This window comes from Pseudopodoces humilis, chromosome 5 (genome assembly GCF_049639895.1).
Source record: "Pseudopodoces humilis isolate 2021_Gansu_Grassland_sample_001 chromosome 5, ASM4963989v1, whole genome shotgun sequence".
Lineage (NCBI taxonomy): Eukaryota > Metazoa > Chordata > Aves > Passeriformes > Paridae > Pseudopodoces > Pseudopodoces humilis.
Genome location: NC_142204.1, coordinates 20,169,080 through 20,313,258, shown reverse-complemented (window position 1 = coordinate 20,313,258; position 144,179 = coordinate 20,169,080). Strand labels below are relative to the sequence as shown.

The window sequence follows — 144,179 nt, the reverse complement described above, 5'->3', positions numbered from 1 at the left end:
TCATGTTTCAAGATGCATTAAAGCTATTGAGGAAAGTTATGCAAAGCTAGGTCCTGCTTTATGAAGTGTAGATCCAGGGCACAACTCCTCTTTTGCGGCAAAATTTTCAGAAACACTTAGGATTTAATTCCAAGAAAATCATGTAAACATTGCTCTAAGGCGATCACTTCTTGGATCCTTATTTAGCTGGTTTTGTAATTAAATCATAGGATCAACAGCAGGGGTGGATTCACGTGTTCTGGTTGTGAAATGAGTGGTTTGAAAAAAAATTTCTATGAAGAAAAATATGGTAAACCTGGAACTTTTAATGCCATTAGCAGGGAAGAACTGGAGCTGGGCATGTGCTAAAAAGGAGGTTTAACGTCACATTGTTTTGACTGCCAAGTCGAGGCAAGGCTACTGATTGCTGGCAAAAGCTCAGCAAGCCAGGAATTATCTTTATGCCTTTTGGCTTGTCAGAAGAGTTACATTTAAAGTGTTTCTAGAGCTGAGAAATGTGTAAAAATGGTGTCCCTCTTCAGGAAATCATACTGAAGAAGGCAGTGATCTCAGTGTACAAAAGCACTTAAAAACTAGGAAAGAGAATTAATACATTTTTCATTGATGATCCTGTATCTGATCGTAAATATTGCAGCCCTCCAGCTCCTATAAAAATTAGATTGAATTTATATTGCTTTTAATTAGTTTGAACAATTAGTTGAGCCTTACATAAGCATGGGGAAGAGAAGAGGACCTTGGAGAGTGAGAGAGGCAAAAAACAACTCAGCATGCCTTCTTTCCTCCTCAACATTCTGATTTTGCCTCAAACACGGCACAATGAGTCCCAGGCTATTCTTGTCCCCTTGGAATGACCTGAGTGCTGGCAGGGGGACAGAGTGACAGCCCTGATACCGTGGCAAGAGAAGCTCCCTGTTTCTGGGAAAGGAAGAGAGGATAGCTCTTGAATTGGAACACATGGGAGTTTTTACTGCACACTAGTGCATGTCCACGGAATGTCCATGGAATCAATTTCCCTCATTTCTGCTGCAACTTCTGCTGTTTGAGCTGCTCCCAATTTCCCAGTCCTCACTGGCAAGATAAAGAAGAGTGTTCTCTAAAGACCTGCTATATCAGCTTTCTGAGGTCCCTCATTATTAAGGTTGTATAAACAGCTGAAAAATAGAAATTTTTCATCTCTTTATAGCCACTCGCAGCCACTCAGATTTTGACAGAAATGGGAAATCACAGCTAGAAAATCCAAATCCTGCCTTTGATGCCTAAACTTGAAACTACAGATTAATTTGACAGATGTCTGAGCCTCATTAATATTGCTATTGTCTCTCTCCGAATAATGAGCCCAATGATCACCCTGTTCCTTTGGGACAGGCAGGCTTTAATAGTACCCTCATTACTATAAAAACATGAACACCACAGTAACTGTAGGATTTTTCACATGGTCATGAAAAATGCATTTGAAAGGGAATTTTGCAGTCTTTCCAATTTTGTTAAAATACTGTAGAAATAAATGGGAAATACTTAAAAGCTGTTGCAAAAGGACTGACATAATTTGGAATGTTTTCAGCAAATTTTATAGTCTCTGTTCATGGCAAAGCTCATTCACCTTGCCAAGGACCCAGTGGCACTGCGCCTACACCAGTGTGGCTGTAGCAGGAGGAATTCCTGGGGGAATGGGGGCCACAGACAGTGTTCTTCCATGTTCCGGTTATCTGGTTCCTACAACGGCTTTCCAAAATCAGAACCTGAAGCATGTCTTGATCCAGTAGCTCTTTAATCTCCTTTGCACTACTGACACCATTTCTGCTTTAAAATCCCACAACTGGTGGAGCTCAAAAAATAATTACAAAATGGAGGTCTATCTGTAAGACCAGTTCAGGAATTTAATGAGGGAAAGGAGACATGGCTGGGAGAGAAATAGGAGAATTAATGCAAGATCTGTTCAGGGAGTCCGTTTTGGTTTGGGAATAAGGCCAGTTCAATTAGCCTACTTGAAGTTCCCAGAAGATCTCAGGAGGACAAATAAAAGATGGCTGATGTAAGATTTTCCGGGTTTTCTGGATGTCAAGATCCCAAGACACTGCTCCTGCTTTCCTGGAACTCCCTTCTCCACTTTTGGGTAAGGCGACAAGAATCATTTTAGGAACTGAATTAGCAAGTCAGAGAGAAAAAAAAAAATCATCTCTCAGACCCAGTTAAAGAAGTTTATCTCATTTTTCATTCCAATCTACCTTCTACCACCCAAGTTACTGATTCCCTTTCCCTTTCTCAGATTTGCCAGAATTCTCCCTCTGATGAAATTTTCCCCATTTCTGTCCTGAAGAGGATTCCATTAATATCTTCAGTCCTTCTGCTGGCAGTCTGTTCCAAAATGCACGATCCTGATTTCCTCAGCAGGGGTAGAATATCTTCTCTTATTAAAAATGTCGAAGCACAAGCTTAGCCAGAGGTGTGTTTTATTTGACGTGAAGAGATGCAGTAAAAATGCTTCCCTGGGACAGCTTGTGTTTCAGCCGTCCTGCAAGGTTTTGGCAAAAGTTTCCAATGTTCTGCTGGGCTGTCAGCTTGAGATTTTGTTAACCCCTTTCAAAAATGGCAGTTTCCACTCTTTCCAAGTGCAGATGGATGGAAATTTCCAAGTCTTTTGTCTGGAGCTATGGCAGAGGCAAAGAGAAAGCCTGAGTTTCCTTTGATTAATCACAGGGGAATGGAGTGGAGAAGGATGATTAAAAGCTTCATTTCTAAAATTGGCTCCAGCAGCATTTTTCAAACATGCAGTGGATTTTGCCTCCTAAGGCAGTGACCACCAAAGTGTTCCTTCCCATCATCAGCCTGTAACGCTGCAGAGTCTCACTGTGAAGGGGCAGGAGAGAGCTGGATCCCAATCTGTGCAAGGTCAAGGGAACAAGACAGGAGCAGGGAAGGTGCAAAAGTTTGGTGGAGCATTGTGGGACTCTCCACAAGCAGCTCTGGGCTTATTAAGCCAATGTCATGTGCATGGATGGAGAGAGGAGTAAGCAGATGTCCCACATGCTGCATGTGATAAATGAGATCTCTGCACCATGGTATTGCTATCCCAAAGAAGACATGTTAGTGACAAGCCAGAGAAGTCTGTCCCAAAGCCAAGGTTTTCTGCTGAGAGCCCCAGGACATGTTTACTTCAGCTTCTTGCTATTTATCATTCACGACTTGTGAGTCTTTCCACTGACTTGAATGGAAACCGGGATGAACTGCTAGGCTCTTTCTCTTGTTGCTAATTTAGATGTCTCTCAGATGTAGTTCAGTTGGTGCTGAACTTTCTTCTGAGCAATTTTCCAAGCTAGGAAATTCTGCAAGTGTTGGTCAAAGTGGAGAGGTCTTGCTATGACTGCCTATGGCTTGTACAACACAATCTCTGTTTTTGCCAAACAGAAACCCCACCAGAACAGGTGTTTAAGTTCCTACCCAAAGACATCATCCCCATAACCCTAGACCATGGCACCTGACCCCTGACCCCAGGCCCTGAGTTTTGATACTGACAGGTGACCCATGACCCCTGGTCCCAACACTTGAGGTCAGGACCACTGATGCTGACCCCTGGCCCCTGACACTGATTAGTGACTGCAGACCCCAACCCCTGACCATTAAACCCCAGTCTGAAAGCTGACCCCACACTGTTACCATTTTCACCAGCCAGTTTTGCACCTGCCCTCACCTTTGGCATTGACCTATGCCTGCCACAGACCCGTAATCCTCGACCCCTGACCTCTAACTCCAGACCAGTGAGAAGTGACCCCTCACCCAAACACCTGACCTTGACCTGACGCATGATTTTGACCTCCACAAAGGGTCTCTGTCCCCACAGCAGCTGAACCCCAACTTAACCCTGGCCCTAACCGTAAATCCTGAGATCTCACCCTGACCTCTGCCAGCCCACAGAAGAGAACACACTCTTGCTATTGCTTGGGAAGACAGAAGTGGTACTTAAGTGAGAACACCATGGACAGGTGGTTCTTCACACTGCTGCACCTGCCTGAACTGTTTGCACATAGTTTGCTTGAATTAATTTGTTACTGAACCCACATTTGTGCCTTGAGGACACCAGCCATTTAAGGATTATATTCAAACCAACTATTTGTCATAACCCACCTGACCTAGGATTCTGCTTTTTAGGTCAGAGATTTGATCCTGTTTGTGCTGGGAGCCAAGAGGAGACAAAGCCTCTGAGGACGAGTGAACAAAGCCCCCGAGGCAGACAAGGAGGGCTGCAGCGTTTGTCTCCTGTGTCTGTAAATGTAAGAGACGCAAGCCAGCAGCACACTGGAGCTTGTTAAAGGCTCGCAGTTTCTACACGGTGAAATGTGACGTCGCTCCCTTCCCGCGGTGGCTGGAAGGGCCCCGCCCGTGTCCGTGTGTGGGTGTGAGTGCAGTGGCCGCTGCCGCTCGGACACAAGCTCTGCTGGCCCTGGCACAGGCACGCAGGGCTCAGGGCAGCCCAGGCTCGCCGCTCTGTGCCCAGCAGCGAGGCAGCGGCGCTGCCCAGCCCCGGCTCCCCAGCAGAGCGCAGCGTTGCTCCACAGCGAGCGCGGCCTGCCCGGCCCGGCCGCTGCCAGCGGCTCCTGCGCTTCCCCGGGCGGCCCTGGAGGACGAGGGGCAGCCAAAACACTGCTTGGAGAGGATTTCGGGGGAGAGGAAACAACCTGGAATAGAAAGCTTTCCGTCTCCGGGGGTCAGAGCTTCTTTTATTATTCTAGGGTGCTCCTTAGCATGAGAAGAATTCGAGTTCATTAGATCAGAGATGCTTTCCATGAGAAGTTTGAAACCTTCTGGTCCTGCAGGCAGTGAGAGGTGCTCGGGCCTGCCCATCAGAGGTGGAAGTCCCCTACAAATGGAACTGAGCCCGGCTGGGGTCCGGGCCGCAGACACCGGCATCGGCTGCCGTCTCCAGTTTGGTGTGTGCCAGCCTTTGGAAGCTCCTGAGACCATGGGCTTAGTCAGGAATGAGTCTGGGCTGGACCTGCTTGAAGCCGCCTGCTGACCCCGCAAGCTGGGAGCTGGCAGAATTCCTTTTCCCGAGGGCCCAGAGAGGTATGTTCAGTGTACACTCAGTGTTTCCTTGGAGCCCGTGACTCCCTCTCCTCCAGGGCCTGAGCTGTCAGGCAGAGCTGTGGTTTTGCTGCGGAGAGCCCAGCAAGAGCTGTGTGCTGGGGCAGAGCCTTTGGAGCAGCCCCGCACCATCAGAGTGGGGTCAGCCCCAAGGCCGTGTGCGTGCTTGGTGCTGGAGCTGCCTCTCCACCCTCAGCTACCTTGCAGTTCATTTCTCATGGACGATCACTTCAGGCTCATTCTTCATCTGGGCTGGGTTTGAAATGGCCTCTTGAAGCAAAGAAACCCAGCAGCAGCCGTGTCCCTGTGTCCCACTGAGCTCTCCTTGGTGGCCCCGGGAATGTTCCTCCTCCTGACACTTCCCATCACCCTGGCCTCTAATTTCTTTAAGAAGCTGTCCTATTTCAGTCAGCTTTCCATATGTATTTAGTGATGTTTGGAAAAATACTTTTGCCAGCAGGAGGATTCCACACTCCCAACACAGAAAAAACGTGAATGTATTTACTTGGGGTGATATTTTCATGGGAATCAAAGAAGAATTCTGGGGAAGGATTCTTTCTGTATTGGGACAGACCAAACGCAGAGCATTTTGTTTGTCTTGGTGTATTTTACAGCTGTGGAGGGCAGTGGGTGATCAGGCTTTCAGAGATTGTCTGGGTGTGTTTCAGTGCAGGGAGAGCTGTGTCACAGCAAAGCCTTCCTGAGCACTTCAGAGTCACTTCTGGATCCTGTGCTGCCAGTCCCAGGCTCTATTCCAGTTTCTCTTTGGAGTGATTTGTGCACAGTGAGTACGAGACATCCCAGGGCACTTCAGGGACCTGTCATTACCCACTCACACCACTCCATGTGTCCTCATGTTGTGCAGGGCTTGACTTCAAGGGTTTTTTCAATGCACCAAGAGCCCCAGAAGTACAACACAAACAGCCTTGCTGGAGGAAAATGCCCTGGGCTTGGTTCTCCTGCAGGGCTGAGACAGGGAGAGAAGAACAGGCTTTAGCTGTGCTGCCCAGCGGTGCATTGGAGGATGTGTAGATCCCTTTGATTTTTTTGTACCTGGCCAGGTTGGATAAAATCAGGCAGATGAATAAACATGCCTCTGTTGTGAAGAAGAGTGGGTGAAATGTGGTAACTCATGTCCAAGGCCAAGGCTGAGAGAAAAGCAAAATTTTCCCATGCGCTGAGCTGTGGACACTGCAGAACTTGTCTCACACCCATGCAGGCCTACTGGGCTGGCTGGGAGCACAGTAAGAGGTGAACTGGTCCTGCCTTTGCTGTACAGGCCAGTGGCCGATTGCTCTGGGGCCAGAGCAGTGCAGGGGAGGCCCAGTGTGCTCTGAGTTTGTGCTTCTGCCATTGTTTGCTGTCTAACCAGATGTAAAACCTGCTTGGATGTTGCCTGGATGTTGGTGATGGCTGTATCCCATGGAGAAGCTGTATCCCATGGAGAAGCCTACTTTCTCATGGAGGGAGCACTTCTGCTACATCTTTAGAGGGACAACAGGGGAACAGGATCAAGAAGAACTTTCACCTGATACAGGTATGATACGATCCCCAATGACTCTTGGTCTCAAAAGGCACATTCAGGGCTTTTTTCCCTCAGTAATGTCACATTCAATGTAATTTGTTTGTTCTACAGCAGCCTTGAGGGAAATAACAAAGACTGTGTGCGTAGTGACTGAGCCTGCACCATGTAAGCTACTGCACTCTTTAAAATCTCATTGAGGTCATAGCTCTAGTGCCATGACAGTGATAATTTCTCTGCTGACAGGCTGAACACTCCAGCAGTAGCTCAGCTGTAACTCCTGGAATTAGGAAGTCCTGCTGAGATCCAGTGGCCATACCCCAGGCTATGTCCCTACATCTTCCTGCCATCTGGCTGATGTGCTGTCCTCCTCCTGCCAATGCTCTGACTGTAAGAATGGAGCACTTTTACTCTTGAAATAGCTGAGACCTGTTGCATAGCCCAGTAAAACTGCTGAAGCATTTTTTTATGGATTTCAATAGGTTTGGCTCTAGGCCTCTGCAACATTGCTCTTGCTCAACATGAAACTTGGAAGAAACCTTTGGTAAATCTCCCTGGCTAATATTCCAGGATAATCACAGCTGCTTGAAAACAAGATTAGGTGTGAAACAGAAAGTGTGTAAAATATTAGCAACTGTTATTTTCAAAGCTTTATCTGAAATTATCCAAGGTATCTCAGCCTTTCTGTGTGTATATGGGCTTTACAATAAAATTCAGGAAGCACCAAATTTCAGCTTTTCATCTTGTGGCATCTCAGCTTCATGCTTAGGCAAGGTAGCTGCCAAGAGCAGGAGTTGCCTTAGGCCTTCCTTTGCTAATTTCAAACTCCTGGAGAGCTGAGCCTGGTGCTTGGGCAGAGACGGAAGTGACTGTATGGTAGCACTGCTTGCCCAACATGCAGAGATCTTTCAGAGCAGCAGATCTTGCCCTTGCTCCTGCCAGTCCCTCTGACTTTCCATGCTTCTGTTCCTTTGCTCCTTGCTGCATTCCTCTCTGCTGTGTGCCAGCTGCCTGGCCCCATCCTTGAGATGTTGGATTCTTTGTTGCCTACTCTTCTGAAAGGTCCAGAGCTGCTGCACCTGGGCCTGGGCTCAGCTTTGATGGCTTCATCAGTTCTGCCTGGCTGTGCTCTTCTCAGAGGTCACTGACACACAGACATCAAAGTTAGCTTTAAACTTGGCTGAATGACCTTAAAATAAAGCAAAGCCACTAAAAACTGTATGCTGTCTCCTGAGAGCAGCTTGTCCTTGTTTCCTTCAGGGAAAGGATGCTGAAGCAGCACTATGACTTTGCATGGCCATTCCTGCATTGATGTTGTTTTGCAAAATAATGTGAGCACACTAGACTGGAGCCAACATGCCAAAATCTTGGTAAAGGGGACCACCCTGAATTTCAGTTATAACTTGGAATAAAATCTTGGCTTTTTAAAGGTTTCTTGACTGCTGTCTAATGTTGTGGTGTTCTTTCAGTAAAAAAATTGTTCCCACTGTCTTTCACTCATCACATATATGTGATATTTTATACAAAGAGTTCTTTAAAAACCTGCAGTATGCTGAATGGGAGAGATTGACAGTCAGGAAAGAGCATGTAGTATAAAACCTCGGGAAATTAATTAATTAGTATTATGTGAATGACATAATTTTGCTAATATTAAATTAAGGCTTGATTAAAAGGCCCAGAAATTTTCTGAATCATTGCGATCTGATTTAGTTTAGGGATTTTTTTCAGAGGGTGGTGATAGAAGAAGTCTCATGTTTGTGGAGGTCAGTCATGCTTGGAGCACTTACTGCCTGTTTTCCAAATTGGATTGGCCTTCACCACAGCTTTTGTAAATTAAACTACTGCAGTACTGTACAGCGTCAGATCCAGCCCTCATCAAATGAACCGATCCTTTGCAGAAGGCAGCAAAGTTCTGCTGAGTCTGATGTTGCTTCTCTGTCCATAAAGCAAATTGTTTTGGAGGCTGCTGTGCTGTTGGGCCAGAGAAATGTAGGAGAAATGTTCCTTCTCTTCTGCACGTGTACTAGAGCTGGAGTAGTGGATGAGTAGGAGATCTGCCACAGGAGACAGAGCTTTTGGTATTTAACCTTTGAAGGGTAAAACATTCTGAAACATAATAAAGAAAAATATGATCATGCTCCCTTCTCCTTTTGCTTGAAAGAAATTGAACTCAGGGAAGCAGCTTTAAAAGAGGTGGGAAATGGAGGGAGAGATGGATGACAATGGGATATGAAAGACTGGCACCAATGTGGTCTAACTGGATATAGGTTAAGGGGAAAGTGTCTTTATTAGAAATTAGTTCCTTTCTCCAGGGCTTGTTTAGACATTGGTGTGTAGCTTGTGTGTAAAAGAGCACCTGCTTTTCAGAACCATTCCACTTCCTGGGACCAAGATGATCCAAGCAAACAAGGGCTGGAGAATCTCTCTGTCTGTCCATTAAATTAGAGTACACATGAAATAGCTGAGCAAACTCTCTAAAAGGCTGAACAGGACCCTGTTCTATAGCCCATGGAAGACAATCATAGTGGTGTCACTGAATTCTGTGATCTTTGGTTCCCACTACAAGTTCTAGAAGTGCTGCAAGTGTAAACTCCAAGTTCTGTGCTAAAGCTGGTGTATTTTTTCTTTTATTTGTGCGTGGCTTTGTTGTACTATATTTGTTGAAAGCAACAGTTAGATTTCTGAAAAAGACCACCTGACCAATTAGAACAGGTGAGCTTTTGCTAGGAATAAATTGCCACTAGAAACAGTGCTTATGGCACCCAGGAAATGTGGATTAGTATGGACTAATTAATGGACCTAATTTGGTGCCACAAAGGAAACATCACAGCTCTTTGTGCTCTGACACAAGCTGAATGTTAATGAGTGCCCAGAGGTGTTTGCATTTGGGTTCCAATTACTGTAACCACATGCATGGCTCAGCCATGTGCGTATAGCCAAGAAACTCCCAGGGTCTGTGAATCCTCCTGCTTTTCCCTGTCTTTGCAATGTCTGTTGGCACTTCTTCAGTCCTGTTGGCAGGTCCTTCTAAACTTCCTGGAGGTCTCTTCATTCAAGCATTGTGTCAACACCCATGTTCCCCAAACTGATATGACAGAGTGACTCCCACAGTCTGGCTCAGCTTGAAGGAATCCAGCTGTGCAGTGAAAACAAAGCACCCAAAATCTGGTACGTGGCATAGGTCTGTCCAAGCCACGAGAAATGGACACCTCCTTGGTTCCTCTGTGGACATCAGGTATGTGAGATCTCAGACAAGCATATGTGGTGTGAAGTCTGGCATTGCAAAGAGTCCAGTGGCAGCCAAATTTTTCTGCTGTAGTGTGATGTTTCCAGAGTTGGAGCTAAGGGGAAGGAAAAGAGAGCTGGGATAAAACCAAACCTTAAAACCTTCTCTAAACTTTTGTTTGCAGGCACATAACTCAGCAGTTGCCTCTTTCCTCCTTACAGATTCTCTTTGAGAGTGGCTGGTCTGCTAATTATTCCTGGTACCTCTGTTAATCCTCTCTTAGTTTTGGAAAGGCAAATTTGAGCTATGGGCTACCTCAAAAGGAAGGGAAGGAGCACTGATGAGGCTCTGTTTTTCATCTGTGTCGTTCAGTGTTCACAGGTTTGGGAATAGGGAGAGACCTGAGTGATAGGCCCCAAACTCAGTGAGGGCCAAGATAAGGAAGAATTAAATATTTTTATACCTCCTCAAGATGTAGCTCAGTTAATCAGCCACAGCCATATTTGACTCTTTCCCTGTCTGAGTATTAGAAACCATAGCCACAATAAACTGATACCTTTTCTTCTGAATTCTCTTCACATTTTCCAGGCAACAATGTAAAGGTTTTCAAGCAGTAGCTTTTTAGCTGTACCTACAATGTAACTGCAGCACTTCTTTTTTCACCCCATTTTTGGATTCATGTATGTCCCCTTGCTGGCAAGTGTTGAGAGGCAAAATAGCTCACGAGAAAAAAAAAAAAAAAAAGAAAAATGCTTACAAATCATTGACCTGTTGGTTGCTGCAGGGGTTCTGTTTCAAAGCCCTTAATTCCCATCTATGTCTTCCCTTTGTTTTTTGCTTTGAAATGGGTCCCCTCGAGTTGTCAGACTGGGAGGTTGCCCAAAAGGCTGTTGACATACATGGAATTGACCTTTTAGCTTTTTGTGCAACTAGCTTTGGAGACATGTGCATGATGACTCTGTCTTTCCTGAAGGTGGGCATTGGGCAAGCAAGTAGGTGTCAGTACAGTTAGCTTGCTCAGATCTCTAGACTGGTCTTTTTCCAGAGAAACTGCAGGCAGGTGTTACTGTGATGTTGGTCACCTGCAAGCACAAATGGAATGAAAGAAAATCTGAGAAGCTCTTTCACAGGCATCATTGACATAGGAGGTGTTTGTTATTAATATTATTTTAATATACATCTTCAACACTAAAATAATAATAATACTGACTTAGGTATTTTTAAAAATACCAACCTGCACGAGCTTCAATTCAAGAACTGCCTGCATTCATTTTTACTTTTCAGTAAGATGTAGTGAAAGCAGTGCCCTGGTTGGAGCAGGAGAAAGGTAGTTTGTGCACATCAGTGTGCATACATGTCTCTGTGATTGCATAACTTAAATCCCAAACCCAACATGGGATACAAGTAGAGTCTTCGGAGTAAGGTGGTGACCTTGCCATCACTGAAGATACTCATCTGTAGGATCAGGTCTGAGTTTGACATGGATAAGCATGCTTGTCCTTCAAGGATGTAGAATAAAGAACTGTGGAGACATTTCCTTCCAGCTCTAACACTTCTGTGAAGGCCTTCTGAAAAGTGGATTAAATTACAAACAACCCCATGTACTTATGTTGTCACTGAAAATAGAAGGCAATATTTGGTTTCACTGAAAGATATGTGGAAAGTTGTATATGCTGGAATTGCAGGGCCATGGATGACTGCAATCATCCATCCATCTGAGTCTTGCTGAAAAAAGTTCCTTACACTATAGTCAACATGACATCTACTATCTGTCTGTCTCTCCCATCAGAAGACCAAGCTGTATGTCCATAAACATTTTCCAGCAAAGAAAGACTAAATCCTGGCATGTCTGATCCACAGCAATGTCCTCAGATGACAAATAAAGTGTAAATCCTGTGGATCTGGTGAAACTTGGATTAATACAGTGTACAGAAACAGGACTTCAACATCTAGCAAGTTGTTCTGCATAATTATCCATAAAAATAAAATTATTAAATTTATTTTCATTGGAATTATATTAAAATTATTCAAATATTATTAATACACTTAAAAACAAAAGTAGGATGAGGTGACTTCCTTGGTGAGTGCCCCTATTTGGTTTTGGAAGGTATCCACTGCAGAAAGAAGAAAGCAAATCCCCTTATGTCTTGTGTGCCCTGTTTCTCACAAACCTATAGTACATATATAATGTCACTTATATAAAAAGACTTTTGTCAAAGGATAGTGTCTTGGAGGGGGACAAACCAAACAAGAACAAGTAGGCTTTTGAAGGATACTTTTTAAGTATTTTTAAGACAGAAATCTAAACCAGCCTTGGCAGTGCAGCCTTAACAGACAAATCACAGGCCAAAATATGTCCTAGCGAGTGAGCCTGAGCTGATATGAAGGGACTGGGACAGGTTTCAGTAAGCCTTGTGCAGCTTCAATTACTAGGGTTGCTTTTTCTTCTGGACAAGGCTGACCTTTTTATGATGGTGCCCTGCTGTCCAAATCTTCAAATGTATTGAGTATTGAATATGCAACACATTGCAAAACATGTAGCCAACCAACATACATCTGAACATCCTTCCTGAAACTGCAGCTGCTCCTATGTGGAAAAGTGATATACACTGTTAAGCCATGCTAAATCTGGTGTAACAAGGGGAAATTCTACTCAGACTGGCAGCAGCAGTAAATGACATGATCTGAGGAACAGAAGGAAATACACCAAAAAACAGGAATAACTCTTCTAATAGCCAAAAACAAATTCTTGAAAGAATCCCTCTCCTTCTTCAATGGCTTTCATCAAGGATGTGATTCAAAACTGCACTGTAAGAGATGGAAAGGTTACTGATGTCAGTACATCTTGCTTCTTACATCCATGTAACTACAAATTACTTCCCAGATAATTACTCTGGAATTTCCTAAAAAGCGTGATTTTATGGAATTACAACATCAGCGTTCTCATGGAATCTGGTGCCTCATGATTGTTGTTAACTTCCAAAAAAGAACATCAAACTTTTCAGAGTTTCTTTACCCAGCCCCCAGATAATGCTGCTATATGCCTGAGGTAAAGAGAAGAAATATTTATAACAGTAGATCTTGTTCCCATGGACAGAAATACTGTTGAGATAGATCCCTCAGACTGGTTTTGGACCTGGGGGCACATCACCCGTTTGGGGACACAGAGGGAGTGAGTGGGTGGGGTTCATCAGATCTTAGGCACATGAACATGGCACTGTGATGTTTAAAAGGCACTTGGAAATATCAGCAACTGGACTGTTGTCAGTGGCTTCTGGACACTCCTTGAAACCTAGAAAAAGATGGAGCTTTGGATTTGGTCACACAGAACTAAATGTCTTTATCAAAGTTGCTCTACTTAGAGATGAAAATTCTCTAAAAGAAAAGACAGGGCTGGTCAGTTGGTGAAATCACAGTGGTGCCAGCCTGGAGGATGAATGAAATGCTCTCCTGTTCTGCTAGATGGCAGCAGACAGAGACATACTGGCTCTTCTCCCTGTAGCCTGGGGATAGAGGTTTGAATGGCTTTGGCTCCTTGGAATGTGCTGTGCATCCTTGGGGATCCAAGACAAGTAACTAGAGAGAGGGGAACTGCACTGAGTAAATACTAGTGTGGCAGGCTGGCTGGTGTGCATAACCAAAGGTTTCTGTGTAGGGAGTGAACTTGGGCTCTCACATGGGTGCAGCAGTGCTAGGCTGGCTGGACTCACATGGATGGCATGTTTATCTTTCTGTGTTTCAAGGATTCTGTAATTTGAATGCTAATAGACCACTCCTGTGGTTTGCTTTGTTCCACAGAATCTGAACAGTGTTTCCCAAGTACCTTGGCATCTCTTCCAGTTGGATGAGAGACTTGGTGGAGGGCTGAAAACTAAATCACAGCAGAGAAAATGCCAGCCAGAGAACACAATGGGGATGATGGAAAAGCCAATATGCTACAGCTACAGGGTTAATGCTATTACCAGGGGTAAGAATCCTCCAGGCTGCTCATTTGGAATGCCTGTCTTCTCTGTGAAACAAAGGGCTTGGATCCAAGTCATGACATGTAGGCATACAGGAGAAGGAGAATTGGAATCTCCTGAACTGATCCATTCATGTCAATGTAGGAAAACAAGATCATTTGACTTGGTGCATCAAAGACTTGGTGCAAGTCTTTGCATACTTGCATGCAGGGCTCTATTCAGTGTTTCCAGGAGAGACCTGCTGGATGCTAACCTCGGGAGCTGGCAAGGGATGGAGCACTTTGGCCCCGGTTCAGGACAGCAGAGCATTCAGCACTCAGGAGGATTTACTCACACGCTTAAAGCCAAGCACATGTTTAAGTGTCCTGTTGGCCCAGGCCCCACTTGTGTAGCACCTTGCAGAAGCAACTTGGAAATGATGGAGTGGGCAGAGCAGCATTAGCTCATGCTATTACTCCCAGTGCCTGGGAGTAATAAACAGAGTGCTGTAGCCTTAACTTCTCTCCTCTTCTTGTGGCTGTTGTTCTTCTTTTTCTTCTTCTCCTTTTTCTCTTTATCTTCTTCTTTTCCTCCCCTGGGAACTCTCCAAACTGATTTGGGAAAAGTCCTTGTAGGACTGAACCCTGTATCTTGCAGGCTTGTGCAAAGATCTTGTTCACTGCCTTGCTGCAGAGCTTGCTAGTTGGTCGTGAGGGTCTATCCAGCACGGAATATCGATCCTGTGACAAAGGAAAGGCTTTGGTGGCTCTAACTCAGTGTCAGCAGCTTGGCAAAGCTCCCTTCATTGCAGTGGCCGATTGTCAGCTGCCCTGCGGCCTCCGGGATGCTGTGCTGTGCCACAGCTGCTCCTGCAGGCTGCAGGCAGCAGCCAGGCACAGAGCACTGTCCGTGTATCTGCACCCAGCTGCTGCAGCCAGGCAGAGCCCTGGGCCATCCTGCTCATCCCTCCCTGCCTCCCCCACGCAGTGCCACACTGCCCTCCTCAGGCACACGTGGCACGGCTTGCACTCGGTGTGCTCTGGCAGATGTCTTTTATGTGGAAGCTAACATTAAAACCCTTCCCAAAAACACCCCCTTATGTCTTGGTTCCTGTGATGTTGTGAATCTGAAGCCAAAAATTCACCGTTCCTCTTCTGGTTGAGCAGGCACAATCTGCAGTGGGATCTTTGTTCTCATTCTGTTAGTCTAGTGGGAGTTTGCTTGCTTTGGGGTGACACACGTCCTCTCTTCCCTGCAGCGTTTTGCCTGGCAGGAGTGTGAATGATGGAACTGAGGCTTGGAGCACCTTCTTTATTCACTGTAGAAGCACTGAATTACTGCTAAAAGAACAGCCTTTGTTCATATATTAGTGAATTTCTGTCAGCTGTAGACAACCACATTGTGTTTCCTGAGGCACTTCCCTTTGGAAATACTCTGTCTTCTGGATACACTTTCATATAACCTGTGTAATCCTGCAAAGAGCTGATAACCCAAGGAGAGACTGGCTCCTACTTGCTGGATGTGTCTTTAGAATGCCATTTGATGATGTCTGTTTAATGTAGTTTTCCCATTTTTCAGGAATTATAAATATAAAAATAATGTATTCTAGCTCTGACAAGCCCAAACTTTTCTATTTATGATCACTGAGCTTTGACAGACTCTGCCTCAGCTGGTTTTACCTCGGAGTTGAGAGAGCTCCCTGTCTTCTCATTCTCTGTGTTTGTTTGCACTGCAGATAATCACCAGGTGAAGTTTTTGATCCCACAGCATTTGAGAACAATGGGAAAGAAAAGTGTGCTCTTGCTACAGAAGCAAAAAATAGCTTGTCTTTAATCATATTATCTAATTATTAAGTCTGGTGACTCAAAGTCCTGTGATGTGCCCTGGAGGCTGCATGAAAACACCAGTGTGGTGTAAGGTAGCTCATGGCTGGCCCAACCACTTGGGAAATGAGTAGCAAAGTGACCACCTTGGTGATGGATGAGTCCTGGGATCATTGTTCTTCACCTTCAGTGAAGACTCCCCATTGCCTGCACCTGCTGCTGTATATGTTTTACAACCCTCATGGTAAAAAACTTCTACCCTGTTTCCAATATAAATCTACCTTTATTTAGTTTAAAACTACTCTGCCTTGTTCACACCAGGCCCTGCAAAAATGTCTGTCCCCATCTTTCTTGCTGGCTCTCTTCAAGGACTGAAATGCCACAAAGCCTTCTCTTCTATAGGCTGAACAATCCCAAATATCTCAGCCTTTCCTCATTGGAAAGGTGCTCCAGACCTTGGACCATCTTAGTGGCCCTCTTCTGAACAGCTCCAGCAGGTCAGCATCCTTCCCATGCATGATGATAGAAAGGAACACTTTGGTGGTCACTGTCTTAGCTCACTGTGTGTTTGAAAAACAAAGACGGACTCAATTTTAGAAATGAAGCTTTTAATCATCCTTCTCCACTCCATTCCCCTGTGATTAATCAAAGGAAACTCAGGCTTTCTCTTTGCCTCTGCTATAACTCCAGACAAAAGACTTGGAAATTTCCATCCATCTGCACTTGGAAAGAGTGGAAACTGCCATTTTTGAAAGGGGTTAACAAAATCTCAAGCTGACAGCCCAGCAGAACATTGGAAACTTTTGCCAAAACCTTGCAGGACGGCTGAAACACAAGCTGTCCCAGGGAAGCATTTTTACTGCATCTCTTCACGTCAAATAAAACACACCTCTGGCTAAGCTTGTGCTTCGGCATTTTTAATAAGAGAAGATATTCTACCCCTGCTGAGGAAATCAGGATCGTGCATTTTGGAACAGACTGCCAGCAGAAGGACTGAAGATATTAATGGAATCCTCTTCAGGACAGAAATGGGGAAAATTTCATCAGAGGGAGAATTCTGGCAAATCTGAGAAAGGGAAAGGGAATCAGTAACTTGGGTGGTAGAAGGTAGATTGGAATGAAAAATGAGATAAACTTCTTTAACTGGGTCTGAGAGATGATTTTTTTCTTTTTTTTTCTCTGACTTGCTAATTCAGTTCCTAAAATGATTCTTGTCGCCTTACCCAAAAGTGGAGAAGGGAGTTCCAGGAAAGCAGGAGCAGTGTCTTGGGATCTTGACATCCAGAAAACCCGGAAAATCTTACATCAGCCATCTTTTATTTGTCCTCCTGAGATCTTCTGGGAACTTCAAGTAGGCTAATTGAACTGGCCTTATTCCCAAACCAAAACGGACTCCCTGAACAGATCTTGCATTAATTCTGTCTGTGGCCCCATTCCCCCAGGAATTCCTCCTGCTACAGCCACACTGGTGTAGGCGCAGTGCCACTGGGTCCTTGGCAAGGTGAATGAGCTTTGCCATGAACAGAGACTATAAAATTTGCTGAAAACATTCCAAATTATGTCAGTCCTTTTGCAACAGCTTTTAAGTATTTCCCATTTATTTCTACAGTATTTTAACAAAACTGGAAAGACTGCAAAATTCCCTTTCAAATGCATTTTTCATGACCATGTGAAAAATCCTACAGTTACTGTGGTGTTCATGTTTTTATAGTAATGAGGGTACTATTAAAGCCTGCCTGTCCCAAAGGAACAGGGTGATCATTGGGCTCATTATTCGGAGAGAGACAATAGCAATATTAATGAGGCTCAGACATCTGTCAAATTAATCTGTAGTTTCAAGTTTAGGCATCAAAGGCAGGATTTGGATTTTCTAGCTGTGATTTCCCATTTCTGTCAAAATCTGAGTGGCTGCGAGTGGCTATAAAGAGATGAAAAATTTCTATTTTTCAGCTGTTTATACAACCTTAATAATGAGGGACCTCAGAAAGCTGATATAGCAGGTCTTTAGAGAACACTCTTCTTTATCTTGCCAGTGAGGACTGGGAAATTGGGAGCAGCTCAAACAGCAGAAGTTGCAGCAGAAATGAGGGAAATTGATTCCATGGACATTCCGTGGACATGCACTAGTGTGCAGTAAAAACTCCCATGTGTTCCAATTCAAGAGCTATCCTCTCTTCCTTTCCCAGAAACAGGGAGCTTCTCTTGCCACGGTATCAGGGCTGTCACTCTGTCCCCCTGCCAGCACTCAGGTCATTCCAAGGGGACAAGAATAGCCTGGGACTCATTGTGCCGTGTTTGAGGCAAAATCAGAATGTTGAGGAGGAAAGAAGGCATGCTGAGTTGTTTTTTGCCTCTCTCACTCTCCAAGGTCCTCTTCTCTTCACCATGCTTATGTAAGGCTCCATCCTGAAGGAGGTGAGTATAAAGCCATCTCCAGGGCTAGGAGAGGCTGCTGCAATGCACATTAGCAGTGGCCAGAGTAGCCTGTGACACTTGCAGCCCAGGGGATGCTCCTGTGATCTCCCAGCAGTCTTCTCACAGCTTCCTGGTGCACAAGCTTTCTGTGCAGTGAAGGGATGTATGAACCCTGTCCCACTTGAGAATTACGGGGAGGTGGGCTGGAAGTGGTCTGTGTGCATGGAGCAGGCCCCATGCTTTGCGGGGAAGATTTGTGGCTGCCCTTTTTTTGCTGCTTCCTGGGCAGGGTCTGCCAGGCATAGGGAGTGGCAAGGGCCAGGCATCCCTTGGGAGAGGGGAAGTTACCGTGGGTGGGTTCTGGGCAGCTGCCTGGTGCAAGTGGTGCCCTGCTCTACCCAGTACACACTGAGCTGGAGCTGTAATCCCTGGGGGCTTTGGAAAGCTCTCTCCTCTGCCTGGGTGAAAATAATGGGTTAGCTTAAGTTTCACATCTTTAGAAAACATGCCTTGAACAGTCAAGGGGTTCACGGAAGATAAGAAACCTATGGGCAGCTTCCAGCAGAGCAGCAACCTCATTTACCACCACTGAAATGCTGTTTGTTTGAACTTTGCATCCTTTCAGCCCATTCAATCTACTTAGAGATATGGTTTCATCCATGAAGAACTTCTTTGAAATCAGGTTTGTAGTACTGCTCCTAGTTCTGGAGTTCACACTTCTGGAAGGAAAGATAGTCCTGCTACTTCCCCTGGAATGGGAAAGCTGCTGTGATTGATGAGATCGGATAGAAATACTCTCAGAAGTTCAGGTTCTGCATCAAGTGATTGTGTGGGGTAGCCCTGGTAATGAGCATCTTATTCTGACTGGCATTACTGTACTTATTATCAGATTTATAGGAGTTCAAAGTGCCCTGAGATCCCCTTTAATCTTTTTGCTTTAGAGCAGTAAGAGCTGTCAGAAAGGGGTGCCTGCTGCTGCCATCCTCAGCTCAACACTGGTCGCCTAGGGAGGGGATGTCTGTGTTCCATGTCTGTGTTCCACTCATCAGCTCATTTTACTGGTTTTCAGTCCTGTTGTGCAAGTGAAGGAATAATAAAAAGTTTTGCCTAGCACTCACAATGCAGAAGTTAGCAGACAAAATCTCTTGAGATCCAGTCCCTCACCTCACACCAAGGGCATTTCTGGTTGAACAAGTCACTCCATTTCTTTCTGAAAGGATTTCCCCTTCTGTGCAGCTCTGTGCACATATCTCCTATGGATGTTGGAGGATTACAATAATTTAGAGAACAAATAGCTGAGAGGGGGAAATTTCTTCCTCCTTTATAGAATAAAAAAGTTTTACTTTATTATACTTTATATTTTTTTGCCATTACATCTTTAGGATTCAAAAATAGATGAACTCTTCTTTCTCCAGTCTATCTAAATTCTGCAGGGAACAGTGCAATAGCAGCCCCCTTCTTGCTAAGCTGAACAAGGAAGTGCATCTGCCAGAGCACACCGAGTGCAAGCCGTGCCACGTGTGCCTGAGGAGGGCAGTGTGGCACTGCGTGGGGGAGGCAGGGAGGGATGAGCAGGATGGCCCAGGGCTCTGCCTGGCTGCAGCAGCTGGGTGCAGATACACGGACAGTGCTCTGTGCCTGGCTGCTGCCTGCAGCCTGCAGGAGCAGCTGTGGCAGAGCACAGCATCCCGGAGGCCGCAGGGCAGCTGACAATCGGCCACTGCAATGAAGGGAGCTTTGCCAAGCTGCTGACACTGAGTTAGAGCCACCAAAGCCTTTCCTTTGTCACAGGATCGATATTCCGTGCTGGATAGACCCTCACGACCAACTAGCAAGCTCTGCAGCAAGGCAGTGAACAAGATCTTTTCACAAGCCTGCAAGATACAGGGTTCGGTCCTACAAGGACTTTTCCCAAATCAGTTTGGAGAGTTCCCAGGGGAGGAAAAGAAGAAGATAAAGAGAAAAAGGAGAAGAAGAAAAAGAAGAACAACAGCCACAAGAAGAGGAGAGAAGTTAAGGCTACAGCACTCTGTTTATTACTCCCAGGCACTGGGAGTAATAGCATGAGCTAATGCTGCTCTGCCCACTCCATCATTTCCAAGTTGCTTCTGCAAGGTGCTACACAAGTGGGGCCTGGGCCAACAGGACACTTAAACATGTGCTTGGCTTTAAGCGTGTGAGTAAATCCTCCTGAGTGCTGAATGCTCTGCTGTCCTGAACCGGGGCCAAAGTGCTCCATCCCTTGCCAGCTCCCGAGGTTAGCATCCAGCAGGTCTCTCCTGGAAACACTGAATAGAGCCCTGCATGCAAGTATGCAAAGACTTGCACCAAGTCTTTGATGCACCAAGTCAAATGATCTTGTTTTCCTACATTGACATGAATGGATCAGTTCAGGAGATTCCAATTCTCCTTCTCCTGTATGCCTACATGTCATGACTTGGATCCAAGCCCTTTGTTTCACAGAGAAGACAGGCATTCCAAATGAGCAGCCTGGAGGATTCTTACCCCTGGTAATAGCATTAACCCTGTAGCTGTAGCATATTGGCTTTTCCATCATCCCCATTGTGTTCTCTGGCTGGCATTTTCTCTGCTGTGATTTAGTTTTCAGCCCTCCACCAAGTCTCTCATCCAACTGGAAGAGATGCCAAGGTACTTGGGAAACACTGTTCAGATTCTGTGGAACAAAGCAAACCACAGGAGTGGTCTATTAGCATTCAAATTACAGAATCCTTGAAACACAGAAGGATAAACATGCCATCCATGTGAGTCCAGCCAGCCTAGCACTGCTGCACCCATGTGAGAGCCCAAGTTCATTCCCTACACAGAAACCTTTGGTTATGCACACCAGCCAGCCTGCCACACTAGTATTTACTCAGTGCAGTTCCCCTCTCTCTAGTTACTTGTCTTGGATCCCCAAGGATGCACAGCACATTCCAAGGAGCCAAAGCCATTCAAACCTCTATCCCCAGGCTACAGGGAGAAGAGCCAGTATGTCTCTGTCTGCTGCCATCTAGCAGAACAGGAGAGCATTTCATTCATCCTCCAGGCTGGCACCACTGTGATTTCACCAACTGACCAGCCCTGTCTTTTCTTTTAGAGAATTTTCATCTCTAAGTAGAGCAACTTTGATAAAGACATTTAGTTCCATGAGACCAAAGCTCCATCTTTTTCTAGGTTTCAAGGAGTGTCCAGAAGCCACTGACAACAGTCCAGTTGCTGATATTTCCAAGTGCCTTTTAAACATCACAGTGCCATGTTCATGTGCCTAAGATCTGATGAACCCCACCCACTCACTCCCTCTGTGTCCCCAAACGGGTGATGTGCCCCCAGGTCTAAAACCAGTTTGAGGGATCTATCTCAACAGTACTTCTGTCCACAGGAACAAGATCTAATAAAAACCCTAATGAAACCTTTTTTTCTTCACCTCAGTCCATACCTAACTGCTGAGAAAAACAGGGCATACAAGACAGAAAGGAACTTCCTGTCCTTCTTCCAAGTGGACAGCTTTTCAAATAAGAATACACAACCCATCTTATACTTTTTAATAATAACATTTGAAAATTCTTATAATAATAATTCCATTTGAATAACTCACTTCATTTTAAGGATAATTATTCAGAGCATCTTCCTAGGTGTTGAAGTCCTTTTTCTGCACACAGAATTAGTCCATGTTTTACCAGAACTATACGATTTGCACTGTATTTGTCATCTGAGGAGACTGATGTGGGTCAAGCACATATGACTTCAAACTTCTTTTATTGGTGAATGTTTATGGATAGAGAGTTTGGTTTTCTGACAGGAGTGACAGCCAGTTAGTAGATGTCATATCAACTATGGTATAAGGAACTTCTTTTTCAGACCTTACAGATGAGTATCTCCGATGATGGTAATGTCACCGCCTTAGTCAGCAGATCTACTCATGTCCATTGTGGGGTTATGCAATCACAGCAACATGTGTGCACAAAAACATGTACAAACCACTTCTCTCTTGCCCCAGCAGGGCACAGCTTTCACCACATTTTATTGAAATGTAAAAATAAATGCAGGCAATTCTTAAATTCAAACTCCTCGACACAGAAAAACAACACTGTTTTCACTGTCCTTTGAGTATGCAGAGGCATCAAAGAGTGGGAATGAAGCCACTCTTTTTAGCACATGTCCAATTCCAAAAGTAAATCTCAGCCTTCTCCTTTGGAAGCTGAATCCTTTGAAAGTTTGCAAAGTTCCCATGAAGAGCAATCTTCAATGCTGTCTGGCCAAGCTACTCCATCCCTGTTGTTTCCTCAAAGCAACGAAGCTCTGAGCTCCTGCAGTGACACACACAGGACCTGCATGTGTAGAGAGCTACCAGAAAAGAGAGGAAAGCTGTGCGTGCATCACTTCTTTTTCAGTGTGCATGCCCTCACTTTCAGCCCTCAGCTCCGTGCTCAGCAAACAGGCTGCCATGTACCCTTAAGCAAGGCAGGTTGCTCTGAGAGACTGACCCAGCACAGGAATTAGTCAGGAGCTTCAGATCTCCCTATCTAGGGACCCCTTTGCCCCTCACATTTTAAGTTCACAGAGGGATTAGCTTGATTCCTTTCTATTTAAGGACAGGCACTTTTTGTTTTTCTCTTATTGTCATAACACAAAGTCTCAGCATCCCTCTGTTGCTGTGCAGATCATTCACAATCAATAAGGTATTTTCAAAGGGAAGATGGGACTCTTACTCCTCTACTGCATGAGCCTCTAATGCTAAAATACTGGCACTGACACTTCAGAGGACCAGCATCTTGCCACAATACACAGGGAAAGGCAGGAGGATTCACAGACCCTGGGAGTTTCTTGGCTATACGCACATGGCTGAGCCATGCATGTGGTTACAGTAATTGGAACCCAAATGCAAACACCTCTGGGCACTCATTAACATTCAGCTTGTGTCAGAGCACAAAGAGCTGTGATGTTCCCTTTGTGGCACCAAATTAGGTCCATTAATTAGTCCATACTAATCCACATTTCCTGGGTGCCATAAGCACTGTTTCTAGTGGCAATTTATTCCTAGCAAAGGCTCACCTGTTCTAATTGGTCAGGTGGTCTTTTTCAGAAATCTAACTGTTGCTTTCAACAAATATAGTACAACAAAACCACGACTAAATAAAAGAAAAAATACACCAGCTTTAGCACAGAACTTGGAGTAGGAGCCAAAGGTCACAGAAGTCAGTGACACCACTATGATTAGTGGATAGTCTTCCATGGGCTATGGAACAGGCTCCCTTAGGACAAATTTTTACTCTAGGTTCAGCCTTTTAGAGAGTTTGCTCAGCTATTTCATGTGTGCTCTAATTTAATGGACAGATGGAGAGATTAATCCTGCTGAGATGCAATGACTCTCTTGGAGATGAAATTTGGCACTTATATTGAGTTTTACAGTAAAGCAAATACACAGAAGGTAGCTTGGATAATTTCAGATAAAGCTTTTAAAAATAATGGTTGTTGATTTTTTACACACTTACCATCTCATATCTTATCTTGTTCTTCAGGCAGTTATGATTAGCCTGCAGAATATTAGCCTGGCTTGTTTACTCAAGATTTCTTCCAAGTTTCACATAGAGCCAAGCCAATTGAAATCCATAAAAATAGCTACAACAATTTTACTGGGCTATGCAACAGGTCTCAGCTATTTCAAGAGTAAAAGTGCTCCATTCTTACAGTCAGAGCATTGGCAGGAGGAGGACAGCACATCAGCCAGATGGCAGGAAGATGTAGGGACATAGCCTGGGGTATGGCCACTGGATCTCAGCAGGACTTCCTAATTCCAGGAGTTACAGCTGAGCTACTGCTGGAGTGTTCAGCCTGTCAGCAGAGAAATTATCACTGTCATGGCACTAGAGCTATGACCTCAATGAGATTTTAAAGAGTGCAGTAGCTTACATGGTACAGGCTCAGTCACTACGCACACAGTCTTTGTTATTTCCCTCAAGGCTGCTGTAGAACAAACAAATTACATTGAATGTGACATTACTGAGGGAAAAAAGCCCTGAATGTGCCTTTTGAGACCAAGAGTCATTGGGGATCGTATCATACCTGTATCAGGTGAAAGTTCTTCTTGATCCTGTTCCCCTGTTGTCCCTCTAAAGATGTAGCAGAAGTGCTCCCTCCATGAGAAAGTAGGCTTCTCCATGGGATACAGCTTCTCCATGGGATACAGCCATCACCAACATCCAGGCAACATCCAAGCAGGTTTTACATCTGGTTAGACAGCAAACAATGGCAGAAGCACAAACTCAGAGCACACTGGGCCTCCCCTGCACTGCTCTGGCCCCAGAGCAATCGGCCACTGGCCTGTACAGCAAAGGCAGGACCAGTTCACCTCTTACTGTGCTCCCAGCCAGCCCAGTAGGCCTGCATGGGTGTGAGACAAGTTCTGCAGTGTCCACAGCTCAGCGCATGGGAAAATTTTGCTTTTCTCTCAGCCTTGGCCTTGGACATGAGTTACCACATTTCACCCACTCTTCTTCACAACAGAGGCATGTTTATTCATCTGCCTGATTTTATCCAACCTGGCCAGGTACAAAAAAATCAAAGGGATCTACACATCCTCCAATGCACCGCTGGGCAGCACAGCTAAAGCCTGTTCTTCTCTCCCTGTCTCAGCCCTGCAGGAGAACCAAGCCCAGGGCATTTTCCTCCAGCAAGGCTGTTTGTGTTGTACTTCTGGGGCTCTTGGTGCATTGAAAAAACCCTTGAAGTCAAGCCCTGCACAACATGAGGACACATGGAGTGGTGTGAGTGGGTAATGACAGGTCCCTGAAGTGCCCTGGGATGTCTCGTACTCACTGTGCACAAATCACTCCAAAGAGAAACTGGAACAGAGCCTGGGACTGGCAGCACAGGATCCAGAAGTGACTCTGAAGTGCTCAGGAAGGCTTTGCTGTGACACAGCTCTCCCTGCACTGAAACACACCCAGACAATCTCTGAAAGCCTGATCACCCACTGCCCTCCACAGCTGTAAAATACACCAAGACAAACAAAATGCTCTGCATTTGGTCTGTCCCGATACAGAAAGAATCCTTCCCCAGAATTCTTCTTTGATTCCCATGAAAATATCACCCCAAGTAAATACATTCACGTTTTTTCTGTGTTGGGAGTGTGGAATCCTCCTGCTGGCAAAAGTATTTTTCCAAACATCACTAAATACATATGGAAAGCTGACTGAAATAGCACAGCTTCTTAAAGAAATTAGAGGCCAGGGTGATGGGAAGTGTCAGGAGGAGGAACATTCCCGGGGCCACCAAGGAGAGCTCAGTGGGACACAGGGACACGGCTGCTGCTGCTGGGTTTCTTTGCTTCAAGAGGCCATTTCAAACCCAGCCCAGATGAAGAATGAGCCTGAAGTGATCGTCCATGAGAAATGAACTGCAAGGTAGCTGAGGGTGGAGAGGCAGCTCCAGCACCAAGCATGCACACGGCCTTGGGGCTGACCCCACTCTGATGGTGCGGGGCTGCTCCAAAGGCTCTGCCCCAGCACACAGCTCTTGCTGGGCTCTCCGCAGCAAAACCACAGCTCTGCCTGACAGCTCAGGCCCTGGAGGAGAGGGAGTCACGGGCTCCAAGGAAACACTGAGTGTACACTGAACATACCTCTCTGGGCCCTCGGGAAAAGGAATTCTGCCAGCTCCCAGCTTGCGGGGTCAGCAGGCGGCTTCAAGCAGGTCCAGCCCAGACTCATTCCTGACTAAGCCCATGGTCTCAGGAGCTTCCAAAGGCTGGCACACACCAAACTGGAGACGGCAGCCGGTGCCGGTGTCTGCGGCCCGGACCCCAGCCGGGCTCAGTTCCATTTGTAGGGGACTTCCACCTCTGATGGGCAGGCCCGAGCACCTCTCACTGCCTGCAGGACCAGAAGGTTTCAAACTTCTCATGGAAAGCATCTCTGATCTAATGAACTCGAATTCTTCTCATGCTAAGGAGCACCCTAGAATAATAAAAGAAGCTCTGACCCCCAGAGACGGAAAGCTTTCTATTCCAGGTTGTTTCCTCTCCCCCGAAATCCTCTCCAAGCAGTGTTTTGGCTGCCCCTCGTCCTCCAGGGCCGCCCGGGGAAGCGCAGGAGCCGCTGGCAGCGGCCGGGCCGGGCAGGCCGCGCTCGCTGTGGAGCAACGCTGCGCTCTGCTGGGGAGCCGGGGCTGGGCAGCGCCGCTGCCTCGCTGCTGGGCACAGAGCGGCGAGCCTGGGCTGCCCTGAGCCCTGCGTGCCTGTGCCAGGGCCAGCAGAGCTTGTGTCCGAGCGGCAGCGGCCACTGCACTCACACCCACACACGGACACGGGCGGGGCCCTTCCAGCCACCGCGGGAAGGGAGCGACATCACATTTCACCGTGTAGAAACTGCGAGCCTTTAACAAGCTCCAGTGTGCTGCTGGCTTGCGTCTCTTACATTTACAGACACAGGAGACAAACGCTGCAGCCCTCCTTGTCTGCCTCGGGGGCTTTGTTCACTCGTCCTCAGAGGCTTTGTCTCCTCTTGGCTCCCAGCACAAACAGGATCAAATCTCTGTTAGAACTGGAATTGATTCGTGCTAACTAAATTGTAACTATTTGGAAATTTATAATTTGAAGCAATCAAAAGAACCCGTATTACAAGGCAGGTGTACCCCTTTACAGATGTTACTTGCTAAAATTGAGGTACAAGATGTAGTTTAGAGATAAGTGATGTCCCAAGATGAAAACGGCCTTGAGATGTACAAAATTAGAACTACTTGAGGCATAGGGCCTAAAATTCATTAAATGTAAGACTAATTAGTAGACTTACATAACACAACGCTTAGTATGCATGTGCAAACCTGTGAGGCTATCCAGAGGACAGCGAGGATGAGTGTAAGCCTTCATCCAAAGACCACCAAAAGAAGACTGGAGACCCCCTAACAACAAGTGAAGCATGCAGTGTAAGGAATTGTGATGTAAAGTCAAAAAATCAGAAATAGGAGGAAACTTATGGGAAACATTGATTAATATGTATAAGCACACAGTATATAAGTTTAGTTTGAATTGTTTTGTTTTGTATGTGAGGCAGGGTAGGAAGCCCCCTCTGTACCTCGGTCAGTTTTGTTTATGCTTTACTCATACTTAATTACTGGCAAATTATATCTATAAATTGTATTTTTTTTACTAAATTGTATTCTTTTATACCATATTACTATTCAATTCACTAAATTTTATTATTTTTTAATTAAACTGCTATTAAATCAAGGGACCTACTTGTCAAAATTCTAATTTCATTTACAACATCTCTGACCTCCTCCCAGCTGGATTTCTGCTCCATTGAACCCACCTCCTCCAACAGCTCCTGCTACCTATCTGGTTTTCAATGTTTTAGCACTTCAGTATTGTCCTGAGGCAAGACAGCATCCCCCAGACCTTTCTCACTGTGCTGATCACCAGCCCTGAGCCTCAGGAGTGCTTTCAGAGGTACAGGAAGCTTTTCAGGAGGTTTTTTGGAGGAGTGCTTTTTCACAGGTACAGCTGGGTCTGGTCACTGAATTCCATCTTGTTGCTGTTTTGAGCACCTCAGGCCATTCATGATTTCTACACATCGCAGGAAAACTCTTCAGTTTCCCCCTAATTGCTGAGTTAAGGAGATACCCCTGGAATTTCATCGCTTCTCATTTTTCCCAAGCATTCCCTGGATGAGATACCACACAAGCCAAATCCAGGAAAAGATGAGATTTCCATGATGTCATGTAAAGAGTGTTCTGACTCTTGCTCTTCCCCTCACCTCTGCTGTTGCTGCACGGGGAACCTGCCTGCAGCCAATCCCTGTGCACTGAGGGGCTTTGCAAGTACCAAGCCCCACTTCCCTGTGTCTGATTCTCTTTCCCTGGCCAGAAACTCAATTTGCCACCCTATTCTCAGTCAATATGTCATTCCTTAAATCCCCTGCTCCATGCACCTGAAATGTGTCCCCTGCAGAGAAGGAATCCAAGATTTTTCTGGTAATGGCTGATGTCAGAGGAGGAGCAGTGACAAAGTTAACACTTGTGCCTAGAGTCAGAAAAGACTTGTGCTAAGACACGTGAATCACTGGGAAGAATGTCTAATACGGGGGAAAATAACAGTTTCAAGTGAGACAAAAAGCAGCTGTTTACTCAGGTCTTCTTCAGTGCTCACTTGTAATATTTGGATTTTTGCTAAAATCCATACAAAAAACATGCAAGCAGCTTCCAGGGCTTTCTGTACAGGTGCACTGGCAGCTGTTCAGCCCTGAGAGTGGGCACTGTTACAATTAATGATGTGAAATGAAAAGAAGCACAGACACAGGCGTTCCCCTGAGCCAAAAAAGAGATGACCCACCACCTCAGCCCCTCTGCATGTGCAGAGCTTGGGTCACATGGTTTGCTGTGCCTGCTGCTCCGTCCCCAACAGAGTTGCAAACATGATTGAGAATTCACGAAGGATCCATACTGTTACATTTTAACAGGGAATGAAATCAGGGATTATTTGCTTTTCCTACTTAAAAAAAAAATAGAAGTTAAAATCCTCATTTCCAAGCTGTTCCTGGAAACAGTAACAGGTTCTGAGGTTTTAAAGAGGAAAAAAACGACAGAACAAAAAACTGTTTTGCTAACATGAGTAATGTTTTTTGGCATTTGTAATGAAGTCAAGCTACTGGTTGCTTCTCCGTCTAGAAAAGAGCAATTTCCACTGAAGAAGTGCAGGGACCAGAATTTCAATAATAACCAACTCATCTACATCATTAACACTCTTGCTTTTCTGCTCACCTCCAAACCCTGCTCCTTCACCTTTCTTTAGCACACACATAAGAGGCGCTGAACACTTATTCTCCAGCTGATGTAAAACTCATTGGGGCTATATTTTTCCAGCAGAGAAACTTCTTTGGGGCAGCAAAAAGAAGGGAGAGGGCAGAGAGGGAGACCCAGCCCTTTGCAAGCGTCAGGAAAATCTACAAATTCCAGAGGTTTATGTCCAAAAAGGAGACAGGGGAGTCCTGCAACTTTATTCAAATAAAGGGAAAGAGTCCACAGGGGCATGCAAGTGTCTGAGCTCTGCAATAAACCTGCTGCCCAAAGTCAGCAGGGACATTAAGTCCTATTTCAAAGAGGTTAACACCCATACCTTCACCCATCAGATTGTTTGTACCGAGATGGGCTTTCCTCTCTCAAGGCTGCCTGCTGGCCTGTGTGGGCTCCTAGCCCTGTCACCCAGCCTCGATGGTGGCCACAGGAGCCTCACAGACAACCTCACTGGTACGAACTCTGCTCAGCTTTTCCTGGAGAAGGAGTATCGAGACATTGTTCAAACAAAAGTCCTTTGCTTGAGCATTCAAGTTTAAAAACTGTTTTTGAAGGATTTCACCTAAGTGATTCAGCCAAGACTAACAAGCCTGTGGCATAAGGAAGGCTGGAGTTTCTGATTCCCAGCCCCTCATGTCTATTTTTAGCTTTAAAATCAGATAAACAGCAAAAACCAAAACCAACCAGGCAACCAACACAGGACCTGTGAAAAAATGTGAGTTTGGTACTTTGGGCTTTCTTCCACGCTTTTAAGCAATAATAGTAACAACAGGAAAAATAAAATTTAAGACATGGAGAGAATAAATGAGTGATTAACTGTTACATCTGTGTGGTTAGGAAAACTTTACACTTTCACATCACACTCCCAGAGAGTGACTGTCTACCCAAAGGCAGGTGCTGGGCTCTTTTTTCAAATATCTCTCATGCCTTGCTGTACTTACACTTGTTTTCATGAAGCAGAAAGGGTACCACCCTTCTTGTTCTCTTGAAGTTTATTTTAACCCATTCAGCAAGCATGATGGAAGCTTTTGAATTCCCAGTAAATTACATAATGTCAAAACAAAATAATTTGAGTTACAGCAATCTGAAGACTGACATTTTCATTCTGCATTTTAGACAGCAACTGACAATCCTTAGGAGATGTTTCCCTCGTTAATTATCCATCTTTAGATAATAAAGAACCAGCTTTCAGTAGTTTAAAAATAAGAAAGGACATAAAAAATTGCATTTTTATTATCAAACGTGCACACAGGCAAGAAAAGCATAATCCTGGGCAACAAATTGGCCCAAAGCAAGGATAAAACAATTATAAAATGAATAAACAAGTGTTTTCAAAATATCAAGAGAAAATAAACTTTTCCATAAATATCTAATTAGGTTAATCTCTTGTAGCATAAAAATAATATTGATCACATTGTCAAAGAATGTGTCATAATACAAATATATTAGGAAGCTTAATTTTGGTATTCTTCAAATTTTCTGAGCAACTGAATCTTGAGAGTGAATGAGAGAGTGAATCTTTCGATCTTATTTATATCTTACTTAGAGTTTAGTAGTGCCCAAAGTGCATTTGGGGTCATAAGAACACAGCAAGATACAAACATTTATTTTAAGCTATCTTGCTTTCAAGACTTTACAGAGTGCCCAGAAATGTCTGGTTGCCTTTTTTCATTGCAGAATAATAGTAACATCTGTAAAGAGACTAGGCCAGAGCTCTAAAGAATCACTGGACAACAGCATGAATTTCTCTATAGAAAAAACCTCAGAGATATATTTTTATGGCTTAGAGGACAATCTGAAGTAGTCCAGATTAATAATTTTTATATATTCTAATCTTTGAGACTTGACCTAACAGCTTCTCTATAGGCAAAGTTACTTAAAATAATTTGATTTTCAAGTTATATCCACAAACTATAACTTTGTCACAGGCAGTGCCAAAGTGAAAAGTAGTACTGTTAGCATTCTCATTGCTAAATATTTTGTAAAATGTCATTACCCCTCATTTTAACACCAGCACTTGAGTCTATCTATTAAAATAAATAAACTAAACTAAAATAAACTATTTATTAAAATAAATAAAATAAACTGTAAAGTGAAAAGTAAATTACAACAAGCTTGAAGTCATTGGTTAATTAATTTGGGAAATTTGGGAATTTGGATATATTTGGGAATCAGGATAGTAGACACAGAGCAAATTTTTTTCAAAATTTGAAATAAGTGTTTTGAAAAAAGGTAAATTTTTAGCTGCTAAAATTACATGTATAAATATTAAAACAAAACCTTGCTTTCAAGGAGCAAGCAGTTGAATGTTACAGAAATGAGAACACTAGAGGTGTATCAAGGTTTATTATAAAGCATTTCTTACATATTTTTAGGGTTTTTTTGGTTTTTTTTTTTTAATTTAATCCTAAATCCCCTGCTTTGGGATTCTCTCTCATCAGAATACCTTTTCTGTAAAGTACTGGCAGAGGATCCAAGCTTCAGGGAGCTGTCATTGCCATCCAAGTCTGTAAGGCTCTTTCCCATTTGAAAGAAAAGTATCACATTTAAAGAAAAAATATTATGAGCAATAGCAAAAAATCTGCTGTTCCTGATCAAAGCTGCTTCTTGAGGCCAGGCATGGTTTGCTGACCTACTTTGGTCAAGGATTTATTCAGCCTACAGCCTGGGATAAGACTCTGAGGCTGCTGGGAGAGCCCAGCAATGTGCGACTGATGATGGGATGATGATTAATTTGTCACCAGCACAGCCCTGAACATGAGGCTTGTTCAGGAGGCACGTAAAAGGAAACTCAGTGCAGTTGCTTGGGTTCTGCTGCTAAGAGAGCAAGGGATGCAGAAAAACAAACCCCAGCACTGCTTAAGAGTTTGGCTAGCCAAAGACCAGCCCAGCCTCTCCAGCACAGCAGTGTTTGTGCTGGCCTGCTGCCGCGGGTGGGGATGGCGTGGTGCAGGCGGCCTGGGGACGATCACCAGCATGTGTTTACTCCCTCGGTGGGTGTGAAGCTGCCATACCTCACTGAGAGCAACAAAAAGGCAGTGGGATCAACAGAGGGAATATGCCATGGATGTGTCCTTTTGCCTCACCAGCAGCTCTTTCTCCAGGCCGCTCTGACTATTTACACAGGCACACAGCATGGAGGTGCACTACAGAGCCGTGTGACAAAACCAGCAGGCTGCAGAGTGGGGGGCTCCGGATTATGAAGAGCTACACTCGGTGTACATCAGCCAGACCCCATGACCTAGGCAAGAAAACCTATGGGTCAAATGATCAGCCACTGTGAGAAATTTATTTTTAGGGTAAAAACTCTACCAGGGTTAATTTCCCTTACTATCTACGGGGGCATGCAGGTGAAATTTTCACAGGACTGTAATGACAGAACACCAGATACCGCTAGCATTTGCAATATTTAATACGGGTATTTGTGATACTGACTCCTTATGTTGCTCCTTTTGTCATCGTTTCAAGCCACTCCAAAGAGAGTCTGAAATGTGGCAAAGGCATTTATCCAACTAATTTACCAGTAATGCTGACTCTTGTTCTGCACATCACTGCACAAACTGAAATGTGATTGAGACACTTTCCCACCATCTTGTGTCTTCCAACACAACACAAAATTTGAAGGAGCTTGCTGCTGTTAAGAGTTAAGAGGCTGGGTTAACAGTTTATTTTCTTCAGAGTAGCTCAGATGAAGCTGTGTTACTGTGGGAAACAGTGGAAACAGTGATAGTAATTCAGGGATGTTTTCATTATTGCTGAGCAGGGCTTACACAGAGTCAAGGCCATCTCTGCCTCTCAGCATCCCACCAGCAAGTGGACTGAGAGCTCACAAGAAGCTGGGTGGGGACACAGCCAGGACAGCTGACCCCCACTGACCCAAGGGACATTCCACACCTACATATAAAGCTCAGCATATAAGGCTGGGGGAAGAAGAACAAAGGAGACTCCCAGAGTGACGGTGTTTGTGTTCCCAAGTCAATGTTATGCATGCCAGAGCCCTGCTTTCCTGGGGATTGCTGAACACCTGCCTTCCCACAGGAAGTGGTGAATGAATTCCTTATTTGCTTTGGTTGTGTGTGAAGCTTTTGCTTTATCTCAGCCCACGAGTTATCTCACTTTTCCAGTTTTCTCTCCCATCCCACTGGGGAAGAGTGAGAGAGTGGCTGCATGGGTAGATGCTGGCTGGGGCTAAACCATGTCAAATAGGTGTCATGCAGGAGCCAGGATGAGGTTTCAATATCCTCGTGGATAATGAAGACTCCTTAAACTGTGCCAGCACAAATCTCAAGGTAAGAGTCATACATGCAGTAAATGCTCCTCCTGGAGAACAATCAGGCAACACTGTCCTTGTTTCAACTGAAGCTGAGAAAGACAGCTGACTAGTGAAGTGTTCAGGAGAGAATCTCCAGCAGCACCTACTTGTAATGCTCAGCTGAGCACAGGTGTGAGCCTAGCCCTTTGAGAAAACATAGTCTGTGGCAGGGTTTTTTTATGCCAAAAGGTAAATTCTAGATAAAAATGATAAATAGCGCAAGTGCTGCAAATTATAAATTATATATTCTTGCCACAAACATAGAAGAAATGTTTTTGCCAGGGATTGTTTCAACCAACAAGAAAAAGAAAAAAGAAGTATTATGTTTTAACAAAAATACTTGAAAGGAGGAAGCATGAAATCTAGTCTAATCTACACCAATTTTGTAAAGATTTTGATTCATTTCAAGTGTATGAACATAATATGTTCCTATTGCCAGTTAACTTTTTTCTTGTACCTCTGAATGAGAATTGTCTGTGATTGTTTGCAGGCAAGGAGAGGTAAGACTGTTTGTTCACTGGCTCCAATGAGAATTTGGCTTCCTCTTGAAATTCAAGGAGAAAAATATAATGCTGCTCTTGAGAAAATATTATCATAAATCAAAACTTATTTTTCAAGTAGTGATTTTCACTGGAAATCTTGGGTTTCTCAAGAAGCAATGCTTACACAAGCAGTGATGTCTTAAACAAAGGCTCTTTAACACTGCTGTGTGAATTCTCCAACTATTATTCATCTTATTAAAATAATTTGGAATTTATAAAACCTCCATCTCTCCTGGCTGGCACAGTTTCCTTATTAGAAATTAATTCCCTGCCAAAAATGGTTTGTTTCTGTCTGATGATCTGAAGCAGCTCCTTATAAAACCAAAAGAATTAATTTATCTATTAAGGTAACTCACAATTAGGAAGAGGAAAAAGAAGCAGGCAGCTGATTTCATGTGAGACTTCAAATATGAAGTACATTGTTTTAATAACCAGATACTTGGAGTTTGATCAAGTTGATATTATTTATACATTATGATCTGATTACATATTTTAACTTTAGAGAAAGTCAGTTGCTTATTTCCCATAAACATGTGAGTATCCTACAGACAAACCAGGTAGTAGAAGTCCTTCCAAGGCTTCCTCACAGCAGCATCCTTCGGGGAATGCAAACCTAGCTGTGGGTAAGGTGAATATTCACAGCTCAAGGTTACAGTCAGACACCAGTAATACAGAACCATAAACATGACATTAGATGTAAGCTTGAAGGTGTGTGTTACCTCCCTGATTTTGTTTATTTATGTGTGTGGTTTTGTGTTTGCATACTGTCAAGTAAAGTTTGATAGTGACACAGTGTGGACTCTACAAAGTTTGAATACCTCCCTAACTGAAACGAAGTCTTGCATTTTGCAGCAGTCTGGTATCCCCCACAAAACTGTTATCAAATATGACTTGCTTCTAATTAACTGTCATTCTAAATCACAACCTCAGCTTTTATGGAGATGAAGCCAATCCTGCAGACAACACTGAGATTCAGCCAACACAAAAGATGAGCAACAGAGGTGAAGTGTGGAATTTAGTACTTCACATTATTGCCATCTCCTGTAACATAGACAGAAATCCTGTAATCAAAGACCAGAAACAAAATTCTGTGAGGAGACAGATTATTCTAGAGTTCCAATAAGGTTCTGTGACCCAAACTAATGACTTGCACAGTGATTCATTAGTCATATCAGAAATCTAAAATACATGGCATAACTAAACCAAAGCTTGGGTTCTATCTCTACAGTGCTTTTCAGATTGAACTCTGGCTTCCTTTTTGCATGTTCTATTCTGATACTAATCCTGTTAATTGTTTTTACATCTTGAATATTTTCTCAGTGTATCTGTATCTCAGTCTGCATCGAGAGACATAAATTATGGGAAGACCAACCAAAATTTTGAAAGAGACAGCAGGATATTTATATATTCTGGTAACACCCAAAAGGACCTTTAAGGTGCATGGGCTCATTACACTGGACATTAAGCAAATAAAAGTGAGACAAGTTATTTCCTTAAAGGTCTGCAGTCTCAGACATCTGAAGATTGGAATGACCTGATAAGCCAACTCCCATTTATCTTTAGTCTTAAAACAATTTGGCAGCTGTCTACCTCTTGCTCTATTTTCTATAGATTAGAATCATGGAGAAACGTAGTGGATACTTAATTAAAGTATTTCCTTTTTTACGTCATTTACTGTTCCTAACCTTTTTCTACATCAGTCTTCACTGCATAATAATCTTCATTCTCCTATGTGTTTTCTCCTTTCTGGCACACAAAGCCCCTTTTTATCCAAGCTTTGTCCTGTGATATCTTTCTAATTCTTTTCTCAGTACAGTTATGCTAATGAGAGTTTCACTGCACTTCACAGAATGATCTGGTTCGTGAGCTGAGCCCTATCTTCAGCTGTAAATATTTTAATAGTTATAGCTGATAGTGACCAGTACACAGAAGGTCCCACAACAGGAGTGACAGATTTCTGCTGTCTAGGAAATACTTCAGTGTTTGAAAAGCCTGGAGTTACAGCAAAAATTGTCAGATCAGGTAAAATAGCTCCTACTATGATAAACCTGAGTTCTGTGCTTGGTGGTCTTTAAAACAAGGGCTGAATCATTTAGCCCAGCCTCAAAAGATTTTCTGCAATACTGGAACACCATCGCTCTATGGAAAGTTGACAGAGTTATTTTCTTCATCTTGTTCTAAATACATTGCAAAACAAAAATACTCTCCAAATCCCCCTCCTTCAGCCTGTTCTCCACAAAGCCAATTCACCTGAAGTGTTTAAATTGCTGTCAATAGGAAGCAACGATGATGTACTGCAAAACACCCAGGGACTATAACCAGGTAAGAGCTTCTTTTAGTGGGCACACACAACTGAGAAACTGTAGTAGCAGCCTGCAATAATCGTCACTTCTGATCACCATGGGAACCAAACAGAGGTCTACTTTGCAGAAAACAGATCAGCAGTGACTCACTGACTGCTTGGGAAGCATGATTATTGAGAATTGCTAGACTTGTGTGGGTGACAGGGAATAGTGATGCCATTTCAACCGTAGTCCCATACAGCAGAGTCTCCTCTGCCAGACAGGCAGGATGAAAACAAGTAAATTAGTACTTTGTGTTCATTAGAGACAAATTCCACCTTTATGATTTTCTGCAGCTTCAGCCTTGTGTGGACTCTTTGCTAGGAAAGGATTTAATTCCTAGTGAATGAAGTTCTAACTGAGATTACACTGGCTTTTACCAGGTCTTCTGCAACTCTCTTACTGACAAGATTTAACCCTTGAACAGCACAGAGATTTAGAATAGTCATGTCGTCTGAGCTACACTAGGATGTGTATGGCACATAAAAGACAGGCAGTATTTCTGTCTGGACTACCCAGAAACTGAGAAGTTGGGCCCTTACAACAAAGCTCCAGGCCCTGCATTAAGAAGAAAGCAAAACAAATGCACTGTCTCACTAGCGTAATTCAAAAGAGAAGCTGTCCTTGAGGTGAAATAGTTTCTATGAGACCAAAATTTGCAATACAAGATATTTTGAGTGTTTTTCAGCTGGTCACAAACCATAGTTTCAATCTTATGCTTTCCTACTCCAGAATCCTACTCCAAATTTTTTCAAAATTCGCAAATCCAAGCATAATATTTTTGGGCTGCCTAAGATTCTCAGATCAGAGATTCTGAGATTATAAAGCCCAAATCCACTCTTTGCTGAATTATTTTCACTGGCTCCGCATCTCTGGCTGGAGAAACAGTAACCACTGCAAGGAAAATGGTATTACAGCCCCAATATTTAAATGTTTATTTTTCACAAATGGTAATCCAAGATGTTTTGACAAAACCAAAGTCTATTCCTTAATGATAACTGTCATTCAATGATTGCTTGTGTTCTGTTCTCAGTTTTCCTATTGAAACATCATTTGAGTGCCTCCAAGGATGCTGTCACATGCACAGCTGGCAGCTGGCATATAGGGTTTCTTTTCTGTTCCTCCTCCTAACAGAAATATCCATAGATTGTAAGTTTTGAAAGAGCAGATACACTCATTTCTCCATGAAATGACATGTGCTTTTATTAACAAAGGCTGCTCACCACAGAGGAATTTTCATGAGCAGAAAATCAGTGCCCTAAGTGGAATTTGGCCGGGACAGAATACAGTATGCTGTCACACAGTTTCTAGATTCATGGATCCTTGGGAAAACAAAAGACAAGAGTCTGCAAATTGAAGACAAGGGCATGGCCCTAGCTCTTTAGTTTGATGGGTAAAGGCCCACATAGCATAAATTAATGTATGTTTATTTTAGAGGCTGCAGTCCATGATGCTGCACATTTGTCAGTTGGTCCGTAAACTTTTCAGATTAAAAGACACAGAGGAACAAAAATATTAAGAAACCACTGTACCTCCCACACATTCAGAGGATGAAACATTAAAAGACCAATTCTGCAAATTGCTTCAAGCTTCTCTGTAGCTCTGCACAGGAAAAACAAGCAGTGATGTAAACCAAGGAAAGTACCCTTTGCAACTGTCCCACCACCAGCTGCGAGGAGCTGTCCGTGAGCAATCACCTCTTTGCTCCCTCTGCCCACACACAGGGCTTCAGATGTCAGTAGCAGAAAAGGTAATGTTTGAGTTTAGCCCTGTCCACCTTTTTGATGATTCTTCCCAGCAGCTGAAGGATAGAAGCAGATAAACAACCGGGTTGATTACTGGCATCTGCTCTTGGCATTTTTAGCACAAGCTGAATGCTGATGTAGCCTAGGACGACTGGTGTTTTTTCAACTTTGGGAAAGACAATTGTGACCAGGTCAGGCATGGGCCTAATTTCTTTGTACTAAATAAACTTGTGCTATGCAAACCATTTTGGCCATTTGTGGAACATGTGAAGTGGCAACTATACCCTCGTGTATGGTAAGAAGGTAGGAGAAAAGCCTGCATGTTTTTATCACCCAGTTCTACTTGAGTCGTCACCAGCTTGGCTTGCAAGAGCAAGACTGCAGATATAATCTACAGACTTTCATTCATACTGAGAGATATTTTAACACCACATCTTAATCTTCAAGCTTATTTCATCTCGGTTTGCGGTCGATGGTCAAGAATGAGATGCATGTTTGTCTTCAGGAGCTGGAAGCCTGAAATCGTTGATAACCCAAGTAGCAGATTTCTAGAGAATAGCAATAAATAATGTCACAAATAATAAAAAGAGGACAAGCAAGGAATACTTTTAAATATCTCTTTTTGCAAGCCTCACATTAAACTACCACTATTTAAAAGTGAAAACTGCAAGTTACTGGAAATCATAGTCAATGGTAGTTCATTGGTAGCAATAGGTATCAGTGAAAAGGGCAGGTGGTGGCTTATTTCTTCATGTCCAAATTTTCTGGCTTGCTTTGTTTCTTTTAATTTTAAAATTGGTCATTAATGTACAGTAATATATTAACATGGTGCATATTGTTTTGTTGTTGTTGTTTATTTGATTATTTAAAGTGTATGGCATATCAAGTCCCATTAAAAAGAGTTTGACTAAAGAATTATGCAAAAGGCTTTAATAATTTAAATACTCATTCAGCCATCTGTAAATGTACAATCTGTTTTATATTCTATGTGAAACTTACAATTGCTGTTAACTTAATGAATTTTAAAACTTCAACAATTTGCTAAAGTTGTAATAACACTCATTCTGTTTCAATTTGCCATACTGGAGATGCTTACGGATGAGATGGGGATACAAAACTCTAATAAGTGATCAAAAATCCTCTACAGGTCAGGAGGATGCAGGACTGGAGTTTAGTCCCACTATCTCTTAAAATACTATCACTTCATCCTTATGCAAGGACATATTATTGTTACATGGAATGGAACACATCATTGTTCATTTTGTTAGTATTTTTTTTCATGTAATACTTTTATAAAAGAGATATAGCTAAATAAATATATAAACAGACATGCAAGTAACACAATGAAGTATATAATTCTTATTTGAATCAATTTCCTTGAGCAATATCTTTTTAAAAGGTGAAAATTAAACACTAATATTTATCTCATGGTATAAAAGGGACAGTAATAATTACAAAGACCCTTACGGTCTTATGCTTGTTTCATCCTATTCTTAAGATTTCTCAGCAAAAATATTAAAATTTGCAATATTCCCAAGAAGATGAAAACTTGTCAAATATATGACTCTGAAGTAAAATGACAATTATTTTACAGGAACCTACCATAGAAACTATTGAGTGGACAGTAGTGATGGTTTTCTATATAAAATCTATCAAAAGTTGTTGGAGAAATTACATGAAGCGTAGCTGATAGCTGATGGAATCTGCAATATGGCCACAGAGAAATAAGTTGCAGATCATCAAAGTTAGCTCATGTGCAGAAACATCCACCATGAGTTCACCAATTTCATCTTTCACTGGAGAACAGCAGGAGGTTTCCATAATGCAACTATCATAGGAAACTGATTCAACACTGTACTTTAAGCTTTACCCGTAGTTGGAACTTGCAACAGTTTGGATTTTTTGGTGCTCTGATCTCTCTTGCTCTCCAGAAGGCTGTGTAAATATCAAAATCTTCCGCACAAAGACAGCTCTCTCCAAAGCACTGGCAACTGGTCTTAGTAGACTGTTAAAAAAAAAAAATAAAAAAAAAATAGGTAGACTGGAAAAGCAATAGTGGAAAAGCAATACAGGAACATTCTCTACCTAAACCAGAGAACTAGGTCATCACAAAGCTGAGAGATTTGTAGTCCATGAACTGGAGACACACACGCACATAAACTTGTGGAGCTCAGAGCACCCTTTGTAGATTTGAAGCTGCTCGTCTGTGTAAGACTTGAGTCAGCAGCTAAGCTCTGATCTTTCATGAATGAAGGCAAAGCACACTTTCAGCCATTTTAAATAGCAAAAAAATGTCAAGTGATTGATTCTATCCAGCCTCAGGCATTCAACTAAAGCACCTTGACAAGGACCTAAGTAACTCAGACTCTGTTCATAAACCACAGATGGAAAGCTGCAACCTCAAGATGGTGCTTGAGCCTTGGCCTGGTCAAGGGTGATGGTGTTTCTAGCTTAGACATCTCAGCCAGGTTACTGAAATTAGCTGGAAAGACTACCTGAAGTTCTCCCTGTTTAAGACTGCTCCTAGAAAAGTTCTGAGGCTTTAACCACTCATATAATCAAGACACTTATTTTATGTGCTCTGCTCTACAAGGTCTGCATCCATCATTGGGACCAGTCAAAACTGTGTCTGACTCTTCACCTAAATTAGGAAAGGGCTCTGCTTCTTATGGAAATTGTTGGCAGCTTAATAATTTTCAGTTCCCCACTGGCTAAACATCAAAACAGTTCCCTATCAAAATTTGTCAATGTTTATTTAGTTCAAGTACTGAACGGAAACTTTGTTTTTATTTTTTCTGCAGACATGAACTTAGAAAGGAATTTTTTTTAACTTAGTTAGTCAAAACTCTTCACTCAGGAATAGAGTCCATAAATCTTCAATGTCCTATTTTAGCTGGTGGAAAATGAAGCCCCCACAGATACTCTCATAGCAAGGAGAAAGCTCCAATACATTACTTAGTGGGTGACAGACCTTGGTCCTCAAGGTCCTTCCAAAAAAAGGAGAAGTTTTCTAACTGCAAAATCCTCCTTCCTGGAAAAATATTTGTCTCTGCAGATGCTGATCTAAGCACTGCTAATGTACCTCATCTCTCATGGGAGGCCTGAGTATCACAAAGGACATTTGATTTTTATTTGCTCCCAAATGAAGTAATACAGAGTTTCCTTGCCTCTCAGTTCTCCATTGAGAATTACTACTGTCTAATTTATATCTGCATCCACTGAGAACTGGCCCCTGGTCCAGCCTTTTGAAGTTATGATGCAGCTGGAGATGTAACTTGGTGGGTCCCAGACCAACTTAGAGCATCACAGGGAGCATTGCTATCTTGTTCAACAAATACATGCCAAGCACATAATGTTAATCAAAACATACTGTACCTCAGGCTGTTTGCACCTTGATGTCTTTATTTCCTTCTAATCTTAATTAGAAAACAAAAGACAAAGATGGTTAAAATATTTTTTTTAAAAAAACCCATGCAACTAGGTTAGTACTGTTCCAAAACCAGCTACTTTTATTTTGGTTAATAGTGTTACTGTTTTTCATTTTCTTGTTTTGCAGCAAATTTTGGAAGCATCAGTCAGTGACTAAACTCTGTGCTGTGCATATGTGACAGCAGCAATTTTTTTGTTAAATCAAAAGAATATTACATTATTTCATAATTATATGTTTATGACTTGTCAATTAAATAGTTATAAATCTAATGCTTTCTCCCACTGCTCAAAAATATAACATGGAAAAGAAACAGTTTCTGCTGGGTTTCATGTAAGAACAGAAATAAACCTGAAAGCAAGCACTTACTAACTGTTATTACTGGAATTCACCACAATGCAAGTAAATACCTTCAAAACTAAAAATAGCACCGGGGCTCTGCAAGTGCCATCTATCACAGTCTCTTAGTCCTAACAGGGGTTTATTTTCTTTCAATTCACAGAGCACTCAAGTGTGGAGAAGCTGTTCAGAAGACCATGTACCTACACTGTCAGCATCTGCTCTAGGATCCTTCTGCAAAAGCGTGTTAAATTTTGAATAAATGGGAACAACCCCTTTGACAAGTATAAATAGCCCCACAGCCATAAGAGGCTTCAAGGCCAGCCAGTCTGTCTGAAATGATAATTGATTTTTAAAGGACATACATCCTAGATAAAATGATCCCCGGAAAGCAGGAGAAACACAATCCACAACCTCCAGTACCTTTGGGTGCAGCTTTCGTCTGACTGGGAGCCATGGCAGCCGCGTCCGCCGGCAGGCCCACATACACCCCACCATAGTTCCTGGTGGAGAAACAATTACAGGCGTGTCAGAGCTCAGTTGGGACACTTCTCTCCATGAAAGGAGCTATTCTGTTCACTCAAGTTCCTGATATTTATCACCAGACCCTCACTGTCCTGTGAAAATAAACTCCATCCGCCCAGCTTCTTCTGAGTATATCCAGCTGAGGACAGAGCTAATCTGACACTGTTTGACACTGGCACCACCAAAGCACCACACTTGAAGCACCAATTAAACAGCACTTGGCCCTCATTAATAAATGCAACCAGCCCGCCTCTGCTTAGGGTCACACTTGGAAAAAACTCTTAGCAGAAAGGACCACAAGTGTCCTAGGTACTTTCATAGCCCAACCATCTCCCCTTCACAGACATGCAGAGTATGCTTTCTGCCTCCAAAGAGCCTGTATGAAAAGCAGGGACATATGAAGGGAGGTAAAAAACTGGGTCCTTAAAGCCTCTACTGCGCCTGGAGGCACTTGCAGAGGCTCCCTTTACACTTCTCTGCCCTGTTAGGTACTGAATTGATCACACCTCCTCCAGCTCCTGGGGTTCTGAGCCAATTTCTAATTTGCTTGATGATAGACTCATATTTCCTTCAACTTCCAGCCCAGCAGAGGTCTCCCCCAAGTGCTAATGGCACCTTCTGCGGCGGTGTTGGTGTGAAGGCAGAGGCCAGCAGCCCTTATCGAGCACACCACCTACAGCTACGAGAAAATGTGCTCTTCCTGCCACAAAGTTTCCACCTCCCCAGCTCAGTAACAGACTGGGTGGACTCATCAGTACTCGACTCTGTGTGAGATTTCCTCCTCTCTTTTCGTTTCTCCTCTGCTTTACTGGTGTTGGTGGGAGTTAGGAGGAGGGAAGGGAGGATGTGTAACTGAGGGCAGAACTCACTGCAACCTATTGCAAATAAAGCTAGCCCTGGTTGAGCAGAGCACCTACCTCCTTTTGTCATCATCTGATATGGATTCTTCTGCTCTGCAACATCAAAAGATACAAAGCACGTTAGCAGATTGTTTCTTTCAGGTGCTCCATGACCATCTGGGTAAATTCAGAAGCAAGGAAAAAATTATTACTGACCCCAGTTTAATTCAGGACATCCACTATTCAACAAAGTACTCACAAAGGTATAAAAAAGGGAGAATTTTCCAATATAATGTATAGAAGAAATAAAGGATTGAGAAAAGATGCTGCTTACTTTTTATGACCCCCACCAGTGAGATCTGAAATTAGATTTGGGAGCAGAAACAGGTAAATTAACATTCTTCCTGAGTGAGTCCCCACACTACTCCCCACATAAAAGGAACAATAAAACTCTGCACGTAACAGGAACAAATCTGGACCGCTATTCCCCCAAAAGAGGAAAGAAAGGGATGTCTGTGCTGGCATGTGAGTGAGGATGAAGAGGGAGAAACTTTCACAGCAGCTCTGCCAGAAGCTGTTACAGTGCCTTTCTATAAAGTGAGGCACTGCAATTCCTGAATTCAATTGTTTGCAAACCAAATGCTATTATTAATCCCATAAAAATGGGCAATTACTTCTCCTTTGACTTTAGGGTAAAACCACAGGTCAGTCTGTACATCAATAGAGAGTCACTAAGGTTTGATTCCTCCCTTTTATACTGTCCAGCTGAACTGGAGCAGGAGGTAAAGTAACCAGCACTCTCATGTGAAGGCAAATGTGATTCAAAAAATGTAAGGAATTTATTCTTACTTCTTAAGTGTGCAACGCCTGTGCTGCAGTCTCAGTCTGTGTCCTGACATTAGTCTTCAGACAAATCACTCACCCACCTTTGATTAAATATTTGAATTTTGAGCTCTATTTCCATGGCTGGGAATGGATGGGGCAGCAGCTGCACTTTAGCTTGATCTGCAACCAATTTATTTATTTTTTCTAAAAGGTTCATGGGCCTACTGTTTAATCCTTGGGGCTCTATGCCCTTCCACAGCCCTGAAGTCAATGGGATTTTGGCCTGAAGAGCAGAGGGCTCTGCAGTCTTAAGTGCAAGAAAATGTCCTTAAACCTCCTGGGAGAGGAGCACATGCCTTAAAAATACTGCTACGACTTGGAAATTTTCTGACATCTACCTTCTTTCTAAGGGGCAGAACATTACCAACTGTCCTTTCTGCATCACCAAGTGAATAAGGGTACACAGGTCCTTTTAATAGTAGAGGCTTGCAGTAAATCTTATTATTCTACAATTTTGCTAAATTACATTTATGCAGGGCATAGCACTCCTCGTTGGCTTTGTCTACATCTCACCACTCAAGAAAGACTGATCAACAAAGTCCTCATTCCCTGGCCCTCCTGCCATCCCCTCCTGGAGGAACTAGAGCCATTCAGAGGGCATTTCCCATCTCCCTTGACCCTGTGTAGTCACCTAAGTCATCTTACAGTCCTCACAGCCAGAGAATGCAGAGACATTTTTTCTTGAGGACTGGGAAGCTGCTCTGTCTTAATGTGGGCCAGTTTCTCCTGAAGAAAATGGAAAGCCTGTGTATGTCAGTGGGTGGAAATAAGGATGTATTTTTAGAAAATAAATAAATAAATAAATAAATCTACTTTAAGAAAGGGACTTTGGGTCCCAAAAGATCACAAACAGACATTTCTGTTGAACCAACCAAATGTGTCACAGGATTGATTTTCTCGTACAATTGGGAACATTTTCTGTAACCCAGATTAATCATTGTCCAGAGAAAAGAGTCCTTTAAAAGCACTGACAACTTCATGCACAGCTTGAGGCCTCTGAAACGGGGTTGTAAGAATAATAATCAATATTGTCCAACAGGAAATTAATGTCAATTTTTTTTTCTAAAAAAAAAAGAAAAATACTCTAGTAGGAAACAGGGCCATTTTCTTCTGTTCCAGAAATGTTTTGTAATATGGCATCACAGACCATTACTGTAATTCTCTCACCAAAACAAATTATCCAGGTCTATGATTAAGCAGACAAGCGGGTTTTAAAACATTTTGCTTTCTTCCTTTCCTAGCTCTAAATCAAAGTAGTAATTTTGCAATGCCTTTTCCTTCAAAGGCATGACAGCAAAAATAATCTGGGATTGTACAGACAACAGCTCTTGGGTTGGGGGCAAACTGTCATAGCCCTGCCAGAAAAGAGGGAGTGAGCAAAGATAGGAGAAAAAAGGGAGTGCAAGAGGGAAAAGAAAGAAAAACTTGGGTGACGGCATTTAAGGAATAATCCATTTTACACACCTTTCTGGGGGGTCAGGAAGGAATGCTGCTCCAGTTTGTTTACTACACATATTCACACACCTCTTGTCTTCACACACGATGGCTCAAGACCCCCTTTTGAAAGGTGCCCACTAATTTTGCATGTTTAGTGTCTGTTGAGCCACTGAGGCAAGTGCTGCTTCTGTGCCCAGGCTGGGTGAACCCAGGTGGCTCCGGGGAACAAAGCTACAAGAGCAACAAGATTAGAGAGAAGCTCCTTTGGTTTCAGCAGTGCTCCCGTTGCCACATGTCTCAGGCTCACAATGGACACAGGAGTCCAGCAGTCCTCCAGGGACAGCAAGCTCGGATAAGCTTTTCTGCACCAGGAATAGACAGCAAAAAGAACTTAACAGTCCAAGGTGCTTTGTGCTGACCAAGGCTGCTGTGTCACTGCCTCAGATGCTGTTGACATCTGCAGAGGAACCAGGAGCACGGTTTCCAGCAGGTAGCATGGGCAGAGTCCTAGAGCCAATAGGCAGATTTAGCAGAAAAACCATATAATAAAACCACATAACACTATTTTCAGCTGAATGAGGGTTTCTTTTGGTAAGGATTTGTCTGTCCCAAGAGCCTTCCTGTCACCCAAAGTCTGAAAAACACACTTTGTTCATTTGTCATCTTTTACATCCATCAGTCCTATGTCCATTTGATGGTAAAAGAAGCTGCCATTCATCACATATTTTAAATGTCAGATGACAGGCATTCACACTAATTCATTCCATCCACATTTTTCTTACCTCAGCTTTTATGGTTCTGTTTGTGCTGAACATTATAGAGACTCCTTCTAGCTGTGCTCAGTAGTCCCACCAGAAATGATTCATTGAACTTTGAACAAGTGACAGACAACTACTCCTGAGATTCTTGGTGTTTCTTGGGAACAAGAGCCTTTCATTTGTACTTAATGCATCTCCTCTCAATATTTTGAAACAGGCTTGAACTGCTGTGTCCTTTCCTTCCTACTGTAACTAATCCTCCCACACACTTAGCTGTGCACTGAATACCACAGGCATTACTTTCTAGCATAACCTTTACTTCTCCTACAGCTAAGCTGTTCCAATTAGCAGTGATGAATGTTTCTTTATTAGTGGGGCAGGAGCATGGGCTGAAGCTGGCTGACAGATTCTGGGTTGGAGCACAGAGGGCAGACAGGTTCTCAGAGCCATGTGTCCTTCTCGTCACCACACAGCCCTCAGAGAGGAAGAGCCCTATGCAGAGGAAGATCATATCACCATCCCTATCTTATTGGTGGAGAAACTCCAGGCCCAGAGGGCAAAGCAGCTTCCCTGCAGTCACCCAGGAGGGTCAGAGCAGGACCCAGCCCTCTACCCTTCCATCTGGCTGCTCACTCCAGGAGACATGGTGCTTTGGCAATCAGTCACAGTCAAGAAATGAGAAACCAGATTAACCAGAGTTGGTATTAAAAAGCATGTAAGGATTGACACACCTAAATGCTTTTCTGTATCAGAACTGATATGACTGAAATCTGACAGCCAAAAGAAAAAAAACAAGGTTATTTAAAGAGAAGCTTTAGCTGATGAAAGCAAAAAGGTGTAAAAAGCTTTTGTGGATCTATAATACTAGTTAATATAAATCTTTGTTCATTTATATGAAATGAAAATAATTTTTCTGATAGCTTATTTCCTTTATAAAAATCTTCTGTTAAGTATTAGAATGCCTAATTAGGGCTTTTGGGTCATCACTGCCATTCCTCGTTAGTAGATGTGTGTTTTGAACATCTGATGAGAAGGTTTAACCATGCTATTACTCATAAGGGTTGTTTGGCTGGCTCCACTATCCTTAATCTGAATGAGTAATAGCTCCAGGACTGACCCTTTCACTTTGTTGAAGACTGCACTAGTAATTAATTTTTTTCTGAGTTATCTCAATACTATTTTGAAACATGACAGATGAACTCACACTAGTAAGTAGGATGCTTCCATTTTAACTCCTGCAGCTTGGCTCTATAAATGCTTACACACATATAAACACAGTTCTACACATCCCCATACCTTTAAGCACAGGAACATGCCTACAGTGTTCATGTAATTTAACATTACATGTGATTTTGAAATTTAAAACTACTGATGAGCAAAGAGAAAGATGCAGTTCTAAGCCAGTGCTTAAATCATCTAAATTGAACAATAAAAAAGACCCTGATATAAATTAAACCAGTGGGTTTGTAAATACAGAAGTAGTGAGGGCAGTGATGCTGCAGGCTGCATCAAGAGGAGGTTCCTTACAAGACTGCCTTCTGTAATTTATTTATTGTCTGGCACTGCAAGCCCAGAAAACAGACTACAGAGGTAACACAGATCTCAAGAGTATCTGTGGCAACAGAGCTGATCAGCCAAGTGACACCTGTTGTTAGTTCTCAGCTGTGCTCTGTAATAGCGAGAACAAGCCTGTTGTTAAGCTCTTCCCTCCACTTGTTTATCTGACTCGACTGCCCTCATTTCTACACCAGGATTCCTCCATCTAATTAGAGTAGTTATTCTAAGAGAAGTAAATAAAACAGCAGAATGTTCCTATTGCATAACATAACAATCTTTCCCAGGTCCCTCAGTCACAAACTCTAGTGGCAAATACCAATTACATGTAATAGGAGAAGGCAAGACCTCAGGAGGAGTTCTTTATGGTTTTCTTTGATAGAAAAATACATTTATGGCTGAATAAAGCTGTTCCTGTATCAGCAAATAAGAACAGCTGTAAAAAAGACCTTGCACATTTAGAGAAAAACAGGATGGGTAGGGCTGCCCTCTGCTTACCCAATGCCAACCTAATAGATACTATCTTTAATGCAGAGAATACTTAGAGAAGGTGGATACTTTGAAAAGGAAGTTGGATGGGTTAGTGGGTCTCATGAAAAGAGGGGGAATTTTTCTCAGTGGTTTTCTAATCCTCTCACTGAGCCTGGTGGAAATTTATGTGCTGGCTTCATAAAATTACATGGCTTTGGAAAAAGGTGCAGTGGCACATGATGGGGAAAAGCAGTCTGAAGTTACATAACCACCTCTGCTAGACAACTGTCTCAACAGAAGCAGAGAAAAGAAATTTCTGTTAGAGAAATAACAAGCAAAGAAATCTGTAGAAAAGTAAACAAGACAAGGAATTGTTTTGTGGAGATGAAAGCTGTCACTAAAAACAGTAAACATCTGGTTGTGTTGATTATATGTTAGGAGCCAGATGAATCATGCATGACTAAATCTAGTATAAGGCTACTAGGACTGAAAATATGTCCAGGGTTATATATTTAAAAGAGTTGAGTAGAATAAGTACTTACACATCTTTAGTAGTCCCTGTAGCACCTAGGAAAAAAAAAAACAAAATATGTTTACCAGGTAATGGCAAAAAAACACAGAAACAGCAACAAAATTTGCTGCTGTAAGAGAACATACTTCTCATGATTGTTCAGTTTATCCTTAATGATTATCCATACTATCCCTTAAATCTATCACACCTGGGCCAGACTCTCCATGTGTGAAAATGATGCTGCTGTGGACCAGTGCCCAGGTGCAGTCACTCAAAATGGGAGCAACATAAGAAAAATATAATTTTTCTTAATTTTATATGCTTCCATTTGCTCAGTCCTCCGGTGGGTTTGTCTGCCACAAAGTTGGCACAAATAACCAGGCAGTTACTCCCAAATGCCCTATTATTCTGCCATTTGATGCAGTTGTAGAGCAGGCATCACGTGTGTAAAATGCTGCCTCATTTTTCCTGCCAGATAAACAAAGTTTTAAAGAATGACTAGACAGGACTAATTTAAACATTGGGACACAACACCTCCAAAGCCCCAGACAGCTAATGAGATCAGCCACCCTTTAACTCATCTTGCTATTTAACAAAAAACAAAGAGACAAAAGCTTCCACCTGGCTGCCTGGTGTAAGAGACTGACTTTTCTGTTTTGGTGACTCAGATGTTTCTTGCTGGGAGACATTTACCCAAGTATAAACTCTTTCTTGTTCCTCCCAAGTTACTAATGTTATGTTGCTCTTGCTAGTATATAATTCAGCTGAGTAGCCAGTAAATTATCCCTTCTATTAATTATAGAAGTTAGGGCAGACATTAGAAAAACCTTTCACTTCTCCTTTCCTCTTAATACTTAGCTGGAAAAGGTTATCTGACCTCACCCTGAGGAAACTGAAGTTGCCAATCCCAGAGATTTTTTAGTTTGGAGGTAAGCTGTGTTTTTTTTCTCTTCTGGTACTTAATTTTTGGGAAAAAAATTATTTCTTCTGCTGCTGAAAAATGTACATAAGTAGAAAATACCTTTCATCTCCCTTTGATGTGTAAGAATATGCCTTTTGCATTCTTGTTTTAAACAAGAGGAAGAAATAGACCTGCAAGGCTTTCCAGCTCTGTCTACCTGAATGGATTGCTTGAATGGCAGAAAACATCACCCTTTACAGATAATTCCTGAACATACTGTCATTCCCTTTTCCTATGATCTGACTATCCCTCCTTTTCCCAGCAACAACACAGACTAGACTCGTATAAGACTGTGCACATTTCTTCTGTTAGTCTTGCCTCCAGAGTCAGCAAAATCTCAGTATGGCTGCACATACCAGCAGAAAGCCTTAATTAAGTTGGAGGGAGTATCTCTAGTCACAATAAGCCTAGGCCCTTGCTTTAAAACTTTAGTCCACCAGGCAGCCTTCTGAGACTTTTTGGCTTTGCAGGCACATGTATGAAGCACTACATGTAAACCTCTCAAACTAATTCAAGGTGGAAGGCTGGCATTGCTGTGCGAGCTCAATCTCTGCCAATGCAGGGAGACATTTTCTGCTACCAAGGCTCGTTCATCCAGAGTCAGCTCAGCAATGAGCCTTCAGGGCACCCCTTGTAGACCTAGACAGAGCCCAGGCATCAGCAATACTTCAGACAACATGTGTTTTGAAAAGCCTAGCTGGAACTAGCAGGATTTTTAATTTTTTCCAGAAGAAACTATTCTTTTGCTGTCCCTGTTCTGCACGAGGGCCATGACTTTCTTATTTTTAGTCTAAAGTCTCTGCAGTCAAAATCAGTATCTCTAAAAAGGTTCATGGCCCTTTCTGAGGCCTTTGCCAAGAGTTTTCTGAGTCTAAGCACCTTGGAAGACCATCTGAAAAATGTCTTCCTTGCAGAAAGTACAGCAAAAATACAGTGTTTAATACACAAACTCAAGCCAAATGAGAAGAACTGTGTGCCTACAGTACTGCTACACTCCCCAGAGGTGATACTCACATTCCAATCACTGGCTGCACTTCAGTGCCATATCCACCTTCAGTGCCATGCCTGTCTTCAGTGCATTGTGGCACAAATACATTCTCACTCTGGAGACGGGAGATGTCACTCAGACCCATCAGCCTGGGCTTTGTGTAGAGCTATACAATCCTGTGTTTGGAAATATGCCACTAACGTTCACACATGGCAGCACTTGCTTTCTTGGAATATTAGCAAGGTTACCACTGCTGAAAAATCACTGCAGTGTTTTGAAATGCATTTCACACAAACTTTGAGAACTGAGTATGATAAAAACAAATTCACTTTTTAAGCGATCAGTTTTACTTTTATAATAAATTAAAAAATATAAATAAAAAGAAATACATTGTTTTCTACTTTTTTATAAGCACAGCAAACCAGTTTATCCTCACTTTCATTGATGGAATTCCATTAATTTCAGTGGGGTTACTTCTCATTTTCACTAGCAAAAGTGAAACAAGTGTTTCGTTCAAATTCACTCAAGTACCACTAAGGTACCTGACAATAAATCTGAGAGTGTTTCCAGTTAACAAAGGAGTTTTCTTCCTGCAAGAGTTCTGAGCTTGCAAATGAACATCATTTTAGCTAGGTGTGCTATAAAAAAAAATCTCTGGGTGAAAACTTCAAAGGTTTTCTTCATTAGGGAGCCTGAACATTCCTTACACATAGATATTATTTCTCAAGGAACCAAAAACATCTCGATTCATACAGATGTGTTTATTTGTAAAGTCCAATCCATTCACCCTCACCCTGTTACTTCACTGACATATTTGTCTAACTCTTGCATGTTTAGCAAGCAACACAATTTTATTGCTACTCAAGTTCCATCTGCCAGAAGTTCAGCCAAAGAATCTTGTTTACTACCGATCCACAAACACTCTACAGCTCATTCCATAGCAGCAAGGCTTAGTGCTCTCATAGATATGATGGTTACCATAAATGACTTGAGAAAAGGCTCACATATATAAAGCTTGTCCATTTTTCCCCCACTGTAAGAGCTTGCCCTAAAAGAAAAAAGGCAGCACTTGACTTCACAAGCCTTGTCTCGATAGGCTGTTGTTCGCTTGGTTTTTCAATCCTAACCTCAGCAAGAGATTGAAGAGTAGCTACGAAGCCACATCCATAAAAAATAGGAAATTTTATACTGAATTGTCCTGAATTACTTCTCTGCTCAAACCATTTACACAGTAGGACCATGGGTGCATTTTGGCATTTTAGAGCTGCAGAAGAAGAGTACAGCCTTGCAGGCCCACTCAGCCACACATTGCTCTGAGCCCCAGTGATTACAGAAGAAAAGCATTCTGTCTAGACTGGAGCTGTGATCCCTCAAAAAAACCCCCACAGCATTTAAACAGTCACAAGTCAAAAAGAAGAATTTATCCCAAAGCATCTTCCATTAGGTGAGAGGGAGGTTTTGCTCTTTTAGAACAACAGCAGCTTCTCTTGGCAACACCGCAGGACTTCAGTAAATGCAGGCCTAATGTGAAAGATGGTTGAGAGACATCGATATCCACAGAGGATATTCCTCTGTGCTGAGAAATGCATCATGAGTGAAGGTGAGAGGCAAAAGCTTCAGAAAAACATAAAAAGCATGAGAGGCAACCACTCAAATTAATAAAATGGATACAAAAAAAAAGCCAGGACCTGACTTTTGAGCAGATTGTGAAACATTTTCTTAATCTTTTTTAATGAAAAATGCCCTGTGACATTTTCTTGTATATCAAATTGTTACAAAAAGCAAATAAAACCCCTCCAAATTACACACATGTGCATGCAACTCTTAAGAATGACTTTACTACTGCAGGCTTCTTTTTGATGTGCTCCTACAGTCAGCAATAAGGAAGTGTGTTCTAACATCAGTGAATTTATTCTATTTATACCCCATTGTAACTGAGGATAGAATATTATCAATTTGTTTCACATTGATTATTTCTTCAGCTCATCAGGTGGGAGCTCTGTACACAGATTTGACCCAGTCAACAGAATGGCACAATGACTTCCTGGGCATTGCACCAAACTTGAAGTTAATAGATCTGTTAAAACTTGGTGTGAAAGTTCTCCTTCATCATAACTTGACTGTATATGAAGCTTTCCACAGACTAACAGCTTCTCTATATATTTAAATTAAGGCAAGAGTGACAGCCTCTCCAAAGAGTACCATAATTTAAGGTGCTGTCATTGCTACTACAATAGATACAGAAAGGAAGAGGCAGTTTAAAATTTTTAGTGAAGAATCAACAGAATGAAGGGAAATGCCTTAACTCAGGAAAAAAAAAAAAAGGAAATTAATGTTTAAGAGCATCTTTTAAAAAGACACACACACAAAAAAAATAGAGGCTATTTTTTGTGCTTCTAAAGCTCCAGGAAATAACATCAAAGAAGGATATGTAAAATGAGACAACAAAACATAAGGAAAACATCAACTTGAGAAATAAAAAATAACTATAATCCATAGTTAATACATGAAACAGCTAGGTAGTTTATGAAGGATGTATATACATCAGTTTACTTGGATAACTGAAGTTGCCATTTCTCAATTGAAGAGCTTTTTGCCACTGTCTGATACCCTGGAAAGAATATTTGAATGCTGTGAGTTATATTGGTGCTCTGGAGTACTGCACCACAGACTGAAATGTTATTCTAGATCACGTCTATTAGTTTAGATCTCACAGACCGTAGAGCTGAAAGTTCTGATGTCATTCCAGCCATGCAACAGAAGATAATATCATTAGCTGAGCTATCACCATATATACATCTGCTTTGGAAAAATCAAATTAGACTACAATAGAAATTTTACAAGAGTAAGAAAATGGGGATTGGTGTAACACATTTAATGTGTTCCGTGAAGTCTACTACAATATTATACTTAGTCATATGATATGACAAAGAGTGTTACAGGTTAATTACATGTTATGTACCTCTAGCTTTGACATTACTGACTACAGAATAGTCATAACTTTAGCATTAAACATGTAGTCATGCTGTGCATGCCACAAAATTAATTTGTATTTACACAGTCCTCACATCTTTAGGTAAAATTGTGAGTTGCATTTTCCTTAAAAGCTTGAGGATCCAGAATAAAAATGGCAAGCCTTCTCCTTCCCCTTTATAAAATAATTTTATTTTTATTAGACACACTTTGTAAGGAATGTTAAATGAAGTAAATAAATAGTAGACATCTGACGTCTTACTTTTATTACCAGCTGTTTGTTATTTTAAGACCATAGACTGCACAGAGCAATTCCTTACTGACAGTGGTGAAAGTGAGAAGAGAACTGGACCTTTCAGAGCCGCATTGGATTTGGAGAGGTCTATCAATGCAACAGTAATAATTCCATTATACTAATGATGTGTTTTATGTGGCATTGTTGGTTTTTACCTGCACTAAGCCCTTAGAGATCTGTGGAATATTTCTAAAGAGCATGCAAAAGTTTACCAAAAAATGCAAGTTCAAATATTTTAGGTATAACATGTAAGTTTAACTATCAAAGGGGTCGGACCTTCAGTGAAAATACTTTATGTATCTACAAGCCACAACCTGTTGAAGACAACTACCTCTAATGCAATGGGACACTTATAAACAAACTTTGAGTTCAAAATAATACTGCTGCCAGAGTTAGTCTACTTGACATTTACCCATTTGTACCCCAGTACAAGTTCCACAGGGCACTCAGATCAACATTAACTTAGAAACTACCACAAATGGACTAATAATTGATTCAACATTCTTGTCTGAACTTCTCTGAAGCTTGCACTGGTTCTCTGAAGCTTTTACCCAGCAAACAGAAATGGGATGTGAACAATCATCACCCCAGAGGTATGAAGCTAGACTGGTCATATGCAGAAAGAACTTCCAGTCACAGCAATGTGGGAATCAATTAAAGGGAGAGAATTCATGTGTGCAAACAGGACAGCTCTAATAAGCTGAACTGAATGTTCAAGCCAATTCACACAGCGCATCCTTTATGGATGAGAGAAGCCTCTGTAGACAGACGTAGTACCTAAAACCTAACTCATAATAATTTAATAGAAACCAAGCAAGGAGTGGCAGAATCACATTCTCTTCCAAGTGGGAAGTGCAGAGTTGAACAGGTAAACCAACAAGACACCCCACAAGCATACACACACATATACACCCTAGCAAAGGCAGCATCACTCACACCAATAGGCAGGAACAAATCAGGACTAGCACCACCCAAGGCAACACTGAAGCCCTGGTTAAATCAAGCCAGAACAGTAAGAGAGGGGGACCCAGTAATTCTAAGTGGTCCAACCATTATTTTGCTGTGGATTTTCAAGAGCTGAAAGCTCTCAAGTGCACCTGAAAGACCTGATAAAGGTACTGGAACAGGTGGCAATGTTTGCCAAGTGCAGCTAGGATGAAAAATGATTGAGAAATGCTCATATTATAATTACAGGGTGAAGGTCCACTTATCAGTTTCTATGTACTTTCCTATTCTGCGGGGGCAGGGGGGAGAAAGAGCACAACAGCACCATCTTCCCAGATCTTATCTCTTTTGAAAATAGCAATGAACAAATAATGAGCCAGCTGGACGCACCAGCCAGCAGTAGACATTAATTAATATGCATGAAACCTCAATCACGGAATATCCTCCAACTTCTCCAAGAAGCAAAAGGAGAAGATGTGGCACAAATTCATTTCAGAAGTGGCATTCGTGGCCTTATAGGGAAGCGCAGAGGATGGAGCCGACACCCCCGGCGGGATCTTTACGTCCAGCTCCCGGCCTGGGCTCGCCGTGCCTCGGGCAGCCCGGGAGCGGTGATTCCAGCCACAACCGGGCACCAGAAAGCCGCGGGTGCCCGCGGCAGGCCACATCACCCTCTCTCCCCCGAGCAAGCGGATCAGCCGAGGGAAAGGCAGATGTCTTGCAAGAGGGCGGGCAGCGATTCCCGCGGCTCGGGCGGGCATGCCCCGAGCCGGGGGCTGTATCCCGGCCAGGGGCGGGGCCGCCGCCGCCCCCCGCCCCGCAGGGCTGCCCAGCACGCTGGGGATGCTCGCCCCGCCCGGCCCAGCCCAGCCCGGCCCGGCCCGGCCCGGCCCGCCGCCCTACCTCGCCCGCCCGCACCGCCGGCCGTGGAGTTGCCGCAGCCCATGGGCGCTGCCCTGGCCGCGCTGCGCCCGCCGGTGCGCTGCGGTCACCGGAGACAGCCGGCGGCGGGCGGGGCCGGGTGGGGGGTAAAGCCGCGGGGACCCCTCCTCCTCCTCCTCTTCCTCCTCCTCCTCCTCTTCCTCCTCCTCCTCCTCCTCTCCCCACCCATCGCCCGGGAAACCGCCGGCCCCGAGCGCGGCCGCCCGGCCCCGGCCCCTCACGGCACCCCCTGCTCGTCCCCAAGCAGAGCCACACCCCGCCTCCCGGGCTGGCCCCTCGGCCGGACGGGCTGTAGCTGCTCCCCGGAGATACGGCTCAGCCCAGGCTCAAGCCTGCAGGACTCCGAACGACCCGCAGCCCAGAGCTCCCCCGGGCAGCGGAGATGTTCCTTGGCTCACGCCTTTCACGGGAGCTTTGGGACACCCCTCATTCGCCAAGGGAAACATCGGTGTAACCACAGGACCAGGCTGCAAACCCTACATCTGCTACCAATAACATCCAGTTCACTATTTTAAGCAAATCTTTATTGATTAGTTTGAGTATTTCTCTTCTTAGAAGAAACATGATGGTGAAACTGAAGACCCATTGAGTTGAGAAGGGCTACAGATTCACTTTCCCCAAGTAATATCAGCAGCACTGAGAAACGTGAAAAATAAGTTTACAAACTCTTCAAGCAATCATTTTCATTCAACATTTGTGTCATTTACCAAAAAGAATTTGGCTTTCTGTTAACCCGAACCTGTCTTCCACACAGAAGAGTAAAACACTTCAAAACCTTGATGCCTTGGTTACTCTTCCATCCTCAAATGACTGGGAAGCTGAAATCCAATGTATACACCCGGCTACAATGCAAACACGATAGACAGACAGACAGACAGACAGATAGATAGATAGATAGATACTACTGCTACAAAAAATTTGCTTGCAGTTCCAGAAAGATGTTTTAGGGGTGTCATAGAAACACCAGAACGAGAATCACACGTGCATACGACTGATAATTGCCTGCTACAAAAGGACCAGATATAAAGTCCTGCTGCCTGATCTTGCAGTCTGTTCAGAGAAGTGGGAGGAAAAAAGACATCACAATTCTCTTACAGGTTTCCCAAGAAGTACACATTAAAACAAAGCAGCTCTATAAGCAACAGAGACAGTAATATCCAGTCTTCTATGGATTTTTGCCCTAGGGAGGAACCCCTATATGGGCTCACTGATGTCTACCTCATGACAGGGCATAAGATCTCCCTCCTCTGACTGGCCATTTATTTTCAAGTCAATTGCAGAAAGTCAGTATTTTCCAGATCTTTGTCTACACCTTCCCGACAAATTGCCTGAACCTGAACAATCAGCTCAAAATTTAACAGACAGGATTAATGGGCACATAGGTATGGCCACACAATTCCTTCACCATCACCATCCCTACAGCAGACAGGCAGTGCAAACGTATGCATTTTTCTTCAGAAAAAAAGGAATCTCAAAAAGGTTCAAAACTACTGGTTTTGAAAGGTTCAAAGGCATCTTTTTGATTGCCAGTTTTCAGAAATTCACACATCAAAAAATAAACCCTCAGACCACGTTTTCAGCACCAAGCATCAGTGCAAAACAAATTTTTAATGGCAGAGTTAAGAAGGAGGAAAGGGTGCTCTGAAAGCAATGGTGAAATACATGTTCCTTAAGGCCCCATGTGGTTTTCTAATATAAAAACAAACAGAAAACAAAAATCCCAGCAACCCACCCTGACCACAGGCTTGGCACGTTTTGAAGCATCTATGAGTGTGTTTTTAATATGCAGTTTACCTTGGAGGAAGCAGTTGTGATGAGCACAGAAACTGAGTCACTCAGATATTAGAAGAGGCAGCTGGGAGGCAAAAATCCCCTGGAGATGTCTTAACACCAAGCCATTGCCCTGGCCACAAGGAGAAGATATGAGGCTGGTTCAGAGACCTGCAGTGGTATTAAGGATGAGAGAAAGGTGATGTAACTTGTGAGTGCTCTCATTCCTCCTACAAGTTCAGCATAGCACACACAAGCCAAGCACCCTGTGTGCACAAACTAAGGGCTGCATTTAGTTCAATAAGGCAAGAAACTTCCAGCACACCCATCCAAGGCTGGAATTAGTAGCACTTTCAGGGGACTTAAGACAACAGAAATGTGATGTATTCCTCTATGTGGTGTCTCAGATTGTAATGAGTCAGCCCCTCTCTTGGCAGCTCTATAGTAGTTGCCTCCTACTACAAATGGGAAGACACTCTTTAGTTTCAACTTTACTTGTTTTACACAAACAGAGCATTTCACCTTATTACTGAAAATAACTGGTAAAATGCAGTTACCTAAGCAAGTTAATTAAATGAACACTTAACATGAAGAGAAAGGAGTGATGCGTTCCCTGCAGCAGCAAACTCTTGGTGTCTGTCATCACACACCCTGTCTATGTCATCTCCTCCTCCCCAGAGGAAGACTGGGAGATGTATGGATGTGAACTTCTGTAAGTATTTCAGAAGATGTAGAGAAGAAGGATTTTGTTATTCTTTCCCCTAAACCAACAGAAAAAATTTACCCAGCTGGGAAAACAGGTTGATTGATGGGATTATCCAAATCTGAAATGCCACTGATTTTCCCCTTTTGGACATTTTTCCTAGTCTGAGTGCTTAAAATCCAAACAGTCTGTCTGTCAGGCTGGTACGCAAGTCTATGGAAAGGATCTTTAAAACACATTATTTTTTGGCATTAGGGAACAGCCCATATTTGCACAATAATGTATACTTTTCAAAATCCTTTTTTATGTAAGTATCCACACAAAAACGTTATGCATCCATAATTTCATTCTAACAAAACATTTGCTTACAAAGGCTTGGATCTCAGTTCATGCAAGTATAAGAGCTAGACTTTCTTGTGGGTCCCTTCCAACTCAGGATATTCTAGGTTTTTATAGAAAAAAAAAAAATAGAGTTAATTAGCATCTTCTGAGTATTTTCTTTTTAACAGTGTCTCTTAAACATGGATGTTCTCAAAAGTGCAAATGTCCTGAAAAAATTGTCAGTTCTTCATCAGTAGCTAGCACCTTGAGATAATTTTTTTCCTGATCAAATCTACAACAGAAATTCAATTTAGACCAAACTTGCCCTCTTTAAGAAGGGCAAGTTGCATTGCAAATATGTGGTCAGAGTTTGCCAGTGCAACCACCTTGTTTATGGTTGATTCTCAGTTCCATTGTTTTCAAGTGCTAATTCCCATGTTTTCAGGCTATATTGTATTAATGTTTCTCCCTGGCCAGATTTGCTAGAGCACTGTTGTTTTATAGCTGGCAACCTGGGCTTGTAGGTTTCACTGACTTCTTCAAATATTACAGTTCAGCATAGATGGTGCATGTGAACACTTAGGCAGTAAAGAACAGAAAGTTACGACCCAATTTCCCAGTAAACCTGCAAGGATGATTCTTCTTGAAAAATTCTGTAGTACAAGCCCCAGTCTAACAAAAAAAACAAAAGAAAACAAAAAAACAAGCACTCTTGTGTCAACTGAGGGGTGTTTGTTTTACATGTCAATAAGGAAAGACCAATACATCAAGATACTAATTTATTTACATTAATAGAAAGAGGGGGTAAAATCAAGATCTTATTAGTAAAAGGTATCATGATTCCACAGCCTTGAAGTTGCTCACTACATGGCAAAGGGAGACACTGGGAAGATCTCTACATTGCTGGCAACATTTAACTTAACAAAAAGGGTTAACTAATTTGATTTGGTTGACAGAAGCCAAATGACAGACATAACGAAACCCAGAGGGCAACAAAAAGAAAAAACAAACCTACAACCCGCCATGTTTCTATACTATTTCTTAATAATGGCTATATTGTGAAAGCACTTGGTCACACCAAATGACCCCAACTGTGCAAGGTACTATCTGGACACATAAGGAATGTTCACTTTTGCTGGCAGTCAGAAAGACAAGAAATAGCTGATGGATGAGATAATAGAGAAGCCAAAGTAGGAAGCAGTGAGATAGCATTACTATTTATAAAATGGATGTGCCTAACAAGAACAAAAAAAAAAGAAAAAGAAAGAAAAAAAGAAAGAAAAAAGAAAAAAGGGGGAAAAAAAAAGTTCTGTATCAGGTCAAAGGAAAGATCCACCTTTTTCAGGATTCTGTCTCTTACAGCAGCTGAAAAGAACATAGGAAACTCATAGGGTCTGTGCCCCCCAAAGTCTCCCGTCTTCCAGTATTTGCAGGTCACAGGCTGCCTGAGGCAGATGTGGTTGCCATGTATTTAGCAACCCTTAGCACATTTCTCTTCTATGAACCTGTTCCACCAACCCTTGAACACATCTAAGTCCCTGGCACTCAAAGCATCCTCTGTTCCACCTCTCAGCCACATGTGAATTGAAGAACCTACTTTTGTATGCTTTGAGCCTGGCTCCTGCCCACTTCAGCTGTTGGTGGTTTGCTCCTTGTATCAGGATAAACACTGAAGAATCAATTCCCCACCTCACACCGTTTCTGATTTTTTGTTCTTCATAGTAGAATAAACACCAAAGAATCAATATGCCATGTCCCCTATCCTCACCTTTAGTTAGCAGCAGAGATAGCAAGTTGTCATTTTCCAGCAGTTGATCAATAGGTAGTTAAAAACACTTTGAAAGAGATTTTCTGTGAAAGGATTTAGAAACCCCATCCCAGAGACTAGGTTCTGCTAGTAATACCAAGTTTATATGAGAAGCAGTGCAGGGACCCTGCATGGAGGGAGCAGCCAAATTTCTTTGTCCATCATAGACTTATTGTAATCCATGCAGTGTGTCCCCCCCTTGCATTCCTTGTTAGCAATGAGAAAATGTGGTAAAGGGCTCTCTACCCGCCCCTCTCTCCCTTTTCTGGCTGCCTGGCAGCCCCACACTCACAATGGGAGATTTTCAGCACCATCTCACACTCCTCTGAGCTCTGAGCTGGTCTTGGCCTCACTTGAGCTCACACCACAGTGAGTAACTCACAGATGGGCCAGCTACCATCTAGCCTTAAATAACATGGCATTATTTATCATGGCAGCACAGTGAGGAACAGAATCAAACTGCAAGAACTTAAGAGGGAACGCAATTTGTCTTTCTCCTTGTAGTGACAGTGGATAATTTGACTTGAATATTTCTTTTAAATTAAAATGATGACTCCTTCTGTTAAAAAAAATCCATAAACCGGTAGAACATGTAGGTTTATAATGGTCTGTTGAAGCAGACTTAAAAATATATGATTTAAATACCTCACTTTAAAGCAAAAAAAAAGAGTTATTTGCCAAGACCAAGGGTTTTCTTTCCTCTTAAGATTTTAATTTATCTATCTGTTCCTGCTCTCATGGAAGTCACTAATAAAATTCTCATTATTGGGCTAAATCAGACATGAATTGAGACAAAATCAATGATTTCTTCTAAAACATCTAGTAAGCAATGAACAAGGAACCCACTGGCCAGTCAGTAAATGCCAAAGAAATGTGAAAATTCTGTTAGTGGATATGCCAGCTTTACAGAAATTTCTGCACCTCTTTCCTCCCCAGTCTCTGACAGAATAAAAATTAATTTTGCAATAATTCTTTCTGAATGTGATTATTGTCCATAGCCATGAAACCCACTTTGTTTTTAAAAGCTTATGGGGCATATGATTCTTAGCTGATTCACAAGATAGAAATGGAGTTCAGGACTAAAACTTTTAAAGGTAAGTTCATGGGGAAGAAATAAGTCATAATTCAATGCTAATTGATTCACAACAGTATTATATCTGTTCCTAAAAAGTCTGGATTTTAGCACACAGACCTGAAGAATTTGCTGTTGAATTCAGCTATTACCCCTTCCCTGCAAAGATTTCTCTTCCAGAGTTACTTTCAGGTGCCCTTGAAAATTAGAAAAATGGCCAAATGCTTAAACTGGATACCAAGAAACAGTTTGTTATCCTTTTTGTGCCCAAAAGGTTGATATATATGATGTAGATAGATTAGATTAGATTAGATTCTTCTGTTGGAGGTTTCACAAAAATACAGGAGATGAGTATGGGTGCCTTTTACCTCTGAGATCACTCAAGCTTCATTTTACTGTCTCTACAAACAGCCGCCCAAAGCTCTATTCCAGAGGAGAAAAGCATCTCGCTCTCTCATTTTAATATACTATGCAGACAGATGAATATCTTTCCCTGTCTCTCACTTCATAAATTAATTTTCAGGACGCAGCTAAATCAGCTTTTACTACAATATCACAAAATGAAAAGATGAAAAATTGGCAAAATGCTGGAGAAAGGAGCTTTATACTGCACTGTCTTGAAGATATCAGTGTAGCACTGCATCTTTTTGAAACAAAGTGTGTGCATCACTTCAGGCACATGTGTACCTCAACCACACTTGCTCCATTTGAAAAGCCTAAATTAGTACTTGAGAAGTGTAAGAGAACTGCATTTAGATCCAGGAAAGGAAACTCTCTCTGCCTCAGAACTGTGTATGAGAAAGGCACATCTCTTGTTTGGAGTCCCACACTCTTATTTCAAGAGGCCCTTCTGCACACATAGCTCTTACTTGTGCAATTCTGTGGGAAGATGATATCCCCGCTTTATTATGTTTTACTTTCATGCACTTTTTCAGATGCCGATTCTTCCTCTGTTGTTGATAAAAATTTCCATTAAAGCTTTCCACACATAATAATTGCTTTTGCCCTATATTGGTAACGATGCCAACCAGCACAGTCGCTGCCTTGTTTTTGTATGCAGTGTGCCTACAGACTACAGAAGCATCAGACGCATCCTCACGATGAAAAATGTCTTCATCAAAGCAGTATATTTATCCACCTCTGCTTAATTAATACCTTAGCTTTTGAAAACCTAGGGAAGCTAAAATCTGCCAGTCTTTTTACAGTACCTCTATATAATTCACACTGACTGGGACTTTCACAACTCGCATGTGCCATTTTATTGAAATAATAGAATTCTGCTTCAGCAAATACCAGCCAGACTAAGAAAAGACAAATGTACATCAAAACAGCACCTCTCTATCTAAATATGGATTTAATACAAGAGGATGCTAACAATTTTGATTAATCAAAACTTCTGTCATACTAGGCTTACAGTAAACAGAAGTTCTGACCACTAGCAATATGGAAGCAGTGTGTGTTAGGTCATTAAAAAGAAAGAGGCACCCACATATACCAACTATATATTGTGCTTTGGCTGCTTTTAACACACACTGTGGTTCTTGACAGCTAAAGTACTAGTAATTTTTAAGCACTTAAGGAAGGCTCTTGGATGCATAATTTCAAATATTTGTAAGAGCAGAAGATTTGTACCCGTGAAATAAAACAAACTGTAAACAATCAGTAGTAGTTATGTGATGTCCTCACATGATGATCTCATAGAAGACATCCTTTTAGCACCTATATAAGGGTGACAAGCTCCTCTCATTTATATTAATAAAGATTAGACAATTCACCCTTGTTAAACACAGAATCAGCTTTTGGATCCACAAGTAGATGCAAATGATAGAGACAGACATAGAAATGGACAGTTTGGGAATTTCTGCATTAAATACTTTATCTAGTTTCATTTATTCTAGGTTTAACAGCAAAATGGAGGCAGCACACCCAGACCATCTGTTCATCAATATATACCTGGAATTACTCCCAAAGCACTGATATTTTGTTTATTAGGATTTGCATTGCATTGCAAAATTCATGACTTGGGGCTCCTAAAATGCATGGAATTCTGTGAGAATAATGAACACAGCTTAAAGTAATTGCTGCGGAGATTTAATGCTTTGATTTCTGACAGTGAGCATTTAGGATTCAAGGACTTGCTTTTCTCTTTCCTCCAGAATGAGAAAGGCCAGTCATTTTCCAACCAATCCCAAATCTCTCCCATCTCATAATAAGAAGCACACTTGTGGAAGGTCTGATGAGGAGATGACAGCCTGGTAGCCCCTCACAGCCCCAGAAGGTTGCAATGTGGTGAAACCACAGGTGTTGGCAGCACCAGTCCAAATGCACAAAAGCATGAACAAGAAGAGATCTGGACTCAAACCTAACAATGACCAGAGCACTCATTTGAAACTAAGCCACACTTTTTTGATTTAGTTTTCAAAGTACTGAACATTGCTCCATTTGGCAGTGCTACAACACAGTGTAAATCAAATCTAACAAAACCTCTGAAATTCTGTAGGCACAAGCAGTTCTGTTCAGGGAAGGGATGAAAAACTCTGGCAACTTCTCTTCTGTCACAGATTTCTTCCAAAGCTTTTAAGTTAAACACTGATGAGAACATTTTCCATTGCATTGTTATTCATGTTCTCACAGTCACAGATATGATACTGCTCTGCTGTTTGGGTTTTTTTTCTTTTTGCTGTTTCATAGAAGTGTGATTTGAGAGGGTGAAAAACTAATTAGAGACCATTGATCCCTTCTAAAAAAAACTATGCATATTACTAGGTGCTGTTGACTCTGACTGTAGTACATACTGTCTGCACGCCTCATGGTTTTCACTGAGAGATACTTGCTGACCTAGGATATTGTCAGCACTTATGTTTACAGAGTATTTAAAGATAATGACTGTACATGACCCTTGAACTAAATGTTCTGGTTTATAAAATGTGAAAGAAAAACAAGGGAAAGCAATGTGTTACCATAAATAATTTTGAAAGAACTGGGAAACTATTTACTGATCCAGCCAACATTTATATGCCTGATTAATCTCCAGGAATCTGACAGGCTAAACACAAGTTTCTCAGTTTGCAGGACTGGAGCTGGGTTGTCAAGTGCACAGGTAACACAGGGCATTGCTGCAGGGTTACAAACCACCTGTCTGAATGGCAAATCATACCATGGAAAGCAAAAGGGCACGGCAGCTTCTCAGCTGCAAGGCAAATTCTGCAGAAGTTCAGGTGCTCGAGTAGTCAAATATGGTGGGCAGTTTCCAGCCCAAAAGCTGCCCACAGCCTGGTGAGGTTGTTCACCTTGCTTGTACCTTGCTCACAGTGACCTTTATCGTAGGAAAATACTGAGAGAAGTTTGCCAGCTGGAAGAATAATTTTGTTAACAGCGGCAGTCAGGCCCTGCTGTCAGCCTCAAAGGGCACCACACCTCTGAGAAGATACTCCAAGAGCTACAAAGCTAAAAAAGGAAATGATAGTAAGTGGCTTGCAACCTCTTCTAATGATTCAACCCTGCTTCCCTCACACTCCTGTGGCCCCTACTAAAGCAAGTCACCAGCTCGCCATGGTGACAACCCTGCCTCCAGCAGCAGTGCTGGATGGAGTGCCTCAGCGCACATGCTGCAGAATTCCAGCTTTCTGGCAAACCCTTCATTTCAGCAGTAGGTCCAGTCATATGACAGGAAAGGGTTCCCAGCATTTGGCTTTCTCCAGACAGCAGAAGAACTTCTAAGTAGCCACCACAGGAAGAAAAATTGGAAACATCTGACCTTGCGACACTGGAAGCATCTGAGCGCTGTGGAGGAACACAGAGCTCGCAAGAGGGTTCCTGCTGAGCTGGACTGGGGGTGCCCAGACAGCAATGCAGCAATGCCTGGGCAGCAACGCAGCAATGCATTTTCCTTGTATGATTGCACTTGCTCGTGTACTTGTGCTCCTGACATTGCCTCGGCAGCCTGCTGGGAGGAGTCACTGCCCAGCAGGAAACAAACAGATTGTGCTATCAGTGCCCATTCGGGTGCTGCCTAGAGTCTCCTTATTGCTTTCTGTATCATCCTCTGGGGCTTTTTGCTGTTTCTCTAAAAATACAAAATGACATCCGATTGCACCACCACATCCTGCTCTGCCTTTGCCCTGGGCAGCACAGACAGGCTCTGCTCAAGGGGGAAGCAGGCAGGAGAGCTGTTTGGGCTTCTGTGGTCCGCAGGAGCCTGTTATGTACCCAGACCCCTTTGTGCTACAGCGTGTATGGAGAACAAGAAGAGTCCAAACAGAAAACAAGAAGATCAACATGGATATCATCATGCTTTTTGCATGCATGGTAAACTTTTGTGGACTTCTAATAGGGCTTAAGGCATGTTCTGCTCTATTTAAGTGTTAAGACATTATCATTCAGCTTTTTTAGCCTAACCAGCCATAGAAAGATGAAGGGAAAGTGAATCAAAGGGAGTGATCAGAATTAAGACCACATGAATTTTTCAGTTGTGTTGTTCAGAAAGAAACACAAATGTGCAGGACCTGATTGTTCATGTGATCTCATGATAAAAAAAATCAGACCAAGAGCTGGCTTTAGACACAGTGACATTAAGTGCATTTGCTTCTGATATTTGTATTAATGTTGCAAAGACTGAAAAAGCAGGCTCCCTCTGACATTAAGTTGATGGTCTTTTCTGCAGATCCAGCCTGCATTTGAATGTGATATTCTGACTTTGGGTAACCTCTATGCCTGACAGGTTATTTATTGGCATTTCATAATCATATGTCAGGCACTAGACGTCTCTTATATTAATGTACAGAATCATACCAGATATGCATTTCTTTGATGAAGTACCTGTATTATTCTTTCTGTCACTTCTTGTATTCACCCAAGGATTTTTCACCATTCCTCAGACAGCTCCTCAGACAGCCCTGAACTCCATTGAACTCCATCACCTGAAGCAGGTTAGGGAGCAACATACATCACAAAAAGCACAGCTAGAAGGAGGAAGGAGCCTGTATATTGACATCTGCACTGCAAAAACATAAACATTTTAGCTTAAAATATTCCACTAATTCTCCAACGAACTACCCACTCTCTCATTGTTCCTGTTTCTTGCAAAGCAAATGCAAACTGTTAAATCAGATGCCTTCCATCAGAAAGGCCCCCAAACAAAAAGTCATGGCAACACATCCACAGAGCAGTGGCAGGCGTGGAGGAAGTGGTGGCAACACCTCTGGATGATGTTGCCATCCGTGACTTCAGCATTTGAAACCATATTTTTATTCTGGATCTGGGTGGAGGCTGCTACTATGCTTGGTTACAGAAGGGGACTTAATTGTCCTTAAATTATATGAAATTAAAGATGGCAGTTATACCCTTCACCTTCAATGATGTTTTAATTAGATCCATCCCACCAGCCAGTCCATCTGTGCGTATCCATTTTGGCATATTACTAATGTGTTTAAAGGAAATAAACAAAGCCATGTGTTTTATGTTAAAACAAAGAACACGACATCTTGGTCACATAGCAATTAATAATTTCAGTGGAATTTTATTTCAGCCCAATATTATGATATGGGTAATACACAAAATCACAAGATATTAGTTTTCTATGTGTCCAAGACATGTCTAGTACATCAGATGCCCTATTATTAATTTAACCGGTAATTTATTCAGATACTATTGAAAAATTGGTTTGGGATGCTTCTGGTAGTGAAAGAGCTAAGAGTCTTTTTCACATCTTTCACATGTATTCATTTGAAACAATTTATTGCTACTATCATATAAGATATCCTCTCTATTTATATATATATATATATTTATACCAATCTGCACAACTTACGGTAAATTATTACATGTCTAAAAGTCGTCTGTAGTTCAAAGATTTGTTACTGAGCACAAAGGAAAATATGAGACACTTTGTTAAATGCATAGACTCAGCTGACTTAGCAGACATGTGACCAATGCTCAGAAATTTCTTGTGAAGTATAAGGTAGGAAGCCAAAAAGGAAGCATAATGCAATATGTTCTTAAAGTTATAATGGAACATATGAGAAAGAGAGTACAATGCAGTATGACTTACTCTGTAACTAGTCTAACCAGAAAAAACTAATTATAATCAGCTCGCCATTAATACTGGGTGGATTATCAAATTTGGAAATAAATTAGGCTAAGGATGCACAACAGCTGCCTTGTTTCCAAACAGTCCAATTAAAGCTGGCAGGGCTTATTAACTCAGGCACAGCACCATCCAGGCTTGGCACTGCTGCTTCCAGCCCTGAGCTGGTGCTGGGCAGTCAGGGGGGAAAGCACTTGGGCAGAGCTGGAAGCATGGCACTGACACCTTCAGTCCTGCAGAAGGCACAGTCCCAGCTGCCACCTCACAGCACGGTCCTTTCTGTCACATGGCCAGACTCCACTGGCTGCTTACCAAGGGATGTTCCTGGCCCTCCTCAAACAGGAACAAGACTGTCCTGTGTAAAACTGTGTAAAACAAATTTCAGATTTGAAGATGCACCGATTTCTGTGGACCTACAGTAATACTGGAAGATTTTATATCATTTTGCCAAGAGATTTGTTTAGCAGACAAATCTTGAGCTTCCAGATGAATTCAAACTTTCTTCTTCTTTCCTTTAAAATTGATCATTCTCCCAACTATGAGATTTTTTGGCTACAGCCAGGCTTTTCTGGGAGGAAGCATCATCTTTTCTTAGAAGCAGTACAATTATTTTATGTAATTAATTACTTCATGCTCAACACTCAATTATTTATTGATTTTACTTGATACTATGATTTCTTACTAGTTTTATAAGCAGTGTAGATCAGTTTAATTGTAGCCATTCTGAGGTTTTTTTCCTTAAGTTTTCACACCCTAAGAGCGATTTTTCTTAACATAATTGAGTCATCTGCAGGTTACAGAATACATGTATACAAATTAATTGGGCTGCTTCCTGGAAGTGATCTCCAGCTCAGTTCACACTTCAATGGCGGGTCTTTTGAGTAATCACCTGACTGATTCTGGGTACTGTGCCTACTGTTTCCCTATTATCTTCCCATGTGTTCAGAGCTCCTAGAATGGCTGTAAGAGTGCTTTTCACTAGAAAGACTTTTTGTAGCGAGTATATTGCACTCAGTACCTGGAGATAGAACACGGAAACTCAGGAAACCCAGAAACTGTGTTTTCTTGTGTCCAAGAATGAGACACCTCAACCCAAAGGACTCTCCATCTGGGCACAAGGTACTTAACTTCTTTTTATGATACTGCTAATGCTGTATAAATAAATAGTTGAAATGTTTGGTGGTAGTACTGTGGGTTATTTAAATTCTTCTAGAAATGTTATTTGGAGTTACCAAAACTGAAGAATAATTCTTGAGACCAAGTAAAACCAAGCGACTGTAAAATTAAATTCAATTACGAATAGGAAACTTTTTGAAATTCAAAACCACCTAGACTGTATTGTGGAAGGTCAATAAAAAGATTTTGATCACTATAAATAAGCAATCTGACAAGTTTATAGCTGTGTAAGAAATGACGCAACAAAGAATGACAACTAGTAAAATGAATCAGCCTTCAGTAAGTTAATGAAGTGCTTTTTATTTTATTCAAATAAAACCAGTAGAACCTGTTCTGGACATAACTATCCTTAACTTTGGAATGACAAAAGGCTTCCACTCTTGAACTTCAAACTAAACAAAGCCATCAAAAGGAAGACAAAAACTTCCAGGTTATTGCACTGATGTGAAGTAAAACCACAAACCACTTCAATGCTTTCCTGGTGAAGGAAATACTTCAATTCAGTGGGTAAGAGCTGTTGCTGAACTATTTCAAGACAAGAGAGGAAAAGAAAGAGGCAAGAGTTTTAACTAAAACTAAGTATTTGGGAAATATTAAAAAATTCCTTGAAGCTACTTTAACAGATAATCTGATGAATCATGGTTCTCTTGTTCTCCATTAAGTAACATTTTCAAAATCTCTGATGAAAGAAGAGTAAGATTTAACACACACTGACAAAATTGGCTCAGATGTGATCATGGATTCTTCAGCCTAATGTCTAACTGGTGCCCTATTTCATATTCTGTAGAAAAAAAAATCTCTGACCTCTCATCATTCTAAAATTCTCTGAAACATTATTATGATAAATCCATATCCATTTTTATTTTCTCTTTATGTAAATACATACTGTCATCCTTGGTATTTTTGGTATTAGCTAGAGATTTTTTATTATGGTTCTGTGTCTTTATTCAGGCAAGAAAAGGAACTGAATGTGAGACCTCTGTTCTTACTCAAAGGCCTGGAACAGGGAGTCCAGCTTCAGGACTGGTGGAGCAGTCCCACTGTTACGGCTTGGCACATTGGGTTAAAGGTCCCATCACAAGCTTCAGAAGTAATACCAATCAATGTCAGACACACAGAAATACCTTAGCCAAAATTACAGGGTTCAGTGGTCTTTCTCGTACATAATTAAAGCAAACAATCATCCAGCCAATCTGCAAGAAGTCTTTTAATCAGAAAAAAAACCCTCAATCCTTATTAGCAATCACCTTGTCATATAAAATATTTGCTATTGCTTAAGAATGACAGAAGTGGAAAAATCCACTGGGACTTAGATGCAAAAAGCTGGCCGATATTCACATCTGGAACTCTTTTACAACTCAAGCTGCATTTTTTGAAATTATTTTCCTTCCTTTAAAAGAGGGCAGCGATGTGAGTTATCTGAAGACTGTGACATTTCTTCCAAGATAAGTAGCATCTTACAGCCAGTACAGTTGTTTGCATATTCTGTTTAACCAGCAGGATTCTTCCTAAAGTCTTCAGAAGTGGGTTTTGGTTTTTTTCTTAAGTGACATTCTGGATTTGAATACCTCCGTTTTTATCTCAAGGCACACTGGAACAACAAAAGCTATAGCTGACAAGAATGGAGCAACTTTCCTACAAGATCTATAACCCTGGACTTTTGGAGAAGCTAAGGCATCCAAAAGCAATGGACACCCTTCAAAAGCATGTACATAATCAAATGCTCATAGATCAAACTGTGCTTACCTTGCAAATATTAATTTTGTTCAACTAAGCATCGCAATTAATGTCCAAATGTTGGAGTTATCCAACACAATTAAGACAGCATCAAGACAGTCATAAAATCATAACTCAGTACATGAAGGACTAGTAACTTAAAATGCATCCCTTCTAATCGCCCAAGGGTTATGGTGTTATGGGCTATGGCTGTGTGGGGATTTGCCTGTCTGGAGCACAACGAGGTCCCACAGTTTCGCTTGCAGAGTTGTCTACGGACCAAGAACAAATACAGATGCCACGATACGCAAGCGGTTGTGCTGACCCTGGGAAGTGTCCCTACCCTGCACCTGAGGAGAGCACAGCAAAGGGCTCGCCCGCACCTGCAGGTCCCCAAGCCCCGCCAGCTCAGGCTGAAGGGGGTGATCTTCCCCTGGTTTTTATCGCAGCCTCACAGCCTCGCTCAGCGGAGGGGATATCCCTGCTGCATCCCTCCTTCCGCCGCCCTGCTCCCGGGAGCGGAGCTGCGGGAGGCCGCTCCACGCTGCCGCCCTCCACCGGGGCCTGCGTCCCGCAGGCCGCCGAGCTAATGGCGGCCGGGAGCCTCCCCCAGCGCCCTGCCCGTGACTCGCTTCCTCCAGCGGACGGGAACTGGGCGGAGTGAGCGGCCCCGGCCCCGCCAGCGGAGCCGTCCGGCCGTGCCCGGTGCCTGCAGAGCGCCGCGGCCGCCCCCGCGGGGCCGGAGGAAGGGAGGAGGGGAGGGAGGAGACGCCCCCGAGCCCCGCCGCCGGGGCGTGCCAGCGCCGCTCACCCCGCTCCTGCCAGGGCTCCGCCGCGCCGCACCACCAACATGCCCGCCGTCGACAAGCTCCTCCTGGAAGAGGCTCTGCAGGACAGTCCGCAGGTAGCGGCCGCTGCCGGGACAGCCCGTCCGTGTGTTTTCGGTCGGTCGGTGTGACGCACCTGAGCGCTCTGAGGCGGGCTGGCGGCTGGCGAGGGCCGGGGAGCAGCGTCCCGTGGCGGGGAGAGGGGCGCCGGGGGCGGTGCGGGGAGGTGGCTCAGGGCGAGCTCGGCGGCCGGAGCCAGCGGGGATGCGCTGAGGCGGGCGGACGGCACCCGTGCGGCCGCGGGGGAGGTCTGGTGTCCCGAGGGGAGTTCGTCGGGGGAAAAGCAGGCAGAGTCTGTTCCTCGGGGTCTCCTGGGACGAGGGCTGTCCCCCAGGGCGGGGGGCACCGTGCCCTTTCTACTCAGCGCCCTTAGTGAAACTCCCTGTGGCCTTTTCCTCGCACCGTCCCGTCTGGGTGCGCGCTCGGTGCTGTGAGGGTTGCCCTGAACGGCTGAGGTGTGTCGGGGAAGGACAGGTGGGCAGGGCTCGGTGCGCTGGCTTCCCCCGAAGGGAAAGGGACACCTGTGCGCTGTGAGTCACCTAGCCCCGCTGACAGAATGGGCTGGAGGAGTGTCACCGCCGGCGTCCCTGCTCCTCAAGGGCCGCAGTTCCCATACAGGAGCTCCCATGAGGACAAGTGAGGCGGATCCCACCGAAGATGACCTTCTGAAGGGATCAGAGGAACGAGGAGAGGCGGTCGCTGCCCTTCCTTCCCCGAGTGCAGGCAGGGCGGGAGGATGTTGCTCCTTTCGCCCCAGGGCAGCGCCCCGTGCCCCGCCGCCAGGAGCCGCGATGTGACACAGCTGCACAAGGGACCCTGGCACTGTGCAAGCCCCACAGAGAAGAACATGCCACGTCTTGATGTATTCAGGGTCTGGTTGAGTGGAAGAGAGAAGTAACAGGAAGGGGAAAGAATGGAAATTCCACGGAGGGATGCGGAAGGTGTGCTTGGAGACAAAGCGTGGTGCAGAGAGAGATACGAAAGTAGCGGGTAAAGAACAAATGAGGGCAGGGTGGATCAGTATGGGTCCAGCTCCCAAGTAAATGTGTGTTGTAATCCTAACTTGTCTGCTGATGGATCAGGAGGAGGAATGAATAGGTAAGCTGTGGAGCAGATTGCTGCAAGGTGTTATAGAGTCTGTCATGAGACATTCTGAAGTGCACCTGTCAGGACTTAATGAGCCTTGCGTCTTATCTTAATTGCCTCATTTTATCTTGTTCTTTTTTGTAATTTCATGAAATCCCATTCTAGTAAAAAGGATTTCCATCATCTCTTTGATGTGGTGTATTTGTAATCGTCCTTGGAATTTTAAACACTGCGCTGAAGGAAGTGATGTTACACCAAAGTCAGCCCTGCTTGGAGCGGAGGTTTGGACAAGGTGACCTGCAGAGTTCCTTACCAGCCTGAGCTTTTCTGTGTTCCACAGTTTACCAGAATGTGCCAGATTTATTATGGGTAGTTAGTAACATTTTTAGTGTTAACCTGTCTACTGCATCCTAAAGCCGAAGAAATTGATGTGCGGGAGAAGTGAACTAATTTACCTCTTCAGTCAACACTTCCCTCAATGATTAAAAATGTAACACTGACTGAAAGCAGCTGAACAATGCACTGAACTGGATTTGGAGGTCTTCATATTTCCTGTGTCCTGAAATGAAGGCTGTCAGCGTCTCCTTTGCAATCAGTGGAATACCAGGCAACACATAAACTTGAGCATTGGCAGGATGTTTTGCCTTGATTTGGTCATTGCTTTCTCTTTAAGCTCTACAACTTTCAGAGGGAGAGACATTGTTTAATTTATATAATGTCCCAGTGTTGCTAAAACATATTCTTTTGATGCAAGGAAGCAGGAGTGGGTTTTTTCAGTCTTTTCTATTTTTATGACTTTTTTCAATGGGGGGAACTTTAGATTCACGAAGTCAGGGCAAAACATTAGTCTCTGTTCCACAGAAATAAGCAACATAGCATCTTTATAGGATCATTTACTTCTGTGAGAAGGAGCCTGATTCTCCTCTGCTCTGTGTAGTCACAGGAGTGCAAAGGGATGGTGAAATGAGGCTGTAACCTCACTTTTTATAATCTGTGGAAGTATGTGGTTTACATGCAAGACCAAGGAGAATTATGCCAAAGTTATTTCTTCAACAGGTTTCTGGAACTTGGTTTATCTCTACTCATCGATAGAGTACTTTTCTCTTGATTTGTCTCCAGACACTGGCTGAAAGATGCCATAAGAAGTGTCTTAATTTTGAGGTGTTTGGCTACAAAATAGAGAACAAATCATGTCAGCAGTCATGCTAAAATCAAGAGAAGTACTTACATGAAGCTAGAAATTATCTTTCCAGAAGCTGAGATAATGTGAATAATGGGGCCTCCTAAATGTTAGCTTAATATTTGGATTATTGGTTTATTTCAGCAGCATTAGCTGCTATTCCAAAATTTATCAAAACGGCAACAAAGAAAATACACGCATCTTGGTATTTTGTTGCAGTGAATTTTGTATGGTATTCTTAAATGTTAAAGTTTCCAAGAATAACTTCCAAACTGTCTGAATCATTTATTGTTTTTATTATTTTTGAACAATGTGCTAATAACAGAGGCCAAGACTTTCAGAAGTTGGTTCCTGGAGCTGGTATACCTCAAGCCATATTTAGACAAATGAAAAATCTGAGCCCGCAAAAATTCAGTAAAGTTTACAAATGTAGCTGACATTCCTGTATTTGGGAACCTTTTCCAGCAGGACGAAGTGTGTGATTTGTGGCCTACTTCAGGCAATTTCTTTATAACTTTTGAGCTTTGGCTTGATAAACATTATGTCAAGTTTTATAATTTTTGCTTTCCCCAGATTTATTTTTTCACCATCTTTGTACCCTGTACTTTTTACGTTCCTTTGTAACACAGCTTGAGCACTGTATAGATACAAGATATTTTATTGACATTATTTTGCTCGTTTCAATACATCATTGAAAACAAAACAGAAACCAGATATTTTTGAAAATCAGTATGTTTTCAGTTACTGAAATAATATCTTAGTGTGGAAAACTCTTGAAATCATGCTGCTGTCCTTACCAGGGGAGTTTTGTACAAAGGTCCTTTAAACATTTGGGTTCTTGGTATCTGTTTCATCGACTTGGACTTCTCTCCATTCTCTGGTTTTTATGTTCACTTTATTTGAAAACAATACTTTGTAATGCGTATTCCCTTACATGCTAGGATCTCAAACTAGCTTCCCAAACTGCCAGCATCTCTCAGGTAGGAAGTGTTGTAGCAACTGAGCACATCAGCAGAGTGAACTGCTGAGAGCTTTTAAAGTTACTCAGAGTAAGAAGGTACCAAAGAGAACCCAAAGACTGACTCCCAGGTCACGTATTTTAACTGCTGAGCAGCACTAGTTTCTGGCTTAGATACTTCTCAGCAGAGATGGAAAGATAGTTAATCACAGGTCAGGATTCTTGAAGGATGCTGGTGCTGACTTTTTCAGGACAAGAAAGTTTGGGCAGTGAGTTTTGCAGAGAAGAATAAATGCCTTAGGGAAGTGCACGTGCCTTCTGTTAAAATAGTGGAGTACCTTAAAACTTTGAAAATAAATTTCCCAAATTCAATCCTGGATGCTTCAGGTCGATTAGAGATTCCTGTAGTAGGAGGATAAATAAAGCACTTGCTCTTTTACAGGACTGACATGTCTATGAAAGTACTGGAGTTTATGTATGCCCCTCATGTAAGCAGATGAAGCTCATTAATGTCATACGAGTTAGCTGTACAGATGGAGAGACATTTCCAGTTAGCCTCAAATAGATTGGATTTATCAAAGCTAAGACTAAGTATGGATCATGATTTTGTTAAAGGGACAGTCTTTCCTCTTTAATTATTGTAAAGATCTAGCAAATTCTGGAGCCCAGCATTATTCTGAAATGTCTTTTCTTTCCCTCTCGGGAGCTGTTTCAGCAACATAATTCTTTATTCCTGATGATCGCACCAAAACAAACCAAGGGAATTTGTTTAAGGTAACGCAAATTCTTCCTTCCCCTTCCAGCTTGCTGACAAGGATGAGTTAGCAGAGTGAAGAAAGGACAGGGTATCTCCAAGTGGGTGTATCCTTGTGTGCCTCTTGGAGATGAACACTCAGTTGTTTGGTCCAGTGACATCAGCTCGCTTTGGCCTTGGCCCCTTAAGAATTGCTCAAGACAGTAGGGAGTGAACAACAGAGTGTAAATTATCTCACTGGAAAGGGGTGCTTTCAGTGCAGTCTGACACTGGAGAAGTAAAATGAGCAAGCTGTGGTGTTTGACCCCCAGTCCTTAACGTGGTTTGAATTACTGTTGTCAGCAGGAAGATACTCAGGATTTTTTACATTCCTAATTATGTTGGAAGGACCGTCTATTAGTTGGAACAAGAGCCTGGGAGTCAGGATGTGGCCATAACATTATATCACTTTGACTCTTTGTGCCTCAGTTCCTATCCTTAATAAAAGAACTGATGTTCCATGTGTTTAGTGATTCTGAATAAACAGAATCGTGCAAGTCAAGGGCATGTTATTTCTGATGGATTTTTACTTTTTACTGGCATCTCTTTGTAGTTGTTTATGGTTCTTTTTAATATTTCCACTCAGGACTAAAAACTGTTTGCTTTTTTTTTCTTTCATTGAAGACTCGTTCTTTGCTCAGTGTCTTTGAAGAAGATGCAGGAACCCTTACTGAATACACAAATCAGTTGCTTCAGGCAATGCAACGAGTCTATGGTGCCCAGGTAATTTTACATTTCTATTTCTTTTGTTCAATGTGGAGTAGAAGATAAATTGTTATTATGATGCTATTTATTACATTAAAGTTGCTAAGTACATGTACCTTCTGTGGTTTAAGAGGAGTTGTGGGTGTTTTTCATCTGATAGCTGAACCTCTTCCTGCCTTGATGCTCAGAAAACTCGTATTTATGAAAAAAAAGTTATTTACTGTGTCTCCAAATAATTAATCAAAGTAAAATTGTGCTGTGTCCTTACCTTTTGGGGGGGCCAGCCATGACAAAATTGCTTGCCAAAATGTAGACACAATTCCCAGGTCTGCACACTGACTTTAGGCACCTAACTTTGATGCTGTGACTCACCTCGGGGAGGGAACTGCCCATGTCCATTGATTACAGAGCAGATGTGCACTTTGGGTCATACTAAAGTCAAGTGCCTACAGTAGCTGAGAAAAAAAAAATGAGCTGGATCAGGAAAAATAACATTTTCTAGAGTGTTTACATGACCTAGATGACTAAATCCCTTTGAAAGTAAAACCTGTATGAGAAATTATATCCAGTGCTTTGGAAAATGTAAATCTGAGTGATTTTCAGTGCAGCTGATTCCCATGTGCATAAAATTAGGTATTTCAAAATGCCATATCTGGGTCTTTAAAGACATAACACAATGTCTCATGGAAGTTTAGCAAGTATTTATGTAGGTTAAATTCCTGGGTACACTAGAAACAACTTTTCTATTCTTAAACCAGTAAATCACAGTACACAGAGAGATTAAGAGCTATGGGGTATTTTGAATTTCCCTGAAGAGTGCCTGATCCTTACATTATTATAAATCAGCTCAGCTATGAGTCAACTGCAAGTGTATGTCCATTTGGTGGAATTGCTGTTTGGGTGACTGATGGTTTGACAGTGAAGAACCATTTCTCCAGGATCTGTCTGCCTATACCTGGAGGATACAGCTTTGGAGAGCTTCAAAGTTTTCATGTCCTGGATGTTGTGGAAATGCAGAGCAGCCAGCAGTGCTTAGGTACATAGGAAATGATGCAGGGCATGGCCCAGGGAGGGCTCGAGAGGTGACATGAAATCAGCACTGAAAGTCAGGGATAGGCATTTTGATAGTCATGGTTCTTTAAGAGTAACAAAGAGCAGGGGCACATTGAGTGGTAGGAATCTGACAGCAAAGACTGGGTAGGCTTGAAATGGATGAGGAAGGGAATCAGGAGATAAATCTGATTTTCAATGTCCAGCTTGTGGGCTGCATGCCCCTTTCTGCTGATAATGACGTTTTAGGATGTCTTTTTAGGAAGTGCTTGCTCTGGTCTGTGATTCAAGAAAAAAAAAGCTTTTTCTGCTTTTGTTTGCCTCTTCCTTTTCATCTTGGTTTTTAGCCTTCTCCATTTCTGTTTCACCACAATTACAACATTTCCTTTTTCTTCTCATTGTCTCAGTATATTTACCTGTCAGTATTTTGCAGTACTACTGAGTCTACTTCATTTCTCTAGCACTTTTTGGCCACTTCTTTCCTGAGCACTGCTTTAGTTTGATGTAAATATTCAGTCATTTGTGAATATTGGATATATTCTTTGAAATAGGTCTTTGGAGTTTGATGCAATTTTGAGATGTAGAAATAGAAGGGTAATGCTGAATTGCCTACTAAACATAAATGGACAGTTAAGAAAAATGTTTGTGCTATTTCTTGGCTGCCTAATCACAACTTGACAGAGAAAGAAAGCGCTTTTGTTGCTGTGTTATCTGGGCCTCAGTAGCAGGTGTTGCCAACTCCGTAAAAGCTGAGAGTATTGAGAAACCTTCTGAATTTGCCTTTTTATTTCCCTGGCTTAAATTTTATCTCTGCAAAGTCAAATTTTCTCTTTGCAAAGTCATTGTCATCTCCTGCTCTGATTTCCATATCTATAAGATAGGAGTTACAGTTACTGACCTACTTTAAACCAATGACCATAAAATGACTGGGATCACTGTCATGACAGTCAGACAAAGCAGCAGTGGTTGAGACTGGTTGTACCAGTCTCCAGTACTGAAAATTCAGGGTTTATGCCCTCTCTAAACACTTATGACAGTTTACAAAAATGTTAATTTTGTTTTCTTCCGTAGTTTTTCTTCTGAACTTTAACATTTCTCAGATGTCTTAACCATGTTTTCAAGGGTTTTTTTGGGCTAGCTTACTAGAAGTTTGGTGTTTCTTGTGATGAAAACTCAGATTTTCATGTAATTCAAACCACTGTGGCTTGTGATCAAATAACAACAGTTAACATTGCTTCTGTGCAAAGTCACAGGGGAGTAGCAATTAGTACCAACTGCATGCTGTTAATTAACCATGTGGATGTATGCTTATAGCTGTCTATAGCTGTCTCAGAACACTGCTCTGTGTGGAGAGCCACACTAAATTTGTAAAGTGACTGCTCAAACTGCTTTAAGCACTTGGATCAGTGCATTTGAAAGAAGTGTGAAAAAGAAATACTTGGCCATATTTTTTAAAAAAACACTTAGGAAAATGGGAATCCTTTTAAACATCTTTTCAGACTTCCATGTGTTCAAGCAGGACTTTAAAAAGAGTGTAAGGAGGGATGCGCAGCATCCCGTGCAGCAGTGGCTCTGTTTCCTGCGCTGCAGCTGGGTGATGCATGGGTAGCAGATTGCCCTGGCTGCAGGGCCCTCGGTGCTTTACAAGCCTCTGGTTGCCTTGCAGGATGAGGACATTGCTCTCACCTTCCTGGGCACCCACACCACATGGGATCAGGTGGTGACTCTTCTGCACATGGAGCTCTTCAGTGAGAAAGGGGCTGTGATGCTACAAGGCAGATGCAGTGTGCAATGCCCTGATAGAGGAGAAGTCACAGGACCCAAAAGCAGTACTTAAGGAGTGAGGTTGCCCTGGTACCCTGATTAAGAAGTCACAGAACCCAAAAGTAGCACTGGAGGAGTGAGGTTTGGTTGATCTGGCAAACCAATGTGATTACATACAATAAAGCACGGTGGAGCATTTTTATGTTTGTCAAATAAACCACACCTGTGTGAATACATATTCTGCTTCCTGCTGTAGGTGTCCCAGCTGTGCTGCAGTACCCTGAAATAGTTACCACAGCAGTGGTCTTATACAGGAACTCTTCCTTATAGAGTTTATCCCTGTAGTGCGTCCTTCTTGCATGCAAGCCCTGATGTTGCATCTGACATTACTGCTGGTTTCTGTGAATGTTGTGTTTGTCTGGATGTTTTAGTTCCTGATAAATGAAAAATATTATAAGGCAGCAGCAAACAAGGACTGTTGGAAAATGTAATTCGCTTAATTTACTATGCTGAGATTCTTGCAATGGTGTATGAGCAAAGTGTGCCCAGTTTACCTTCCTGACCACTGTCGTAGTAAATTGTTTTCAGAGCTTTACTATCATTTCCAGTTCTCCATCAGGCTCTAGAAATGGCTGAGCTGGGAATCAAAATGCCTTTAGTAAATTTAGGAGACTCTTGTGTCTCTATCTCAGAAGGAATAAACAGTTGAGCGGGCGAGAGTAAGACGCAATATTTTGTCATTGTAAAGAGATTTCATCTCATGAGTCCTGGCAAACCTGTCTAGATACAGGGGTAGTGATGTCAGGAGTAAAAAGAAACACATGTTGTCTTTATCAATACATTTGGAGAGGGAATACCATGGGAATTGTGAAGCATGATCTTGTTCAGCATCTCTGTGAGCAATTGTCTTGTGATTCCAGAGGCGCAGAGGCAAAGCAGCAACAACCTCTGGAGCTTACTGCCTTTTTACATCCAGACTCTTAGAGAAACTCCTTAACTCCAAACAGTTATGGAATAGTCTTGGTTTATAGATACCACATTACATGGGTGTCAGGACAGCTTGAATCTGTCGAGCCATTTTAAGTAGTGCTTTGTAAGTGTTACTTCTCTCTGCAAATTCATCGTTCCTGGTGTCTGCATTGTTCAGCAGTGCTGCTTGTTTGATTTTCCTGTGTATTGCCTTCAGAAGGCTGTAACTCAATAGGTGGATGTCAGGCTCTTTAGGCTATGCATGGACTTTCATGTTTATTATGTTGCATAGCTAACCCTGGGTGCTGAGAGTTCTTGCTTAATTAGCAAGTAAGCAGTGATACAGCTTTTCTTTTAATTGTTTTCTTTTCATGTCTAAGGGAACAAATTTGTTGCCTTTTCAAATTATACGACCCTTTTTTTCCTAAAACATTTTAATGGAACAAAAATTAAGTTAGAATTTTATAAACTTTTAGTTCAACATAGAGAAGGTTCAACAGAGTGTTAGAATGGGACAAACATTTGCAATAAATTACAGTTGTCATCACTGACTTCTGTGAAATACTGTATGTATTATTATTCCATAGTCGTAAGTTTGCATCATATCTCTTACCTTTCTGAGGCATACTCACCTTATATGAATGTCATTGTCTATGTCATTTGCTGACAGAGATGAGCAGAAAATTACCACGTGAGAACTAATATATTTACAAAGGCATGGGAGTTGGGTTTAGTACTGCCTATGAAGTCAGCATTGTCACCGTGCCTGGAAGCAAGTTAACATTGTGCTAAGGAGGATCTGGAGATCTGAGGCAGCGTAAATGTATGGATACCCTGCTGATAGTAGTTGTTTTGACAGAAGAGATTCTTTCTGTACTGAGCTAACCACCCTATTGTAGCTGCTCTCGGTGTTTTTCAGCAGGGCTTTGACTGGTGGCTTTTATTCCTTGGAGCTATTGGATGATCCTTTGCTGAGCTGTTCCCATTTGTAAGGATGGAAAGCCATGCTGTGAGTCAGCACCAGGGCAAGCCATATGTTAGCCTGATCTTGTAAAGTGCTGTGCAGCCTGAGCACCCCAGTGAGGCTTAGCTTCTGCAGCCCTGGGTTCACATTTCCAAGCCATTTAATATGCAAACCTTAGCCTGTGGGACCGTGCCATTTACTAGATTGCTGGATAATTCTGTGTTGTAGGAAGGTAAGCATATGTAAATAGAGCTGCCTAAAACTGTTGTATCAAGACACAGTTCTTTCTGTGCTGTGTCTGACTTTGAAGGTAAATGTGTGCTGAGTTCTGAAGGGGTGGACAGGCTGCAGCTACCTCATGGGTCTTCCACTTCAACCACATTCCTGGGGCTTTTTTCTCTTTGATGAGGCATCAAGTTTTCCCAGATGTAAGCCAAAATATATTGTGTGTCATTCGGTGTCTATACAGAGTGCATGGACAAATACCTTTACCAGTGTCATACTTGTTTATATGAAGCAGCCTTTGGCAGTTCTGTGTTGCAGTTTTAAAAATGCCAACTGTAGCTGGAGTAGGACAGTTGCTTTGCAGAAAGCTTCATTATATTGGGATTTGAACTGGGCATGCTGGAATAGTTCTGTGTCTTTAGAAGTTAATTTATAGCTCAACTTAATCCTTTACGTGCCCTCAAATCTGTAGTTTGTTAGACAACTGTCTACAGAAATACCTTCGGATTTCATCAGATTAGTCCTCAGAGTTTATTTTGGAAAAATACAGAGATCCTAAAAATGGATGGACTGCATCACTGGGAAATTGTAAATGGCATGAATATTTTAATGCAGAGGTTGTAGAAAAATCAGTCTCTTCTGATGATATGAACAGCTTAGTGAATAAAAGTGATAATGAAGAAGGTGGAATCAGCTGCAAGTCTTTGCTCTGGGCACTAACTCAGAAAATAAGCTGGACGTTTTTTTTTCACCCCTGGCTTATTTGAAGGCTGGGTCAGGTATTGAAGTAACTTGAAAATTAAACAGTATTTTTAAATCAGCTGTTTTTCATTTTGGGTAGATTAATTCTAGATTCAAGCCACCACTTCCATTACCTTATCCATTTGAACTAGACTCCTAGAAATCTGTTCCTAGGGCTATCATGCAAGCCAGGGTTAAAGAAAAGGGAAAAAAAAAACCACATCTGCAATCACTACTTATTTCATTATACTTGTTTGCGTAAAGTTTTTTCTTTCTTCTGGTACACTTTTTTATATTAATGCTGCAGAGATGTCTTCCCTGTTAAATAAAACCATCTAGTGTGAAGGAATGTATTTGTATGGCCCAATACTGGCTAAGTTTGCCTTCATTTAGAAGGCTTCAATTTATGTTTGGGATTTTATTGAGTTTTTGCTTGATATATTGTCTCATTCATAGCTCCCCCACTCCATAAATGCGTGATGAATTCTGAAATGTCAAGATAATGTGGAAGAGATGTGGAGTCAGGAATGTATTGTAGCTTTTCTTTTGCTGTGGTGTATTGAATTGCAGTCACTTCAGGAGACAGGACATCAGTGTTGCTGTATCCATGGGAAAATGCCTTGGAAATAGATTAAAACCTGTTAAAATAATTTGCCTGGATTTAGTGGATCTGTCAATTGAAGCAACGCAAATAACTTCTAAGTCTTGGAACTGAATGGCAGCAGGGCAGGGGGAGGGGAAAAGGCTGATTAGGAAGAAATGGGAGGGGGATTAAACCAAACTTTCCCAGATTAGTATGCTTAGCAATGCAGTATTACCACTAGGTCAGCAGAGCACTTTGCCTGCTTCCTGTTCATTATGCAATGGACTGTGTTTCAACTTGCTAGCTTAACTTGATTTGTTTACAGTTTTGGGGTGTGTTTTGTTTTGATTTTTGTTTGGGTTTTTTTTTCCCAAATGATACAGTTAATGATTTTGTACCTCTAATGGGAACTAAGTCTAGCAGGTGTTGGGAGGGAGGATGAAGGACCCAGGATTCATTTTTCCACATGCGTAGGGATTGAGGATTGAGTAACAAGTTTGTGGTGTTCTGACACAAAGAACTGAGACAATAAATGAAAAATGTGACCAGCTGGCAGTAGTGGGTTGTGAGTAATACATGGAACTGTTGTCCCCAAATCAGCCTAAAATCCCAAAGTAAGTTTTGTGTCAGGCACGTCTCTCAATTTGTTCTGTATCTGGAGTAGTAGGCTATGAATGTCTGCTTGAGGTCTGTAATTAACTGTTGTCACCTGATTGTCCCATTATCCTGTCCCATATCCTGTCCCATTATCCTGTCACATACTGGAGATCACTCCTGGGGAGTAGTGATCCCTATAAAATGCTTACTTCACACATCTCTTTACACTGCCCATCTTCAAACTTCCCAACACACGAGTAGTAATGCCCTTTGAATATTAAGTGAGGAAATTGAGGATTGAGTCTAAAAACCAAACTGGCAGAAGCCTTGTGGATGGTGGACACAAAGGAACAGGATGTCTTTGGCCAGGGTTCTTTAGGTGTTGGGGATTTTGGTTTGGTTTTTTTATCAGACCATTATTCTGAAGCTTCTTTTAGTTTAGGAAATTTAAGCCAGAAGCATGTATTCTCTGGATTCAGAGCAGGTCACAAAACTGCAGAGTTTGCAGGAATAAGTAAATTGAAACAAACAGGGAAAAGAGGCGTGTTTCTGACACTTGATTTATTTCAGAAGAGTTCTCTCACCCTGATCCAGCTGTACAGCTTTTCAGTTGGCTTTCAGTACCTGTGTGAGGACTTAGAGCTGGGTAAGAGCTGCAAGAACACTATCTTTGAGGTTGTGTTTATGAAAAAGATGCCAGGTCTGAGAACCTCTGCTTCTTTTCGTAATCTTAATTTTCTCCCACATGCATACAAACCCTTTTAATGTCTTCTGTATACTTGCAGGGAGTCCTGTCCTCCCTGTCATAAACTCATTGCTTGCTAGCTCCCACTTTGAAGGTGGCAAAGTCTCTCTGGTGTTCTTACTGCTTGGGGGCAGATAATTTAGGCTCATTCATATTCATGTCTGACCCCTTAACAGGATTTGGTTTTTTTCATTATAAGGCAGAACATCCTTTTCCATCCTCTGCCTTGGGAAATGCTTAAATACCAAGTATTTGTGTAAAGGAAAAAACCTACATAATCTGCATAATCAACCTGCAAATCTTACAGGAATCATTGGCATTATTGTTGTGTGAAAGTGTGGTCCTTATTACTAGTTGGGCTGAGACAAGAAATAAGACTAATCCATCACTGTGAAGTGAGAATAGTCATGGGGTGTGGATGATCCAAGCATAGGCCCACATTCTCTCAGCTCTGGACTCCTGTTGGTACCTCAGAAGGCCTCTGCTGTGCCATCTCCTCCTGCCTCTGAGTGTTACCACCACGGTTTTAAAATGGTCAAAATTATCTCATTCAACTTTTCCTGTCATGTGCTCACATGCAGTTGCTGGTACCTAGGCCGTGGCTGCTTTGGTTTGACTTTTTTTATTTCCCTGAGCACTTGGGCACACTTGAACACTGACTGAATGTTGGGCCCTGCTGCCCATATGAAGTCCTGGCATGCCAAGGTGGTGCAGAAGCACCGGGCTGTAATGCAGTATGTCACAGGTGGCAGCAGGCCAAAGCAAAGGGTGTTTCAGGCTCTCTGGCCCAGATAGTTCTCTGTGCTGGGCTCTTCTTGCTCAGAATGACAAGGGACAATAAGAGAGCACACAAGCTCTGTCCCAGTTTTAATGGTTTTCTGTGTCAGCCCTAGTATAAAGGGTTCAGAGATTGTTCCTAGTTTTACAAACTCTCTATGGCCTTATATATTTGGAGACAGGAATAGTTTTTTAAGGTTTAAAATTAAAGTTATTAGTTTTTTGCACTTCTGAGCATGAGAAGGATCTGATAGGGGTTAAGACCGATGTCAGTTACCCCCTTCCCTTTTTGCTTTTATTCTTGTTGTAAGTCCTTGTTGACAAATCAGGGACAGAGCAGTTGATATGCTAGTGTTAGGAATACATTGATTAATGTATTAATTACTTGGTTCTTTTCAACCAAGTGCTTGTCTGGTTTTTCCAGCTGCCAAGTAAAATATACCTTCCCTACAAATCTTACCTGATGTAAGCACAACTTACATGCATGTGTACTTTCAGAAGGAGAGAGATGTGCTGGTTTGTGCTCCTGTAGCCACTTACAATGCTGTAGTTACATTGGTACATTCCCTGAGCATGACTGCATTATGGAGGCACATCTGCTGGTTCACCTTATTGATGTAGATTTTGGGGGAAAATGATTATGTATGAAACATTCTTGTGCTGGTATGGCAGCCTACGTGTTTGAGGTTGTTCTAGTTTTTGTTATTTTCTTGTGGTGGGGGAAACCCAAGCCTCAAACCAAACTCCCCAAATCTTTGCTCTATTCAAAGTAGTTAAACTATAGTAGTTTAGTATAGTAGTTAAACTATAAACTAAATTATGTACCTCTTACTTCTGCTTTTCTGTTGTCATGGTTTAAGCTCAGCTGGAAGTTCTGGCAGTCCTATTTCTGGGGCTTGCTCAACCCCATTTCTGTCCCACTCACCCCAGTGGAATGGGGAGGAGAATCAAAGTAAAACTTGTATTTTGAGATAAAAGAAGTTTAATAATTGAAAATAAAGCAAAATACAATAATAATGGTAAATTACAATAATGATAATAAAAAGGAAAAAAAATGTGATGTGCATTGCAATTGTTCACCACCCACTAATTGATACAAGAGCTCCCTTCCTGAACCCAGACTGGTTTTCCTTTAAGATACTTGTCCTAATTTATTTACTGGGCACAATGGTCCATGGTGTGGAATATCCCTTTGGTCTTTTGGGTTGTCTCTCCCAGCTGAGCTCCCTCCCAGTTTCTTTTGAGTGCCCTCTCACTGGCCAAGCTTGAGAAAAAGGGAAAAAAAATCCTTTACTTAGGATAAATGAAACTTTACAAAAATCCAAATCATCAGTGTGTTATCAGCACCATTCTTACTCTGAATCCAAAACACAGCACTCTAACAGCTTCTGAGAAGAAATTAACTCTATCCTAACTGAAAGCAGGACATGTGTGCAGGTATTTTGGGATTTGCTGTTTGCACACAGCTGAATGTTTGTGTAAGCAGTGTCAGATTCAGTCAAGAAGCTGGTAACAAAGTAGTGTTAACAGTAGCACTAGGGACCTTTCATTATTTCTGTTAACATGTCATTTTTGTTTGTAGAATGAAATGTGTCTTGCCACACAGCAGCTTTCAAAGCAGCTCCTTGCCTATGAAAAGCAGGTATGTTCAGCACATGACTTTGATTTCTTTTCTGCCTCAACACTTGTGAAGAGCTCTGTAAACACTGTTCTCTGGAAGTGCTCAGTGCATTTGCTTTACTTGGTTTCATGTGAATGCAGTTGTGAATTTCCCCAGGATGTTCAAGTGAGTTGGGTAATTTCTGAGAATCTTAAGAAAAGAACCAAGCAAAGAAGAATCTTAATAAAAGAGCCAAGCAAATTTAAAAAAAAACAACCCAAAAGGTGCAAAATCTGAATTAATAAATTTATGAAGATACCAGTCAGTTTGCTTCAGTTCTATGACTTTAAAATTAGTATAATAAGAATGAGTATAATAAGAATTGACAATTTAACACAGTAAGTGCAGGGTAAAAAGATGTATATTAATGAGTTTCTGTTTTTATATTTATTATTACCATTTGTTGCATTTTGTAGAAATACTCATTAGCTTTGTAGTAAAACATGTGTTGTATTTTATGTATTTTATATTCATCTTTACTGATTTATGGACCAAATGTGTGTTTCTATTTCCAGCATTTTGCCTTAGGTAAAGGAGATGAAGAAGTGATATCCACCCTCCATTATTTTTCAAAAGTTGTGGATGAGGTAACTTGAATTGCTAATATTCTCTTTTTACAATACACAATATTAGTGGGGGGTTTTTTGTGTCTCTTCTTTTGATTCCCACTCAAGGCTAGATTGTGCTTGGCTTTTAGAGTCATTTCATTCTGGATAAGAAAGTTTGATACCACCCTTCCATAATGGTTAGAGATGTTTCTGTGGCTTCATCCCATATTCTATCCTCAGAGCAAAGCTGAACTTCCTAAGGGAACTTAAAAAGAGACTAAAAAAGGATGTGTCATCTAGGCAGGGGCAATCTTTTATTTAATTCCATATTAAAATTACACATTTCTAAGCTTTAAACACTGCAGTTTGAGCCAAAACTTGCCAGGTATGGATGCTGGACAGCCGTGAATTGGTAGAGTTGCAGTTTAGCTGCTGTGAGATCATGCAGAATCCAGAGATGTCTGGGGAAGGCTGCAGTACTGTGTGGTGAAGACAGTAAAGCTGTGTGCAGTGAATGCCTCCACACCCTGGAGGTTGCTGCTAAGTAGTGGGAGTGTTTGCAAATGCTTTTGTTAGACCTGCCCATGTAACATTTCAATATGGCCCTGGTATCTAGGTCCTTCTAGCTTAAGTTTCATTTGTCACAGCAATCTTTCTGCTGTGAGCAGTGCTGTGCTGTCAGAAAAGTCTGTTCTCATTGGTCTGCTTCCAACTTTGTCTAAGAAGGCAAAAGGCTGTACTGAGGTCTGCTGTTCGGGAGAGGAGACAGGGTTGTGGGACGAAAAGTAAGTTAAAAATTTTAGAGCCCGTGAATAACTCTAAGGATGTAGTGAGAGGAATCCCAAAGGTTTATTTTTTTTTTTTTTAGGCTTTTCTTACTGCATGTGTGTTCTTGGGATACTAGAAAGGAGCATTTGTTATCACAAGTTTTGTAGTTGCTTATATGAACTCCAAATAGATCAAAGCAAGAACTTTCTCCTTCCCAGGTTTGAGAATGGTGCCATTTGGGGGCAGAAAGCTGAAAGCCTCTGCTCAGTTCTGTCAGTCACATTTTCCCTCACAAGAACTTGTTCCATTCCTTGGCCTCCTTTTCTGTGTGTTAGCTTCCCCTTGTGCTTATTTAATTGTCTGTTCTATCAGCATTAAGTTGTATTGTCTTGTGGGAAATCCTGACTTCATCTTTACTTGCATGAGACTGCCTGGAGGTATCCAGGACACTGAGAAAACAGGCAGGATGTCACTTCATCACCCTCCTAGTGCTCCAGCAGTGTGATTGATAGCTGTCCTACCTGCACCCATCTCATATTCTTAGCATGCCACTGTTGACATGAAAGCCTTGCCTGCCTTCATCCTATATTGTGTCACATGGGTGCTTTTAAACAGCTGAGTGCTGAAGTGTAGAAACACTTGCAAAACCATCAGTGGGAAACTGCTGTGGAGGTAAAATATTTGAGTGGGACCTTTCATTGTGGTTGCCCCCTGTTGTGGTTGTGTCCTGGTTAACCCTTGTTCGTGGGAAGACTGTAGTTGTCTGTTGACTGTTGGTGGTGGGGCTGTAACTCCTTGGCATTGAGACTTAACAAAAACAGGTTAATAAAGGATAATTACAGTTCAAATCCTGTTGGGTTAAGCATTAGAATAGTCAAATGAATTGCCCTAATCCGTTATGTGGGAACTGAAAAGTTCTTGGATCCTTGGGAAATACCAGGCAGGAATGAAGCATTTAGGGAGACGTCCCCATCTGTCTCAGATACTTTAAGAAATGTATTTTAAACACTGAAGTACATTATATCCACTGGGCACAAATGGCTGGTGTGTTTTGATGTTCTGTGGTCTGGGTTTTTATTTACATTGTGTCTTAGAACAATTCTCTGTTTCAGCTCAATATTCTTCATTCTGAACTGGCAAAACAACTTGCAGATACAATGGTTCTCCCAATAATACAATTTAGAGAAAAGGACCTCACAGGTAAAGTTTATTCTAAGTTTCAGTTTTCCTTATATATTCCTTCTTGTTTATTTCATCATAAACTGAGACATAATGCCATGTATTAATTTGTTCTTTGATGATTCACAGGAAAGTTCTTGGGTTTTTTTGGTTTTTTTTCTGCTACAGAATTTCACTGACAGGTGCATGCTTCTACTCAGACAAAACAAGTTCAAGTTCACCACATAACATTTTATGCACCATATGGTGCAAGTTTAAAAATACACAGCTTTGTTCTTTGTTGGGTCACTGTGCTTTTACAGCAGTGTAATTTCACTGAAGTCAATGATGTTATAATTGCCAGAAGGGAAATTTAGCCATGCATTGAGCTTGCAAACTGTATTTATTCCACTTCAGAAGTTTGGGGCTGTTTGACAAGCATAAGCAAGACTGTTGTTTTAACTTCAGAGAATAGTATATTCCCTACTTTTTAAGGCATCAGTCCTCTTTAAATCCTTGGCATGCAAGGGTAGTTCCGAGTTACCTGATTTCACCAATTTGGGATTTCATTGCTTAAACAACAAGGCAGTAACGCAAACATTTGATGTAATTTCAGAAGAAACAAGCTCATATTCAAGGTCAAGGACATTCTTACCTACTTATGCAACAGAAATTGGAGGTTTTGCAGCAGCATTTCCTTCTTTTCTCTTTTATTTTAAATCCCACTGCTCATTTCACTTGTCGCAGTCCCACTTATGGCCTTCATGACATCATTTTGATGTGAGACAAAACAACTACAGCAAAATAAGGACTACTTTAAGTTCCTCAGTGTCTGATGGGAAATTGTGAATGCATCCAGGTACCTATGTTAACGAATACATTCATTTTTCTTTCTCAGAGTGACAGCTTGCTCAATAAAATAAACTCACTCCACCCTTAATTAGTTTATCATATATTGTCAAATCTAAAGCAGAATTTGGATGGTAAGATGTTGATGCTATAAACACTTCTTCACCTCTTTCATCTGGCCTCAGAGATAGTAATTCTTTTTCCATAGTTATGGATTTTTCCCTCTTGTTCATTAAAAAATATACAAAAATGCATATCAAGCCTGCAACCAAAGCTTCAGTTGCTGCATGACAAAAAATGAAAGGTTCTTCAACTTCCCTGAATGTCATTTTTTTTTTATTATTCTATCCATCACTTTTTCTGATGCAGTCTGTAGAACAGCATTTTTAGTTGAGACCGGGCCACACTTGAATTTCATAGAGGGATTAAACAAGGAAGCAAGGAAGAATAACTGTGTTACTGTATTTACTTTTGATCCTGTTACATTGATACATTGAATATTGTAGAAACCTCTAGATTCAAGTTAGTTACAAGTGGAAAAATCTTCTATCTTTCTACATCTGAGTAATAATGAAGCATTCTGGGGAAAAAAATGATGGGAGCAAAACTGATTAATGAGAAGAGTGTTAAAAATAATCAGAGACCATGATGACATCCTACAATCTCCCCTTGGTATTTTCACAGTTGCATAATGTCTGTTCTTGTAAATGTGCTTTCTTTGTAGCTTTTTTGAGAGAGTTTTGCCAGTTGCAGCATATGTTGGTGGGGACACTAAGAGTAGCTTGTGCCTGACACTTGTGAAGTTAAGTTGCCGGTTCAGTCTGTCTTCTCTCTACCTGTATCAGAATCTCACAGCCAGTGTTTGTAATGCAAGCTTCATACCCAGTAGTCAGGTGTGTTAGATACAGATTTCTTTGCACAGAGCAGCTTAGCAAAAACTTTTCCACACTGAGAAAAAATCATGTACAGCAATAAGGTTTTAGTTCATACATTCATGAGTCTTAAATTTCTTGGTATCACATAAGCACTGTCAGGTTGTTCAGAGCTGCTGATCTTGTATGATAGTGGTGGGTCTTTTGTCAGAATAAACATACTGAAATGGTGCTTCTTTGGAGATATGACACTGGCAGATAAGGCATCTTTCTCAGAGTGACAACTTGCTTAATAAAATAGACTCACTCCACCCTTAATTAGCTATCTGCCTATTCATTTCTCTAGCAGCTGATCTGGACAGGCACAGAAATGTATACATTTCTGCTGTGGAAGGGCTGGAGTGACTTGGGCAGTAAATATGCCATAAATGGTCTCAATTGAACCAAGTGATAACAGCTGGTTTTACTTGGAATGTTTGATTTCTCTTTTCCAGAAGTAAGCACACTGAAGGATCTCTTTGGCCTTGCTAGCAATGGTATGTGTCCCTGTTTTGTTTCTTTCTATTCATATGCAGCTGTTAGAGCAAAGAAGACATGTTTAATCTGTGCACATACACATCACATTTCTAAAAAAACAATAATATTCCTTGTCTACAGAACATGACGTGTCCATGGCAAAGTATAGCAGATTACCGAAAAGGAAAGAAAATGAAAAGGTAACAAATGTGAAAGGGAAAATAGAATGTTTTCATCAGCCATTCTGTCTGCATTGTTGTTGATTGTGAACTTTGGAGAGTTCATTGCTTAAATTCACAGTAGCTCAAGAATACTTGTGATTTCACTTCCAAGCAGACACAAAGCTTTTAAACATCAACTCAGCAGTTGCACCTGTTTTCTCCAAGTTAGGCAAGTGATGAAATATTGTGCTCAACTAGAGTCCTTCAGATCCCTGGGAGCTTTTCAGATAGAAGCAATCCAAGTGACTATAAACAGCTTTATGTAGGCCTAGTGTTGTACAGCTGAAGTGGTGATGCAGTATCACTGAGGACAATTCATTGTGAACTGCCACAAAGCCTTGTGTCTGCTGTTCCTAAAGCATTCCATTTCTTCACATGTACCTTCCTGTTACCATACTCTGTATAGATTGTCATTCCACTGAACAATGCACATAACTCTCTTGGTGGGATTGCTCTACATTCCTCCTTCTTTGCCCACTGGACTGCTATTCTAAAATACATCCCTTTGTCAAAAAGTGTATGGCTGGCCCTGTCCTGAGAGTGAATCCGTTCTACAGGATGGTCCTTGAAAGGAAATGCTTTACGGAACACAATGTGATATGGCATACTGTGAATTATTTACCTCTGAATTCTGCACTGGCAGACTTGTGTTGTGATCTCAGCTGCAAATAAATTTCTTCCACAGATATCTGGTTCAGATATTTAGTGGTGGTAGTTACACAGTTTGTAGTCACTGGGGCTCCCCAAATTCGTAAGTATTGTGACAGGAAAGGGCTTGAAGTACTTACTTTGGGTTTTTGATTTCCTTTCTTTGTTTCTCATCCTTCATTTTAACCTGGAGAAGTTCTGTAATGAGAGTGATTTAAAAATAACTTGAAAATGATCAGTAAATATATCCATATACACAGTAACACTGTCAACCTCTTTATCATTTTTTGTTCAGCTTAAGGCAGAAGTGGCAAAAGAAGTGGCAAATGCCAGAAGAAAGCAGCACCTTTCATCCTTGCAATATTACTGTGCCCTGAATGCTCTGCAGTACAGGAAGAGAGTGGCAATGATGGAACCTATGCTAGGATATACACGAGGACAGGTATTGACAGTAAAGTGTCTGTATCACTTAGACATGTTCCTGGGAAAAGGTGTAAAACATTGTAGTTCTGGATTTATTTTGAGAACTGACAAATTACAGTGAGGGTGGGGGGAAAACGATTTGCATTCAGCTTGCCTAGATTCTAACAACAGATTTTGTTTGTGGCAGATAGTTGATAGTTTAGATATTCAGGAAAGACACTAATGACAAGAAAATCCAATACACTTGTATGCAAAATCAGCCTAGGGTTAGTTTTTTCACAGCTGAGCTATCAGTGCAGTAGCATTTACTTCCACTGTTTACTCAGTCTGCACAAACTCTCCTATGTAGCAGTTCCCTTCCTGGCACATAATGTTCAGCATACTGATGAGGAGTGTGCAGGATGAGGAACAGAGCATGCTCTGGAGAGCTGGAAGGACAGAACAGTCGAGAGGATTGAGCATAAGGCTGGAAAATCCTTTTTCCAATTTTTCTTCTAACAACAGTTTGATAGAGTGTTTCTGAAGTCTGATAGTCTGACCCTCCAGGATATCAGGAGGATCAGCAAACCAGTATTATCACAGCACTTGAGTCTCACTGTCACCCATTTTAAGGGTCTTTCATTTTGATGAAAGAAAGTGTTTGGAAAATGAGAATTGGGCTATGAAAAGCAGAAAATTGGATGTGGTGCTCTGTTTGAGGTTGGAGTGTGGCTCATCATCATCATGATAATCATTTTGTATCCCACGTACCTCATTTAAAATAGGTAGTAAATGAGGATTCAGTCACTTTCCTCACCATGGGAGTTCACACTGATTCTCTGCTGTAATTATCTTAAGTGTAAGAATTGCTTTGGTTTCCTTTACTGGAAGCCAAACAGAACTTTCTTTTCCTGTACTTCATCTGGCAAAACGGCTGTATCTCAGTGCTTTATACAGAGAAGTCTCAGGTTGTCATGGGAATGACTGAATAACCAGAAGCCAGTTTATGTTGATGCTTAAATATTGTGAACTGCCTTTCAGCACAAATATTTATTTTCTTAATTAATTACTCAAACATGTGTCTGCAGTTTCACATTTCCGACAAATGAGTAGGTCAAATGGAATTTTTGGAAGAAGCAGTGGCTAATAGAGGGTTCATTTGACTGAAAACTGGCATCAACATTTATCATCAGTGGAATTTAGAGCTCTTTCCTTCTGAAGCAGGCTTCAGAAATAGAATAGGTGAATCACTCTTTAGGAGGGCATTCTTTCTGTCCTTTGTAAAGGGAGGGTTTGGTCTATATACCATGGTTACAGAAATCTGAATCTTGGGAATCCTAGGTCCCAAGGTTAGAGAATGGGAGTGAAATCACAAGTTAAAGTGGATGAAATAGCTAATAAATTGCTTAACATCCAAGAATTTGCTTTTACATCTCTTTGCAGAGTAGATCACTGATTTTTATGCGTTTACCCTAATTAATTGCACACACATCCTAGCTGTATCCGTGTTTCACTCAGTTGCCAGTAGGCTCTAATGATGACTGTGCCCTGCAGCAGATAATACAAGGTCAAGTCTACACCAAGTGCTTTGCTCCTATTGTGTGCCTGCTGAGCCATACCAGCTAAGAGAATTAATCTTCTGACACAAAAGGTGCACTTTGGCCCTAGTAGCTTTTTTAGCTCCTTCAGTAGAACAAAACCCATCGTAAAACTGTAGCTGATAGAACCAATTGCCCTTGGAGGCTTCTGCAAGCACAGCTACACTTTCCTGACTGACTTTGCTACAGCACTTTGAAAACTTTTATGGTGGAGTCGCTTTTATGGTGAGGTTGGACTGCTAAATCTAATGGATGAGCTGTGTCCCATTCCCTTTGATAGGGTGGCATTGCACACAGTAGTTACTAACACCACGAGCCCCAGCCCTGCCCCGGTGCTAGTGTGGAAGAAGCTACCTGTTCCCTGATTTGAGTCATTTAGCAAGTTCTTTGAAAACATACCTGTCAGCAGCCAGCAGCTTATCTGTGTGTGAAAGGGTGGAGAGTTGCAAAAGTGGGAAGTAGCAAGAAAGGCAACGCAGCTGTTTTGCCCATGTGTTTGATCGCCCGCCAAAAGTACTAGTCATAATGGGAGCACTGTTAACACTTCCACAATCTGCTACTTGTCTGCCAAAGCCAAGAGAACCTTCAGTGCCCTTTTTCATGGTATTTTTCAGATCAACTTCTTTAAGAAAGGAGCAGAGATGTTTTCCAAACGAATGGACAGCTTTTTGTCATCTGTTTCAGACATGGTTCAGAGGTAACCTAGTGCTTTTGTTTGCTTTTGTCATTCCCTTGGAGTCTGAGCAGTAGTGCTCTAACCTTCAGCACGTACCAGAGAGTGCCTCTTTTTCTTTCTAATTAGATTCCTTCCATGCTTACATTGTATTGTTGGGCATATTATGTTGAAGCAACAGGTAGAAAGGAAATGTTTGTACATGGAAAAGTAAATGCTGTCTGTACACTGAAGAGAGTATTTTTTACAGTATAGTCAGAAACTATATACTGTAAAGCGTTCACATGCTTTCTTACATCCCTGTGTCTCTTCAGGAACAGAAAAGCATGCAATTTGGGCTAGAAATGGGTTACTAGTATTAATATGATAGACTTAAGGTGCTTTCTGAATTATAGGTATTTATATTTACTGGGTCTTCTGTAATAATACAGCAACAATAATCCATTAACCTCTCAAATAAGGATTTAAGGCCTAAAGTGTTTGGTGATTTAGTTACACAAGGCAAACAAAACTCCTCACCCTAGGTAACATACTCGTTGCATCCAGTGGTGTAGGCTGTATTAGTCCACTGAGTTCAATGTGCTTCAGCTAAGTCCTAAATTTCAATGAACTGCTTTTGTACTCCTAATTTTGTGATAATTTTTTCTTACACCTCCCCTCCACATCTTCTACGTGTAGTGAAGAGTTTCTTTATAATTAAGTCCCTGTAAATATAAACTTTACACTTGAAATGTAATCATAATAGAGAGAGCATATGTTAAGGGGTTGCGATGGACCATAAAGATAATACAGTCCCAACTGAGTCCTTGACTTCAATGCTTCGTTCCTTTCATATCAAGCTGTAGCCAAATCATTACTTATTCTCACTCTGGTGGCACTTTAAATAATGCATACTTGTTAATTTGAGAACCATGCTACAAACAAGTGCTCTGTACAGTAGATTATTTCGCTAAATGATTCTTTACTTTCTGCACTTTCATACTTGTATATCTTTGCACACTCACTTGGGAAATAAATCTCTCCATATAGTCTATACAGCATTTGTGGAGACTGGAGGACAGATTTTAAATTCCATTGAAATAGTGTCTATTGTTTAGTAAGTCTAAGGCATCTTACTTGTGTCTTACAGGCACTGGGAGGATCCTGCCATTGTATCCTCACCATAGAATAAGCCCTTGTTTTCCACAGTTGGATGGATTTGAGGTCTGGACAGTGTGCAGTAGTAAATGGAAACAAAAATAGGCTGCTCAGTTATTTTGCTGAATCTGGTTTTTGCGTTTAAAGTCTGTCACACAGTAAAAAAGTACAACTCAAATGTAACTAGTAAAGGAACATGATGTCTTTGGAAAAACCAAAATAGAAGCTTGTAAAATTCTGAATGGCACTGTGCAGCAAAGAATTACTGACACAGGGCAGGGTTTCATGACTTCACTTCGCACAGCCACTGAAAACTGTTCTGCCCACTCCTCTCCTTCCTTAGTGCTGGGGATCACAAGGCCTCAGTGAGTCAGATCTGCTTGCTAGTCAAGCTAAAAGCTTTCCACTTGTCAGCTTTGTTCCTTTGGAACAACAAGCTGATGTGACCCATTGTGCAGCTGCAGAATTTCAGTGGTATTTAAAAGCATTTTCATTTATACAGTGAATATTGCTAATGGTGTAAAAACACAGGAGATATCTACACTAACACGTTCTCAGTAACCACTTGGCCTAATTGCCACAAATGCATATCACTTCAGAATTGTCAGCACTTTTCTTCCTGCCTTACAGAAGGGAGAAGCACATCTTAGGAAGAGTAATACAGTCTCAGAAAGCATGAAGGTGCCAGGGGGGCTTTGTCAAAAGCATTTTGTAGTGCAACAAAAATGACAGATTAAAAGATTCATTGAAATAAAACTGAGGTAAAAACTGACAGCAGTTCCACTGTATTTAAAAACACTGTATTTAAAAATTAATTCTTGTTCTGATATCCAATGATGGAGTGGAAAGGCATTAGCTTGCAAAATATGGTCCAATTTAATTCAGATTTGATATTTTCTGAATCACACCAAAGCAGAACACAGTATTATAAACAAAAAATTAAAGCTGAAGTGAGATTTGAGCTACAGCTTTTGTTAGTGTATTGTTCTGAGTTAATTAAAATCCATGACCAGTTACTAGTTGGTGTCAAGGCAGGAATTCCTGTGTGTTACAGACTTGGAGGGATTAGACAAAGTTCTGTGAAAGCCAAGAGATCCTCTAGTACAGCCTGCTTTGAACTATGCCACAATACTAGGGCAATGTCTGTATGTGTTCAGCCGTGTAAATTCATAGAAGCATTACTTTTAGAAGCTGTCTCTCAAAAAATAAACCTAACTCTTATTTCTCAACACAACATTCCTCATGTGCTCATTTAATATTATAAAACACTATTTCCTATAAAGTCTATTCAAAAAATAAATTTCATATTTGCACTACCCGCCAAGGTAAACTCAGATGGTATTTTTGTTCATTTTGGCTTACAGCTGTTACCTGTATCCTGGTATAAACGGCTAATGATGGCTTTGGGTGCCTTTTTGTATTGTTGTTTGTTATTTTTTTTCCAGCATACAGGGAGAGCTGGATGCCGAAGCTGAAAAAATGAGAATTTCCCAGCAGGACTTAATTGCAGTTAATGAATCTGTTTACACCCCAGATTCTGATGTAACTTCACCTGCCATCAATAGAAATCTCATCCAGAAGGCTGGCTACCTTAATCTTAGAAAGTAAGAATATTATTATCTGCTGGTTTGTTTAGTGGCTACATTTTTGGGGGGGAGGTAATAAACATCAGATATTGATGTTTGAGTGTCCTGAATCAGTTTGGTAGCTCTACTTTTCATCCACCAAGTACCTCTGTCACCTTTGGAAATGTGTTTTTGAAGCTTCGACCAAATTAGAGGCATTTGAGACTATTTTTCTGAAAACAGAGTTTTGTTTCTGCTTGAATTTACCTACAGGAATAATTTCCTGCATTCAAGTGGCTAAAAATTGGAAGCTGATGAGGCTGGGTTAAGATTGTTCCCAGATCTTAAGGAAGATACATTATTTACCAAAAAAATATATATTTTGTAGTTACTAAATATTTTTATAAATATTCTCTTTTACATAAATGAAAGCTTAAGGAACAATGCAAGTTTGTAACTTTGAATGTGTATCATATGTAGAATTACTTCTGTAGATTTTACGTATAAAATTTTCCATAAACTTCCACAGGAGTTAGATATATTGGTGGCATATAATAACTCTATTTATGGGATTGATTAATTATCAGTTTATTATTTTGTTTGTCTAGTAGTTTTTTCCTTTGTGAGTGTACATCTGTTAATTTTTCACAGTATTCCAAAATCTGGATTACACTATTATAGGACTCTATAGCTAAGTAAGAGATGGACTCTGAGATACTACTGCAGTAGATACTTTTATATATTATGATTCTTTGTGCTGAAATTGCTCATAGTATTTCATGTCAGTTATTCAATTTTCTTTTATTCCTTAACTAGAAAAGACGATTTTTAACTAGGACATTTGGAATTAATTAAATTTTTCAGTTTTCATTAAGGATTAGTCTCTGCTAGGAACAGGTGCTGCTTTTTCTTCTTAACAGAGACCCATCATTAAAAAATGCCAGGGTGAACATATAGTTCTGATTAGCATCAGGATATGTTTGCAGTTTCATACCTGTTTGGAGTTACTTCTAAATAGTTACGAGTCTTTATCACTGCATCTTCTCATCAGTAAAACAGGTCTGGTGACTACAACTTGGGAAAGACTCTATTTCTTCACTCAAGGTGGCAACTTGATGTGTCAGCCAAGGGGAGCAGTAGCTGGAGGATTGATTCAGGACCTGGATAACTGCTCTGTTATGGCTGTGGACTGTGAAGACAGAAGATACTGCTTTCAGATCACTACTCCTACAGGCAAAACGTATGAGACAGGTTTTGTTTGAGGACAGCCAGTCACACCTACCCCTTCAGATGCTCTTTCCTGTAAAACTTGTTTGCTATAGTAGTAAGATTTTCTGGGTTTCCAGAAGAGTGTTTCCAAATTAAAAGCATATTCCTTCCAATCCTCCCCCACAAGTGCCTGAATGGCACATGTGGTGTCTTAGCTGCAGCTTATTCATGATTCTTGTTCCTTTGGTGGTTAATAGATGTAAAGTTTGGTGATGTTACTATAAACACTGGAGTTAAAGAATCCTGGTGTCCACTGTTAGCACTTATACACTGTGTTTATATTTTAGGGGTATAACTCTTCAAGCAGAAAGCAAGAAAGAATATGAGGAGGTAAAAATATTTTCTTAATATTATTCTTGTATACAAGTGAGCTTGAAGACTTCAGTTTCATTTTTCCCTTACAGTGGATATGTGCTATCAACAACATCTCCAGACAGATCTATCTCACTGACAATCCAGAGGTGGGAGCTTGTTTTCCATCTTTCAGTCCATTCCTTCAGCTTGCTCTCCCATTATTCTTCAGATGGTAAGGTAAACTACATGTCTAAAACAGATGTTCTGTCTTGTTTTCATAGGCAGCTGCAATCAAATTAAATCAGACAGCCCTGCAAGCAGTGACTCCCATTACTAGCTTAGGGAAAAAACACGAAGTTCAGCATCCCAGGTAACGTTCCCCCTTGCATGGAGCAGGGACTGTGTGCAGTTGAATTGAGCCTGGGGCCGAGGGGTCTTAAGGAGATGTTGGGATTGTCACTGAAAAGTGCAGATACAAGTGCAGGTCTCTGCTGGTAATGCAGCTGTGAATATGGACAGGGCAGGGAGACAAATGGCCACCTATTGCTGAAAGTCAGCCTATGCTCAGAGTTGATCTGCATTCAGGTTTAATATACCAATGTTTACTTTTATCCTAAATAATATTAGGTTAAAAAAAATAAATTATTAGAGTCCTCAGTGACAGGCAGATAGGAAAATACCTTACATGTCTGCATAGTGGTTAAGTCCTGCTTTGGATTTTTGAATAATCTTGTCTCCCTTCCAGAGCAAGGGTAGAGCGTCAGTGATGGATAGAAACATAATTTTTTTTACATTTGCACTTTAGCCAGACTGTGAAGAATATGGAAAATGACAAAATAATTCCCAGTGAATCAGCTGGCATTCAAGACTCCACACAACTCATTGCTCCTGGAACACCAATCCAATTTGACATCGTACTGCCTGCCATGGAATTTCTGGACCAAAACAGAGGTGGCAGGTATGGCCAGAGACAGTGATCCATCAGTGTAACAGTGTGAATTTAGGCGAGATGAAGCATTGCAGCATCTGTTTGTGGTGATGACCAGAATCTGTAATTAAAGATTTAATTCTTCCTTCTACAGGCGTGCAAATCCATTTGGGGAATCTGAACACAGCAGCAAAGATGAGGAGGAAGGTCAGTGCTTCTTTCTTCCAAAGAAAGTTAGTCATGATTCTAGCTAGTGTCTCTTAAGAATAACAACTGACATTGTGGAGCAGAAGTAAGAGACCCATAGTAAAGTGACCTTCCTGTACCAGCACATGCAGTGCCTGGCCCTGGCTGTTCTCCTCTTACCCTGTGCCTGGAACTTGCAGCCCTGTCAGAAAACTGCTCTCAGAACCAAAGCAGTATCTACTGCTCTGAACATTCACCCTGCTTTCCCTTGCTCACCACTGGCCATAAAGGGAGCCTGGTCAAGTGATGGCTTTGCTGCATAATGGCTGCTTAGTTGTCATTAAATCTTATGGTGACAGTCAAGGAGCAAGGAAGGATTTGGTGAAAACCTCACTGGAGGTTTTCATCCGTCTGCATGGAAGGTCAGAAGGACATAGAAGAAAGGGAAGCATGTACAAGGCTTAATGGAAGCCAAGGCTTGTGCAGAGTCCTAAATTCATCACAGTTTATGTGCATCCGATAGCAAAACAGGCAAGGGAATTTTATTCTCTTATCAAATGAAGCATAAAGGACCAGTCACACTTTTAAAGCTTCCAGGCAACTGCAGTAATTTTCTTCCCCACCTCCACACTGCTGCCTGTTCACAGTTTGAAACTGGGTCAGGGCACTGTGTGACTCATGGCAGAAAGCCACCACTCATTTCGGTCACCAACCACAGGCTTACTGTTGAATTTCCAAAGTGAATAAAATAATTCCATTGATAGTTTGAGCTACTGGAAAATTGAAGTAGCACAGTGAAGGAAGTCACGGCTTTTCTCTTGCAGATTCCCTGCTGCAGCAGATGTTCGTGGTTCGGTTTTTAGGGTCCATGGCTGTTCAGTCCGATGAGACGTGCGAGGTGATTTATGAAGCCATGAGACAAGTGTTGGCCGCTCGGGCCATTCACAACATCTTCCGCATGACTGAATCCCATCTCATGGTCACCAGCAAGAACCTGAGGTACTGTAAAAGCATTAACTTGTCAAAATTCTGTTCTCTTCATACAATTTGTGGTTAATTATGTATCGTTGGTTTTGTTTTTCTGAGACACACCCTTTGAGGAAGCAAGATCCCAAGAGTCACTTTACCTAGAAAGAAATGTCTCTATTCTTATTCTGGAGTATCTAGAAATGATCCTTCAGACCAAGTTGTAGGAATGTTCTATCAAAATCTAAGGGATGCAGAGGGCCTTTTTGTCAAAGATACAAAAAAAGATGCAAAACAATGGATTGGAAGATTCTCTTTCCTAACAATGTCCTTTAACAGTAGCGTCACTGTAGAATATGCCGGTATCAGACATTCCCTTTAGTTGGGGTGTGTTTATGTCCCTCTGCATTGTGTTAGCCCAGGCACTCAGGATGCTTTCCGAGTGACTCAGAAAGGTGCTCTGACCTGTACCTGTCAGGCAGCTGAGAGTCAAGGCCTAGATTTGAACCTTGCCATCACAGCTCAAGCACCTGATTCTGTGCATGTTTCCTCATCTGTAAAACTGCTGGAGTTACTGCCTTTCTATTATAAATGCCCTTGAAATTACCAGGAATCACTTTAAAAAAAATTTCTTTTTTTTCCCTACTAATTGCAGGTTAATAGATCCTCAAACCCAAGTTACACGAGCAAGTGTAAGTAGCTTTTTCTATCACAGCAGTGACTACTCAGTCACATGAACCTGAGCTAACCTGCTAATTTGAGCTGATTAAAACAAATAAACTATTTCTTTTCCAGTTTGAACTCACCACTGTGACACAGTTTGCTGCCCATCAGGAGAACAGGAGACTGATTGGCTTTGTGATCCACCTCAGTGAGACTCTGGGAGAAGACTCCATGAGCGCATATGTTTTTGAGAGCAACACAGAAGGGGAAAAGGTTTGTGTAACATTTAATACAATTTTTCATTTAGAAAACAGGTGTGTGGCTTCTTGGCTTACACATCTGGGAAACAGTGCTACAGAAACAAGAGCAGCTCAATTTCTGGCCAAGAAAGCATGTGTTAACATGGAAGCCTTTACTGGCTTATGTCTAAAAAGGACCAAATGAACAGATAATGCAGCAGCATGTATAAGGAGGAAAGAATGGGATTGCTAATCCTAGCATTAAGAGATGGGAAAGTGCTGTCCAGCAGCACCATTAACAAAAGGAATGTCAGGTATGTTGAGACATGTACAGCTGTGAAGCCATATGTGCTAACACCACTGGCTGTAACAGAAATGAGTGAGATGCAGAACTTTTGTCCTCCCCCAAGTGTGGGAATAAAGTGTGGTGACTAAATCTAACCAAGCTGAGTGCAAAGATTACCAGCCTCTGTGAGCTTTGAAGCTGAACCCAAGATAGTGTTCTTTATTTAGCATAGCAAACTGGTATTCCACCTCTGCTTTTAGACCTGGTTTTAAGACTAAGTTTGCACTTACATTTGTGTGATTTACTCTTAATTAAAAAACCAAACCACAACTGAACAGAACTTTACATTTATTTCTTCATTGTAGATTTGCTATGCCATTAGCTTGGGAAAAGAAATTATTGAGGCACAGAGGGTAAGTTTGTTTAATTCCCCACATCTGTATGATATATCACATTCTGCTTTTTGGCTGCACTGTCCAGGTACCTCTGGTGTGCGTAAGAAAAACAAACTGCTACTCCTCCTAAGGACAGAGTTTTGCAGATATTGTTTGATTTCTCAGTAACACAATTTGAGATAAAATGTGCCACCCCAATCCAAATTCAAAATTACATAAATCCAAATGTTCGTGTCTGAAAGTTATGAGCAAAGTTTTAAAAAAAAAACCAAACTAATTCTTTGGGATGATGTATAAATCACAAACACTGCTGTTTCACTTTTAGAAACTTAGATCTTTTTTTCCTCACCTAGGGATGAAAATCACAGTGTTTTTCCACTTTAAATGAATGGCAGTTACCAGGTTCCTTGTAAATACATTTCATCAATACAGATGTGACGTTATTATTTGCTGTATATTTTTGCGGCTAAGATTTCAGAACAAGATGGGGAATGAGCTTTTAGTCACAATCACTAAGCATGTGTTTAATAAATTCTTGAGGCAGTTACTTTTTTTCCTTGCTTTTCAATAACTAAAGAACAGCAGAATAAAGGCTCAAAATTAATTACATTTATTTTTCTTCTTAAATACCCTAAGGGTTGTCTTTAGTTAACCAAAAGGTACTATTTATGTTTCTAATCTTTAGAATAAAGCTTGTTAAAAAAAACAAAGTTGCAAAAGCTTAGCAAGAATACTGGGCAGCTTGCTGACCTCTCTTCTTTTTCTTTAGGATCCAGAAGCATTAGCTCAGCTAATGAAGTCTGTGCCATTAACAAGTGATGGGAAGTTCATACTTTTGAATGATGTGTCAGAAGAAGATGGAACCATGCATGAAGGAGGGGAGGAATCAGAAGCATAAGCAGCTCCTGTCACTTCCTGCAGCCTGTGGGAGCAGCATAAGCAGGGAGTCTTCTTACAAGAATCTCTGGTTGTCGGTCACCTGCGCACACCTGAGGCCAGCTGCCCTTTCCTGCTGGAGAGCAGTGGTGTCTTTGCAGCGGAGTCCCTTTGGATTAACAGCCCAAGCACAGCAGGACTGTGCCCTCGAGGCACTTTGCGTTTGGGAATGTGTAGGGTGGAGCTGTGTCTGCGGAGCTGACAATCCCTAGGAGAGCCCCGTGCTGCTGGTGGGCAGGAGAGCACAGCTGTCAGCCACCGAGGGTTAATGGCATTTCTTACATTTATAGGGCCAGCAGCCTCTCATTCCATTGAAATTTGCGTGAGCTTCCAGCTCTGCTAACAAATATCAAGCTTCAAATTTCCTACCATAGTCAATTTTCATAGTTTGCATTATGTGCATCTGAATGAAGGTTAAAAATGCACTATCTACTTTATTTCAGATGAAGTTACTTTTAGTCTAGTTTATGTATAATGAGATTTAGCTTTTGTGTTAGCGTATTTACAAAACAATTTGTTAAACACTAAATTTTTCCTATTAATATAATCTATTTTTATATTGCATCTAGAATAAGCTTACAAAACAAATCTAAGTGCCTGCTCTTACCTTCCATGGGACCACACTCTCACATTCTGTAATTAAATAATGGGCAAAATGTACCTCCTTGATTTATTATCCTAAATACCACTGATATGCAAACCTCAGAAGTAGGCAATGAATGTGGCACGTTAGCTGTATGCAGTTTTTTCTATGGTTAGGTTTCTTGCCAGAGATGGTAATAGTAGGACAAATAAGTACTTTTATAGTAAGAATTCTTTGTATTTTTAACGTTGTGGTGACATGCAACAGCTGAGTCTACCAGCAACCTTTGGTTTTAAGAAACTGAGCAATAAAATGTTAGATTACAAGTCTACAATGTATTGACAAGTCTCACAGTACCTTCCTGAGATTAGACATTAGAGAGATTTGGCTAGTAAGTTTACATTTCTTTTCTGTCCTGCAAACATCAGCAACATTACTTTGCAAGAAGAAACAAAACAGACAAAATAAAAAGCTGTTGGGGGGAAGGTGGGGGGGTGTAACTTGTAGCACAGTTTATATTAATCAGGATAAGGTACCTAACTCTTCTCAGCCACCCAGAGACTAGATTTTCCATAAGCAGAATCTGTGCAACAGTATCTGAAAGACCCCAGATTGGAAGTGTTTGATACGTAATAAATGCTATTTAACTGGTTATTAAATTTTTAAAAGTACCGAGGAAGAAAACTGTAACTGACACAAAAACTTCTTCATAAATAAAAGCTGAAGCTTTCTTATTAAAAAAATTAACACTGAATGGGTGTTACTGAAAACACTGGGAATGAGGTTCTCAAAATTGCATTTATTATCACAGTTTTATGTACATAATGTTCTCTACTCACAAACCAAAGAGACTGGAGTAACAAAATACCCTTTTGTACAATGAGTTAGGAAACATTAAGTATTACATTTGGTCCTTTGTACCTGAGAAGCTGAAAACAGCTGTTGATGGACGTCTGATGCAACTCAAATTTCCTTCTGGTTCCAGGCTGCATTAGGACTTGCAGAATGTGCCCTTTCATCACCAGGAGTTTGCAGCAGCTGGGTGCTGCTGTGGCCATGCAAACCCTTGGTGGCAGGGCTGACAGGGAGCTGTGTGGCCACAACCCCTGGGAGAGCAGCTGCTGCCACTTCCAGCAGCCTTGGCACAAGGCTGAACACCTGAGGGCAGTGGTGGCAGCTGCCTGCTGGAGGTGAGAGCCTGGCCTTCAGCCTGTTCTAACCCTGTCCTGAAGAAAAAAAAACCTAAATTCATCATCCTCACGTCTATCACTCCTGGGAATTTCTGAGTGAGCACATCTGGTTTAGTTTAGAGGACTTTTTGTTTTAGCTCCATTGTCTCATCTCCAGACAACCACTTAGGGTCCATTTAGTTCCTGTAATTGCAACAGGAGGCCAAAAGCAACAGAAAGAGTAGTAGCACCACAGCATGAATTTTGCCCCCCTTCCACTTCCTTGTGGGGAGAAAAAAGGATTTAATTCAACTCAGTGTCACGTGTGACATCCAAACCCATGACCCACCTTGGATTTCAGGTAAGAAAAATCTTTCTGCATGTCTGTGCTGCTACATGACAAAGAGAAAGAAGGAAATACAAACTACAGTCCTATATTAGCAAGAATAGCTCTATTATCACTGTACATATTTGTGTATGTATATCTTTTTGCCACATAGAGTATACATTCAGTTCTCCCAGATTAAACAGGCGTCTATAAAAATAGGCTATGTCTTTCCTCTAGAATTTCCATCACCAGAACCACATGAATTTGTTAACCACTGTACATGAAGACAGCGCTCAGTTCACGTTATGTTCAACTGCAAAGTCTTACCATAGCAAGATAATGTCTTTCCAAAAGAAAAAAAAAGATGTAGAAGGGAAAATACAAGTGCAGACTAGAGTGTGGGCTGTGTCTTCACCATACATGGCTCCCTAAGCAAGGCCATCCTGGGGAAAGGAACACCATCTATGGGTGATTCTGCCGTTGCTGTGGAAGGAGGAAACGCACCACTTAGCCATTCCACTCCGCGAACTTAGGTGACTTCAGCAGAGATGGGAATGTGGAAGGATGGGCACAGCAACTGCAGCAGGATGGGAAGCAGCAGCAAGAATGCTGATCTTGGCAGTGCTACTGAGCATTCAGTGCGGGCACAGTTTGGTCAAAAAAAGTGTACACAAATTAAAAAAAAAAAAACCCACAAACCTGTATCAAAGTAAAAAAGCAAAAATATAAATCAAGTAATGCAGCATTCTTTAGGGCAGTTATAATGAATTAAAAATAAAAACTTTAATGAGCCCAGCTGATTTTAACAGTCCATGAAGCTTGTGTGTCATGTTCTCAGAACCAACAAATGGAACGTTCGTATCAGTCTGGTCTTTCCAGTTGCAACAAAACATTCATCCTTGCTGTCTGAATGTTGAAGTGACTGGCAGGAAAGGGTGAATCAAAAATACATCAGGAATTGTTTTAACCAATGACCCGAGAGTGGGTGGAACAATCTGAACCACTAAAACACGTATTAAAGCAAGTTTGGTCTAAAAAGAGAGTTTAAGAGTGCCAAAAAAAAAAACCCAAGGGTAATTCTCTCAGCTGGACTGACTAGAATAGTTTATTCTGGTTGGTAAGAACTAGAAGGGTGTTATGTTCTGTGAGATTAAAACACACCTGTATATTTTAATAGAAGTGGTGTTTTCTTTTAAGCTAAGTCTAGCTACTTAAGTTAGGAATCCAAGTAACTCTTTCACAATCTAGAACCTCTACTTGCAGGCATGGACACATGTTATACAGAGTTCTCACAGTGTTCAGCAGCTTCTGAGCCTGCAGTGCAATTATTGTTAATAATCAGGCATGTAAGACTGTATGAACAACACACGGTACAACAGACCTACAAAGGCTAGGAAATACAGAATTGAGGCTGAAACTTGCAATTAGGCACAACATATATGAACTGTAAGATCACTTAATAGGTACAGACACCCATCACAGTGTCTGGTCATAAAAGGAAGAGCTGATTGTGGTTCTGTCTCGGCTCTGGATTTCCTTACTTCTGTGGATGCAAATCAGACCTTCAGTATGAAATGAGAAGTAATTTGTTACGTTCACTTTTCTTGTTTTCCCATTCTTTGATAAGGGGGAAAAATGAGAAAATAAATATTTGATGGGATCCTAAGCTCCCACAGTACAAATGCTGTCTATAATAATAACAAGGGGATTTGGAATTAAGCAGTAATAAGCACTTCCATTTTGTGTAATAGATTTAACATATATTCACAACATACACTGTTACACCCACAGTGTAATCTGTGACTGCATTAAATGCAACAGGACTGCACAATGACATGTCTCATTTTTTGGACAACAGACAGACCCAATATCTAGATTCAAGGTTTTTTTCTGGTTGAAGAGATGCCAGTTCAAATCTTGGACCAACAGCCTATGAGTATGGATTTTTTTAAATGCTATGACAGAGATGCAAGAATGCATCTAGAAATTGATGAGGATTTTTTTATCTGCATATCTGTACTTTAAAATAACTACCTCCAAGGACAACATTTTATTAAATTATTTTCAATCTAAAGAAAGTGCTGTAAATAATGCAAACTCCTGAAAAATAGGAGTTTCTACAGGAAATATAGACAAACACAGACCTAGCTTCAGTGGATGCTAGTATACTACTGTACATTTTCTCTTGGATTTAACAGAGCAAGTAAATCAAATCTAGAGCTTTAACTCCTACAGGGTGTTACTGATGAAGACAAGGACATGAGTTATTTGAGTAAGTAATCATCACCCATACCAGCCATGTCATTTCACAACAGGCTCTGCAGGCGTAGAGTTGGAAAGATCTCCATTGCTTGCTTTACCAGATTCTTCTAAGAAAATAAAAAATAAAGGCATAGATCATGTTTAACACTTCAAAACAAAACTCCTCAAATCCTAGCATATATATACGATGTCACAGCAACATCTCATGCAGTATTTCATGATCAGCATATGCAACATGACATTGCAGCACAAGAGGTCCTGGCCCTATGAAGAAATTCATATTTGGGGTGAAAGGTTCTTCAACCAGCAGTACTTGTCTCAAAATTACATATACAATGCCCATACATTTTTCAGAGTCCAAGTCCAAATATCATGGTAGAGGGCATAGATATTACCATGTTCAAAACTTTCCACTCTGGTATGCATTTCCAGCTTTTCCCACTGCATAACACATTGCCTGGGGAACCGAACAGGTACCACAACAGAGAATATTTAACCTAAAATATAATTAGCTGATCGTCTCCAAAATGGTCTTCTACAGACTCCAGAGCAGCATGTCTATTCTTCTCACACTGCTTGGAGTTCTTCAGATTTGTCTCTTTTTTTTTTTTTCCGGCACAGAATATTTATCTGAGCAACTTCACTGAATATGATCAAATATAAATTCATGCTAAAAGAGATTTTCTTTACAAACTGTTTTTCTAGCACATAAGAAAACTGATCTTTTTCTCTAGTGACTGTAATTTCACAGGTTACTTGTGCCTTTGTCAGAACTACAGTGGGGAATTATTTCCAATTCAGTTTTTAATATACTGTTCCCTGAGTTTCTAAGTAACTTGTGACCAAACTGCATTTCTATATCTTGATCCTTAGGAGCACTCTCATTTCTCTGGAAATAATTTTCTCAAGAGAATCTTTCAGCATTCATGAGGGAGAATATATAACCAGGAATAGAAATGCAAAACACCATAATATTACCTAGTCAAGAGACCACACCACAAATTAAGATCTTACCCCTTGAATACAAAATTCAGTGGGAGACCAAGCATATCATAAACATCTGAATATCTACACTAACTGCATCATCTGCTATATAAGTTGAAAACTAGCTGGTACAACAGGTGAAACTTTATTTAACACCACCAGTCAACACTGGTAATTGAAGAGGTTAGTATGATGCTGAAGTTACTGAATTTAATATTACTGCAAGTATGCAATTCTCCCTGTCCCAGGCTTTTTTTGCCAACTGGGTCTTCTGTGGGGTTGCTTTTTTTTTCCACACCCCAGAAGCCCAGCTTGAAATTCACCTATTCCAAAGGAGTTCTTGAGCTGTTCTTGCTGAGTTTTAATCACCCATATCACATAAACCTCTCTCTGGAATACTCAATCAACCTATATGCAAGAAAGCATCTATGAAAAAGAAACTCTATTAAGGCACACAGTCTCATTAGCCAAAATATTCTACATATAAGATTCACTCACCTTCTTTTTCTTTCTTTTCCTGACTTTCTTCTGCTGCAGTTTTATCCGCTCTGAAAAAAATTCTTGCACTACTTAGTGAGAAATAAAGGAGTTCAAATTCCTAAGGGAAAAGATAAAGAAGAAGAGCATCAATGTATCACAAATTTCTAAACAAATACCAATGGGATTTTTCATGAGCATCTTAGGCACCTAGAATTCAGTATCTAAATCACTTAAATGCTTTTGAAAATCTTCCTCCTTTCATACCTTATTCACATGCATTTTACAAAGAAAATGTCAAATTCCATTAAAGGGCAACTTCAGCAAAGCAGCATTACTGCAATAAATTTGTCACTGACCTACTGAGGCTGAAAATGAGGCTTGTAGCAGCAGTGAGAACTTAGAGCAATTTGCCTATGGAAAATCATGCAAGCCAGTAATTTAAACTACAATCTTCATCAGTGTCTGAACAAGGTTCAGTGATGTGGTTTTTTAACACAGAGGACCAAACACAGTGCACACTCCTGGGAACCATGAGGGCATACCAGGCCTTATCTATTCCAACAAGACATTACAGAATGTAATCATGGGCTGTAAAAATAGCCATTGACATATTTGTGGATAGGCTTCTCCAATCAAGAGAGAGAAAGCACCATATCACAAATGAAACCTGAGATGCTGCGCTTCCAAATTCAAATGCACCTTTCCTTTATTTGATAGCTAATGCATCATTCAATTAAACAGATCAGAATTAACACACAGGCAACTCTGAGGGATCACAGCATTATGTGCGATCTTTGTTATAAGAAGTTTAACCAAAAGATAGTCTCTCCTGTTAAAGCATTTAGTTGCATTAGATTTCAAACTCCATGGGACAAAGAATTCCAATGAACCAGGTCTTCAGATATCACAAAAACCAACGGCATTCCCTTCAGGTCATACACCTTAAGTCTTTATGTTCTTTCTGCATTGTTGCTGTAGACAATCCTCTGGATCTTGCTCTCAATGAGCTCCATCACAACACAGGTACATGATTTGTGATGAGTAAGGGCTGAACCCAATACAGAAATAACAGAATACTAACAGAAATTGTTACCAGAACACAAACCAGGCCCATGCTGTACCTGTAAACAAAATTCCAGTCGCTTGTGGGTAAGGTTCATAGTCTGTAGTAGTTTTTCATCTTGATTAGTGGACTGCACTTTCTGTTGCTTAGTTACTCCTCTTATTTCCTTCACATATTTCTCTCTAACAGACTGGAACCAGTGCAGAGAATCAAACTCCTGGTACTGATCCAAAAGCTTCAGAATGTAAGCCACACCTAGTCATTAACAAACCATGTACTAAAGTCAACATGCAATTTGCAAAATATTTTGTGAATGTCTTTAATGGATGAGCCTAATGATAGTTCCATGCAAATATAGTTTTAATTGTTATTAACTTACAATTAATCTATCAGGAAAAATCATGTATGTTAAAACTGTCTGCTCCCATACACAGCTATTCCATGTTTAGGAAATTCTGAACACAACCATAACCCTCAAATCCATTTGAAGCAAAGACATATCCAAATAAATTATGGAATTTTTAATTATGGGAACAGACAAAGTATAAACAAAACTTTTCTGAAATGTCCATTATGTTGGCTTACCCAAAGGCTAATGAGGGTGCTGAAACTTACCCATGGCAAACCCATCATCAGTGAAAGCTGCTCCACTTTTGTTCTTCTTATTCAATTTCTCTTTGCAATTCATTGAATGCTCTACAAAATTGAGGGTCTGAAAGAATGAAAGGTTGTCTTGGGATCACAAAGACTCAGAAATGTCACAAGGTATTGTCATATATGCTACTACAGTCTAGTACAAAACATTTAAACACAACCCTGCTCTGACAAGAGCCCGGTGCAATGCAAACACTCACCAGAGGGGGGACAATGATGTAGAAGTTCCGCAAATGCATGTTCTTTGGGCTGCGGAATTCGGGAGCGAACACATCCACCAGCATTTTGAAGTACTCTGTTCCTTCTGCAAAATTCCGGGTCAGGTCACTGAGCACAGAGTCCAGCTGCCTGCAAGGGATAAGCAATGAGCTACCTGCTTCTGCTGAAAATCCCTTTGCTTACCCACCTCTTGGGATAACAACCCTCTCTTTGTCCTTTGCCTATACACAATCCAGGATTTGGGAGAGTATCCTCCCTCTACAGCCCATTTGAACAGTGTTTCTTGATTTAATTGATCTCAAAAAAAAGGTCTATGAATAGAATACTTGCATCGTTTTTATCTAAGACCCTGAAAATATTACAAGTAGAGCTCAGGCACATAGCGAGGAAAGCTTGTTAGCTTTTAGAAAAGGATTTCTTCAAGAAATCAGGTTCTAGGTCTATTACTATCAATGCTGCTTCACATTTTCAAAACAACTGCTTCTATTTGCTTTGTTTTGAAACAAATATTTTTGCATAAAGGCAGAACTTTAAATACATGTACAATACATATACAAAAAAATAACTAATAGCTCCATTTATAAACATAAAATGACAATTCTCTCATCCCACCCTTGTCCCAGACCTCAAAAGTGTGATGTTACTGTACCTTGCTGCTTTTTGTGTTTCTTCTGAGAGTCCTTCTTCTTTCACCAGCTCTTCAAAGTTAACGATATCTTCCAGATCAGGAACAAACCTGAAAACTTACTACTTGTTAGGATTATTAACTGTCTGTGTTCATTGAAGTATCTACACTAATTTATAATTTATTTAATTTAATCTTCTGGGCTTGAACTACTTTGTTCAAATTATGCCACATCTGTCATACATTCTCATCCAGGCATTATTAACTTCATTTCTAAACACATACACACCATTATTTGTACTTCTGTTTTTACTGAGCTATCATCTCCTCTCTCTAACAGATTGATACTTTTGGTAACTCTAAGTTTACTATTATTTGCAAGAAAACCAACTACTTCCTATTATGTATAAGTTACTACGTTTTAATGACCTTTCATAAACATAGACAAAATCTATACAGAAAAGTATGAAAGGAATGTGCTTTCCAAATTCCTCAAGGTTTGTATTGTTTTTCCTTAATGCACCCTCAAAATTGTTTAACATGACAAATTGCTGGCTTACGGACTATACGCCTTACTAATGTGTATTTCTATTCACTCTTTTGCCATGTTTTTTCATAGAATATATTTTATTTTTAGTGATTTATGTCCATTATTGTACAGTGCTGAATCCTAGCACTATCTTCAATAATTCCATTTAAATGAAAGCATATAAGTGGAGCTTTTCAAAATCTATGGGGGATAAGGGCATAGGGAATATTAGCAAGAATAGAGAGCAAGGAGAAGAGAAGGAGCAAAGAGAAAAATGAAATATTTGTGGAAATACCTAATGGCACTACTGCAGCAGTGAAGTCCCCCAGATCTTATCATTCGTACATAACCCATAGCGTTGCCTTTAAAAACAAGAAAAAACAAGGAAGCAATTTGTAATTACATACACACACACACACACACACTCTTCATAGCTCCTATAGGCTCTGAAACATAGATTAAAGTTGCCATGTAGTTCTGGCACAGAACTTGGCTCTGAAAGCCAAGTTCTAAAAGTTAAATTGAATCCTGCTATTAAAAGTCTATGTAGAGAAATAAAACAAAAATGCATCATCAACCGAGGTTTTGTTCACTTTCGTACAAATTCACTCCAGTGGGCGCATTAAACACCTGTAAGTTCAGATCAGTTCTGCACATTTACAGCATCAGTGGCTGAAAATATCATTGTCACATCATGCATTGCTCAGGATACTTCAGCTGGATGTATGGCCAAGTTTTGAAACACATGGAACTTAGTACTAGGAAATGCACTCAGTGTGGATAAAAGTCAGTTCCATGACAAAGAGAAGAACTGAAAAGGGAACAGGAATCTATGCAAGCTATAACTGCATTTTAGATTAAGACATGCAAAGGCCATTTCTGTGTAATTAGATGAGAGCATGTACTTAGCATGGGCTGCAAGTGAACTACTTTCCACCTGACTGGAATTAAATCTAGCTTTAGCCTGAGCTAAAAGGTCAGCTACTAGGTGATGAAGATCTGTTCCATTTAATTACATTTATAACATATTAGATAGCATTTCATACCAATTTGACTTATGAGTTGTCTGAACTGGTCAAGATAGCTCTGGCCATCTGGGGTTATTCCAAGTTTTCTGATGCCACGGTTGAATTTATCCGCTCTTTCAAAGGGATACTAGAAAAAAAAGATATGTAATTTGTAATAATTACCTACTCTTAGAAAAAAAAACTTTTCATCACATCAATAAAATCCCATTTGTAATGTAGTTTTACACCACATTTACAGCTTTATTTTTTTATAAATTATATACCTGCTTGTCTGTATTGGCTCACACGAGTCATTTTACTAAGTCACTTCTCCAAGTTGAGAAGTGAAATAGTTTTCTTGTGAAAAAAAAAAGAATTCTTATAAGAGATAAGCACTTGATATGCAAAGAAGCTAGCAGTCTATTTTTCTAAATATATTGTCTCTCCAATTTTTGAGACAGTTTTCTAGCATGGAAAACCAGACCCTCATTCCCAAATTCTGACATACTGGAATGAGTGCTACATGATCACATAATTTAGGGTTCCATTCAAGTAAACTTATTATTCAAAACTGAAAACTGTTATGCATGAGTTGAACAAGAAGTTTAGAACCTCCAATAGACTACAACTCCATCAAGTCATCCTTAGGTCACTGAGAGAATGGTTTTAGCCAACTCCATATTTACAGAGCAGACAGAATGAAGCAAAGCCCTCCTGAATACAGACATTGGTAACACTGCATTTTTCCAGGACAAAAGCTGTCCCTTTGTCTGGAGATACACATTTAAATAATAGTAGTGTTATGGTTTGGTGCACCTTCAGTCACATGAAAGTAGCACTCTTTTTAGTAAATTACTCTTGAGCCTTCAAAAGCTACTATACCTTGTGATCATTCTGATCCTTGACTTCCCTGAAGAATCTGATGTCTTTGATAAGTCTGGATTTGATATGTTCATCATACATGAACTGGCTAAAAATGTAAAACTTTTTCCTCAAGAATTGGTAAGTGAAATTTACCTAGAAGGCAAAAAGAAAAAAACCCAGTCAAATCAAGAAAGTTAGTGAAGTAACAAAGACATCTAACACCCTGTTATCAACACATGCCTGAGTAACTTCTAATGCAAGTTCTCAACTTACTTTAATTTCACTGTTTTATAAGAATAAGGAAAAACAAAAAACATTCTCCTGGAAGGCCTACTCTATTCCAGGAGAGGCAGAGGGACCACGGGACAAGGTCAGTATTTCAGGTGATCACCTGCCCTACACAGCCATTAGTTTATCTGGAATATCCTGTAACTGTCCTTTTGAAACAATACAAATATCAAGTTGAAACAGGCAGACACGATCAACTTCCTCAGTCTGTAGAATCTCCATAACCTCCTGACACAACTTTTTCACTTCCTAAAAGTTTTGTAAAATACTTTCTCATAGGGCAGAACCTTCTACCCTACATATCTCAATACTTCTCATATGCAAAAAATAACTTGCAATCAGAAGTGAATAAATCTACATCACCAAAAAACAACATAACAGCATTTTTGAGACAGTAACCACTCTCAGAAGAAAAGTGAAAGAAATCATTATAACTTTATTTTTAGTAATTTCTACTTCTAAAATAATGACTTGAGAGTGGATTCAATATTTCAGCAAGTTCATTCTCTTTTTTTTGATAGAGCCAGAACAGAAGAAATGAAACAGCAACAAGGTGGAACTTAAGCAGCACACTGGAAAGCACTGACCTAAAAATACCTTTATCACTGTATCCAACCTTGAGAATCCCAATGATAAATTCCTGCTGTAGCAGACAAAATGCACCTCTTTGCATTTGCCTTGCAGAGAGGCAAATACCTTTGGCTGGTTAAAATGGTTACCTACACTTCAGACATCATTAAAAGATTTGCAGTAAGAATTCATTTTTCCAACAAGTGTTCAGAGGTCTGTATTTTGCAAATTGAAAAACTGATATTTCTTAAACATAACAAGTACAAGAAGAACTTTAAAAAATTGACACTGCATTTTTTCAAGGTTTATTTTAACTGCAGCAAAAGTATCTGTCTGCTAAGTGTCATTAAGGAGAAAATCAGGGCATACTGTCCAGAACAGTCCAATCAGAACATCCATCCCTCCTTTGATGTGGTTTTAGATCTCTTCCTTAACATTTATGTAACTGGAAGTGACAACACTCTCAAAAGATTGTGATATTGATTTGTGCCACCTTGAATTGATTTATTAATTCACACAGAACATTATTACTGCATTATTAAAACTGCATAACCAAATAAAGTATTATGAGATGCAAGGAAGAGGTTTTTGTGCACAACCACAAACAAACAATCCAACAGCAGCAGTGCAAAAGATACTCACTGTTGTGTTCATGATTCCTGTTCCATGAGTTCGAATTGAATTAGCGATGTGTCGGATGTTGATGGTGTTCAAATGTTTGTTATTACTTGTTCTTTCAATGAAGATCTGGGAGGCAGGGAGGGAAAAATAAAGTTAATTACCCAAAACTGGTTCTGTGATAAATTATTGAAATAAACAGCCTATATCCTATTTCTGAGAGCAGCTGATTATGGTGATTAGGTAAAGAACCAAGAAAATACAGCATGGATACAATGAACTTTATCTGGTAAATTCTTATGATTTCTACACAGCTGTGATTCAGCAATATAAGGCAAATGTTGCACTCAAGACTCCCATATATTAGGAGATTATATCCTACATTACGTAGTCTAAACTCTTTTGGCACCTGTTTTCACTTTCTGACCTCTCATATACCACACCAATGAGTTCCACTACTGAACTACAAGCTATGAGAAAATGTACTTCTTCCCTTTTAGGAAGCCCTTCATTCATTTTGCTTCATCTCTCCAATAATCCATTTTCAGATACACACTTTTCAAGCTCAAAAATCACATACTTAGTATGTTCTTATACAGCAGCAAATTATCCTTGCTGCCTTCTAGCTTCACCAGAAAACTGACATGCAGTGATCCCACTGGAATAACATGTTCAAAATATGCTACAAAACATTCTCTGAGACCAAGCCATAGCATCCCCCAAGATGTTTCTCTAGAGTATTGATACTATTTCACAGCCTCTCACTATGCATGTTCAGCCTGGGCTTTTCTTACATATACTCCACTCTACATTTTGCAATCCCTTCAAATTGGAGCCAAATGTCAGGAAAAGTGTGGGATATACCTTACCTGATTATTCAGATTGTAGAGGTAGCGGGATACAAAAACATGAATATTTCTCATGATTTCCAAAACATCCAGACCCTGAAACAGTATTATTTATTAAGAATTACTATAAAACTTCTCAAGAACTACTGACACACCTAACCACTAAGGTGCAGAAATACTGTTTCTGTAGTTACTTGAAGGTTATTTAGAAAGCAGTGTTTTTCTTTGCAAAATGAAGAACCTCTTAATGATTTTTGCTCCGTGTCTGTAAGATAATGCATAGAGGAGAACAAAAGCAGCTCAGCCCATGTTTTAGCATTTGCACTCTTGCCTGTTTTTTGCCAGCTTCCCCTGAAAGTAAGGAATCCTCCAGCCTATTCCATAAGGCACAATTAAACAACAAAAAAAAACCACAAATTGAGATTTGAGATTTATCTTGAGATTAGTATTTTTCAGATTCTAAAATATAGAACCTTGCCTTAGAGATTCCTACAGACATTTAGATGTCTATAGAGAAATAAGCAACTAGCTAATTTTCAATATTGTTAACCCAACCTGTATAAAAGACTGAGGTTTGCTGTTTACAATAAATATTGTACAACAATGGTTTACATTTTCTCCCCTAAGGAGTCCCTTCATTATCATTGTGCCTAGAGATGATTTCATTTATATACCCTATTTCCAAGCTGTGCCAGGGATTTTATCAGGCTTTTGAGGCTGGGGTGTTACGAAGTATGGGGTGTCTTTGCTTTGAAGTAAAGCTCATACCAAAATGAATATTATGAAACCAATGTTGTTAAATTGTTTAATTCTTTGTAACAATGTGCTGATCAGAAATGGCCAACAGAAAACCAAAGCTGGAAACAGAAATTGATCTACAGAACTTTTGGGCCAAAAAAACAGCTGAAGATCTTAGTTCTATGTGCTCCTTCAGCTTAGGAAGACACAGCCACCATAAACATGACTGAAAAAGGGCAATTTCTAAGAGCTTTCACCCATGTGCTAACCCAAATGAGAGAATGAAGCAAACTGCCAAAAACATCCAATACATTAAAAATTTTGAAGGAAAGCCTTCAAAACTATGCAATCTACAGACCTTCTAACAGTGAATATCTTGACCATTAACTTGATGACACTACAACTTTATTCTGAATGTCACCATGTTTAGCAGCTTTTAGGAGTCTCTAAAGCACTCTCCTAGAATCTAATTCACAGGTGTCCCAAAGTCCTCTGTGTCCAACCTGTGAAATAGTTTCTTTTGATGATCACTAAGCAGAATCTGCTGAAAAGCTAGCAATAAACCAGGAAAGAAGACCTAACACTCAAAGGTCATTCCAGACTTTCAACAGTTTTCTGGATCTACTGCTTGCCAAATTGCTGACACTGAATTTTCAAGAAAACATTCTCTGAATTTGCATATTCAATTCATTTCATTATGTTAAAAAAATGAACAATACAAGTCCAGCAGGACATTAAATGATATCAGTGTGATCTCCAAAGGCAGATAAAGATCCTGCCTCACAATTCAACTAGAAATTAAAGGTGATTTTTTCCAAACAGGCCTCTGCTCTTGAATACTTTAATTTCAGTGACTTAGTGGTATGACAATGGAATGGTTTAAACTCTATTCCTGTCCTGTGGGCACTGTACCTGCTCCAGAGTCTGGCTGGGAAGGTGAGCCTCAGTCATATTTAAACCATAGCGTTGGGTTGCCAAGTTTCTCATCTCACTGTAGGTGGCCCAGTCATGAAGAGCTACGGTCGTTAAGTTGTAGAAGGTCTTGTCCAAATAATGAGTTACATAAGCTGTGAACAAAAGGATGAAGTAAAATAATGCTACCTGTTTAGTCAGGAAAGTGTGGAAAGAAGTGAAAAGCTATACAAAGCCAAAGTATAAGAGATGAAAACAACAGAACCAAGCAAATGTTTAACTCCTCACCTTTTATGTCAATGAATCGATTGAAAAAACGTATTGGGTTCAGAAAGAAGAAATGAGCCAGGTCTTTCATGCCAACTCTGAAGGGGTTTCTGTCATCCAGCTTCAGGTGTGTATGAACTGATAAGCGCAGGTCCTTTTCTATCTCTTTACACAATTTGTCCAGCAAGTGCTGTTCAAGAAAGTTAAAAAAAAAAAAAAAAAGAAAACCCACCAAAACCCCAAACACACACACACGCACAAAAAAAAACAAACCACAAAAAAAAAGAGTCATCTTCAGTGTCCATTTACAGAAAGCTTTGCTCTGGTAGGGCCACACAAGTCAAAGTGAATAAGTATTTGGGAACGAGAAAGATACTGATTTCCTATGTTCTTGTTCTACTACACAGTAGCAAGAAAAAGCTACACAGCTCAGAAAATGTAAAGGTTTACCTACCAAATGCCATTTTTTACATGGCTAAAACTTCCACATGGAAGTTTAACACAACTCACACTCAAGTATTCTCACTTCTCATTTTAAGGGAAACTAAGCTTATGGCTATCTATCTAAATAGTAAGAACAAATTCAGTGAGGAAGAGTCATGCAATAAGAAATTTGGTCTGATTTTTGAATAATATGTAATGTTTTGTCTTGAGCTAGTTAAATAAAAAACATAGTTCAAAGGTTAAAAACTAAGACTCGGGAAATCCAAATTTGCATTTTCTTTGTCAAACCTCCTTCATAAGTCTAGATAATAATTCAGTTAAGAGGCCATCTACATTTGCAGATCCCTCACTACTAAAAGCCATGCATGCACACTAAGAACAGTAGCATTTATTTTAGGCATTCATCCAAACAGAAGCTAATCTGACAAGAAGCACTCCTCTGTCTGCACAGTCAAATCTGTAACTGAGGTTTTGTTAACTTACATAATTTAGAATGCAGTATTTTCATGTTCCCAGCCAACACAGATACCACTAAAAATGAGTCTTAAATAACCAAAATCATCAGTCAAACCAAAAACTTACTTATTAAAATACTTCACACTGAAGTTGTCTGTGCTATTTTTACAGATCATATCAGATTTGCTACAATAGATAATAGCTAATATACATTACAATAGCTAATTCAATGGCTATTGTAATATTATTATTAATAAGAATTGCATAATTATTAATTGTATTTATTGTGTATTAATAATACACAATAATTACAATTAAAATAATTCAATATTGTAATAGATTACAATAGTTAATCTGAGCTAAAGATATTTCAAGCACAGTGGTATGTTTAATTCCCAACCACAACAAATTACCTCATTGAGCACTTCCATGATTTCTTTGTCATAGCATTCCAGAAGCACCTCATAAGATTCCAAGTGTCTTGCATGCATCATAGCAGGTACACAGTCCCGTAGTGCACTAAACATATACTTATTAAAAAATATCTAATATTAACAGACACATATGTCACCAGCACCTCAAATAGTGTTCAAAGCTAACAAAAATCAGAATCACTAGTCTTCTCATTTTCATTAAAAATGGACTTCATAAACCAAACTGGAGTGTCCTGTCCTTTATCTGAGGTATTATTTCCTACTGACTTGAAGATCCTAATTATTAGCTATTTCATCAGAAATTATTCTCACTTTATTCATTTCAGTACTGTACAACCCTGGAACAGATGTTTTTTATCAGGAATATCATGCCAAAGCATGATTCACATCTGCAGCAAGTACACAGTACTTCAACAAGGGGATAAGAGACAAGGGGTAGAAAAAGCTACAGGACAACTATCCAACACAGAATCACTGAACACAGTGATATCTGCTTTAGAAATATGTAACGACAAAGAGGAACAAAGGCTTTTAATGTTCAAGTCTAGCAGGTGTTCATTTCAAATTAAGAGTGAAGAGAGGAACAAAGAGACAGATGGACACAGAGTTGACAACAGCAACCTGAGATTTTAAAAAAAACCTAATAGACAGATTTAAACCAAAGATTGCTTTTATATCCTCCAGAATGAGAAGAAAAGTCTGAGTCAGTACTAATCAGGGATTTGCTTTTTGAACTTTTCCTTTAAGAGCTTCAGTCTTAGGTTTATCATCTCTTAGTCTGAATCTGTCACAACAGTTACTAAGTTGTACCATTATTACTTACATGTAGTCTAGCAGAATCCACTGCATTTTCATAGACATCATCTAAGTAGATTGGAAAGACGGCTCGATGCCAGTACAAGAAACAACAGTCACATTGTGCTCGAACTCTGGAATAAAAGATGAATTGTTAGACACAGGTTTGGAAGAAACCATTCTTCTAACACAGTGAGTGTGTTTAAACTGAAGACAAGTGCATTTTGAGCCTAAGTTTTACACCATTATTTTAATATTCCAGATGCACTGACCTTCAGAAGAAAGCTCTTTATTAAAGAATTTATCTTTTTTTTTTATTAGCCTTTTATAAATAAAAGGTGATGGCTTTAAAGAAAAGGTTAACTCAGTCTCTGAAAGACTTAAGTCTTACATTACAGCAAAGTCCTAAATAACTTTTCTTATTACATGCAATTAGTACCCTAGAGACCAAACATACAGTCTCAATTTCTCCTGAGTCAACAGAGAAACAGGCCTGTCCTGATAAAACTTCTCTAAATTTATCCAAGGATTTTATCAGGAGTCTGCCACTGAAGGTGTTCATCTCTCACTGTAAAAGCTACTTGGAACAGACATATTGACCTGGTTTTCAAATGGCCAACATGATGTATCTTGAGTGTGCACTGTAACTACAGCAGCAGTAAAACATGGTGTCACATGTGAACTAGCAGCCCAATCTCCCAAACAGACTGGTACTAACTCAGAAATTTTGGGGTTGCGTTAAGGGGAACACTTCAGCTTATCATAAAACCAAGTCACCCAGGAAAGTGACAGAATTTCTAAATAATCACCTGTCAGGTAAAATATGATTTGCCAAAGACAAGCAAGCTTCAGGCTTAACTCTGGAACTCTTTCTGTCCATCCCTGCTCTACAACACATGTAAAAATCACCACCAGCATGCAGAGACTAGATTTTGCCATTCACACAATGAGCTCCCCCAAGACACTATTCTGCCTTCTATAACTGCTGTCACTGCTTACCTCTCTGTAAGTTCACTGATCAAGTCCAGTTTTTTCAGAACTAACTGAAGGGGAATAAGTTCTTCATCTTTAAATGTTTTCTGCAGAAATGAAGGAAAAAAAAAACCAAACCAAAACATGAGATCACAAGCTGATATTTTTCATAAGACACTCCAGCAAACAAGTGAAGGGCTGGAACAACCATGGCACTTACCATCTGTGTTCCCACACTCAGTGCAAGGGACACGATCAGCCGCCTCTGTTTTGTACTTGGCCCATCGAGGGTGTTCTCAGCCAACACCAAAGCAGAGAGGACATCCAGGCGTTGCTCACTGTACTTTTTATCAGAAATTACCCTTTTCTTGATGACAAAAAGACACAGAAATTCAGGGGAAAGTTATCTAAGCCCAAAGGCAATAGCTTACTACTTCTTCCCAAAGCTTGTGGACTTGTCATAAATTGAGTATTTCTGCAAACAAGTTATGTTTTGTGAACAGAGTTAACTGAATCCAGATTCACTCTGCCAATTCAGTGATATTACCTGTCTGTACTCTTGGAATATGTGCAGCCAACATGAACATAGGTTAAGTCATACTAATGGATCCTTCTATTTACCAACATTTGCCTTTTTACATATTTTCTGATAAGTAGTCAAAATATCAAGAACTGCTCGCACCAGCGCTCTTTTCAATATCCTTCAATACGAAAGTTTAAGCATATTTCTATTCATTTAAAAATAATTGTAATGTAATTACAGATATAATTTGAAAAGTTCATGAAAGTAATCTATCTATATATATATAGGAAGTGTTTGAAGATGTAGTTTTTTTTAATGACTTTGAAGTTTGGAACCTCTTCAGCTCATGCTACTCCTGCTACATTATACATATATACATATATATTCTGTATATAAATTTTTTATAAGTACAACTATTTTTTTGCTTACCCTAGAAAATATAGAGATGGCAGATATATAAATTAAGATTACAGCCAAATAAAAAGGAAGTTTAATAGCTGCACCAGTAACAGTAGCACACATGCTTCGTAATTCTGCTGGTGGATGTGGTGAAAGAATAAAACCAATCAGTAATACATCAGAACAGCCATGCTAAAGTCTCATTTTCCCCTTTGCCCTGAATTCTGAAATTCAAGGTTGTACAAGCAAAAGAAGCCATTTTATCCTACAGTGAAACAGAGAACTTATGCCCACAGTATGCTCCTGTAAGTCATCATGTATTGCTATTTTGCCAAGAAGACAAAGATTTAAATAACAGCCTGTTTGCTTAGACCTGCAACAGATTGCTTTATGAATGTGCATCAGAAAAGAGGTAAGCAAAGGTCACTTTGTGAAAAATCACTAGAAATAAAATGTAAAAAGAACACAGGAAGATGATGAAAAGAATTGCAGCAGTTTAGAGGAAGAGAGGAACCATTCTTGGTCAAAAAATAGTAACCATCTATGCTGTACTGTTTTCCAGGAAAAAGCTTGGAATTACTGGAAAGCTTATATATCTCTGGATTATGATTCAGCATTACACTACAGATTTTGAAAAAAAATGCAAAAAATACTTTAATTTAAACTCAGTATTTTAAAAAATACTTAATTAGGGAGGTTAATTACTAGAACTTGGATTACATACCTTGGCCACAGAGATAGAGTGAAGGGCCTGATACTGCAGATGCTGAGTGATGTGTGTCACAGAGTCTGCCACAACCATGCTTCTTCGGTAAAACATATGTTCTATTGCCTGAAGTCAATCCCAAAACACGTTAGTTCACAAAATCACCAAAGTTGCTGCCTTTACAATCTACTTTTATGCTGTGTGACTCATCCACACTGCAAATACAGACTCTTTCCATTTTGTAATGTGCTGTTACTAGCAGTTACAATTAACCCTTAGAAACCAAGAAAATCAAACTATTCAGGAGCATTAAAAAGTTTCAGGACTGATCTAAGTTTTGGGGTTTTTTTGTTTGGGTTTTTTCAGTTTTGTTCACCACTGCTTTCTGAAGTTCTCCTGAAAGAGTATCTTCCTTTTGGAAAAGATACCAGGAGAAACGTGAAATCTGGGGAGGAACAATCTCCCACACACCACTCCTCAGAACAAGAGGGACACGGACATACGGGAGAGTCCAGCCAAGGGCCATGAAGGTAATTCACAGACTGGAGCATCTCACATGTGAGGAAAGGCTGGGAGAGCTGGTACTGTTCAGCCAGACAAGAGAAGGCTTGGAGGGGGATCTTATTATTGTTTATAAATACTTGGAGGGATGGTGCAAAGAAGATGGAGCCAGGCTCTTGTCAGAGGTGCCCAGTAACAGAACAAGGGGCAATGAAAACAAAATGAAACACAGGAGTTTCCCTCTGAACATCAGGAAACACTTTCTTACTATGAGGGTAACCAAGCATTGTCACAGCCTGGTTGCCTAGAAAGGTTGTGGAGTCTCTACCCACAGAGTTACTCAAAAGTCATCTTGACACAGTTCTGGACAACTGGCTCCAGGTGTCTGCTTGAGCAGGCACAGGCTGGACCAATGATCCCCAGAGATCCCTTCCAACCTCAACCATTCTGTGACATCAACTAAGGAAGCCAGTTAGAAGCTATGAAAAACAACCCCAAAACAAACACACACACCAACCCAGTCCTAGCCTTCCAAATCTACTCTCTAACCAAACTGCTCTCAAACCAGAAGCCACACACGCAAAAACACTTCTCATCACAGTTTTGGTTTTTTAAAATATGGGATGTTTGGTCAATGTTCTCTGTAATTCCTACATTAAATAAATAATTTTCATCCAGTGACCTACCTTCAGAAGTTCCACAAGTCTACACAAGGCTTTTACTGAGGTTTTGGTCATAGGTTTTTGCATTGACATGTAAAGATTCATTGTAGTTTTAATGATGGTGCTAAGACTGTATGCGTAAAGAAAACCCTGCAATAGAATGAATACAAGGAGAAGAAAAATTAATAATCAATATTCCCATGTGTCATTAAAATAAGTGCGCTCTGTTTTGTTCCATACATGACAGACAGCTAACCTTTGCCCCTGCACAACAGAGAGCCCACCACTCCACTACACTAAGTAAGCCTGGGATCCCAAAGCTGAATGAGACTCTTTTATTAGCAGACACTATGAAATTGCCTATGATTCATTAGACCATCTGATTAACCTCTTCTAAAGCCATTCCAATTAAACACAGGTTAGTGAGTTAAATAACCACAGTGCCTAATGATTCCAGTCTTATGTAAACCAACCCATCAAACAATTCCCATCTCGCCAAGAAACATCCCATCACAAAAACATCTTAACCTTCCAGATTCTGTGGAACAAATACACTGACAGTATTTACACAGTTTTACACTTTCTAAACAGAGATGTCCATCCCTCAATAAAGATACCAATCATTTCTACATCAATATATGCTAAGCTTTTAAACACAATGTTAATTATATACAAGATGACAAAAAATTACTAAACTTACTTCAAAGAAAAAGCGTTAACAATAAAAAAAGAGAAAAAGAGACTAGGAAAAGACAGCAAGTGGTGTAGGAAACTCAGTTCAGTATGAAGCAAATTTTTAAGACCACTTCAACTAATTCAAATGTAAAAACCACAGATCCTAGTACCTGCCTATCTTTAGCTAAAGAAGATTCAGGATCATGATTCTTTCACACACCTATTCTCATCAAATTTCTGTCAGGTAGGTAGATACTTAAAAAAACTAACAAAAAATAAATTCAGAAATAAGATGCATCTTACATTAAGACTACATGCTGTTAGTAGGTCAAAAGAAAACCAGCTGTCTTGGAACGTAGTAAGATTCTTGCAAAGTACCATCACTAGGCAGAGCACAATAAACAACACAAAACCTTTACTGGGAGTATGCACTGTCCTAAATAAAACTAAATAGACACTGGTTCAGTCCATTCTAAGTACCTCATGACTCAAAAGGAAAGAAACCCCAAATCTTTACTACAGAGAAGACAAAGCTTTCTTGATTTCATATATCAAGAAAAAAATCAAAAACTCTAGCCACTGAATATTTAGTCAGATTCCCTTTCCCCACATCCTTTACCAAAACACCTTCTACAGATTTTCTTGGAAGTGTACTGGGCATTAAAAGCTTTATAAGAATTCCAAAACTGTGAAATAACACACCAACGATCATAGAACTCCTGTGATTTCTTTTTATGTTCAACAACTTGCACCAAAACATCTGTTTGCTGCATCACCACATTAAAAGATTGCACACCTGGATGAAGACGTTGCAGCGGTTAGAAAGATCTTCAGAAAACTTTGTTGTGCGTTGCTCCTTGGACAAGATAGATTCCATTTTTGTCATCCACGAGCTCACAAAAACATAATATGACTGCATATCTCTGGGGAAGGAAACAGAGAATGTTACTCACTTCAAATAAGAATATTGTGAAGATTTTCTTATTTCTTTCCAAAACTTTAAATCTTGCAAGGGAAATATTTTAAACCTTCAGTCCCCAAAATAATAACTCACCTCCCCAAAAGTATCAAAGCCCTATACTCATTTACATTTTAATTCTCTACAGGTAAGGATTAGTTAGTCTGTCAATTATATCTGTATAATGAGTCAAAAATTATCTCCTTTTCAGGAGAACATACTGCCCTCATAGCAGTGCATATACTACACTTCCTTAAATTAAAAGGCTAGATAAAATGGTTAGAAAATGCTTTTAAACACTAGACAGAAAAGTCCAACACTGGTGCTACTTTTTTTATTCCAGTTTGAACTTCTGTTGCTTACACACACACAAACTAATACAACTTGTCATTACATCAATGCCAGACTGGACTGCTCTTAAGTAACATAATTCTACCAAAGTTTATCTGCTTGAATTACACTAGCTGTAATTAAATGGTTAAGTAGAGTTAAATAGAGAATTGTGACACTGTAATACAACTTCCAGCAGTTTTAGAAGGAAAGTATTTAGGTCATTGATCCTGTTACCAAAAATCACACTTTTAAAAAGAGTCCTCATATTTAGGGAACAGTCCAATTATTAAAGGCAGTGCTAAGATTTGTAAACAAGCAAAAAAAAAGTTATTTGCACAATTCAAATCAGCAGATGCAAAACCCAAATTCTACTACAACATCCTCAAAACTGTGTGTACAAAGCAGGGCAACAATACTGGGGAAGGAACAATAAGGCCTGCAAGGGAGCTGAGGGTGTTCAGCCTGCAGAAAAGGAGGCCCACACTTCACTGCTCTCTACAACTCACTGAAAAGAGATTTTAGTGAGGTGGGGTCTGGTCTCTTCTCCCAAATAACAAGTGACAGGCTAAGAGAAAACAGCCTCAAGCTGCACAAGAGGAGGTTTAGATTGAATATTAGGAAAATTTCTTCACCAAACGGGCTGTCAAGCACTGGAATAGGCTGTCCAGGGAAGGGATTGAGTCACCATAGCTGGAGGTATTTAAAAGACATGTGGATGTGGGCCTTGGGGACATGGTTTAGTGGTGAACTTGGCACTGCTGAGTTACAATTGGTGATCTCTCAGGACTTCTCCAACTTAAATGAGTCTATGTTTCTATGAAATTAATGTGAATACCAAGATGTTTTTCTGACCTTTTTCTTAATACCAAGACCAGAAGCAAAGAAGCAGTGCAATTATACCCTACCTAGGAATTAAAGCCCAGGAAAGAATCAGGGCCAGGAAAAAGTGGATTAAAAAAGAAACAGAGCAGAAGTGAAAATAATCTGTCAGAGAATCAGACACAGAGCTGTTTTTTCTCCTTCCCTCCTCCCCTCCAATTCAGTTCTGCCAGTTTGTTTACGGGGTTGGAAGATAACGTATAAAATTTAAGCTTTTACTGCCATTCCACAGACCTCAGCTTGTGCTTTCATGTTTTGTTCTGAAACATAAAAACCTTTGCCCTGTTATCTTCCTATGCAGGTCACTTGTTCTTAAGACTAACAGCTACAAATATTTCATCTCATCTTTAAGAATTTTAGAAGAGAAAGAAGTGAGATGTGCACTACATGCAAAACACAAAACAAGAGAGGCTTTTTTCAAATACAGACAATTTCAAAGACCATTAAACAAGCAATAAAAACAGTCACAAAGAAAGAAATGCTTGCAAAGAAAGTATCATCACCAAGCAGAGGAAATCTCCACTATAAGCCTACTAGCAACTTACCTCCATAAACACATAGAAAGCAGAGAGCCCTAATAGAAAACAAAGCAGCCCAAGGTTACTAGACACTAGTTTAAAAAACAAAAGGGAATTTGAAAATGTGGAAACAGATATAACTGAAACAAATATTTAGAACTGCCAGGAACATTGTTATTTCGGTGTAATAATATATATTTTGCTGAAAGCATGACATGAAAAGCAGCTTAGTTTTGACCAAAATTTTTGCAGCAACACTAACACACACACGGCTGCAGTGAACAAGTGACTAACAGCCCTGAGACACACCACACAACATGCTACTACATTGAATGAAAAAGCCCACATGCTTAAAAACTATTTGACAAATAGCAACATGAGGCAGTATTTAGGAAGCATACTTGGTAAGTGACTGTGCCCTCTGCTGTAGAAAGTTCTCCCTTTGTATTTTAACTGTATGAATACTTTTCTTGTCCAATAGTTTGGCAGCAGCTGGAATCTTTTGAATCAGAAAGTTGTCAGCAAACCAGATAATGTTAGCTGTTAATGTAATGGCGGGTACCTAGGAATAAAAAAAAAAAAAAAAAAGAGGGGAAAATAGTACCAAGTAGAAATAAACACAATTAAGTGTTTATACAGTTCAATTTATTTCTGTGTAATTGTTTTCTATAGAGTATTACACTGATGTTAAAAGTTTTCCTAGATGTTCACTAAGGACACTATGGGCAAAGTTATAACCACTCTCAGTGATTCTAAACAGTATTAGAGAATTTAACAATTTCTTCATGCCATCCAATATGAAAACAGACCAGTCAACTTTGAACTTAGAGGTCTTCCAAAACAGATGTTTATAGCCACAGTTAAAACCCACAGCATTTATTCAGCACCAGAGTGTTTATAACTCAGTTTTTTGTCTTCAGTGCCCTATTCATCTTGAGAAGATTTTAATAAAAAAGGCAAGTTTATTTTACCTTGCTGCTATTGAGTGCACATATTTTAGAGCATCTTTAAAAGAAAATGGCAAGGGGGAGTTATAAAAAGTAGAAAATTCTTAGCTCTGTTTTCAGACTCTTTTTTTTTCCCAAGTCTGTGCTGCAGTATGCAATTCAGGAAATTATCTACTTCATTACTGAAAGAGAGAAGAATGAAGTATTCACCTTTTTACAGACATCCAGCAATGACTTATAAAATTTCTTATCTACAGTCCGAAAAATCTGAAAATGCAGTACAAAGAGGCCGCAGATGCCCACATATTTATCTCTCTGGTCAATTTCTGAAGGTTCACCTGAAAAAAAATACATCTTTGTAAATTTTACTCCTACACAAACAATATAAACAATTTAAGAAACAGTGAAGCTGGCAGGAAAACATGAGCTTGCATTACCAAGTTTGGCTTCGACGTTTGCAAAAGCTGTACGAAGGGTATGAGCAAATTCTTCAGCAAATGTGCTGTTCTTTGACACTGACACTCCACCATTTAAAGAATCAAACTGTTGCTCTATACAGGCCTGAGTAAAAAGGGGGAAAAATATCAATATATCAAGACAATGCCATGAGTTTTGGACATCAAAAGAGTACTGGTTTTCAAGAGAATACTGGAAGAGCACACTGATTTAAGACTAACCTAAAGTAAGCCTTAACCTTCTATGACATACAAATTCTTGACTATACTTACATTTTTAAGTATAAAACCAGAAAATATTAAAACAGTCTTACACTTGACATTCAAACCCCCATTTTATTTATTTTCCTATTTCCTCTAAGGAGTATTGTTAAAGAAACCATTTCATGAGCTAGTGCTAAGAAACTAGATGCGTATTTTTATTATCACATTATAGTATGTTACTAACTGTCTTTTAAGCAAGACTATCACACAAGTTCCTTGTAGGATGTGGCTCATGACCTTGCAGCATAAAATCACACACTACTGCTGGCAGTTTAATAAAGCTCCCAAAACCCCACGACAGTCCAAAAATAGAAAGACATTTCATACTTTCCAAAGATATTAGAGAAGTCTTTATTGGAACTGCAGCTAATATTTTTAATGATTTCTTGTTAGGAAGAGGCATTTCCAGGACAGGAGGAGAAAATTCCACCCAAATCCCATTGATGTCTCAAACCTATAATGAAATCTTTGCACTTATACAGTATTATGGAAATATAACATGAAAAATGGATAGCTGGTAGCAATGTCCTTTGAAAGAATAAGCCAAACTGTGATTAATTATTTACCTATCATTTCCCTTTTGAAGGCTTTTACAGAACAAGCCCTTTTACCCTTATGCCATTTAAGATGTAATGGCACAACCTGAGCAACTGACTCTAATTTAAACAGGTTCAACAACATTATCCTCTGCCTACCATGCCACAACATCCCACTCCAATGTCTGTAGTACACACTTTTCTGAAGAGATGGCTTCTTGTATGACATTTAATTTTACTGTATTGAAAATATAATAAAATCCTTCTCATCCACCTGTGCCCCTGCATGTTTCAGAGGTATGTCCCACCACAGTGGGCTCTAATGACAGCAACCTGTCTCATATATAAGGAACGACAGGTCACACTCAGCATATTTTAAAGAACACCGAGGAAGCTAATTAATTTTCAGCTAAAGTAAAGACCTATGCTATGTAAAGCTACTCACTATCATGTGGACAAAAGCAGATTTCTGATAATACACAGTCCTAATGCCAAGCTGTCTGTGTTTCTCTAGTTCAGCAAAACAGTCAGCATTTACTGCTACCATTCAAAGCTTGGCACAGTTCAAGCAGATGAGAAGAGCAAGAGAGGATCTTACAATAGAGCCTTTTTTCTCCCAGGCACAGATGCAAGAGCCAAATTCACACATCACTGTAACCGGAACAAAAACAAAATACAAACAAACAAACCAATCATTCTGCAAAGAGGGTTGCTTTCATGTGAGCTTCCTCTATCATACTGGGGAATATTAAGTTCATTACCTGAAATATCATTCCATCAAGTAACTGGCATTCCAGTTTTAATAGCAGTTTTTCAAATGGCTTTAGTTTATCTTCCTGAATCCCAAACTTAGAAGGGTTGTGATGGACAGATTTTAGCAGCCTGTAAGGGGTAGGTGTGGAAGACACACATACATCACACTTAAAATATAGTCACAGTTTTATCATATCCTGCACTATTTTGATAAGAGATTTTTATTCCCTCCTCATGCCCTTAACAGCAATTCCATAATTAAAAAAAAAAAAAACAACAAACCAAAAACAAACAAACAAACATTAAAAAACCACCAAAGAAACAACAACAAAAAACCAACAACAAAAAAAAAACCTCACATGAAAAAATACACTGGGTCTGTATAAATAATTTGCATTTGAGTAACTTCCATTTATTTTGGTTTTCAAGGATAGAGTTAATATTCCACTAATTCAGCTTTATAATTGTTGCCTCTTCAGCTTTTATTTGATACCATCCCTTCTTAAGGCTGTACACCCATTCCCATGATCAATATAGACAAGGATAATCTTAGCTCAGTTCTTCACACAGCTAAATTTTTTACTGAATATTCTTTAAACCTCACCAACTATTACACTGTTTGCCAAGATGCTTACCCTGCACTGCAAATGCAACATTCATACTCAAATACACAAAATATTTATTGGTGCCCTTAGAAGGACACTGTGGGAGCTTAGCCCTGTTTTTCACTGAAATTTCTGGAGAGATTACCTAAATCCATGTTCCTACACTGACTTTCTTGGAACATAGATGCATATACTTTTATCTTTTAGACTGTGGGAGTACTTTTCACATCAGAGACACACCTCTTGTACATGGTCCAGTGATCTTTCAGTGTGGCATGATTGTCAATTATTTCATCCAGAGTGATCAAGATTGTGAGCAACTCTCCTAGGTGCTCATACATTGCCTGTTTGTGAAGAAAAAAAAAAAAAAAAAAGTAGTTATTAGAAAGTTTACTGCAGTCCTAAGTGGCACACAAAATTTCAGTTCCACTCAATATATTTTCAACCCACAAGATATCAGCTAGAGAGTTAAACAGGAGAATTTGTGGTTTGGCAGCTTAAAGATGCAAGACACAAGGCACATTAAAGGGGTGTCTGCACACAAGCTAAATTCCTTGATCCATTTTGACACTGAAGACACAATTTTAAAACTTGTCTGTATGCAGAGGCACACATTGCAATAAGGGAGCATGCAAACACTTTGTTGCTAAGAAATTTAGACTATGACAGACATGGAGACACCAGGCCTTCCCATATAAAGGCCAGAAAAAGCTGATTAATAAAATAAAACACTTAAATTTAAAGCTGTACTCAAAAGTCACTTTCATGGTGTTTTTCTCACGATTAATCATCAAGACCTATATATATTAACATAAGCAAAAGAGTTCCAAATCATTCCCACCTGAAAATGAACTCCAGATGTCTCTATAATTTTAGGTGCATTCCTGTAAATAAAATCAATATTTTAATGTCTTTTTAATCCTTAGAACAGATCATACTTGTCAGTTCTGTATTAATGGTGCATTCTCTGTTTCCTGGGGTACATTTTTCTTCATTAACATAGTAACTTCAGGAAACAAAAGAACCTCAATACCTGATTAAAAGTATAGGCTATGTGAAATCTGAATGCTCTGATGAAATTTAATACTGTATTTTGGAAGATACAGCACATGACTAGTTGAAAGCACCAAGTGTAATCAATGCACATGTGTGTCAGCAATTCACAATTCAGTTATGCAAATAGCCTTAACACACCCAGAGGATAAAATCACTTTGTATTTAATCAAGCCATGTCCAAGCTACACATCCAGCACCACACAAGGAAGTCTGCTTTGTGCTGTGGTATAAGCCAAAAATAAAAGCAACAAATAGAACTGAGAAGAATGATGCTATCTTATTGGGGGAAGAGGAAGCAATCAAGAGTCCTGCAAAGGTATTCAAACCTAACTTCAACAATCCAATTCAGAACTAAAGCTTCCTCACAGTTTTCAAAGGAGCTAAACCAAACAGCCCTTACTAAGATAAACTTCAGGGGTTAAAAACATGGCTGTTCCATGAAGAATATATGCTAAGACTTACATTTTCAAAATAGACTGTAGAAATTATCTGTTTTTTAAGCTAGATATCAACCAACAGGGAGAACCTCTCAAACAGAACAAGGATGAAGAATTAACAATATTTTTCAAACAAAGACTAAAAATGACAAACAATAACATCCTTGCATCTCATTACATATAAGCACTATTTTTTCTGAAAATAAAACAAAGCTATTTCCATAACCATTTATGAAGCCCTAATTTGCATGGCAAAGCAGTCTATCTCTAGACAATATTCAAAAAGTGACCATGCCTTAAATAGAAAAACAAAATAGATAGAATAGAATAAATACATTTAACTCTACATAATAACAATACAGCATTTTAGGGAATAATTACTTGTTGCTGGTATACAGAACAGCCAGCTGATGCACTACATTCACCACCACTTCATAACATCGGGTAACAAAGCAAGACAGCTCCTGAAATACAAGAAAATAAAATGCATATAAATGTATAGATCCTCCTCATACACAAGATGCCATTGCACCAAAAACACTGAACATAAACTACAGAACATGCAGCCAAAGCTCCAGCTATATCCCTAACCCAAGTCAGTGGACAGATCTACAGAAGGATGGAAAACATCCTACTAATAGCTCTGAAACAGCATCTAGGACTAAGCTAAGAAACTGCCAAACACAAGCTTCCAGTACAACTCTGGCACTTTATACTATTGGTTCAATTTATCAAAGACAGCAAGAAGTGACTTGACAACAGAGCCCAAGTATTTTCAAGGATAATATCCCTGGTAGTAGAAGCTGTGCTTCTTCCCCACTAGATTTAAGAGTCTCTCTGGATGCTGGTAATAGCCAAATTCAAATTAGAAATTACCACAGAAGCCTGTACCTACAGTAAGAGTTATAAGCCACAGAACACTGCTTTAAAACAAACAAAGACAATGTCTTTGAAAGGTTTTCCTGATGAAGGCAGAACTTAGGCTTGGTTATGTAACACAAAATGAGTATGAACATGTCAACTCTGACCATGTAAAGTAGTATCTTAATTTCTATAACGGATTGTAACACAGTATTCCTTGAACAACAGGACAAATTAATTTGAGTTTCCCATAACCACAGTAATATCTGCTCATTAATTTACTTTACAAATCCCATCAGGGAAGGGTGTGATGAGTCTAGCCAGTCTGCACACAGATGGCTTTATAACAGACAGCCCACACTGGCTGAACAGTAAGCCTGCCAGGAGACTGGCTAATAGATGAATTCTGTCTTCTTCTCCATCAAAAATAGATCTTATTTGGGCTTCTGCCTTCTATTAGTCACCAGTTTTCACTGTAATGTTTAAAGTAATGTTTCACAAACATTACTTCTTATACTTGTACTGCTCTAACAAATGCAGCTGAAATAAGCCAACAGATTCTAGAGGAATGGATTAATAGACAGCTGAGATCATGTTTCATGGGGAGGTAGCACCAGCTGCCATTTTAAAATTTCTGGCAAGTAGTCCAATTCAACAGCACATGCATATTAGCAGCTACATAATACAGACAAGATTGTAATTTTAAACTAATATTTCAGAGCACTATTTTGATAATGTTTTTAAAAATCTTTTTGACCTAGAAAATTTGAGGCTACTGCATCTAGCTAATCCAGAAAGCCCAGAACAGGCAATAAATCATGAGCTCTACGAAAGCAACTTTTCACCTGTCATATTTTTTTTGTCATATGTCAACTTCGTATTTTCACAACACCCCTGGGATTATGCTTATAACACTGACCAGAATGGAATTTCCTAATCTAGGGATCTAGAACACTGACTGAATGGATTTAGGTGAATCCAACTGCTGATAAAGAACAAACTTCATAAGCAAAACAGAGAATGAAGGATGAAACCTACAAAGTTGGTAAGACAGAGAGCTTGGAAAATGGGAAAGAAAACCCGACAGATCCTAACAATTCACTGCACTGCAGCATGGTAAAGGAAGTTGAGAAATTACTTCCTACAGCATTTGTCTTGTCATGACACAGTAAATGATTAGTGCCATGCTGCAGAATCAGAACGGGAATTTTAACTCTTGTTAAACCAGAATCTGTTTAAACATTCTGGAAGCTTCCTCTATATTCTCTATTTCACCACAGCTACTTCATTACAAGCAATATTGCATAAAAATAGAAACATTTTTGGGAATGGGACAGTCACTTAAGTTATATTAAGGGCAAAAAACCTGCACAATAGCCTGAAACCCAAGAGCACAGGAAATCCTCAAAATAAAAACAGATCCTGTTTTCATGCAAAGGATCTTGAACAACCAAAGTGTATAAAAAAAAGTGTTCTTCCAAAAATGTTTGAAGGAGACATGAGCAATTTTTTTCAGGTACATACTTTGATTTTGCTTTCTTCTACCAGCTAAAAAAAACCCAACATATAAAACAGTTAACCCATTTCCAATGTTCAATGAACACTAAAACTTGCTAACCAAACTGATAAAAACAGCTATCTTTACATCAGATGAAAGCAAGCTCAATTTATCTTCTCCTACTGAAATCTTTCAAAGTAAATTCTAATTCCTTCTCTCATTAGACTTCCAGAGAGAAGCATAAAAGAATCCCCAGACAATGTGTGATACGTCAGCTGGATGTGACAGGTCTGCAGGCAAAACATAGTAACATATCAAATGACTGCTATGTCTCTCAGCAAAAAGCAAACAGGATATGGCAGACTGCTAAATCCATTTTGCAAGTAAAATTAAGGTTTTAATTGCCGTCAAACAATCAAAACATACTCTACCTGCAAGAAAGAAACAAATCTTCCCATCTGTATTTGGCAATCTCCCTCCACCATGCTGGAATCTGTGGCTTAAAAGAGAAGTATTTGTCAACACTTTCTAAAGCCTGTGCTGTAATTGTTAAGCTAACATTGAAGCTTGCCCTCCAAGCCATTTATTTGTCATACTAGTAGAGTGCACTATTATAAGTGTATTGATAGAGTCTCAAAACCTAATTTTGCTTTCCTAAGGTGGACTTATTTTTGAAGTTTCTTTTTCATTAAAAATTACATGGTTTATAAATTAGATACAAAGCTGGGAAAAGTCTCCTTCATCTGAAAAAAAAGAATAAACCCCATAATTCTTTAAAGGCATATGTATTATGTAACTTCATATGCTTCCATTTTAAAGAAATTTGCATGAAAATACTAGGTATTTATCTTGCAAGAAATATCCAGATGTTTTTTACTGAAATAATGTACTACATGATTAACCAGAATGAATTCATTTTCTTTTTCCTACATATCCTTCTGCACAAAAGAACAGGTTTACCACCATAGCTTCACAGCATTATCTGTATGACACAGATATATAATAATTACATCAGCCATGCCAAACTGTTTCAGTCATCTGGAGCAGTTTGAACATCACCTGACAAAATACTGTCTTTTCAATGTCACAACAGGTAGACACTACGGACTTGTGATTTTTTTTTTTTCTGGGTCACTCTGAGCAAGAAAAGCTCACTTAAAATTGTAAGTTTACCTGCTTGAGAAATGCAAGTCTTCTTGCTACAAAAAATATATTCTTTTACAGCTGTCAGAGATTAAAGGAGTCTCCATACTTCTCTAACACAGAGCTCTGGGACAGGATACTAAACATTGCATTGCTTCAGCTTCACACATTCTATGTGACCTTTAATCTCCTTAATGTATGCCCCAAAAAAACCCTATCCAACTAGCTGAAGTTCCCAAACTAGTCCTAGCCACTGCAAAGACAAGATGGGGAAAAAAAATTTCTTTACATAGATGGAAAAAGCCAGCATAGTATTTGTTTAAAACAAATTTCAACCATCCTTGAGGCAGTAAGTTTGCCAGTTGTTTAAAGTAAGCAAGCTTGCTGTTATCAAAGAAAAGGCTACAAGTAGGGATACGGAAATAGAGAACATAATTTCTGCATTCCTATCTAACCCTCAGAAAGCTGACCTCTCAATTCCTGCCATTTCCAAGCATTCCTTGCACAACACCGATCAGGAACAAAGTGCTGCTGGAACTTTTATAATAATCTGCTATACTCTTTTTCACACTGGAGACATGGAAAATTCTGAGGGATCTCCTAGTATCATTTTGGCAGCCTATGATTTTAAAATACTTAAAACCATATCTGATAAGACATGTAAGTCTGCTAAGAAAAAAAGAAAAAAACCCAGACACACACCAAAAAACTTCCCACATAACAAGCTAACAAATCCCCCACTTTTCCATGCTTCTTAACCACAATAGTTATCTTATATTGCATTTAAAAGAATGATAAACAGTCAACAGTCCCAAGCTCAAAGATTTCACATTCCCTGATACTTCTGTCACACTCTCTTACATCCCTTATGACCAAGATCTGTGCTTATTCCCGCACTAGTATCCCTTAAGGTGGAAGCTTAAGGCCAGTCATTCAGGAGTTACCAGTTTAACTCCAAGACAAAAATCAGCTTTCACCTAAAGCAGTGTCTCATGATTTGTGAACTGACTTACAATTACTTGTGCCCATCTTATGCCACAGTCTAAACATGGAGTGTGAGTTACCTGCACTGGAAGGTGACATCAACACACTCCAACTTGTCTTGGAATACCAATTGCATAAGTGAAGAGGTCAGGACTTTGGTCAAGTTATTTATTAATGGTTTCATTGTTTTACTACAATTAAATCACAGATTTATTGTTTTACTACAACCAATGTCAAATCTAGTCCCAAAAGGAAATAAGTTGGTTTAGGATGTGTTTACATACGAAAAACATTTCCAAATTCCATACCTTGCAAAATAGCTGCTACAGTAGACAAGTTATATTTAATTTAAGACATTTAATAAAACCTCAGCAGCTCACACTCCCCACATAATTAAGGCTGCAACAAAATTTCCTATTAATCTAACAATACCTACTGCAGGGCTTTACAGATAAACCTTACCATCTTAAGCTAACTCAGGACAGCTACAAGACACTAACATATATCCCTATAACCTCAAAGTTCTCTATTTGATGTGCATCACAGAGAAAGCATGTATCCATATAATAAAATTACAGTTATTGTAGCATTTAATATAACCTGAAGCAATAATACAAAACTACATACTTTTACAGTAAAGGGAGCTACTTACCTCCTTCTCCATAAAACAAGAGGCCATTATAAAATTTAGTTTCTGCCTAACAACAAAAGCAGAAATTTGTTTTTTAATAAATAGGATATAAGTAATCAAGCTACAAAAATTATATAGACATATCTTGTTTCTTTATTGATAAAAATAAATCTATGTATCAGCTTGCCAAACTGCAAACCCTTTCATATTCAATAATAAAAGTCAGCTGAATTTACCTCATATTTTAACTTCTTGATTTCACAGCAAAGAGCAGCATACACAGTTATAACTTTGTTTAGAACCTAGACTCAAAGCGAGGAAGAAAAATACACAGATTACAAACAAGTTTAGAATAGGCTTGGATTGAGGTTGAGTAACTTTTTTCTTCCTTTGAGCATAAAGTGCTTACCTTGTTTTCTGTCTTTATGAGCTCCAGTAGGGAAGACTGTTCATATGGCAGAAGCTAAAATTAAAATAAAGAGCAAACCAAAAAATCACAAAACAATCAAACAAAAGAAAAATAATTTCAACTTCAGAAGACATGAGTCAAAAATACATTTAACCAAATGCAAAACCAGCACACCAACTAGGCCAGCATTCCTCCCCAGTTTAATCTCAAATACGGTCAGTAACAAGAGAGCCACAATTGCACATTACTGGCAACCTGCACTGCTGGAATCCTTTGCTTTTCATCTTTACATAGGAATTCCTTTGCTTTCACTCTAGGTAGACAGGCAAATTACCAGGTATATTGCATAGCATTTACAACAGTTCACTTACAAAACTTGAAAAGCAAAAGTATGGTCACTATGGTGTATGTAGGAGAAAAACTGCTCAGGAAAACTAAAACATGAATTAATAATCCCAAATGCCAGAAACGGGAAGGAGAAAATACATCTGTACGCAGGCACTGACAATTTGTATTTAAGTCAGCCTGATTTTGACTAGTTCATAAACATGCAGTGCTGTGGTGGCCCTACAAATAATTTATTCAAATTATTCAGATAGATGATTGCTTGAGAGTGCATCTTCAGCACAGACAAGTTTCATATGGCAACAAAAGCATTTTTAAATTATGTCTGCAAATTCAGTGAAGAGGAAAAGCTAATGCTCCACAGAGGACAGGGAATTTGTGGCCAAGAAAACAGCCAATACTGTAGCAAAGCCATTAGGTCAAAATACAACCTATAAATACACACACAGTTTACTCTGCAGTTTTACAACTATTAGTGAGCTCTCCTAGAACCCCAGCCCCCAAATGAAAACACTAACAGTCATAGGGAAGAAGTCTGCTGAAACCAGCCTTCCCAACACATAAAGAATTAGAAATTCATTTAACTTCTGCTAGCATCCAAAGGACTAGAAAATAATAATATGGAAACTTCTTCTCATATGATATGCACCAATTTATTAATTACTTGACAATTGAAGTAGTATTGGATAGGTTTCTCAAACACAAAAGTCAAAATTATAAGAGCACAAATGCATCAAGCTTTTACTTCTGAGGTTTTGAAGGAAAGGACAAACTGGGAAAGTAACAGTTGCAATGTATATTAAATATATGATGACCTTTAAAGCAATGGGATCAAGATTGAAGTCCCAAACATCTCCAACAGAGTCATCCAAAGCATCTTCAATTCTCTTCAGCTGAGATGTATATTCCTCAAGAAATTTTCCATAATTCTTCAACTGCACTTCAGCGTGAATTTCTGACAATGGATAACATTTGTACAGTTTTACAGAAAATTCAGTAAATTACAACATCAAAAAATGGTATTAAAAAACATTTAATTGGTTGCTATTTAGCTTTAGCCCTGTACTCCTCATTTTGCTGTGGCATTTTTCTTTAATACAATGCAGATATAAGATAAAGTTCTTACTTGTTTAATAACAATCCTATATCTTAATGTTGGTTTAAAAGAAATTTGAATACTACTTGATGAGTATCAAACATCTAAGCAGTATGCAGAAAAAAAATTTTTAAAGGTATATGTATTGTTAAACCAAGACCTTAACAATCACATAAGGTGCTGAGTAAAGAAATTACTGTAGAAATTGCAACAGAGCAGGTGACCCTACCCATCAGCTGAAACAGTACATATGCATTTATATAAGAACTTCGAGGCAATGGCTAATCAATTCAGCCTGAGTAGCAGCTGAATTTCCAGCAATCCTCTTTCCATTCTCCCTGGTACCTCTCAGTGAGTTATCTGAGCATTACACGGAAAGCTTATGGCTTTTAGTCATTCCCTCCCACTTTCAAATTCACCCCTCTCAGAGAGGCAGAATTTTTCTTCTGCTGGGCATTGAAATGCACAGCTCTCTTAGTGTCAGGGACAAGTAGGTTTAAAGGGACAGATAGGTTCAAAGGCTAACATTCAGCTGGTCAAACACCAGCAACAGTGGTTTCAATCAGCGAAGTAAATCTAAAGGCAAGCAATGCAAAACAAAGTTTCATGCTCTCTATCCCAATCTTTTTTATTTCCCATATTAAGATGCTCCCTATTCCTCCCCCAAATTATACACAATTACTGATTTAGCTGCACAATCTGAACCACAGAGTAAATTATTACAGTACAAGGCTTCTACACTCAGGAAGTAGAATACTTTTTCATGTGCAGACTAAAGTGTCTTCCCCATAATTAGATAACAAATCTAACAGCTTGAGATCTTCTGCTATTTGTTGAAAATAGGATTATCTATAAAAAGTTAGAGAATGAAGGTCAGCTGAACAACTGAACTTTTCTTACACAAGAATTCAGCTGTCACATAGCTTTGTATGTGCCCTTTTCACATTTCAGCGAGTAGACTGGCCTAGAAAGTTAAAAATAATATATTCTTTTATGCTGCACATTCAACCTCTTACTCTTCCTCATTGCAAACAACTGAGCCAAATGGTAGCTGATGGCTACTTCAGTGGGAGAGCACTGCTGAATCAATTACCATTGAAACATTTTTTGCAGAAAGAAAATATCTGAGAAACTGCACCAAGCAGAAAGGGAGGAATGAATAAAGACAAATTGACAAGGAAAAGATGAAAAGCACTATGTACAGGGAGGTTGAGACTGAGAAGGAGAAATGACTGCAGTGAAGACCTGAATTAATTTGAAGATAGAACTTTGAAAGCAGAAGCAATGCCAACCATAAAGGCACACCAACTGCAAAGCCTACCCAAGGAGCACAGCACACTCTCCCGCATCAGTGGTATTAATGCCATTGAGTACAAGCGGTACCTGAAGCTTAGACAGTGCACAGGCATTGTCAAGATCAGGAGACTGAATTTCACATAGGAGAAGAAGTGAACAAAACACTCTTCAGCAGCAGCACTCCAGGCACTGATGTGTAGCCCTTAAGTTGTCTCATCGTACTATTCTACTCCATCAAATCCATCTCATCCTTCAGGTTCTTCCTAGGGCATCTTCTGTAAGCTCTGCTGCAGCAAACCAGTAAAACACTGATAGATGCACAGCCCTGCTGAACGGATTTTAACCAGCTACCATGTCAGTGCTTTACTGCTAGAAAATCTAGAGTAGGGGAGACATTTAGAGGAATGCTTTGGTACTTCCCCAGTCAATATCTCCTCCCTTCACACAAAAGACAAACTAAGCACAAAAAGACTGTCAGTTACTGGGGCTTTTTAGGAAGAACAGAAGAAACTTCAAAGTCATAGAAGAGTAGGAAATTGGCACTGCTGTTCAAATCAGTTCCCTATGAAACAAGAACATTGAGCATTTCTCAAACAAAACCTCACAAAAGCACTCTGCTAGAGATCCACAGACTGCCACCTTTCCAGCACACAAATTATGCATTTCAGCAACACTACAACTCATTAAATACTTCCAAATACTTAATTATTGATAGCCATCAATTTTCTACCTTGTACTGATAATCCATAAAATAAGAGACAGGAATAATTTCTCACTTTCTTAGTGAGACAAGAGTGGAAGCTCTTAGCCAGCCAGAGATGGGCAGAGCTGCACAAATAAAAAATTACTTGAAGATGAGGGAAGCTTTCTAAGATGCAGAACATTTTTCCTAAATAAACTGACCCGTACAGAGAAAGAAAATGAAATCATAGAAAGCAGATATCATCCTTTTCTTCAAAGCAGCACCCATACTTCATAAGATATAACGTGTTTACAATAACGTTTGATTTAGTTTCTCCTCAGGTGATAAAACTAAAGCATTATAGTTGGAACAGTGCAAGAGAGAACTCAGTAGCACAGATCCCTCAACTTAATCTAAACTTCTTCCATAAAATTGCAGTATCACTCACTGGCAGCAGGATTTGCAAGTGCCATACCCATACCTATCTAGGACAGAGATGTAACAAACCAGACTTGCTTAGTGTCCTATGCTCTCAATTGTGGAAGTTGTAACTGCCAAATATTAGTGACACAAAGTGAAAGTAGACAACAAGAACAAAAAATGCTTTTCAAGTCACAGGATTTTTCTTTGGCTTTTCTCTAGAACATTGTGTGCTGTTCTGAATGGAAGTTCACACTGTTTCTTCACCCTCGAGATGGTGATAACAGGGCATATTAAGTCATGTAAATTTTTTGGACTTGCACTTTATGTCCTGGTCAAACTAGTGGAGATCGAGCATTTTCAGTAAAAGCTACATTTTCCTTTCCATAACTAGAGAACTGATAAAAAGCTCTTCTCTGTACTTCCACTCAAGTCCAGACTAAACGAACATGGCATAAACAGTATCATCTCTTGGGATAACATTTCACGTGAAACAGTTCATCCGTGAGTGACATATTTTCACAGCAACACCTGGTACAATTAATTTGGCACAGTTCAATTTACAGTGTGTATTATAGTGTGACAACCATATAAGTTCCCTATTTAGAAACTAGGTCACCTCCACAGGCTGAGTAAAACGTGGAATTTGACAGACACACGAGCCCACCGTGAGAGACTTCAGCATCGCAAGATCTTACTCAATTATATTTTAAAAGTGATACTGCAAGTGACCGCCCGCCTCCCGTGACAGCGAGCCTGTACCAATGAAAGCTGGGCACAACTAACTGCTCACAGCATATCTTGATGTGACTTCTCTGGATAACCAAGGAAGACACTGCAGAAATTTGTGAGCCACGAGGAATGTCCGGGAAGGAAAGAAACACGGTCCCCACGACAAGCCCGGTTCGTGCAAGGGAAGAGAGGGTGGCACAAGCAGCCTGGCCCTCCCCGCCGCACGGGGGGCACCGCGGGCAACTCCCCCGAGGAAGCAAAGGATGAAAGGGCTGGAAAAGCCACTCCCCCACCCCAAAACAACCCCGACAACTACGGAGAGGGTGGTGGGAGCAAAGGCGGTCACGACGGCCGCCCAGCCCCGCAGGCCTGGCCGCAGGGGGAGCAGGCTGGCATGGGGCGCGGGGCAGGGTCCGCGGGGGACCCGGGGAGGGGTACTGAGCTCAGCCCCCGCTGAGCTGACTGCTTCCTCCTCCCTCCCTCCCGTCGCCGGCGGGGATGCAGCGGGGCGGTCCGGGGGGAGCAGGGTCCGCTCAGCCCGCGCCTCCCCCCGCTCCGAGGCGGCTCCCGCCACACGCCGCCGGCCCGGCCCCACCCGGCCCGCCCTCCGCGGGCGCTCACTCTGAGAGCCGTCGTCGAGGCGGTCGAACTCCCAGTCCGGGGACAGCGTCTCCAGCGCCATCGCCACCGACCCCGGCAGCGGCCGCCCCTGACTCAGGCGCACGGGACTTCCTGCCCCGCGCCCGCGCCGCACGCCGGGAAATGGAGGCGGAGGGGGAGCCTGGGCTCCGCGGGAGGAGGCGGGACAGCGCTGGCGCCGCTCCGCCGCCCCTCCCTGCCTCCCACACTCCGCCCGCCGCGTCCGGGGGTCGGCGCCGGGCAGCGCTCGCGGTTGAGGGGCAGGGGAGGCCCCGCGGGGCGGGAGGCGCTGCCCGCGGCGGGGCAGGGAGTTCGCTCCTTCCCCTTTTCCTCTGACCCCCGGCAGCTTGAGCCGGTCGTGTGGGTGAGATGGGCCAGCTTCGCAGGCACCGGGGCTTCAGGAGCTTTCCTGCTTCTCCCCCGGAGCTCGGACCCAGCCCAGTCCCTGTGACACCGACTCCGTGTCTCTGCCAGGCCGCTGGGGGAAAGCTCTGCCGCCCCAGCGCTTCCCCTCTCTCAGCAGCAGTGCTGGGGGAACTGGCCCTGCTCCGGGACAGACTGGAGCTCAGGGACAGCTGCAAAGCTCCCGCTAATCATCCCCCTGTCATTTGTGGTCACAAGGGCCATGAGGTACTTACCTACATGCCGTTTTTTTTCTTTTTTTCCCAGGGTCCTAGAGGGTGTCAAATCAGAATAAAAATAGAAGTACTTAGGATAGGGAGAGGAGGAGCCGTTCAGGGCCATTAACAGAGACCACAGCAATTTCATTAGCTCAGCAGAATCTGTAGCATCAGCAGAAAAGGAAATGGCTTTCAAAAGCAGTATCACCAGAAGCATCAGCAATGTCAGTGGGGAAAGAGCAGCAAAAATAGCAACCTGGATGAGAGATGTATCAGTAAGTGCCGGACCATCCATAAAAGCTAACTTGGCAATGCAACAATTCTGAAAATAGCACCCACTTTCTGGTTGCTTTATGACTAAAAGGAAGCCATCCTTTGGAATCTATTGATTTTAAAGTTTCTAGGATTGAAAGATTTGGTTGGTTGAAAGGTCACGTTTATTGATGATTTTTTCTTATTTAAAGTGCATTG

General features: G+C 40.7%; 3 protein-coding genes across 9 annotated transcripts; 1 reads left to right on the top strand and 2 right to left on the bottom strand.

The window, feature by feature from the left end:
- Positions 1 to 34,161: 34,161 nt before the first annotated feature.
- C5H12orf75 (chromosome 5 C12orf75 homolog) lies at positions 34,162 to 49,509 on the bottom strand. The gene is made up of 8 exons (XM_088055695.1): positions 49,503 to 49,509; positions 48,690 to 48,788; positions 48,513 to 48,537; positions 42,944 to 42,979; positions 41,925 to 42,004; positions 41,111 to 41,146; positions 39,338 to 39,740; positions 34,162 to 38,283 (listed from the first exon to the last, which is right to left on the bottom strand). The coding sequence occupies exons 1-6, from the start codon at positions 49,507 to 49,509 to the stop codon at positions 41,112 to 41,114; spliced, it is 282 nt and encodes a 93-aa protein (XP_087911821.1). The 3' UTR covers positions 34,162 to 38,283; positions 39,338 to 39,740; position 41,111.
- A 21,427-nt stretch (positions 49,510 to 70,936) lies between these two features.
- Positions 70,937 to 104,366, top strand: APPL2 (adaptor protein, phosphotyrosine interacting with PH domain and leucine zipper 2). 2 transcript variants are annotated; one of them, XM_005527860.3, is made up of 21 exons: positions 70,937 to 71,139; positions 75,764 to 75,862; positions 85,842 to 85,901; positions 86,435 to 86,506; positions 88,348 to 88,435; positions 90,609 to 90,650; positions 90,772 to 90,830; positions 91,795 to 91,941; positions 94,114 to 94,196; positions 96,755 to 96,913; positions 97,926 to 98,114; positions 98,431 to 98,473; positions 98,548 to 98,604; positions 98,719 to 98,807; positions 99,243 to 99,395; positions 99,520 to 99,572; positions 100,376 to 100,550; positions 101,173 to 101,209; positions 101,313 to 101,453; positions 102,071 to 102,118; positions 102,870 to 104,366. In XM_005527860.3, exons 1-21 carry the CDS (start codon positions 71,086 to 71,088, stop codon positions 102,996 to 102,998), a joined length of 1,977 nt encoding a protein of 658 aa, XP_005527917.2. In that variant the 5' UTR covers positions 70,937 to 71,085; the 3' UTR covers positions 102,999 to 104,366. The 2 variants fall into 2 exon arrangements, with proteins under 2 accessions (XP_005527917.2, XP_014112345.2); XM_014256870.2 differs by having other exon boundaries at positions 70,938 to 71,179.
- Positions 90,862 to 143,196, bottom strand: WASHC4 (WASH complex subunit 4). 6 transcript variants are annotated; one of them, XM_088054721.1, is made up of 34 exons: positions 143,071 to 143,196; positions 139,039 to 139,178; positions 137,879 to 137,932; positions 137,706 to 137,771; positions 137,491 to 137,536; positions 135,143 to 135,210; positions 132,734 to 132,816; positions 131,701 to 131,743; positions 131,100 to 131,203; positions 130,263 to 130,383; positions 128,684 to 128,807; positions 128,457 to 128,584; positions 127,701 to 127,861; positions 125,408 to 125,534; positions 123,961 to 124,086; positions 122,792 to 122,899; positions 121,366 to 121,512; positions 121,173 to 121,252; positions 120,202 to 120,307; positions 119,358 to 119,474; positions 118,066 to 118,234; positions 117,778 to 117,932; positions 116,149 to 116,223; positions 115,304 to 115,408; positions 113,822 to 113,956; positions 112,979 to 113,087; positions 112,228 to 112,294; positions 111,428 to 111,514; positions 110,760 to 110,907; positions 110,521 to 110,617; positions 109,964 to 110,160; positions 108,861 to 108,960; positions 107,410 to 107,485; positions 90,862 to 91,697 (listed from the first exon to the last, which is right to left on the bottom strand). In XM_088054721.1, exons 1-33 carry the CDS (start codon positions 143,129 to 143,131, stop codon positions 107,418 to 107,420), a joined length of 3,522 nt encoding a protein of 1,173 aa, XP_087910847.1. In that variant the 5' UTR covers positions 143,132 to 143,196; the 3' UTR covers positions 90,862 to 91,697; positions 107,410 to 107,417. The 6 variants fall into 6 exon arrangements, with proteins under 6 accessions (XP_087910847.1, XP_014112342.2, XP_014112344.2 ...); XM_014256867.2 differs by lacking the exon at positions 90,862 to 91,697 and adding an exon at positions 104,399 to 106,678; XM_014256869.2 differs by lacking the exon at positions 90,862 to 91,697 and adding an exon at positions 104,399 to 106,038.
- Between the last annotated feature and the right edge of the window lie 983 nt (positions 143,197 to 144,179).

Coding starts and splice junctions, on each gene's coding strand:
- C5H12orf75 (XM_088055695.1), bottom strand. Junction 42,005..42,943: donor TCAGATGATGACAAAAGGAG/GTAGGTGCTCTG, acceptor TTTCTCCACCAG/GAACTATGGTGGGGTGTATG. Junction 41,147..41,924: donor GACGAAAGCTGCACCCAAAG/GTACTGGAGGTT, acceptor AATTAAGATTAG/AAGGAAATAAAGACATCAAG.
- APPL2 (XM_005527860.3), top strand. CDS start 71,086: ATGCCCGCCGTCGACAAGCTCCTCCTGGAAGAGGCTCTGCAGGACAGT. Junction 86,507..88,347: donor TTTCAAAAGTTGTGGATGAG/GTAACTTGAATT, acceptor TCTCTGTTTCAG/CTCAATATTCTTCATTCTGA. Junction 90,651..90,771: donor CTTTGGCCTTGCTAGCAATG/GTATGTGTCCCT, acceptor CCTTGTCTACAG/AACATGACGTGTCCATGGCA.
- WASHC4 (XM_088054721.1), bottom strand. CDS start 143,131: ATGGCGCTGGAGACGCTGTCCCCGGACTGGGAGTTCGACCGCCTCGAC. Junction 137,537..137,705: donor TCAAGAAGTTAAAATATGAG/GTAAATTCAGCT, acceptor TTTTGTTGTTAG/GCAGAAACTAAATTTTATAA. Junction 110,618..110,759: donor ACATCATTGTCCCCCCTCTG/GTGAGTGTTTGC, acceptor TCATTCTTTCAG/ACCCTCAATTTTGTAGAGCA.